The 144,179-nt window shown below is 33.8% G+C and overlaps 1 protein-coding gene across 1 annotated transcript; it reads right to left on the bottom strand.

Moving 5' to 3' along the window:
• Positions 1 to 12,811: 12,811 nt before the first annotated feature.
• LOC146993772 (uncharacterized) lies at positions 12,812 to 14,509 on the bottom strand. The gene has a single exon (XM_085826531.1). The coding sequence runs from the start codon at positions 13,713 to 13,715 to the stop codon at positions 13,005 to 13,007; it is 711 nt and encodes a 236-aa protein (XP_085682657.1). The 5' UTR covers positions 13,716 to 14,509; the 3' UTR covers positions 12,812 to 13,004.
• Positions 14,510 to 144,179: the final 129,670 nt, after the last annotated feature.

Below are 144,179 nucleotides of genomic sequence, written 5' to 3' on the forward strand. Positions count from 1 at the left end.
ATTAAACGCGCAAGCGTAAACGTATTATGCGCATGCGTAAACGTATATGCACATAAAACCTTTGTGCAATTGTGTTTACGCATGCGCCGAAAGTTTGTAGCTTTGAGTTCCGGATTATGGACGTCCGGATTAAAGACTTTTGACTGTATTAAGACTGATTGTACTTAGGTCTCGTTTGGCTGTAATTAGAATTGGGTGCCAGCTATGATTAAAACTGATGATAGCTACTCTGGAATGTTGATTAGGGAACTGAGGAGAATATTGAAAGACATTCGAAGACGTTGGAATGCTACTTACTTTCCCTTCGATACAATAGGGTTCTTGGATTAAAACAAAGTCTTTATGGTTATGAGTTAAGAATTCTGCTAAATGATCAGAAGCCGCTTTTGCTCTTTGTAAGTTGATTTGAAGAAAATGGCATAGAGTTTTTTTAGCAAGGTTGGGGTAGATTATTTTGTACATTATTGTCCACGTTATAATCTGCAGTTGAAGTGTTGTTCTTTAAATTGTGCCCTTGTATGTTAATTGCAACTGAAGAATTTTTAGTTATGGATGATGGCAACATGTGAGGTTGTGGCTTTTTCCAGGTACAATAATTTGTTGAACTGACTCCTGTAAGTCTGGCATGTTCTTTCATGAGCACCGTGATCAGTTGGCAACGAAGAACCAGTTTCTTGGTTACTTCGCACACAATTTACACAGAGTTTTACTTTGAGGTACACTCTCTATGCGTTGTTTTGCGCAGATGGAACAGCAGGGAGGATTTTGACAGCTTCGACTATTATGTCCAAGACCCTGGCAATGAAGGCAACGGGGAAATGAAATGTAGGGACGGAAGGAAGACGAGTTGAATCCAATGAAGACTCTTGAAGAAGTAAAACAGTCACTAGAATCAGAAGAAATTTCTACAATCCAATTATTTGTATTTTCAGATCGGTGAACTGGAGAACAAGAAATATCAAGATTATTATTTGATGTAATTTTCAGAGAAGCCGATTTGATATCTTCAGCAACCGCTGAAGAGGGTACATTAAACACTATGAGTTTGGTACTTTTGGATTTTGAAGTGCGAACAGTTACGGAGGCTTGTAGTTGTGAATTTTCAACGATTGAGCAGTGTAAGTGTTACCGTCCGTTATATATTAAACGCGCAAGCGTAAACGTATTATGCGCATGCGTAAACGTATATGCACATAAAACCTTTGTGCAATTGCGTTTACGCATGCGCCGAAAGTCTGCTTTCTTTTCGACACCGATTAAAAGCTCATTAGACTTAGTAGTACGAATATTATTGATATGAATACCCAGTTTTTGTGGATTAAGTGTCGAACTTAGTTGGTGTCTGATATCTTCAGGTGTTCTCTCTGAATCTTTAGGTTTCAGGAGCAGAATATGAACTCTGATTTGACTTTTTGGAGTCTGTTTCAAAGAAATGTTTTTGGCGGCAGCAACAGCGTAAGAATTTGGGGTTTGTTCTAGAAACTTTGTTTCGAATAATTTTTTAACTTCATGTTGTTGTTGCTGCAAATGTTCCTTCACTTCAAAAATAACTATAGTATTTGAACGCTGAAGAGACAGTTGTTCTCTCAGTTCCGAAATTGTACCTTCGTGCTTCGCTAGAGTAAGTTCTTGGTCTCCACTATTTGACAAAGAGCTGTTAAATGGCCAGAAATATCTTTATGTTCTTGAGTATTAAGTTTTCTAATTTTGCCGATGTTTAGAAGATCTTTAATTTTATCAGTAATTCGTAGAATATCATTCAATCTGGAGGGGGTCAGCATTTTCAGGATTGCTAGTTAATGAATGGGAGATGTTTAACCCGGGAGAAGTCGCGCGGGGCACAGAGTCACCCCATGCATCAAAAATCAACAATCCTAACCGGAAATATTTCATTTTAATGAATCATCCTTTTAGTATCCTCCTGTTTGACACTCCCCTTGGAATGTGTATTGTCATTTTTGCTTGTTTTTCTTTTGTGCGAGAGAAGCAATCGTTTCTTGGAATCCATGAGGGAATGGGGTGACTGAGTCACCCCATTCCCTCATAGATTCCAAGAAGTGTTGTTCTTTAAATTCTGTTAAGACTTGTGTTCTTTAAATTCCGTGCGACTGTTACTGTTTCGAAATTTTTCATTAGTAGAAGTTTAGCTTCGTGCTCTTGTGTGTTGCCGTTGTGGTTCTGTTGGATTATTCGATAGATAATGGTTTACAAACGTAAATTTACCGAACATGAAAAAGAGATGGAACGTTTGAGAACTGTATTAGATGAAGTTGAGTCTTCTGAAGGAGAAATTGATCAAGATAGTAAAAATGAATCTGATAAAGAAATATACAGTTCTCACAACAGCGAAAGAGAATTTGAGCAGAATGATGAAGACGACAAAAATCCTGATTTAGTAAAAAGTATTTTTATTAGCAAAAATAAGAGTTTGGCGGAATGGAAAACCAAATCAAAAAGTGAAAAAGGTCTTCTCAAATTATAATAACTCATTTAGCAGGATTAAAAGAAACTGCACGCAATATAAAGAAGCTTCTAGAAAGTTGAGAATTGTTTTTCAATGCTAAAATGATACAATCCATTGTAGAGTGTACAAGTATTTATATTGGAAAAATATTACGACAAATGATGTGGAAATTGGAGCACTTTTTGGGCTTTTACATCTGTACGGCTTGCATAAATCGTCACATAAAAATACGCAAGATTTGTGGGCTACTGAAAATTGAAACAGGCATTGCAATTTTACGGAACACAATGTCATATAAAAGATTTAAATTTCTTCTCAGGTGTCTACGGTTAGACAATGTGACTAATCGTGAAGTTCGGGAAAAAATGGGACAAACTGGCGGCTGCGAGAGAATTTTTTACCGATTTCAATGAAAATTGCCAAAAGATATAGCTTATTGGTAAATATGTTACTATCAAAGAAAAATTAGAGAAATTTCGAGGGCGGTGTTCCTTTTGTCAATATATACCCAGCAACCCATCGAAGTATGGAATCAAAATATTTGCCTTAGTAGATTCAAGAACTTTCTGCAGCTATAACATGGAGATATACACAAGACAACAGTCGGAAGGTCCCTTTAGATTTGAAAATTCTTCATTTGAAATTACAAAACGCCTGTGCACCCCTTTGTTTGGGCAGAAATGTAATAATGGATAATTGGTATATGAGTTATCCTCTAGCAAAAGAACTTTTGTCAAAGAAGTTAACTATTGTAGGAACCCTGAACAGAAACAAGGCTGAAATTCCCACCAGTTCGTCCAAACAAAAACTAGGAACGGTTATTTATCTATATTTGGGTTCTAAAAGAACGCAACAATAGTATCGTATGTGCCTAAAAAATCAAAATGTGTAGTTTTGTTATCTACAATGCATTGCGATGATGCCATTGATAAAAGTGATGATACGAAGAAACCAGAAATAATTTACTTTCATAATGCAACAAAAGGTGGTGTAGATAAAGTTGATGAAATGTTATCGTTATATTCGACATCTCGAAAAATCAACAGATGGCTGATGGTCGTCTTTTACTGTGTTGAACGTCACTGCAATAAATACCCAAGTTGCTTTATTCCCAACAAAGACCCCTCCCTTACAATATGGAAATAGTAGAAAATTCCTAAAAAATTTGGCTATATCTCTTATACAGTGCCTTACATAGAGATAACAAAAAATATGTCAATGTTTCCTAAAGTGGTTCCTGAAAGCATCGATAATGCGACTTCTAGTGTATCAGAAGAACGCCCATCAAAGAAACCAAAACTCGACAAAGGCCGACGTTCTACGTGTCCAAGATCCAAAGACAATAAAACTACAATTTCTTGCAAAATATGTGATAATTTTTCATCTAAAATTCATTCTTCCTATGTTTGCCAGAAGTGTATGTTAGCTTCTGACTCCTGATTAGGTATATACAGTCAAAAGTCGTTAATCCGGACTCGTCGGGACTTCGGCGATTCCGGATTATCGATTTTTCCGGATTATAGATCATCAGTTTAAATCTGGTAAGATGGCATGCAGAAATTACAAAATTAAAAATATGAAACCGTAATTTATGAAATAAAGAACAATTATGATCTAAAGGGTATCAAAATTTACAAAAAGAAAAAGCTTAATATTTATTTGTTTACTTTATTTAACATTTCCTTCAATGTAAGTTGCTTCGTTTCATGTGATAATACTTCCTCTTTAATTCTATTAAACAGACATAATTTCTTGTTTAGTTACAAAGTTCCGCTGTTCAAGTCATATAATTGCTGTGTTGAGAATACCGACTAATTTGTCAATCGAAATGTTTTCGTTTTCAATAACCTCTGGGTCACTTTCTTCACTATCGGAAGCGAATTATAATAACGAGGAAATTGATTTAAATCATATCAAAGACGGAGTACATCGAGATGAAATACTACACTTAGTACGGATTTATAAGCCAAATAAAATAAAAACATCTGCCCTGAAGATAAGGATAGTGCTGACAGATCAACTTCCAATCCAAATGAAATTGATAAACAGATTTCGGATTTTAAAACATACTTTCGTTTTGTAGATATAAATTACATATTAGTAAATATATATCGAAAATTCTATTTGACATAATCTTTCTTATCTATCATAATCTAATAATGACGTTTCTGCCCCCCCCCTCTGCCGCAGAACAGTGTGAAATTGATAAACAGATTTCGGATTTCAAAACATACTTTCGCTTTGTAGTAAATATATATCGGAAATTCTATTTGACATAATCGAAAGTTCAAGCTTACTTTTATAAAATTGCTCTAACAGTCTGCAAAAAATAATAAGCCGGATCCAATTCGAAGATTGAGGAACAACGCAATCTGCAACATTAACTGAATTAAATAACTTTAGCTTAGCGTATAACTCCGTTACACATTAAACGCTCATGCGCACAAACATATTTGCAGCCGTAAGGGTCTTACGCGCTCTCGTAAACGCCTGTGCGCATGCATGGACGCGACGCATGCGCAGATAGTTTGTAGCTTTGAGGTCCGGATTATGGGTGTCCGAATTAACGACTTTTGACTGTACTTATTTTGAATGGATTTTCTTTCTTAAATATTGAAATAAGTTTTTTAAGTAAAGAAGTATAGTTTCTAAATGAAATATTGCAATTATTGTTTATAATCAAATGATTTCTATAAAATATATAACACATTTTCCTAATGAAACTGATTAGGGTGACGCTGTCACCCCGCGCGATCTCCAACGTCAATGTTGGGAGCACGCCTTCTGCCAGGTTAATAATGATAGTGAGGAAGACCTATCTTTAGAAGCCGTCGATAAGAGTTTACAATTTCATAGCGCACATAAAACAAAAATGACAATAAATCAGAAGCTATTCATAATCAGAGCAGAAAATTTCTAGTACATGAAGTTAACAAAAATAAATAAATAAGTAAATAATAGTGAATAATTCCTTATTAGAATAAATGTTACTACTCACATAAAGTCTGACAAAAATAATTCTAAATTCAGGTGTTATACAGTTCCAATGTTTCTTAGGAAAAAGAATATATATATAAAGAAAGAAACACAAAATAAATAAAAATAAAGAATTATCTGTTGACAATACTATATTATGTCAAGTCTTAACCAAAGGTTAATTAATTAAATAACTGTGAGTTGTCAGACGTACATTATATTAAGTCGTTAAGAGGAATTCTAAACCTTACTCAGACAGGTATTTCTGCAAGTGAGTGTTAAGTAATCAGTATTATACTTAGAAAACAGATACACCAGTATGCAGAAAATTTTCAGAATTATGGAAAACACACAAAACACAATGTGATAGGTTAGGGGAGTATAAATCAGTATGAAAAGACACACTAGTTACATTAACACATGTACATACAATTCTAAATACCAGATAATAATAATAACAATAATTGTAGTGAAAATAAAATAATATTAAAAAAGAATTTTTTAAAAAAAGTATATTCTTTCCTAAAGTCCAAGACTGCAGGAGTTAATAAATATACCGTGAAAACTGGTTCAGAGTTCTGCTCGCAAGTGAATAAAAATAGTGATTCAAGAATTAATTAATTGAACGATAAGCACATGGTATAAAACTAATAATGTGATGATCTGTGAAGATGCAGTTTCTATTCATACTTTTTTACTCAAACTTACGAATAGCGCCAATCTGGTTGCGATAATACGTAAGTACCAGTTCAATTAATTTTATAGACGGCAGCACTATTACACAGGAAGAGTTTTATAAATAACTTTTGATCCTTGGCACTTCGCTTAACCACTTTCGCAAACAAAGGAATATCGGCCGCGTTTCACAAGACTAATAAAAACTAAGTATTTGCTGAAATAATGGTCATAGGAACTAAATCTTTGCAGCACTGTGTTCGCGGTATGTTGCTGAAACTTGTGCTATACAATTGAAATCGACTTTTGTTTTCTAAACAACACTTACAACAAAACAAGCGGAAGCACGTGAAACTGCAGCCTACACAGCTGCTGGTACAACTGATACTAACTCTGAAGGAACAGGAATTTGTTACTAACAAGATGTCTTTAATGCAGAAGCAATTCGGTGTACATGCAAGTTTCTAATTATCTTCTATATGTTAAGGTCTTATGTTCGTTGAAGCGAAAATGTTCCGTATATAGTTGACAGGAAATAAAATTTCTTATAAAAAAACACTGCTTGACTAAAAATGTTTGTTCTTTGGCAAAAAAAAAAAAAAAAAAAAAAAAAAAGAAGAAGAAGAAGCACTGAAATTTTTTTACACTAATTTTCCACTTTTTTCTAATTTATCTTTTCCAGGCTTCCCATATTTAGCGATTTAAGCGAACTCAACACAAATTAAAGTGTTACTTCCAATTAGACAAAACGCAGGAAAATTTGTAAGAAACACAGTAACTTTCGAGGACATTAGATCCGATCCGTAACATATCACTTTCTCATGATCAAATTGGCTGGACCCCTCTTAGTTTAACCCCAAGGGCTGTTTAGAGCTCCTAATGATTCCTGCAATTTAGTACAATATCTCAGTTCTATTTATCAACATGCCTTTGTTCTTAAACAGAAAAAAAGTGCAAAGAATATGTGCCTACAGTTTGTTTTATTTTTAGATGCTTACTTTGTTGCTTAAAAATAAAGAGAAGCTTTATAACAGAAAAAAAAAAAAAAAAAAAAAAAAAAAAAAGCAGGTTTAAGAATTCTATAAGAAAAGATGGTTGATCTTTACAATATGGTAAAGATTAGTTACAATTTACAATATGGTAACTGGTAGTTTGGCGACATTTTGGAGGCGATAAAGGTTACTACCTGGGACTTTGGTAATAATTTGAGCAGTACTGAGTTCCGATTACGCATTATTTTGTGTGAGGGAAATGAGAGATCATGGGATATGTCATGTGATATTAATGGACGAATTACGGTTCTTTAATCGGAAAAGGGGGGAAATCGGGAAAAAATCTGGAAATTTTGTATTTAGCTTTATTCTGTGTTGTGTGAAACAGTGTTCGTGAATTTTTGGATCCCATGGCCGTAACTAAAGTGAATTCGAAATGGGTATTTATGTATGTATTAATTTAATGTATGTGCTCATTTATATTTTAAGTAGTGTTTTTGAATTTAATTATATTTTAATTAAATGATAGTTATTTTGTGAATTTTATGTTTGTAGGAATTTGGTATACGTTTAAGTTGAAGTAAACATGCATGGAAATAATTTAAATATTTGATACTAAGTATTTGTAATGCTTGCGGTATGAATTCGTTGGTGACGTGTATAATGTAATAGATGATTTAGATGTAATAGATGAGGTAAAAGTTTTTGGATATTTTATTTATTTTATATGTGGAAATGTTCATATTTGGGAAGGGTAAATACTTTTTCGCGATCATGTAATTTCATATATGTTCTTTTTACCGGGTTTAAAGATTGAGAAAATTGTCATGTATTTTCGTGAAATTTTTCTAATTTATGAGAAAAAAGCAGTGTACATGGATATAGTGAAGAGTGTGCGCAATGCCATTTTTGTGCAATTCTGGGATGTTTTTTTAAGTAAAAATAAGTCGACGTGTACATGGTTTAGTGATATTTTAATTAAATGATAGTTATTTTGTGAATTTTATGTTTGTAGGAATTTGGTACACATTTAAGTTGAAGTAAACGTCCATGGAAATAATTTAAATATTTGATACTAAGTATTTGTAATGCTTGCGGTATGAATTCGTTGGTGAAGTGTATAATGTAATAGATGATTTAGATGTAATAGATGAGGTAAAAGTTTTTGGATATTTTATTTATTTTATATGTGGAAATGTTCATATTTGGAAAGGGTAAATATTTTTTCGCGATCAGGTAATTTCATATATGTTCCTTTTACCGGGTTTAAAGATTGAGAAAATTGTCATGTATTTTTGTGAAATTTTTCTAATTTATGAGAAAAAAGCAGTGTACATGGATATAGTGAAGAGTGTGCACAATGCCATTTTTGTGCAATTCTGGGATGCTTTTTTAAGTAAAAATAAGTCGACGTGTACATGGTTTAGTGATATTTTAATTAAATGATAGTTATTTTGTGAATTTTATGTTTGTAGGAATTTGGTACACGTTTAAGTTGAAGTAAACGTGCATGGAAATAATTTAAATATTTGATACTAAGTATTTGTAATGCTTGCGGTATGAATTCGTTGGTGACGTGTATAATGTAATAGATGATTTAGAGGTAAAAGTTTTTGGATATTTTATTTATTTTATATGTGGAAATGTTCATATTTGGAAAGGGTAAATACTTTTTCGCGATCAGGTAATTTCATATATGTTCTTTTTACCGGGTTTAAAGATTGAGAAAATTGTCATGTATTTTCGTGAAATGTTTCTAATTTATGAGAAAAAAGCAGTGTACATGGATATAGTGAAGAGTGTGCGCAATGCCATTTTTGTGCAATTCTGGGATGTTTTTTTAAGTAAAAATAAGTCGGCGTGTACATGGTTTATGTGTATGTGTTATTTTGAAAAACGCGTAAGGAGTATGGTATTGTGCACTTTTTCCCAATTTTGCAGTGAATATTTGTCATGATTAAGCAGTTTTGTTTGATAAAATTTCTAGCATAAGTGTAATTCGGCTAGTAGATTGTTGGAAGAAGTGTTCAGTAGATAAAAAGAAAAGAAACATGTCTTTACTTCGTGAAGACAAAATGGCGGCGGGGAAAAAAAAATAGAGGGTTGCTGTAGGAGAATTGGTTGCCAAGTTTTCGCCAAAAAATCGCCAAGTTACCATAATGTAAAGATCAACCGAAAAGATGTTTAAAAATGAATAACTATCATTTTAAAATTTTAGTCCATGAATCTATATTATTATGCAGTACAAAGTCTTTAATCCGGACGTCCATAATCCAGAATTGAAAGCTTCCGCATAATACCTTTACGCATGCGCCTTTAATGTATAACGGACGGCATAAGCTAGGCTAAAATTATCTAATTATTTATTTCAGTTAATGTTGCAGATTGCATTGTTCCTTAATCTTCTAATTGGATCCGGCTCATTATTTTTTGCAGACAGTTAGAGCAATTTTATAAAAAGTAAGCTTGAACTTTCGATTAAGTCAAAAAAGGTTTACGATTCTGGAGCTCCGAAAGGATATACAAAGCGAAAGCATGTTTTGATGTCCATCAAACAAAAAGTGGAATTGCTGCAAAAAATGGATAAAGGCATGAAGAAAGTGACAGAGAGGTTAGTGAAAAAAAAAACAAAAGAAAAATTTCGATTGACAAGTTAGTCGGTATTCTCGGCACAGCAATTACAGGACTTGAACAAAGTTCCTTTGTTACTGAACAAGAAATTATGCCTGTTTATAGAACTAAAGAGAAAGTATTAACACATGAAACAACTTAACAACTTAACCAACTTACATTGAAAGAAATGTTTAAAAAGTAAACAAATAAATATTAAGCTTTTGTAAATTTTGATACCCTTTAGATCATAATTGCTCTTTATTTCAAAAATTACTTTTTTATATTTTTAATTTTATCATGTCTGCATGCCATCTTACGAGATTTAAATTGATGATCTATAATCCGGAAAAAAACCCTAATCCAGAATAGCGAAGTCCCGACAAGTCCAGATTAAAGACTTTGTGCTGTATAATGTAAATAAACCAGAAGAAAATAAAAAATATTTTCACATTACCATCCGAGGACAATGGTGATACTTTTTAATATTATTATTGAAATTTTTCTGTTTTGCATTATAATCAAAGGTACTATTCGGTTTCGAGGGCCGTAAAAAATCGCCAAACTATTGTTGATGATAATGCTGCCAAAAATAATTGCAGCAACCCTAATACGTGTGGCAAAAAAGGAAGTATAATAGTAAATAACTATCTAACATTGATGTTTTAATTTAGATGAAAGGCTAATTTCATATAATACTTTTTAATTATTATAATTTATATGAAAAAGGCTAAACATGACTGAATGGAAGCATAAGAGTAAATAACTATATCAAATCATTATTATAATTTATATAAAAATTGCTAAACGTAACTGAATGGATGCCTGCATCGCTATTTCCTACCGACTTATCGCTAAAGCATAATTTCATCTTGTTGGTTGTTCGGACGTAATTTTCTATAATGAATAATGCCTTTTCTTTGAAAATATTCTCGGTAAAGTGCAGAATCGCTCACTTGTTTGCCGCTTTTTACAAGGGTAAAAACAATTGGATTTTTGTCAATTTGTTTTACTTTTGAAGTAAAAATAGGTCAATGTGTACATAAATAAAGTCAAGGGTGTGCGCAGTGCCATTTTTATGCAGTTCTAGGATTTTTTTTTAACGTGAAAATAGGTTGATGTGCACATGGCTACTGAGTATGTGAAATTCTTAAAAACGCATCAAGCAGTGGGTGATTCTGTACTTTACCCAAAATTCTGTTACCGACATTCATTATGGGCAATTCCCAAATTGTTAAATCCATACGATATCAAAAAAGGATTTAAAAATTAAACTAGTATTTCAATGGCGTCTTAAGAAATATAGAACTATATAAACTTACGCAATCTGAAAGCAGCAAGTGCATACATTTTCGCTGCAATTTTTTTACGGCCCTCAAAACGGAATAATACCTAATCAAAAAGTTAAGGAAGAGAAATAAAGCTAATCTTAAAATAACTACAGCAACATTTTTGCTTTTTCTCAATACTTCCAAAACTTCCATACTTTCCAAAGCACCTAGCTAGTGAGTATGACATTTATTAAATTGTTTATTCTTTTTTTAAATTCATAGTATTTATTACTTCATTTTATTTTTCAGAGCCAAAATATTTCCAAGTTCCCAAAATGGAAAATAATTTCACCTTATAATATGATAGCAGAAGATAAAAATGAATTAAGTTCTCAAAATAAATATCTATTATGCATAGATTTCTTACCTGCAGAGAAATATTTCCCAAATTTCTTCTTCTGCAACTTCTAAGTTATACAAGTTTTTAGGATTTAAAGAATGTCCTAGCAGCAACTTTTTAGATGCTGCAAAATGGGTGCTTTTCCATTATATCCCATAATCTTAACAAATATCCTAAAGAAATAGCATGTTTCTTTTGGAGAAGGGGAAAAAATTGTAAATAATCAATAAACATCACAACTCACTATTTACAAAAAAAAAAAAAAAAAAAACTCAAAGTGAATGGGAAAAGATTTATTCAACTTGATCAATATGTACTATTTTTTAATAGTTTTTGAATTTTTTCTATCCTATTATGATCATTATCGTACAGGGGTGTAATAGAAGAGTACTGCAAATGCTTAGAATTCAAGCAAAATACTGGGCAGCAGAATTTTAGAGGCTAAAAATGTTTAACATTTTGGAAGGCACCGACCAACAGAATTTAGGACCGACAGATAATGCACTGGATGACAAAATGCTTTACTCAACTTAGTATGTCCAAGATTTGATTGAAAATGTGAGAGATTTCATTTCGCTTTTCTAACAGTGTTATGGAACACTGCACCGACTTTGTAAATTTTATACATTGACACATTTGATACTGGAGCCAAACAGGCATGGTCTTCAGAATTTGCTCAAGACGAGGAAAAATACCTAATATACTTTTCATGACAGGCACCAAGAATGGCATTGCTATCTGTAATAACACAGTTGTAATTCATAACTGTATGAAATTCAGAAATAGTTAATTTTAACATAAAACACAAATAATTTACAGCATACATGTAGGATGATACATTTAGCCACCTTTTAGAATTTCAATTTTTGAAGTTCTTATCCAGACATTATGCAGCAGATATAAACACTGATTATCATGTAAAAGTATGTTGAAAAATATTTCATCTTATGAAAACAAATAAACAGTTTATAACTTATTTTCATCAAATGAGAATTTCTGTTTCTCCAACAGGGTCACCAGTATGCTTTATGCTTTTCAGATTTGCCTATCTAAATTCTCAGAAATTTGCTGCACCTAAATCTGTCAACTGCTGACAAAAATCAAAAGATGACCTCAAATGAGGTTATCGAGCTGCACAGACAAGCATTTTCTACAAAAGTATGTAAAAGTTGTTTCTAACATGTGTTCAAAACACTGGAGGCTTTTCTTCTGTGAGGATAAGATATACATTTTCTTCATCGCTCTGCTAAATGGCTTCTTACATATGAACACATAACATTTTTCTCTTATGTTTATATCCATATTTAAATCCTCTTCATGAACACAAATGAACATTTACGTACCACACCCACAAATTTTCTTTCCAGTGTGAATAAGCAAGCATATGAGGTTTCTCTGCTGTGTGAATACACATATGTATGTTTAAATAATTTTTTTGATTAAGTGGATTTCACACATAAAAGTTTTCTCTCCTACGTGAATAAACATATCTTTGTCCAAACTACCCTTTTCATAAAGGCTTTCTTACATATTTCACACATATAAGGTTTCTATCCTGTGTGAATATGCATATGCATGTGCAAATTACCTTTTTAATTAAATGATTTCTTACATACTTAACATATATAAGGTTTCTCTCCAGTGTGAATAAGTATATGCTTGTTTAAATTACCCTTTTGACTAAACATCTTCTTACATACTTCACATATATAAGGTTTTTCTCCAGTGTGAATACGCAGATGAATATTTAATTTACCCTTTTGACTAAACGTCTTTTTACATACTTCACACAGATAAGGTTTCTCTCCAGTATGAATACGCGTATGTATGTTTAAAGAAGATTTTTGATTAAATGATTTCTTGCATACTTCACACATATAAGTTTTCTCTCCTGTGTGAATACGCATATGCACGTTTAAATGAAATTCTCGGTAAAATGATTTCTTACATACTTCACAGATATAAGGTTTCTCTCCTGTGTGAATACGCAAATGTACGTTTAAATGAAATTTTCGATTAAATGACTTCCTGCATACTTCACACATATAAGGTTTCTCTGCTGTGTGAATAAGCATATGTCTGTTTAAAATACTTTTTTGATTAAATGACTTCTTACATACTTCACACATATAAGGTTTCTCACCTGTGTGAATAAGCAGATACTTATTTAAACTACTTTTGTCACTAAACGCCTTCTTACATGATTTGCACATATAAGATTTCTCACATGTGTGAATATGCATATGCCGATTTAAACTAGCTTTTTGATAAAATGATTTCTTGCATACTTCACAAACGTGAAGTTTCTCTCTTATGATTTCTTGCATATTTTACACATACTAGGTTTCTTTCTTAGGTGAATTAGTGTATGCATATTTAAATGAACTTCTAGCTTAAATAAATTTAAATGACTTTTTATTGATTTAAATGAAATGATACTTCACACCTTGATGCTTGTTACATAAATCTATAATCTATCTAAGGCACTATAAGCTTGTTACATAAATCAGGATGATGTTTATGCTCTGCAATGATGCAAAATAAGACAGTTAACTGAATTTCACCCCAAACTACTTCTGGATATTACACAATTATTTTCAGTGGCTTGCATAGTTACCTTGATTAAAATATTATGACATATTGTTAATGAGACTTCCCTAATATACTGTATAAGCTTGGCTCTGTTTCCAGAAACACTTCAGTAAAAACCAATTTGTTAGATTACACAGAAACAAGATTTCTGGCTCAAAAATATTTACATAATTTGGTGTTAATTTACGCAATTCATCATATATGCTTCATTATTATTATACATAAAGTTTTGATTCTCCTAGATTTCTTAGTGCTTAACAGTTGCTTATAAATGCTAAATAATGATCACAATTCACGTCATTGCGAAGTCCACATTGCTAAGTGTATGACTATAGCGAAACAAAACTTCATTTTAGTTTGCAACACATACAGCTGATTTATTTTTTCATATGTCAGATAGACACACAGAAAAATAACAACTCCTTCCTCGCTTCGTTCATGTGGAAGTTTGGTACACGGGGAATGTTAAACACCGTTCTGACTCTTATAAGATTCATATTTATTTACATTTTCTGGATACACAATTATACACACACAATTCCACAAATTCCACTCATGGCTTCATGTTGCCACTCTGCGTGTGCGAAGGGTTTCACACATTAACGCCAAGGCCAACTTATACACAAGGCCTGCCCATAGAGGTAGGAAAGGGAGGAGGGGCCAACCCGCGCTAAAAGTGAAGGACTGCTTTGAAGCTTGTGTCACCAGATGGGGTGTTCTTTGTTTACATTTAGAAGCTCGCTTGACAAGATTCTGATAGTATTTCGACGCACGAGAGTTCCATAGAAATCGAAAAAGGGACACTTTCGCATGAAAGAAACATTCATAGTGTGATGGATAATAGCAATTTGTATAGTTTAGTGACATTTGCGCAAAAATCACATCTTGGTTATTTTTCGATAACTAACAACAGCGATTTTGATTATGAATTTGTTTTATAAAATTATAAGCTGTTGCACTACAAAAATATAGATTTTAAGAAAAATGTTATGCTTAAAGAATGAAAAATACCTTAGGTACATTTAAAATTGTATACGTCTTTCGATACCCTTGATAGAGTATTCGCTAATTTTATTTTATTTTCCAAAAGTCAAAATGTTTTAAATAAAACAAATTTTTTTCACATCCATATATTATTGTAACATGTACCTTTTAAAATTTTTTAGAGGAGAGGCTTTAATGCTGCTCATTTTAAACCCAACGTTTTAATTTTATATATCTGAAAAATAATCACTTTGGGCTTACACGTTTTATAAATATAAAATTATGTATGTTAAAATATTTGTAATTAGGCACATAGGTCAGATTAAGTTTAGATTAAATAGAGTAACGCATGCAAGGGCTATCTGCCTAAAGAAAGAGATGCCATCGTGGGGGAATTTGAAGAAAAACTGACCTTTGAGTGGGTATTAAAAATAATAATTATAATTTTCATTCAAATTATATTCATATATATTTTTTATGTAAAACTTTCGGCTGTATGCTAAATTAGTGTAAATTACTTTACACGAAAAATATAGTGAATGCACAGAAATTAAAGATTTGCACATGCCGGAAATAATAAATAGGAAATATGTATGGGTATTTATGCATGTGCTTGCAAAAAGCATGTATCTGCCTTTGACAAAATAGTTAAATATTCATTAAATTATTTATAAATGTATTTTAAATGAAGAATTTATTCACTTATAAACAACTGCGAAAGTACTGTCAAGAAATTTAATTATTAAATGTATCTAATTTATAATGATTATAAATGTTATCTAAATATATAATGACCTTAATATTGAATTGTAAACAAAAATTGAAATCCTGTTGACAAATACGTTATAAAACTATTTAAGCAAGATTTGTCCGTATTGGAAAGCAATCTGTTAAAAGCTATTGTAAAGCAAATGCTATGAGATGCGCACTTAAGAACGTAATAAAGAGTTTTGGAATATGTATTGTTACGAATTTGGTATTTAAAAAGCTAATGTTAGTTCAATTATAAATTAAATGTTTTTATTTCTCGCGCAGTGCAGCGCGTGACGAATATTAAAAAAAAGCTAAGACGGAAAATTGAAAATACAAGAGCGCGTGCGTTAAATAAATAAATATCTCTTTTTTTCATTTCGAGAAAGTACTGGAAAATTCTAGCGCGTGATTTTAAAATGTTATAAAAGGAGGAAAACATCGCAGTTTGTAGTAGTTGCTTAGTTTGTTGTTGTTTAGAAAACTGCTATTTTTGATTATAGCGAATTCGCGGATTAGCGTTCTTTAGCTGTTTTGAATTACGTTCTATTGTACATTTGAGCAGTTAAAAGATAACCACTGTGAGATATTGTAATACTGCATGATAATTTGAGAAAACTTAAGCATTTTTGTTGTGATAATAATAAATTTTTGTTCATTTTTCATCGGACTTGTGCATTCATTTTATAACGAACCCGTACGCACGCAACAATTTTTGGTGTCAGAAGTGGGATTTGAATGCCAATAACAAGAGTGATGGAAGAACAATTGAGACAGCTCATTACTGCTTTTGCTGCGTTCCAAGAAAAGATGGAAGCTGGCCAATCATCTTTTAAAGAAGAAATTAAAGAGAAAATGGATGCTGGTCAAAAATCCGTACAGGAAAAGATTGAAGCGGGACAGGAACAAATGAAATTGGGCCAAGAATCCGTTAAGGAAGAGATGAATGCCATTCAAACTGGTCAATTAACTTTTAAAGACGAAATAAAAGTTGTTAAGGAATCTGTTAAAGAAGAAATAAAAGCTGTACAAGTCAAGATTGAAGAAAGTCAATGCGAAATGAAAAGAGAAATTGCCTGCAGAATGGAAACCAAATTCGATGCTATGGAAGGCAGAATAGATGTGGTTGAGAATAAAGTGGGACAAATTGAGGAAAATGCTTCTTCTGTTAAAGAAGAAATAGAAGGAAGAGTTCGTTCCGTTCAGAAACAAATCGAACAACAAATTGATGACCGGGTTTCTGCGGTTGCCAAAGAACTGGAAACTTTAAAGAAATTCGTAGCGACGGCTGGGAGCAAGAGTGATGATTTTAAATTCGTACCGATGCCTGCTCGTCCATCTCTGAAGCTATCCACATATGATGGGAAGACATCCTGGCAAGTGTATAAGACCCTGTTTTCTATCGTGGCGGATGCGAATGGATGGGATTCCCAAGTTAAGGCCTGTCATCTCGCCGCTTCTCTGAGAGCAGACGCAGCGGATATCCTGCAGACGCTTCCCGAAAATCAAAGGCTAGATTTCGAAGGTCTATCCGGCGCATTGGAGCTGCGCTTCGGCGAGAAATGTTTAAAACACTACAGCAGGCTCCAATTAAAATCCCGTCAACAGAAGCTCACCGAAACACTTCAGGAGCTCGCCACGAATGTTGAAAGGCTGTCATATCACGCCTTTTCGGAGTGCCCGAAAGAAACAAGGGAAATCCTGTCCCTGCAATATTTCATCGATGGCATCCGGGACCCTGAAATACAGAAAGCACTGCGAATGGCGGATGTTAAAGACCTGAAAAGCGCTTTAGTGTACTCTATGAAATTTGAGGCAGCTCAGCAAGCCACCCGTCGAGACCGCCATCTAGTCAGAGCTGCTCAAGTCCAGGAGCCAGGGGATCAAGTCATTGCCCGTCACGATTTAACTAGACAACTGAACGCCTTGAGACGGAATATTGGTGACAAGAAACCGACTGTAAAGTGCTGGAACTGCGGTGCTGAAGGTCACCTAAGACGGAATTGCAGAACACCCCAGGGTACGGAATATAAAGCAGATGATTTTACCAGACAAGTCAGTGGCTTGAGACGGAACAGAAGTGAAAAGAAACCAATTCCAAAGTGCTGCAACTGCGGTGTTGGAGGCCACGTGCGAAGGAACTGCAGAACTCCCCAGAGCACGGAAAATAAGACAGACGAGTTGAACAGACAATTAAATACCCTCGGACGAAAATGGAGTGACAAGAAACCAAAATGCTGGAACTGTGGATCTGAAGGCCGCGTACGAAGGAATTGCAGAACACCCCAGGGGACGAAAATTGAGGCCATTTCTCAGCAACGACGCAGGAAACAAATAAATGACCATATCGAGGAACGGAGGGTACCAGAGAATGAGAAACCTTGTTTTAAAGCGCTTAAAATTTATACAGTGAGTGGCAACAGTAACGAACTGTCCATTAATGGGAATATCGATAGAGTTCCTTGCAATATGATCATTGACACAGGAGCTAATGTTACCATCATTAGGAAAGATTTAGCTGAACAGTTTAAAGATAAACTTATTTGGACGCCATCCTGTGTTACTCTTCAGACTGCGTCTGGTGATAAGATCGACATAACTGGGAAGTTAAACATAAGCATCACGTTTGGAAGTGCCGCCTACCATCACACGGCATATGCGGCGGATATCACAGATCCATGCATACTCGGATTGGACTTTTTAAGGAAATACAATTTTTCCTTAGACTTCAAAAACAACAAACTGCAGTCAACATCTGAGGACACGACTATCCATCGTCAGAAGTGATCCTCACCTGGAAACGCCTACGCCTTGTCTGAAAGACCCAACTCAGAAAGCTGCCGAAATCATACTAGGGTCGATAAGAAACGCAAGACTACCAGCTCTTCTCCAGCCTAGTTTGACTTCTCCGTCTGCCTTGTGACCGCCTGTTGATCGCCGTACGGATGCGCCTTCATCGCCTGAGGAACATATCCAAGATGTCCAGGCCCGTTTTGAAGTGATGCCCCGTTTCGCACGAAAGCGAGTGAACTTGGCGACGGAGAAAGTGAAGACCAGATACAACACGAGAGCTACTGGACATAGATCCAACAAAGGAGACAAGGTGAGGTTGTGTAACCCTATTCAACGAAAGGGACTCTGTCCTAAACTACAGTCACCTTCGGATGGTACAGTGCGGAACAGACTGAATGACGTCTCCGTAAGTCTTCGAACTCTAAACCTAAAGTCGGTTATTACGAGAGGTTAGCTCATTACTATGGCCATAGTACATAATGAAAATAATTGTAAATAGTATAAGACCATGGTACATTTTGTTTTTAAATGCGTATTTGATTTGATTTGTATTTAGTATTTGATTTGCATTTAGTATTTGATTTGTATTTGATAGCATTTGATTTGTTTTATTTATTGCATTTATTGTTTATGTTGTTTGATATTGTAATGTAATGTTTATGCCTCAGTTGCATTTATGCCACAGTTGTAAGTTTAGCTTTCTGTCCAGGGATTGTACTGCCCGGGACGTGCAGTCCTTGGGAAGGGGGCAGTGTTACGAATTTGGTATTTAAAAAGGCTAATGTTAGTTCAATTATAAATTATTATTTCTCGCGCAGTGCAGCGCGTGACGAATATTAAAAGAAAGCTAAGCCGGAAAATTAAAAATACAAGAGCGCGTGCGTTAAATAAATAAATATCTCTTTTTTTCATTTCGAGAAAGTACTGGAAAATTCTAGCGCGAGATTTTAAAATGTTATAAAAGGAGGAAAACATCTCAGTTTGTAGTAGTTGCTTAGTTTGTTGTTGTTTAGAAAACTGCTGTTTTTGATTATAGCGAATTCGCGGATTAGCGTTCTTTAGCTGTTTTGAATTACGTTCTATTGTACATTTGAGTAGTTAAAAGATAAGTACTGTGAGATATTGTAATACTGCATGATAATTTGAGAAAATTTAAGCATTTTTGTTGTGATAATAATAAATTTTTGTTCATTTTTCATCGGACTTGTGCATTCATTTAATAACGAACCCGTACGCATGCAACAGTATTATTGAAATGAAGGTTAAAAAAAATCTGATAAGTATAATTAAAAGAATTATTCCCCTTACATTTTATAATAACTCAGTTACAAGTTTTAAATAATACTTAAAAAAAAACTTATTTTATTCCTTTTCAGAAATGTTCGGTGAAAGTCAAGTACTATTTAATACCTATTTAATTATTAAGAATTGGCGAAATACTTATTTAAAGTATTTCGCTAATTCCTAATAATTCTCTAATTTAAAATGAACCGAATACAGCATTAATTATAAATTGACTTACATTTTTCGATTTAAAAGATGCCTCAGAAACCAAAAAATCATGTTATATTTAAGAAAGTATTTTAGGAAGAAGCTCTATAAATAGAAAAGAAATAATAATACAATAAACTTTGATCTTAATTTTTGTACCTTAACCGAATAAAATCGAATTACCTTAATTTTTTTTCTAATGTAATTAACGAAAACTTGTAAAAATATTTCATTCAAATTAAACCATTCTGAGAAAACTGTCCTGTGAAAAATATAGCATTTAATTCCGTTCAGAATGAAATGTTTAAAAATATGTTGTTTTCACATACTTTAGGACTCTGAAGTGTTGTAGAAAAAGAAAATATATACATTATATGTATATTTACGACGTAATTACAAAATATTTACATCCGAACGCGTCAAATCCCATAGAACTCAATGGTAAATGACTGACTCAATGTTTTGGTCACCACGTAGGGATCGCCGGTGCTTCAGAGCAGGGTACGGGAGAAACTTGTTTAGTGCGACTCCATCTTACTTCCTACCTCCATGGGCCTGCCAGACTGAAAGAAATTCCGATTCCCAATTTTCAGTGGCTTTCGCGAAATTCATCACTAGGTGGCGCTCGCATTCTGCTACACTTTTGCTATATGTTCTCTATTTGTAATGTGGCTCGTTATTAATAAAAAATGCCTTTTATTAAAACGTGCCGCTGTAACTAACAGTAACATAGGATGGTATATTGTTGCATGCTATACTGCAAAGTTTTCTTCCTTTAAAAAAATTTTTACGATTGTATTTAAATTATTATTCGCAACATATAACTTTTGGACGGATAGCATTTCAATCAGTTTCGTGTAATACAGATTTAATACAAATACATAATACAAAATTTCTTGAACAAAAGCCATCATCACGTAAAATTTGAAATGTTTAATATTCTTTTAATATGTTTCGTTCCCTCAGCGTGTGTACGTCTGTCCAGCTTCATGTCATTTTTTCGTCTTCCTGAAGTAAAAATATCAGAATTTTATTTATCATACTGGAGATAATCTGTTTTCTGCATAAATGATATTTCAACCTATCATATATATGTATATGTATGAATTTAATGCAATTAAACATTTAGATTGCATCCACGTATATATTTTCTAAGAAATGCTAATCGCGTTAACTATTTTACGAAATTTATTACTTTTTACTTCTCGTATTTGTTATTTTTGATCCAGAAACATTTGAATGCCGTTTGTACTAGCTTCAATATTTTAAAGCGTATATCTCATTTTAATTAGTGTGATGTATCAATATGCTGTGCATGAATTCTTGTCTACCTAGATGAGAGTTTTGTGGCTACACTTGAAGTAATAGAGATTCAAGTTGAATCTATGTATATATATACATATATTATATATACATATACTTCTATTAATATATGTAATTAATAGAAGAAAAACTTTTTGTTTTAGGGCTTTATTTTTTAAAATATGCTGTCAATGATATTGAAATACTTGGTATTCAACACTAGCAGTCTCAAAATTTTATATTCCCTCCGTCCAAAACTAGTTGCTACACTTAGGTAAAGTTTTCTCCCAAATTAGTTGCTACATTTCAAGTAGGTGGAGTCATAAATAACTTTCGATGCAGTTTAGTAGATCGACATCAGTAAAATTATAGAATGTATTACAAGGAATATAACGCTGTATACAAGATTTTCATTCTTAGTTTTTACTTTCCACGAATGTAGCACTTATTTTAGGACAATTTTATCAGCGCAAAATTAAAGGGTTCAAACGCTCTTAAGCCACATCCCATTTTGTAAGGACTATACTGCCCGTATTTCAGAAAGATTGTGTTTATGTGATTAAGGCAAGACCTCGAAAGCTGTCTGCCTAAGGTGAGCCTTCGTGGAAGAATTTATAAGGTAAACTGGCTCGTATTGAATTTATATTTAATTAGCCTGGAGATTTTAAGCGATTATTGATGGCAGAGTCCTAACAAAATGGGGTGTGGCTTAAGGGTGGGAGAAAGCTGGATTTTTGAACCCAATTTGGTACTGATATAACGGGGAAATGCTTGGTAAGTAAAGTTGTTGTTGATTGATAACGTAGCTCCCTTAAATCTCTGGAAAATGTGCAAACATAATCATAAATCTTCAGTATCAATCTGTACTCAAATGTAATCAAGTAACATCTTCAGTATCAATAATCAGTACTCAAATGTCGCAACTAATTTAAGACAGAGGGAGTATATGATTCATTGTGATTAATGTCATGCATGTTATTATTATATGCTGTAGGTGATATTCAAATATATTCATCATTAACAGGCTAGATTCATTGTGATTAATGTTATGTATGTCATTATTATATGCTGCCGGTGATATTGAAATACTTGGTATTGTTTTGAATATCTGTACTGTTGCGTTTACTCTTCAGAGCTCTAAATCTGCATTATTTAAAATTTTATTTTTTGATATTTCCTAAAAAGTATTTTATATTAATTAAAAAATAGAAAAAATCTTCAGTACCTAAAACCAAATCTCTTTTAGAAATACTTTTCCTCTTATGTATTAACAAATTTTAGATAGACTAGAATAGAAGAGAAACACGCTAATGTGACAATCAAAATCGTAAAAACAACCTTGTATTTAGCGTAGGTATAATGAAACACTCAATCGATTTCGAGGGCAGCTAAAGGTCCCTCCTCATCAGGAGAAAGAAATGCCTAGAAAGAAGAAAATAAAGGAGTCACAGAAACACGTGGTCCTTATCAGCACTGCACGTGGTTATAACTAGATTTTTAATCAGAGTTGCACTGGCCGCCTACTTTTACTGAGCCAAGCTATCTGATCGAGCATGAAAAATTAGCGAAGTTAAAATAGGGAGCGAGAGGAAAATGCACCTTACGCTCAAAATCTGAACTTCAAATAATGGAAAACATCAGTAGTGCGAAGAGGGGGTGACAGCATGACGTCACAAGTCCAGAAAAACATGCAGACGAAGCCCAGGACCAGGAGAGGCTTTGTCTTTGTCTTTTGAATGGTTAAGAGGCAATTAGCAGCCTCTGTTGCTTTAACCACCGCTTTTGAAAAAAATGCCTTAGGCGTTGGTATATATACTTAAAAAATATATACTACTAGTATATATACTACTGGTATATATACTACTAGGCGAAGCTGAAGCAAATACAAAGGTATGTAGAGTGAAAAAGCATCTGGGAGCTGTTCGAGCTGTGACAAAAGATATAACTAGCTGAAAAGTATGCTTAATAAAGCATTTGAAAAAATAAACATTAAGTAATTTAAATTAAGTATGCTTTTGAAACAGGTTCAGAATGAAATGGATCGTAATTATACTGGTGGGAGTGGCTCAAATGAGGAATAAATCAACAGTAACATATTTCTGGTGAATTTCAAGAGTTCTCGTACGAGAAATGTTAAAGTCATATAAATTAACAGTATTCACAAACAGTTCACACTGTACAAAGTTCTGGAATTAACACACTTTTTAAGAAACACTTATAATTTTAAAAGACACAATATTTCAGCATAAGTCACAGTTTAGAAGGCGGGATGGTGAAAAACACATAATTAATTCAGTTTGTGTGTCCCTAACAAAGTCTTTTTATAGGAACACTAATAAAATATAAAATTCTTGAAAATAATGATATAAAGTAATAATCGCGTTTGGTACTACCAGAGGGTATAAAAATCCGTTCTGTGGTTGCCTCTCCTTTCATTAACATCTTTGTTCTTTGAAAGGAGAGGCAACCACAGAACGGATTTTTATACCCTCTGGTAGTACCAAACGCGAGGAGGTAACGCCATCTATCGGCAAAAATGATTGAATTAAGATAGTAGAATTTTAAAGGCATTAGGAAGGACTGGATTGGACTTCAAATCATTAACTAAACCTGCTAAATCTTTGTGAATGTGAAAAGCCTCAAGAAAATCTAATTCACCTATGGAAGAAGCCTTTTGGATAATTTTTGCAGATCCAAAATCAAAATTATGGTTAAAAGTCCAACTATGATACGCTATTGAAGACTTGTTAATTTCGCCTTTTCTAAGATTCATGTTCCTTGATACGAAACTTCAACGCTCTTTTCGTTTGGCCGATATATCTTAAACCACACTGACACGATATACTATAAATTCCTCAAGAATTCAAGACAGAAACGTAATCTTTTAGAATCGAAGGGTGAATTTTATTAATAGGGGAGAAACAGACTTGAAAATTGAATTTCTGGAGAATCCGTGCAATTTTATAGCTAACAGAAGGATAAAATGGAAGCAAGACAAGGTCATTAATATTATTTCTAACAGTGGAATGTCTTCTTTGATGGGAATCTGAAAATTTTTTAACGGCTTTATCAACAATCACGGGAGAAAATCCACGGTCAATCGCAACTGCTCTCAAATAATTAAGTTCATTGGTAAGCAAAGATTCAGAGGAACAAACTTTAAGCGCGCGGAATACATAATAGTAAAAAGAAGCCATTTTTTGCTTAACAGCGTTGCATGACTTGGCATGGGGTGGTAAATAAACTGCAAAGGGTTTACGGTACACAGTAGTGCTAAAATCAGTTTCATTGCGGATTATAAGAATATCAAGGAAGGGGAAGGAATTGTTGGATTCAATTTCAAGAGTGAATTGGATGGCTGGATCAATTGAATTCATAATAGATAGAATCTCGGATAAATCCTCTTTATAACCGTCAAAAAGTGCGAAAGTGTCGTGAACATACCGAATCCAAAGACGAAAAGATAGTTTATCAAATAATTTCATCTCAAAGTAGTGCATATAAATGTCAGCAAGTACCGGACTGAGAGGATTACCCATAGCCAATCCTTCAACTTGACGAAAATATGCATTTTGGAAAACAAAGTGAGTTTGACTTAGAGAAACTTTAGTAAGCGATACCAACTCATTACTTTCAGTATGTGTGAAGTGAAATTCCCGAAGCCTAGTTTCAAGACAATTTAGTGCTCCTTCGACCGGAATATTAGTAAACAGTGATTTGACATCAAATGAAACCATAATGGAACGAAGTGGAGAAATATTTTTAAGTTTATCAATGACTTCAACAGAATTTCTTACAGTGTGAATATTGTTAGCAAGTAGAGGAGAAAATCTGGAAACTAAATATTTGGCCAAAGGATATGAAGCAGTACCTATGTTGGAAACAATTGGTCGAAAAGGAATACCGGTTTTGTGGACTTTTGGAAGAGCATAAAGTCTCGCGCAATTAGTAATAGGTGGAATAAGTGATTTTTTCAACTGAGTTGGCAGAATGTGGGAAGATGTAATGGCACTTTTTACTTTCGTGAGGTCCGAAGTTGAAGGATCTTTAGGGATCGAGCAGTATGGGCCTTCATTTATCAGTTTAGAGACTCCAGTAATATAAGTGTGTTTGTCCATAACAACAATCTGTCCGCCCTTATCAGCTTTAGAGATAATGATATTAGTATCAGAATGAATTTCACGCAAGATCTCATTTTCCTTTTTGCTAAGATTCGAACCCAAAGATTTGCTGTTAAAATTAACGTTATGAGTAATTAGGTGGCGGATTGTATCCTTCTGCGTTTCCGAAATTTTGGAGAATTTAAAGGCTATCTCTATAGCGGTGAGGATTTGAGGAATTGAAGGTTTAGATGTCTTTGAAAAGTTGAAATTATATTTTAATACTTTTAACTGATCCTACGAAAGATTCCTATTGGAGATATTAACGATGAGGTTAACGTTTACAGTGGGAAGATCAGCTAGATAGTTGGGACTATCCGACTGGTGTGTGAGTTTAAGGAATTTAGAAATAAGCACATTTTTATGCCGTTGACAAACGGTATCGGTTCTAGACCAGGATGTATGTTCAAATGAGGAAAAATTTTCAGTGGAATTAGCAATTTTTAAATGGAGGTAATATAATTCAAATTCAATTTTAGATAAACGTTTGCGTGTGTCCCTTATAATGTGACGAAGAAGTGCCAATTTAAATTTATGCAAAATTTTTGAAGCGTGAACGGAAGCTTTAAGTCTACATTTCACATGTATAAATTTGGGAATGATATTTTGATGTTTGCATTTAAGTAGAAACTGTAGGTGATTCAAGAATTTCGTACGCTTAAGGCGTAACTTACAAAATCGGTTCCTGTCAGTGGACATATTGTGAAATTTTAGATAATCATTTATTAATTTCTTAACTCCTAGCCTGTCGAGTTATTTTCTACAAATGCCTTTAAAACTGTCACTAATTTTGGACCGAGCTTCCCTTAAAATGTCGGGAAAATAACCCTAAACCTCTGAAAAATGCCAGCTACTGCTATTGTTATTTCTTTCCCCTCCCTATACACTAGATCAAGGGTTCCGACTGTAAGTAAGATGGATTACTACCATAAATATTAGTACCTGTAGATGTGAGTTGTGAAGAAAGTTGCAAATGACTATAATAGCTTTCCGTGATGACCGTCCGAATGCCGCAGGGTACAGGTGAGAATACTATCTTAAAAGTTTTCTTTCCTAAAAGACTCTTATTTTGAAATAACTTGATTTTAAAATTTGCCCGCTCTTCTTTTATTATTATTATTCATGTTTAATCTAAGTTACCTAAATCTCTGGGTCATTGATTATGATCTGAATTTCAATGCAGATTGGTTAAACTGCTATTAATAAAATCCATATTAAAAAATATCTGGTGCAATATTCATTCCTTCTACGAGATTTCTGAAACATTTGAAAAGCAATGTTTGTTCCATTGCATTTGATATTATTTCTGATTTTCCATGTTTTTGTCATAAATTAGAAATGCATTTACATGCAGATAATAATTATTTTAAATAATTTCTTTTTACTTAAATATTACCTATAATATAAAATATTTAGCATAATATTTCAATAATTACTATGAAAAATATATGTTTTATTATTTCTGAAAATTTAATCAACTTAACTTGATGTGACTTTTAAACTTGCTTTTAAAGAAACTCTAGTTAAATATTAAGGAGATTTCAAACTTTAAACTTTTAAGGCATATTTAATGCTGAAATTTACTTAGTTTTTAAAACGGATGTTATTTTCTGAAAAGATTTCGTTTTTGAACGAACAATATATACTTAATTGTGAGGAAATAATAAGGCACCTTTTGCCACACCTATTAGTTCTGAATAGACCACATTTTACAGGTAAAAGAAATTTCTGGAAAATAAATTACCCGCAAAAAAACTACCCATGATTATAGTTAACATTTCACTAAATAGATCGCTACTGGTAGCATTTTCCGACTGAGATCAGCTCTATGTTGTGTTCTTAGGAACATTTTCAAAGAAACACGGCTTAGCTTTCTTTTAATATTCGTCACGCGCTGCACTGCGCGAGAAATAAAATCATTTAATTTATAATTGAACTAACATTAGCTTTTTAAATACCAAATTCGTAACACTGCCCCTTCCCAAGGACTGCACGTTCCGGGCAGTACAATCCCTGGACAGGAAGCCAAACTTGCAACTGAGGCATAAACAATACGTTACAATATCAAACAACATGAACAATAAATGCAATAACTAACTTAAACAAATCTAATCAAATACACACTTAAAAACAAAAAGGACCATGGTCTTATACTATTTACAATTATCTACATTACGTACTATGGCCATAGTAATGAGCTAACCTGTCGTAATGAACGACTTTAGGTTTAGAGTTCGAAGACTTACGAATCCGAACCACGACGTCATTCAGCCTTTTTAGGACTGTGTACGGGCCATCCCAAGGTGACTGTAATTTCGGACAAAGTCCTTTCCGTCGAGTCTTCCACAACCACACTTTGTGTCCTTCGTGGAATTGATGTTCAGTAGCTCTTGTGTCGTATCGGGTCTTCATCTTCTCCGTCGCCAAGTTGACTCGCTCTCGTGCAAAGTTGTGCATCACTTCAAACCGGGCCTGGAGATCTTGAATATATTCCTCAGGCGATGAAGGAGCATCCGGAGGGCGACCAAACAAGAGATCACAAGGCAGACGAAGGTCACGACCGAAGAGCATCTGTGATGGGGAATAGCCGGTAGTCTCGTGGACAGCACTGCGGTAAGCCAGTAAAAACAGTGGTAATTTCTTGTCCCAATCCTGTTGGTTTCTGGAAACCACTAATGAGAGGTTATTAAGGATGGTTCGATTGAACCTCTCTACCATGCCGTCCGACTGGGGATGTAATGGCGTCGTTTGGGTTTTGTCAATGAAGAGTAGTTTACATAGTTCTTTAATTACTACCGAGGTAAAATTCCTTTCCTGATCTGAATGTAACTGAAGAGGCACTCCGAACCTGGAAATCCAGTGCTGTATCATCACCTCAGCTAATGAGACAGCCTCTTGATCAGGAATAGAATACGCTTCAGGCCACTTGGTGAAGTAATCAATGACAACGAGTATGTATTTGTTGCCATCAGCAGTTCGTGGCAGAGGTCCCAGGATGTCAAAAGCGATACGTTCAAAAGGCGCCCCTACGTTGTAACGTTGCAGCTTGCCTCGGCTGCGTCTCCTCGGTGCTTTCCGACCTGCACAGGCATCGCAAGATCGTCACCACTTTTGCACGTCATCCTTTGCATTATTCCAGTAAAAGCGCTCACAAACTCTCTGTAAGGTCTTCATTATTCCAAAATGACATCCCGTAGGGCTGTTATGTAGTTCTTTAAGGACATCAGGAATGCGGGATCTTGGAAGTATCAGCTGCCATCGGAACGTCTTCCCATCATCCGATTCGAATTTCCGGTATAAGACGCCGTTTCAAATGTGAAGTGAATCCCAGAGTGCCCAATACTGTTTGGTTGTAGAACCACAGATAGAAATGTCCTGCCAGGTAGGTTTTCTGGTTGATGACTCCATTAAATCAATTATGGGTTTAATGTCGCGGTCTGCCAGCTGGTCTTTCCTGACTTCATCATCACTCCACGGTTCTCGATCAGCCGATGTTGATGTTGTAATTTGTCTTGCGACTGGAGTCAGCAGCTCGTATTTCGCTTCCACCCTGGAACAATATCAGCAGCTTTCTTGGAAAGGTCTTCTAGACAGGGCGTCGGCGTTTCCGTGTGATGATCCCTTACGATGGCGGATAGTGATGTCACATTCTTGGAGTCTCTGTATCCACCTGGCTATTTGACCCTCAGGATTCTTGAAATTTAAAAGCCAAGTCAATGATGCATGATCGGTGCGGAGCAGGAATTTTCTGCCGTATAGATAGTGATGGAACTGTTCTACAGCTTTAACTATGGCGAGCAACTCTTTCCTGGTGACACAATAATTCCTCTCCGGTTTAGACAGGCACTTGCTCCAGTACGCCACTACACGTTCTTGGCCGTCTATTTCTTGGGACAAAACAGCACCGACACTTTCATTGCTCGCGTCGGTGTTGAGAATAAATGGTCGGTCGAGCTGAGGATACGTCAGTATTGGAGCAGATGTTAAAGCCTCCTTTAAGTTGTTAAATGCATCCTCGCATTCTTTTGTCCACAAGAACTTTTGGTTGCTCTCTGTCAGCTTGTGAAGGGGTCTTGCGATGGAAGAAAAGTCCTTCACGAATCTCCTATGGTAGGTGCAAAGCCCTAGGAAGCTTCTCAGCTGATAGACATTTTCGGGACGTTTCCAGGATTTAACCGCTGATACCTTTTCAGGATCCGTGCGCACACCTTCTTCAGAGATGACATGTCCCAGGTAAGTCACTTCCTTTCGGAACAATTTGCATTTAGCGGGACTCAGCTTCAGATTGGCTTCTTTCAGTTTCTGAAGCACCTTCCTAAGATTTTCTAAATGTTCTTCAAAACTCTTTCCGACAATGATGATGTCGTCCAGGTATATCAGGCAGGCTTCGTAGGAAAGGCCTTTCAAAACAGTCTCCATAAGACGTTCGAATGTTGCTGGCTCATTACACAGTCCAAACGGCATCACCTTGAATTGCCAAAGCCCTTGTCCAGTAGTAAATGCCGTCTTTTCTCTGTCTTCAGGCTGTATTTCTACCTGCCAATACCCATTCTTTAAATCCAGTGTTAAGAACCACTTGCTTCCAGAAAGAGTGTCTAGAATGTCGTCAATTCTAAGAAGAGGGTAACTGTCTTTCTTCGTAACCTCATTCAACCGGCGATAGTCGACGCAAAATCTTGTTGAGCCGTCTTTCTTTCTGACTAGGACGATGGGAGATGCCCAAGGACTTACTGAAGGTTCGATGACATCGCCTTCTTCCATATCTTTTAACAGTGTTCGCACCTCTTCTTGTTTAGCAAACGGTAGACGTCTTGGATGTTGCTTGATCGGGGGATTATCGCCGGTATTTATTTTATGTTGTGTCAAACTAGTTCGACCCACGTCAGAAGACGAGCGGGAGAAAACAACTTAAAGATCTTTAATGACGCGATCGGCAGCATTTCTCTCTTTATCGTTTAATTGCGCATTCTGCAATAACTCCGATGTAATGCTCTCTGAGGACACGGATTCTTGGATATCTTTCTTTCAACGCTGGTTACTGGAGTACATGCTGGAACCACTTCACCTTTCTTAATAATTCTCCCCTTCTCAGTTACATTGGCGACTCTCACCGGGATAACCGTTCTGGATAGGTCGACGAGTGTTGAGGCTACTAGTACTCCTTTTGGGCTATTACAGTTATTGGGATATTCTATGATGCCGTAGCGGAAATTTCTGTTTTCGGCTATGAATCCAGGAAGTAAAATTTCTGTTCTTGCCGGTATTGTGATATTGTCTTGTGCTATGATTTTATGAACAGATTTAACTTCTTCATCATTAACTCCAAATAACGCTATGTCCTCAGATGTAGAATGCAATTCGTTATTTTTAAAGTCCAAGGAAAAATTGTATTTCCTTAGAAAGTCCAATCCGAGTATGCAAGAATCAGTGATCTCTGCTACATATGCCGTGTGATGGTAAGCGGCACTTCCAAACGTGATGTTAACATTTACTTTTCCATCGATGTCGATCTTCTCACCGGACACAGTCTGTAGGGTAACGCAGGGCGGCGTCCAGATACGTTTGCTTCCCAGTTGTTCAGCCAAATCTTTTCGGATGATGGTAACGTTGGCTCCTGTATCTATCGTCATATTGACGGGAACTCTATTAATATGTCTTATTATGAAAAGTCCATTACTGCCGCCTCTCACTGCAGAAATCTGAAGCGCTTTAAAGTGGGGCTTTTCATTATCTGGCAACCTCCGCCCCGCGAGATGGCCACTAATTAGTTTCCCTGCTGTTTGTTAGGAGCGGTCTTAACATCCGTATCCTGGGGTGTTCTGCAGTTTCGTCGTATGTGTCCTTCAGCACAGCAGTTCCAGCACTTAAGTGTCGGTTTCTTCTCACCAATATTACGTCTCAAGGCGTTCAGTTGTCTAGTTAAATCGTCTAAACGAGCGGTGACTTGATGCCCTGGCTGCTGGACTTGAGCAGCTCTGACTGGTTGGCGGTCTCAACGAGCAGCTTGCTGGGCTGCCTCGAATTTCATGGCGTACACTAAAGCGCTTTTCAAATCTTTAACATCCGCCATTCCCAATGCTTTCTGTATTTCAGGGTCCCGGATGCCATCGATGAAATATTGCAGCGACAGGATTTCCCTCGTTTCTCTCGGGCACTCCGTAAAGGCGAGGTGGGACAGCCATTCAACATCCGTGGCAAGTTCCTGGAGTGATTCGGTGGGCTTCTGTTGACGGGATTTTAATTGAAGCCTTCTGTAGTCTTTTAAACATTTATCGCCAAAGCGCAGCTCCAGTGCGCCGGATAGAGCTTCGAAGTCAAGTCAAGTATTCGGGAAGCGTCTGCAGTATATCCGCTGCGTCTGCTCGCAGAGAAGCGACGAGATTACAGGCCTTAGCTTGGGAATCCCATCCATTCGCATCCGCAACTATAGAAAATTGGGTCTTATACACTTGCCAGGATGTCTTCCCATCATATGTGGATAGCTTCAGAGGTGGACGAGCAGGCATTGGTAAGAATTTAAAATCATCACTCCTGCTCCCTGCCGTCGCTACGAATTTCTTTAAAATATCGACTTCTTTCGCAACGGTTGAAACCTTATCATCAATTTGTTGCTCGACGGGAGAAACTGGCTCTTCTATATGTTCTTTTACAGAAGAAACTCTTTCTTCTATTTCTTCTTTCACCGAAGAAACTCTTTCTTCAATTTGAACTCTTACGGAAGAAACTTTTTCTTCAATATGCCCAAATTTATTTTCAACCACATCTATTCTGCCTTCCATAGCAGCGAATTTGCTTTCTATTATGCAGACAATTTCTCTTTTGATTTCGTATTGACTTTCTTCAATCTTTACTTGTACGGATTTTATTTCTTCTTTAACAGATTCCTTAACAACTTTTATTTCGTCTTTAAACGTTAATTGATCAGCTTCCAACTTTTTATGAAATCCCGTCAGGAAAAGATGGAAATCTTTTCCTGACGGGATTTCATCTCATCTTTCATTTCTTCTTTAAATGCAGCAAAGGCTGATATCAGCTGTCTTAACTGCTCTTCTATCGCTCTGGTAAATGGCATTCAAATCCCACTTCTGATACCAAAAATTGTTGCGTGCGTACGGGTTCGTTACGAAATAAATGCACAAGTCCGATGAAAAATGAACAAAAATTTATTATTATCACAACAAAAATGCTTAAATTTTCTCAAATAATCGTGCAGTATTACAATATCTCACAGTAGTTATCTTCTGACTACTCAAATGTCCAATAGAACGTAATTCAAAACAGCTAAAGAACCCTAATCCGCGAATTCAGAACAATCAACAAGAGCAATTCTCTAAACAAGAACAAACTAAGCAACTACTACAAACTGAGATGTTTTCCTCCTTTTATAGCATTTTAAAATCACGCGCTAAAATTTTCCAGTACTTTCTCGAAATGAAAAAGAGTTATTTATTTATTTAGTGCACGCGCTCTTGTATTTTCAATTTTTCGGCTTAGCTTTCTTTTAATATTCGTCAAGCGCTGCACTGCGCGAGAAATAAAATCATTTAATTTATAATTGAACTAGCATTAGCTTTTTAAATACCAAGTTCGTAACAATATTAACAGCTGGTGGTGTAGTTGTATCTGCTTTTCTTTTAACACCTCGTTTAGCCTTTGTTGGTCCTTTTTGGTTCATGACTGCAGTCTGAGGCGTAATACTAGGTATTTGTGGAGGAGGATGACTTTCATTAGAATGTATAGAGTTCACTTTGGTATTGGTAAGAACTTTATCTACAGAATTGACATTCTTTTTCGGTGCTTCTGTTGCTGCGCTTGCAGCGTAGCTATTTGATCTAAGATTCTGACTGATTCCTATTAAACTAACTGCTGAGGTAGATAATGTTGTAGCAGAGTTCGTAATTCCAGGGACAGTTGTGGGAGACACAGTACTGCTGGATGTAGACATTGGCGATTTCTGTGAGGACTGGACGGCCGGAACTGAATTTGTAGAAGCATCTTTTGCAGATGTTGAGTCCACAGAATTAACACGACTGTCTTTTCCTTTCTTCCCCTTTCCTTTTAAGCAAAAGGAGTTGATAAAGGGTATAACGCCAACTAAGGGCGTTACAATAATTTCTAAGCTCCGGACCTCTCTCCGTGAAAAGACGGAGACACTACTGATGGTGTGGGTGAGAGAGAAGCAGCTTCAAGGAGGAACCTTAACACAAAACATCATATGTGAGAAGGCACGAGCAATTTACGGTTATTTGCTAAAGAAGATCCCACACACTTCTACAAACGAGGAATCGGAAGACTCGTCTAAAGCCAGTCGGGGCTGGTTTGACAACTTTAGGAAAAGGACCGGCATTCACTCCGTCGTCAGGCATGGTGAGGCAGCAAGTTCGCATGTGAAGGCAGCTGAGGTTTACATCAAAATGTTTTCCGAACTGATAGTAGCCAAAGGATACATCTCCCCATCAAGTCTTCAACAATGTCAACCTTTCTGGTAAAGGATGCGAATAGAACTTACATAACGGCAGAGGAGAAGACGATTCCAGGTCACAAACCCATGAAGGATAGATTAAATCTAGCAATTTGCGCCAATGCGAGTGGCGACTGTAAAATCAAGCCTCTGCTAGTATACCATTCGGAAAATCCCAGAGGCATTAAGTCATATAATATTTTAAAAGAAAAACTGCGAGTTATGTGGAGGGCAAGTCCGAAGGCGTGGGTCACCAGGAAATTCTTTGTGAAGTGGATAAACCTGGTGTTTGGCCCTTCTGTTAAAAAATATCTACAGAAAAACAACCTACCCATGCAAACCCTTCTCTTCCTCGACAATGCCCCTACTCACCCACCAAATCTCGAAGATGATTTACTCGAAGAGGTCAAGTTATAAAAGTTCCCTACCTACCACCCAACACCACTCCTATCATGCAGCCCATGGATCAGCAGGTGATTTCTAAATTTAAGAAGTTGTACACCAAACACATTTTTCGGTGCTGCTTTGAGATGACGGAGAGCACAAACCGTACCTTTCGAGAGTTCTGGAAAGACCACTTTAACATCGTGATATGCCTAAGAATTATTGATTAGGCTTGGCTGGGTGTTACAACGAGGACCTTAACCTCTGCATGGAAGAAGCTGTGGCCAAAGGCTGTACCTGAAAGGGCCTTCGAAGGATTGGAACCCAAAGTGTCAGTGGTAGAGGAGCTTGTTTCTCTGTGAAAATCCATGAGTCTGGAGGTGGGTGAGAGAGATGTGGACGAACTCGTCGAGGAACAGTCTCAGGAGCTGACAACCGAGGAGTTACACGATCTGCATTTGCAGCAGCATATGGTGGTTCAACGAAAAATTAGTTTTGAAGAAGAGCCAGAGATGGAGGTTATCCCTACAAGAGGTATAAAAGAGATCTTGGGAATAGGGAAGAAAGTTGCGGAGTTCGTGGATAAAAATCACCCCGAAAAAGTTGCAACTATTCGTGCATCGGAGTTGTTCAACGAAACTTGCCTAACTCATAACCTTGACAGGGAAGAAGAAACAAACTTCCTTGGGCAGTTTCTTTAAACGATCTGCGGGTGAAAATAAGCAGAGCATGACGAAAAACGCGAAGACCAGTGACAAAAATTAAGCGCTTCCGTAGGCACTTCACTTTCTATTAATTATGTTTTTATAGAATATGTATTTGTTATTTATAAATAAATGTTTCTTCTTGTTTTCTTTCTTATTTAAAAACAGTTAACAAAAACAACTGAGGTATTGTTTTGGAAGTTGGAACGGATTAATGGCATTTCGATTAATTTCAATGGGGAAAATTGCTTTGATATACGAGCGATTTGACATACGAGCAAGGTTACGAAACGAATTAAACTCGTATGTCGAGGTACCACTGTACTTAATTATATAATCGTTAGCAAGCAGATAGTAATAAATAATTTTAAAAGTCTGCTGCTATCAATATATAAATTATGTTGACTAGTATAATTAATTTAGAACTATGCGCCTACATATAATAAGATGGTGTATGTTACTACAGATACGTATTAATATAAACATATATAAGTCTGTGCATGTATATGAAATCATAATTCTATTTAAACCAGTTAACAGTTAGAATTACTGAACAACCATGAAAGATTCTCCAAGAATGAAATATAGTGTAACAATGAACACTTAGTTTAGAAATTCGATTCTATTTTATATTGTTGTAAAAGTCATTGTAAGAGTGAAAATTCTTCATTCTGCCTTAATGCGATTTTTCGCGTTTAATGCGTTGTTTGGAGATTTTATGATCCCGAATTATATTGATGTGATATATTAATACTACATTTGTAGATATACGTTTTTTTGAGAAACGAGTCAAAGCGATTGATTTTTTGTAAAAATTTGGATTTATTCTTATTTTATTGACGTGCACCAGCACTGAATTCAGAATGGCTTGTGCTATGCTTCGATGGATGAGAAAGTGTTTGTAAGTAATGAATACTATGAAAGTTTCAGCATATTTAAATGAATAGTATTAAAAGTATATATTTACTAATGTCATATATTAATGATTTATGGTAAATATTTCATTATAAATCTCATCATAGTTTCATTTCTCAAATTATTTCATTTCTATAGCGGTACATAAATTTTTTGGTTTACATATTGTAGATTGCATCAGTTTTGCCGCGCAATTTATTCCTCGGTATATTACCTGTAGTGTTATTAGAAATTCCATTATTTTTGTATTTCTTCTGCAATTAGTAGTATCTGATTAGGAAATTTATGTTTTATTTCAAGATATATATGAAGTTGGTTATATCAAGTGTTAAATAAACGTTGTTATTCGGGCAATAGGGTTAGCTTTATCGAGATAGATAAGTGCATTTCTTATTTCTTAAATACTCAAGATATAAAGACACACTCGGATAGTAGATTCACTCACTTTACGTTTTTTAAGGGGTTATATATATACATTAAATGCGTGTTCAAAAACACCATTGACGGGTAATCTTGGCGTAATTCGGATTCATACCAAGATTATCCATTTCTCAAGGCAATAATGTTTGTTATTTTTGCTAAACCGTTTACGAAAATACAATTTTCCGAATGCTGAACTCTTATGCATGAAAGGCAGATTTTAAGATATTTGTTTTGCAGTTTGATGCAAAATTCGTATTTTTAAAACACTGATGTATATGTTCTTACTTTAAACCCCTGCCACTATATAACATTATATGACATTCTTGTGTTATCACCATTTATAGATGTCGCTTGCTGTACAGCCTGCTGAATACATTTTACTTTCTAGCTATCTACAATTACATCGTGTTGTTTCGGTATGAACAGGGGCGAAGTATTCAGCACTTATATACATTTAAAGATAATTAATTAAATTTTTCTGATTTTGATATCTATAATATATAGACAGGATTACTGATAAAAAATTTAAGATAATAGTAAATGAAGAAGTAAATAGAAAAATTTCGTTCAGGTACTGTGAGATGCCAATATAAACTTCATACATTTTACTAGGGGGCTGTTGCCAAAGCAAAATCTTTACTATATATGTCTACGAGCTCTATGTATACAGTGTGTTGCTCAAAGTAAACTTCTTGGATTGTGAAGAGTACTACGTGTATGTCGTGATGCGTTCATGCGAAGCTTGTTTTCTCATATAAGCTCTGCCTCTTCGAACCGAAATTGTCCGTAATTTGCAGCATCTTGAGATGTTTATACAGGTTCTTGAGCTGTTCTGGTATTTCCTGTCGAATCTGACGATGACGCGGAGAGTCTTGTATCCTTCGTTTACTTGCAACTTCTTCTCTTCATCGCGCATATTCTGTTGACGTTCCACTTGCTTAATGGGCTTCCGTTTCGCTTCTGCTTCCCTTTCCGGAGCACGTAGTGTTTCTTGGTTTTCTGAATGTCTTTTGTGTCTTCTACTAGTTTCTGATACAGTTTGAGCAAGCGAAGTTTCTTGAGATGTTGCTTGTCTGCTGGAACTCCTATTCGTTTCTTCTTCAGTTTCTTGAATGCGTAAGCTTTCTTGTCACTATGCTTGCCTGCTGAATTTCTAGTTGTATCTTCATTCATTTTTGAAGTACGCAAATTTTCTTGTACTTGCCTGCTGAGTCTCCTAGTGTTTTTTACTTCATTTTTTCTGTAGCTCGCTGTAACATTTGTGCGGTCTTCTTGCATTCAGACATTTTAGTAAATTAAAAAAAAATATGTAACTGTAGTAAAGTAACATTGCATCTAAAATACGTTAAATACCTACAGAAGTTTAAACTTCTACTCAGGAAGGAACAATAAAATAAAAGAAATTAAATTTTTATAAATAAAATTAGAATAGCATAAAATGCATAGAAACATTTCATTATGAAGGAAATGTATTCATTCTTTCCAGGCAACCAGCTATTCGTAAATCAATTTTTCTTGCCAAGTCAGGAAACAAAGACCTTTGACACTGGGGTAATACATTTGAAGTTATGATTTAAATTTATTTTAATATAACAAATTTGCAAAATCTCAATAAAAGAATTAACGTAGCGATAGCATATCGTGTCACGTATCTAAAGGTGAAACATAAAAGTTGCCAAAAGCGGCTATTCATTTAAAATACTGAAATTAACGAAAGATTTTCGACATACAATGACGTTATATGGAATCACGTGCTTTCTTCAACTTCAGAATATAACCGTAAATAATAATAACAATAAGTTTCACGTTTGGCAATACTATTTATTTAATATTTTTTTTAACTTAAAAATTTCTCTTAAACAAACTGTACGATTTGAAAGTGAGAAGGGCCAACATTTTTCCAAATAAAGCATTTTGATCTCCAGCGCGGTAGACTTCGGCCACTTGGAAAAATGATGGCAAAAAATTAGCGTTTTAAGAAATTTTATATAATATCTCGAGTGACAGTCGTAGGAAGATAACAATAGTCGAAAAGTTTTACCATGAATTTTTCATATCCGAGGGTACCTCCTTCCAAACTCAAATTCCCCCACCCGTTCCGAAGGATATGATGTTACGAAGAAAAAAAACAAAGAGGCAAAAACCCACATATATTTATATTGTTGATTCCTGTTTACAATATTCAATTTCCTTTAAAAATATTAAGCTTCATTTAAATAAAAGGAAATTAAATTCAGACATTTTCCCTAGCTTTCAAGCTTTTATTGTATTTTTAAATATTCTTTTTGTCACGGTTGCGCAAGTTTTCCGCGGCGTCATTAGGAGCCGTAGGTCGAAATCGTTTAAGAATCATTGCTGTAAATAATGATCATATGATAAATTGAAATACATATTCGATTCCTTTGATTAGAATTTGAGTACAATTCTTTATACATCAGCTACTATGCCCCTTTATGTAAAGACAAAGATTATTTTCAATGATTATCCGATGAGAACGATTCTTTACAATGATTATTCGATGACAATGATTATTTGCAACGAATATCAAAAGCTGATGACTAGGATTACTTAAATAAAATATGCATGTCATTCGATGACAACGATTATTTTCAAAGATACCTCGATCACGTCACTATTGTATATCGCTATACTCCTGGGGTTGGGGGGGGGTTGTGAATTGTACTACAGCCCTGTAATTAAGCGTTTTAAATGACGTCAGAAAGTCACTGATCCAGATATTTTACTAGTAACTGCTGCGTATTGTGATCGAAACCGTTATTTAAATCTTCTGAATAAAATTTGGGATAATTCCTTCTACATCAGAGAATAAAGCAATTTGTAACACGAATTTCAACAAAATTACATGCATCGAATAACAGAATTACTTAAACGTAAAGATCAGTACAACAAATCGCTCTTTGCAGCTTTGCTTTTGTCCGACACTTGTTTTTCAGCTATCGTATCTACCCATTTGAAGATACCATGTGAAGAATCCTTTTTTTAGTGTGTAAATTAATTACATGCATGTTATGTATATATATGGAGATATTTTTTCGAATTAGGAAAGCACCAACTTCTTTTAACGGAAACAACCGAGACATTATCTTCAGTGCAATTTAATTTTTCATCTAAATCATTTCTTAATTACAAAAGTTCACAGTAATTTTCTTTGCAAAGGAGACTAGGTGTTGCTGGAAACAAATGAAATACCAAACATCATAAATTTATTGAAGTCAACAGCAGAAAAGTGTTAAACAATTAATAGATTACTTCAGTGAAATGTAATTGCATTTAAACGTATTAAATTGTTTTCAGCAGATGTAATAATCAGGAACATAGGAAGATCCGAAGAGATATTGTGCGTTTTAAATACTTCTTTGATTTCGCTAATTTTTTATACATTTCAGTTAACGTGTAAATCTGTGTTTTGAACGCATGGCGCGTTAAGTGAAGAAGTCTGTAGGAAGGCAATTTTTAATCCTGTGCGGAAATTGTCCAAATGAATAATCTGTCATCGACTCAGCATACGCAGCCATCAGGTTAAGATCCCAGATTTTGATTAATTGCGATCGACTGGAAATTTGATCAGCCTGGTCAACGGAAGCCACCGTTTAAAAATTTTTCTTATTCTTAAATATATGCTTATTCACTTTTGTAATATGATTAGATACATATAATCACAGTTCCTTCACTTTCAATAATATATTTCATAAATTGTTGAAGTGCAGACACACACTTCATATTGTAGAAAACCGTTTCTCTGGAATTTTTGATGCAAATTCTGGTTATTTTTTCTAAGAAGGGAAAGTAAGGAAGAGTGCCATTTATAAAGCTTAGGTTTTGCTAGATTTGCAGGTTTTTCGCGCTCGCATTTTACGTGCTTCTTAAGAATCTCTGGAAATAAAATGGGAACTTTCCATGACATGTTGCCAATCTAATTCGAGAAAAAAAATTATTCTTTATAGGGATACTTGCGGGAGGTAACCGTCGAGCAATCTTCTTGTATCTGCCTCGCCCCATCCTGTTTGTTATTTTATTAAAACGTGTTTGGAAATTTTTTTCCTCATTGCAAGGTTTGATTTGAGATGATAGATGTCAATCAGACCTTTTAATATGGCATCCTGAGCTGCTGGTGCCAGCAGCTTCATTTCCTATTATACCTGTATATACTCATAATGGAATTTAGGCTAATAAGACGAATATTCATTTCCATATTTATTGTTTTTTAAAGATTTTGAATAAGTAAAGATATTTTCTTCGTGGAACCTAGAGCGTTTAAAAATTTTTGACAATCTGTAAAAATGCTCGCAAACTGTAACTTACTACTTTTGACAAAAAACGTATAAGTAATCATTTATTAAATTAATGAATTCAAACATATGAACATATATATTTAATAAAATAAAAAAAATATTTCAGCGCAAATAATTATCGACGTATATTTGAAGAAGAAGAAGAAGAAGCAGAAATATACTACAGCGGACAATTACTAGAAGAATTGGATCCCCAATGTTTAAGATTGCAATACGTGTCGGAGACGTAAGTAATTTCGGAAAAAATAATAAAACAAAGCATAATGTTTCAGTTCCAGTTTAATTATACTTTTAATAATTTTTTGACAAAAACGCTGGTATGGAAAATAATACGTTTTCAGATTTATAATGCTTAATGTTTTTTTCATTCCTTCATTACAAAAATAGATTATAAATATTTAAGTTGGAAAATCGCATTGTGAAGAATTCAAATTTATTGTAATACCTTTTGATTATGAGGAAACGTTATTACATTAACTAATGAAATATCTAAACAGAAAGCTAATATACAAAATACACGTGTTTAAACGGCCAGTTTGTAAAATTTGTGAATGAGAAGTTGTTATGAAGTTAGTTGTTGAATGTCAAATAGTTGATATAATTAGAGTAACAAAGACAAAAAGGACTTTATGTTTATAAATAATAATATATACGTATGTAAAACAAATTAAGTAAACACTGAAATCCATCCTATACTCTATTCGGAACAAATCTAATATAAATTGTTCTCTTCATCTGTTTCTGTTAGACTATATATTTCTAGATTTACAGAGATTTATAATATTATTTAGCTCGAGTTTTGAGAATGTACTCATCAAAGATAATAACAATTTCGAGATTCTAACTTTTCATTGCAATTATTGTTTTTAATATATAATATTAAATAATTTTGAATTAATAGCAAATTAAAAATAAAAATTAATTAATTAAAATATATTTATGTAGATATATATATATCCCCATCACATGATTTTTACATAAAGATGATGACCTAGCTAAGTGGAAATATAAAATTTCCTGAATCAAATATTTCTCTTACTAAGCCACAATATTGTCGAACTATGCACATTTTTTCTATCTCTGTCACCGCTGACACGGCGTCGTGCTACTGTCTTCCTATTCCAACAATATGAGAAATATAAATATTCTAGAAATAGGTAGGTTTAGAATTTCAAATGAATTGGGGCTGCAAATGTGAATTGAAATAAATCTGAATATTTTATTTTATTCATCTGCCAAATTTGCTCTGTATTATAGATCAATATGTGCGATCAGAATTCCTAACATTAATTCACACACACACACATATACATATATATCTATATATATACGTTTATCGTATATATGTTATGGTGAAACGCCGAAATCTGGAGAATGTCGACTTTCACCGGTGAATATCAACATTCACATAGTCGCTTGTTGTATGTACGAAATATTTTCCAAATACTCTTATTTCTTACTTACACCGGTAAATGTCAACATTCACCATCTGCTAATGGTGAATGTTGAACACATAAGAATATTATATTTTCTCCGTAATTTGGTCACGAAAAACGCACTTAAATTAAGAACTTAAGACTATAAGAACTTAAAACAAAATAATAGAAGTTTAAAACTTACTAAATTACGTTATTCAAATCTTCTTTATTGCAACAACTTAAACTCTTATGACACTTTCAATTGCACAAGAGGCCCTTGCTTTTACAACAGCATTTATTTGTGGAACACTTCCTTTTGCAATGACAGCGTGTACATATACTCCTCTCTTTTCAACCTACACCAGAGCACATCCGTGAGTGTCAACGTACACCGGTGAGGGTCCGAATGTACAAGAATGTAATGCAATATTCGATCTTTCACCGACGTATTTGGTGAATGTTGACATTCTCCGGTGAAAGTCGACATTCTCCAATTTCGGTCTTTCACGGTAACATATATATATATATATATGTACATGTATATATATATAACGATTTTATATATATGTATATATATATGATATATGACAATAATTACATGTTTTTTAATTTTCCTTTTACAATTGAAATTTTATTCTTCATGATGATTTAACTCTAGTCCCTGTTAAAACATTATTAACATTTTTCTTTCAAATTACTTCAAAACATCTTTCGATATATAACTTACCAGTATGGATTCACTCTTTTAAAATACTTTAATTAAACTTAGGAGATAATATAATCAATTAATCAATATTGTTTAGGAAATAAATTATTATTAACTAACTTTGCAGCAATTGCGCAAGTAATAGTAACTTGTTTTCGCACTTAATGAATTTAAGATCACACAACATTTGATATGCTAAATAGCAGCTATTAGCGCTATTTATCTCTTGCCTAATGTACCCACTTTATATATTACCTCCATTCTTCTTTTTTAATATTTTAATTTTAAAGTTTTATAAAGTTCTTATACAAAAACTTTACTGTATTGAAGGTTAGCAGCCTCCTTAGTTTTATATCTTGCTAGTTTATCCCAAATTGAAATCATTAAATGTCATTGCACTAGATGAGAAACCTGAAAATTTAACGCCATGTCTGCTACAGATAAACCCAAAAAACAATTTTTATGAAAACCATTTAACTGTATTTACATGATTACATGCGGCACTTGACATATAAAATATATAGGACAGACTAAAAACAATCTTAACTTTCGAATCAATAACCATAGAGCTCAAATCAAAAAATTCAACGCACAAAAAATAGCATAAGTACATCATCACAACTCAATACAGCAGAATTAGAGCACTTTAAACACCATGACTTCAACTCTATTCAACTTCAGATACTAGATATAATACCCAATCACAAAACACGAATTTTTCAGGAATCTCTCTATATACTAAAACAACTTTCACTTTATCCATATGGACTTAACACTTATATACATAGTCATAGAGATACTTCTAAGAAGTCTATTTTCAGCCACTTTAAGCTCTACAGCAACAAAACGCAGAGATGAATAAGAGGAAGCAAAATAAAAAATAATGCGAGATTTTTATCCACTTTGGATACATTTGCATTGAAAAAACAATTGAAATGTTTTTTTGACTCAGACAACTTTACCAAGAATCTTCTCAACTGGTTACACTCCTGTATTAATAAATTCCTTATCAAACTAAAAAAAATCATTCAAGAAAGCTACGACGACATACAAATCATTAAAGACATGATTCTCGATTTTAGTCTTTTCGGACTCTCTAATAGTCTCACTCAACGCAAAATTTATTTTAAAGTCAATTTTCTACATCCGCAGTTTGACAATATTCATTTCTCAAGAATCATCAGAGATTGTAAAGATTACTTCCCCGCAGTTGACACAATACCTATGGTTGCATTTAAATATCAAAGGACCTTAAGCAACTTGCTGACTAACCACCATGAAATAGATGAAACAGCAGAATGATATTGTAAGACACCAATTTACAGCAATTACGTGGATTCTCATCACCAGCACATAATTACTGGCAACCTGAATATCATACAAAACCATCAACTTAAAACACTAATGAGTTATGGTACAAAATTTAGACCAGTCATAAACATTATCAGGTTCAATGTTCCGTCTTACTTTCTTTGGGAACATGCAAGGACCTGACTCGGAACAGAGAGCTTACTAAAGCTATGTTCAATAACTGTGGGAAGTAGACAGGATACACAAGAAGGGTATACAAAACCTTTTATTTTTCTCTCTTTACAATAATTTCCGTACTTCGGAATACAAAAACCCACTACTTGTGGTCTAAACGTAAGAATATAAAAATATTTAACTAAACTCTAACTTAACTTTGGAATAATAAACGTGGAAGTTTGGCCTTATATTAACAGGAAGCCGTATGTAGTACAGAGAACTGTTAACACTACAATACGTTTAAACATTATCACGAGGATTAAACCTCTGGCCTGGAAGGCAACCAGCAACTGAGTAAAACTTCTAAGGTAAGCGGCCTGCTTCGACTAACTCCTTCCTCTCTCTCGCTTGGCAAAAAGCCACAACTTAAGTACTTGGCGTTCGCCAGACAAATTTTGAATAAATAAATTAACGCTTTTAATTCTGGCCGGAAGTAGAAAATAAGAAGTGATAGTAAAGATTTAAAATAAAATAAACGTTAGTAAAACTTAAGATCCTTACAACATGACTACAAATTTCTGTTACAAGACTTTCGAAAACAACATCAACGAAGTTATAGTTAAAGCAAGCTATCAACTGAATTTACCCATAGATACCTTCTTAAAATGGAAAGCTAAAATTCTTCAACGCATATCCACCGAAATCAGTCACCTCAAGTTTAAAAGTACACTGAATTGGTCGCAACTTACATCAGATATTAAAAAATTAAAACAGCTTTTTACTATTACAAAAATAGGTAAAGCAACTAATAACTTTAGCATTATATGAAAACAATTCTACGCAGAAATGATTCATAAAGAACTTCTCAACGTAACTACTTATCAATTAGCCAACCTTACAGAAACATCTATAATAAACAGGTTTAAAACTTTTCATAAGAAACTCAATATTACTTTCAATGCAAACTACAACAGATTTACTAATCTTTATGCTATTTCCAAATTCCATAAAACACCATTAAAATTCAGATTTATTGCTAATGGAACTAATAAATTACAAGAAAAATGTAGACTATTATTTTTCAATTCAACTTAATAAAATCTATAAATTTATTTTCAATGATTGTAACACTAATCATAACTATTGCTGGATCATTCATAATAACACTCCTGTCATTAATAACATTCAAACCATTAACATCCAAAACATTAATTGCTATGACTTTGAAAACTTATATACCTCACTTCCTCTAGAAGAAATCTATACCAGTCTACTTGATCTACCTAAACTCTTCCCTGATATGCTCAATATCATGACTCTTGCGAAATGGAAAACCTACCTAAAATGCACACTTTTTCATAACTACATCAAGTTTCAAAATCAACTTTTTAAACAAGTCAGAGGATTGCCAATGGGCTTACATTCCAGCACCTCGATCTGTAATATCTTTTTATTTGTCAAAGAATTTAACTTCCAAAAAAATCTACAACCACAAGAGTTAAATTACTACAAACACACCTACAGATATATTGATGACCTTATTACAATTAATAATTTTGATAAAATTGAACACTCCGAGATTTATCCGAATTGTCTTACACTTAATAAAACTAATAATTCACAAAATAGCATAGACTTTCTAGATCTTCAAATCATTAACTACAAAAAAGATTTTACTTTTTGACAAAACAAGAAACTTCAATTTCAGTACTATAAAATTAATAAATTGGAACTCCAACATATCCAAAAAAGTAATTAACAATACTATAATTAATCAAATACAACGAATTAAAATTATATGCACAAATACAATAGATTTATAACGCGAAATTTTGCTCCTTATTAAAATTCTCAAAAATAATCTAATACCCATTCAATTTATCAACCATTGCCTTAAAAGAGCAGGCGTTAAATATTCACTCTAAATCATTTAACTGATAGGGATATGATAATTTGTTCCTAAACCTGAGAAGGCGGTATAAGTTCGATGACTATCAGTTGAAGGATTTGTATATAGTGTAATTACTCAATTGTATATATTGTAAAAAGCTAATTGTCTTCAGACTCATGCTGTTACTATACTGTTACTAAAAAAATGGGCCTATTTCATGACTTTAGTCTGTCTAATATCTCTTGGACAGGGAAAATTCCTTTTTTTCCTTTCTTAAATTCTTAATCATTGCGACACGACAATTAGCCAGAAATTAATTAATTTCCATTCACTAGTATTTTCAAAAAAATCTTAACAGACAGTCTCCCTCAAATAAGAACTCCACATAATACATCCCTCAAGAATTCCGAGTCCAACCCACTACCATAAATTACTTCACCGAAGTCTTACCGACTGATATTATTCAAAGCCCCCACTGCCGCTAAGAATTTTCGGACACCCAACACTTATGAGTCAGACACGAAGAGAACACTTTGCCAACTCCCCCACTAGAAAGAATGTAAGTTACTTAATACCTTTTCTGGCCTTTATATCTTCATGTACATTCACTGTTCTTATTATATATTATTTTTTACATTTTTTTATATTACTTTATATTGTCTTTGATTTGTTTTTACAAAGTTTGAATTATTTATCTTATTTTGTAATCTTCTATGTTTATTTCAACTTTACTTTGAATTCGATTTCATATTAACAATTTCCAATGTTTAATTTTTACAAATAATATAGAACTCAAATGCATAAACATGAAGGTGTCAGGGACGGTTACTCGTGTTATATCGGATTTCTCTACAGATTTTGCTTTTTACTCCAAATTGAATTGACTAAGTTGCTTCATAAGAATAAGTTCTTTGAGTATAAGCATTGGATCATAATCACTTCTATTCGCGGAGATATTTAGCCTGACTAGAATTGCCGGTTTGGCTTTAACTTATAACTCGAGTAAAGACGAAACACCTTCGCATTTACGTATTTTTATCAATTATTGTTCGTTGAACGGGAGTTGGTTTGTTCCCCTTGAAAAATCAATTAATTTCCGATCAATGACAATGATTACATGTTTTTAATTTTCCTTTTACAAAGGAAATTTTATTCTTCATGATGATTTAACTCTAGTCCCCGTTAAAACATTATTAACATTTTGCTTTCAAATTACTTCAAAAGATCTTTCGAAATATAACTTACCAGTATGGATTCACTCTTTTAAAATAATTCTACTTTAATTAAACTTAGGAGATAATATAATGAATTAATCAATATTGTTTAGGAAATAAATTATATATATATATAATCGTTTATTGCAATGCATGGTCGGAAACGCTTTCCTGGCGCCATAGTGACGAGAGACAGACAACACAAGAAAAATAGGGTACGAACAGTGTAAAGATATTTCTTTATTATTCTTAGCGCAGCGGAAACTAAGAAATAAGAATAAAAACATTGGATTGTCATCAAAGAAAGCATTCGAAAGTTCCTTCGGAAAGTATCCTAAACATGGGTTTGGTAGGGGTAGTCCAGTGCATTGTTCAGCAAGATCACGAGACCTCACTTGCATTATCACTTCCTCTCGGGGTACGTCAACACATTAGTGCACGAAACTCCTGTTAGAAGTCCAACAGGAACTTGTGGCACATATCGTGGCAGCTGCTGGGAAAGTCCTGGGGATGCACAGTATTTTCCAGAACATCTTATGGTCGATGTGCGAGAGATTGGATACCTGCATCAGGGTGCAGGTCGTAATTTCGAACACCTTTTTTTGAGGTCCATAAGTGTCTAATTTTGTTCCTATTTTTTTTATTTCTCTTATGCTAAGCATAATTGGTGTCCGTTCTTTCTTGTGTTTTGTGTTGTTTGTACCGGCCAGGAAAGTGGTTTCGGCCCTGTTTTGCCATTTCATTTTTCCTCGATGTCGTCTCTCTCATATATGTGCATAATTACTTATGACTCAAGTGTTGCTACTATATGATGAAATTTACAAACACGGTGTTTACAATGCTACATATTCCCATCCGAAAATATCTTTTTATTTCCTCTTGCCCTTCAAATAAGAAATGTGTGTCCTTCATTGTAAAATCTCCTGGAACTTTAATTCTTCTTTTTTCGAGGACAATGGAGAAAATATTTCAGCATAGGCAGCTGTAAATATTCAAACATTACATTGTGAAAGCCATTAAAGTGATTTCGGCCATTAGCCTAAACGCTCAGAAAGGCTTAATTCGCATAACGATTTAGGAAATACATTTTGAAAGACTTTGCAAATTTTCCTTCAATTAATTTAATGGAACAGGCAAAAGAAATTACAGGGAACAATAAATATAGGAGAAAACAGATATTTCTTTTCCTAATTTGTTTTACTTTGTTTGAGTTTTTTTTCTTCCTGTATAAATAATTAAAACTTAAAGAATGCATCTGAAGAATGAGAATAAAATTTTCAATTGAAAACAAATGGTGGCAAAAATCCTAGTGCTGCTCTGCTGGGCGTCGAAATAGACCAGCAATATGTTCCGAATTTGGAATAACTAGAGAAAATTTGAAACCTTTTCAGCCAGCGATGCAAAGAGATTGATCTGAGAGAAAGATGACTTAAATGAGGAAACTCGGAGATAATTTAATGATGTGTAAGGTTACCTCTACTGGGATAATAATAAGAAAAGGTTAAAATACAAAATAGGTAAGTAAATTATACAAAAATTGAAGAAATTTAAAATATCTGGCATGCGTAAGAAATAGTAATTGATTCAAAAAATAAATGAATCTAAAGCTCTCAAACTTATACTCGTTTAAATACAGGTTTTGCTGATTCAGAAAGAACGTTACGTGTATATCTTCTAAAATGCTTTTTCCATCCTTTGTTTGTAGTTGTTTCATTTTTTATTTCAGTTTCATTTTTTTCTCGTATTTTGCAATTTTCGCCATTGTTTCCCTCTGTTTTTATGCCACCTGTTTATTATTACTATTATTATTATTACAACTTATGTAAAAATTAAGTAAGGAAAAGTAAGGCACTGAAACTTTGCAAATTATTACGCTCTACGTGAGATTCATGGTGGTCGCTTATTGCATACAAATCACGCCAAATTCTTTAACTTCTCTGCTTGGCTTTAGGTCCTTATAACGAAAACAACAAATTCGCCCTTTGTAGAAAAACATTCTGTCAGGCAATAAATCTACGGGGAGATTTTTCGCTATGAAACTGAGCCAAAAGTGTTATATAGTATCTAAATATGGAAGTGTTCTAAACGTGATCATGTTAAACGTGATCATCGTTGCATTACTTTCACTTTTTTACTACTGAAATAAAGATATACTGATTATTTTATAGATTGGAAAACCCTCCTTGTGATCATGAAAAGGAGCAAAAACTGGAAAACGAGAAAGAACTAGAAAAGAAGCTAGAACCAGAAAAGATGCAAGAACTGGAAAAGAAACAAGAACTGAATAAAAAGGAAGAACAGGAAAAGAAGGAGAAACTGGAAAAGAAGCAAGACCTGAAAAACAAGAAAAAACTGGAATTGAAACAAAAACTAGAAAAGAAGCAAGAACCGGAAAAGATACAAGAATTAGAAAAGAAGCAAGAGCAGGAAAAGAAGCAAAAACTGGAAAAGAAGCAAGAACTGAAAATGAAACAAGAGCAGAAAAAGAAGCAAAAACTGGAAAAGAAGGAAGAACTGAAAAACAAACAAAAACTGGAAAAGCAACAGAAACTAGAAAAGAAGCAAGAACTGAAAAAGAAGCAAACACTGGAATGGATTCAAAAACTAGAAAAGAAAGAAGAACTGAAAAACAAAAAAAAAAAAAAAAAAAAAAACTGGAAGAGATACAAAAACTAGAAAAGAAAGAACTGAAAATGGAGAAACAACTGGAAGAGATACAAAAACAAGTAAACAAAGAAGAACTGAAAAGGCAGAAGAAACTGGAAAAAATGCAAAAACTATAAAACAAAGAAGAACTGAAAATGCAATTATTCAACGTCATGCTTCAGCTGCTGTTTTTTCTCCTCGTACAGCTATATTCATTCAAAACAATAAATGGAATTCTACAATAATTATTAATACTCGAGATATAATGACAATTTCATGAAATATAATGACAAGAAGAAACTGGAAAAAATGCAAAAAATGGAAAAGAAGCAAGAGCCGGAAAAGATGCCAGAACTGGAAAATATAGACGAGTCAGAAAAGACGCAATACCTGGAAAAGAATCCAAATCTGAAAAACAAACTGGAACCAGAAAAGAACTGTCAAACCCGAAAAGGAAACCGGAAGAACTGCGAAAAGAGCCAGAACTGGATAACGACTGTAGAACGATTGATTTAATGACCAAACGAAGCAAGACCTGAAAAAGAAAAATAGAACAAATAAATCATATACCACTGCAAATAATACCATTGCAAGCATTAAATATCAATGTCAAAAAAATAAACACCCTTCTTCAAGGAAGCCTTGCAATACACTGTCATAACCCGGAAGGTATAGAAAAATCAGCTATAACCTCATTGCAAAAATAGTTGCAAAAGATATAGTTAACATAAAATTTCCTGAAGCCAGAATACCAAAATGCACAATTCATCATATTCCAAAAAATTTCAACTCTGATGAACTGATTCAAATTATAGCCCAAGAAACATAATCAAATATTTCCGACCTAAGACCTTTATTTAAACTGAATGATCAAAATAATACTGATAAATGGATCATAAAATGTCACGGTCGAACTTTCCAAAATTTTATGAGTAAGAAACAAATATATATTGGATGGCGCACCAATAAAATAACCGAGTTTATCGGTGTACGCAGATGTCAAATCTGCCAGCATTTCTCCCATAAGACAAACCAACCAAAATGCTCATTCTTCATCGGAAATTATCATGTTTCTTGCGTTCTTCCCAAACTCCGTACTGCATAAACTGCTGGATTAACAATGAAAGGTATGAAACAAACTTTGACTGTAAACATCCAGCTTTAGCTATTTCCTGGTCCACATATCAAACAGAAGTTAGACGAGTAAAATCCAATACATGTTATCAACAATAATGCAAGATCCTGCAGACTATCTATAGACCATTTCCATCAATAAAAAGAATAATAATGTCATCCGCTTTTTCAAGATAAATCTTCAAAGAGCAAAAACCGCCACCGACCAACTAAGTCAGTATCAAGTAGATTATCTGGCAGATTTTATTATAACACAAGAACATTATTGCATCACTGGCAAAGTAGGAAGAATTCCAAATAACTGGGCAAATTATTCAACGTCATGCTTCAGCTGCTGTTTTTTCTCCTCGTACAGCCATATTCATTCAAAACAATAAATGGAATTCTACAATAATTATTAATACTCGAGATATAATGACAATTTCAATCAATACTAATGCATCTCAGCTTCTTATTACTAGTATCTATGTATCTCCGTCAGAAAATCCAAGTCAAACCTTATCCATACTAAATCTTACAACAATAATAATAGTCCGCATGTTATTAGTGGAGACATTAACTCGCAAAGTACGTAATGGGGATACTTACAAACCGATCACAGAGGAGGAATTCTTGAAGAATTTTTAAATGCAAACAATCTCATTCTACATAATCATTTTACTGACCGACCTACCTTTGATAATACCTACAATAAAAATTGGACTGATCTTCTTATTTCTACAACACATCTTGATAATAAAATTAACAACAGATCAGAACTAGATGAACATACCGAATCTGATAACAAATATATCTCTTTTGATATAACTGAATATACGTCCTTTACTGCACTTACAAAATTTAAAATCAATAATAACAAAGAAAAGAAATTTCAACAAAAGTTCAATCCAATTTCAAATGACTTTCTAAATTCTATTATTCTGTGTACAACGAAAACAGAACTTAATAATATTACCAAGGAACTTATCAGAAAGTTTCAAGATACCTACGAACGTACCTACTTCAGAAGATCATCAATAACCATTATAAAAATCAACTGGTGACGAAAGAACTCAGCAATGTAAAACACAAAACACGAGCATTACGAAGAAAACTCAAATCATCGCAAACTGATGAAGAACGACTCAATCTACTTCAAAAATGCAAAAAACAAAAAGCCTCATATAAAAAGCAAATAATATCTGCAAAGCATGGTGCAACTATTGTTCAAACAACCAGGATACGTATGGCTCATTGTACAAAATTGAAACCAACAAAATATTCCACCCAACGCAACTTACAGTCACTAATAGGGGAAATAATGATAACAATTTTACGAAGATCACTTTAGAAAACATCCTAGATGTTATTCTACCAAAATAAAACATATATGATGATTTAACTGAACAAAGATTAATTCGTTGTAATCTACTTCCAAGAAAATGATAACCCATTTACAGCCATGAAACTCAATCTATTTATTAAAAAACTCAATAAAAAATGTTCCTGGACCAGATAGAATCTGCTATCAAATTATACATAAAAGTAATCCTAAGGTAATTCTAATCTGCAATAAATGTCTCCAACTTGGTATTTTTCAAGACTGCTATAAAACAGGACAAATCATACTCTTCCTCAAAAAGAACAAAGCTCCTGAAAATCCTAATTCCTATCGGCCAATTAACCTTCTACCAGCTCTTGGAGAAATTCTTGAAAGTTGTATTATAGGAAGACTTGAATACCATTTTCACCATCATAAATTCATTAATGCAAATCAGTATGGATTTAGGCAACAAAAATCTACCATTCATGCAACCAGTGCAGTCCTAAACCAAATCAATGTTAATAAAATCAATAACCTACACTCCGCAATAATCAGCTTAGATCTTAAATCAGCCTTTGATTCATTATGGCGGCCCTCAATTAAAGATGCACTTAAAAATATTGAATGTCCTTATAATATCTATCAAATTATCAATAATGTCCTTGATAATTGGAATAGTCTCATTTTATATAATAATACTTTAATCAGAAGAAAGCAAGTTCGTGGATGTTCACAAAGCGCATGTATGAGCGCAGAATTATGGAATATTACATTTAATAAAATTATAAAAAGTGCCTGGCTTCCTTTTGCTAAAATTACTGCTTTCGCCTATGATGTCGCATTTGTTATCAGTGGAAGGTCCCATTTAATCCTTCGAAGAAATTGTCAAGAAATAATAGCCATATTCCAGCAAGAATGCAAGAAAATTAAACTTGAAATTTCATCTTCCAAATCTAGAATCATGACAAAACATAAACCTGGACAAAATCTTACTAAGCAACTTTCTGTTAAAATAAATGGCGAAAAAAATCAAGCATACTAAACCAATCAAATACCTAGGAAATTATAATACATCAAAACAAAATTTTATCGAATATCTCAAAGAACTTAAAATTCGTACACATTCTATAAGTCAAAATCTTCGCAAATTCTATAAGTCAAAAATGCATGGCACAAACTGGGGTTTAAATCGCCATATCACCAAATTACTATATCGTACAGTAATAACCAAAATGATTACCTACGGCTCTGCCATCTGGACATTCCCTATGACCACAACAAGAGAAAAAATTCTTACCCCAACACAAGGACAATTTATGTTTAATATTACCAGAGGCTTTGGAACTACCTCCAGTACTGCTCTTAATATCTTAGCTGGAACGTTTCCACTCCATGTGGAATCCATTCAAGAAGCAATTTATTCTACAATATATCAACTTCGGCATAATATTACTTATAACAAAACCATATACATCACAGTGGATTACGAAATGTGCCCTGCTCCTTACAATAGACATCTCCTGCTGTATCACACACAAAAATAAAAACAGCAATAAACACTAAAACTAAAAACAATTCAATTGAAGTATTTAATTATAGAATCAAATATTAATACTGACCGTCAATCTGCCATCTGTGCTATCTCTAACCCAGAAAATCAGTCTTTCATTGCTCATGACATCAATAACCTCTCTAAAAAAACAGATAATTTAAAAATTCATATATCATGGATAAGAGGCCATAGTAGAAATGCCATTAACGAAACATTCGACAAACTTGCAAAGAAGCTGTTCCTAATCAAGAAAGCAATTTTCTATATACGAAATTTCCCAAATCTTATCTTCGACTCTCCATAAAAGAACAAATTACCCAAATATGCCAAGAAAAATGGAATAACGCATCTACAGGTCGACGAAATTACTAGTTCTACCCCTATTGCAATACTGACACCAAGAGTACAAAATCCTTTTTAACATGTTATATTACTGGCCTTGGGCCATATCCTGTTTATTTTCATCAAAGAAACTTAATATACAATGACTTCTGTATATGCGGCTAGAAAGGAGACAGTGATCACTATCTTTTTTCATGTCCTCTCGAAAAAACTTTTCATATTCGCGCACCCAGAAATATTAATATATCATTCAAAAGAACGATCATCAAACTTCAACATCTTCATTCTAATATGAAACAAATTCACCAAAACTTAACACAATTGGATTAAATCTACGCAGAGTAACCCCATCTACAACAGACGAAATATAACAAAATATTTAATTTTCACCCTTGTAGAATTTTAAGATAATTATCAATCTTTGTCACAAATACTTATTTGTACTGATCGTAATAAAAAACGCCTTACAAAATCCATAATAAACGGAATGAAATATAAAAACTGAGTCGTGAGAGTAAACTAGAACTGAAAAGGTGAGTCATGATATTGATTTGCTGTGTCATGACAAAAATGAGCTATGAATATTGTATGAGTCATGTAAAATATATGAACTTAAACGAGGAACTTTTTATGATCTCTATAATCATGAACACTTTAATGACTCATGAACTCTGCCTAATGAATACTGAAAACTATTTGTAATCATGAACTTTAAATACAATTTTATTCTCTTCTACATGTTATACTTCTATTTTATTAATTTTATTATATGATATATCATATATTATCCTATACTTTAGCACTTTATTCAAAATTATAATTTTATTATATGATATATTATGTACTATTATATACTTTATGTATTATGCTATATTTTATTTCCCATATTTTAAGTATTATTTTGTATTTGTCATGATATATTCTATGTTTTAGCATTTTATTCCAAATTTGGAAAATTCAAAATTTTGTTATAATGGCACATTATGTGTTATTGTATACTTGATGTATTATTCTACATATATTTTTTCTTGTATTTTAAGAATTATTCCAAATTTGCCATATGATATCTCTACATGTAATAAAAGAAAGAGTCTGTCTGTGTGTTGTCTGTGTTTCTTTCTTTCACGCTGCGCGTAAGCTAATAGACACACAGCTACAAAATTTGCTACATAGGTGTATCTAAACAAGAGCCAGTGCACCTCGAACCGATTTTTTCGTAATTCGAATTCGAATTTTTTTTATTTTATGTTTTGTGACGAAATCGCGTCATTTTGAGACATAATGGGCTATAGGAAAGCAAGATTTTACTCTACACACTCCATTTTCAAATCGTCATGAAACGTAAGCACTTAGATATTTTACGAACTTAAAATAAATTTCTTGTTTTGATAAATTTCTTGTTTAAATGCGAATAAATTTATTTTTAAAAATGTACAGTTTATTTTTCTTTGATTTTTGGACACGTTAAACTTTCATTCATGCGACTGCTTTTACAAAAGGAATTTTGGAAAACTGACAATATCTTGTACTTTTAAAAAATTTTTAAATGACGCTTCCGAGTACACTTCGCACATCTCACATCTTTAAAAATGTGATTTTGGCAACAATTTTCCTGTCTTATTGTTGTTGATAGATTTTTGATGAAATCGCATCATTTTGAATAGTTTCATTCTTTTAGAAATATGGGGTTTGACAACAATTTTTCATCGTATTTCTTATGTCACTTTTTTAAGAGATTGGCATATTGCATTGTCATTTATATATATATATATATAATACCTTTTTATTGATTTTTTTTGATAAAGTTGTTCTGTAGAGTAAAATTCTGCGCGGAATTTTATGTTTTTTGAATTGTTTTTATATTATTTTTTGTTTATTTCACTGTTTAGAAGATACTGAAATGTTTTGCATTTCAGAGTTTTTTTCCTTCAACGGAAAGTTGGCTAATTTTTCATTAGGATAATATTTATTTGCATTAAGGGATATAGCTTATTTCATTGTAATTTTTTTCTCTTGAAAATATAAGACAAAATATCATTAATTATACTTTGATCTCCAGAATGTTTTTGTTTTTTGTATTCTTTGTGTTATTTATTGCTCATTTCACTGTTTTTAAGATACTGAAAAGTTTTGAGTGATTTTTTTTTTTTTGGAAACAAAGTTCTTAACCTCCTTTATACCATTTGAGTTCTTAAGATTTTGCAAAGGGAAGTTGGTTAATTTATTTATTAGGATAATTAATATTTGTATTAAGGGATATTGCTTATTTCATTGTAATTTTGTTATACGTAATAACTTTTTTTTATGAAGTTGGTCTGCAGAGTAAAATTCTACGCTGTTTTTAAATTTAACGTTTGGTGTTTCTTTCAGCCATTTTTCCGGTACATTTAAAAGCCAGACGAAGGCTGGCAGCGAAGCTGCTAGTATTCTATACAAGCTTGATGTAAAACTTGTTTTATTAGATTTCCCTCATTTCCTCAATATTATTACTACCTTCTAACGATCCTTTTTCTAGTTTTCTTAATTTCTTCTATTAACCGTTCTCCCTTTTTGTCCTCCTCACTTAAAAACTAACTTCTAAATCTCTCTTTAAAGAACTATCAGCAGGTTTATTCTTCTTGTGGCCTTCCGTCCGTGCTCTATTCGGTTAGTGATTGGGAGCTATACCTGTGCAATCTTTAATGAAGCTCCAACACTTTTAACTGTACATGTCTGTACCTAAATGAAACTGGCTCGTTTTGATGTTATACTAGCGAAACACCCAAAAAATCTTGATTTAAATGATGATGATTTAAATAATTTAGTTGCTATTTTAAGGATGAGGATTTACACTAACTGCTGATGACTTTTTATTTAAGTTATCATGATTATATGTTATAGTGATGAAGAATATGATTAATTGAGTATGATGGTAATACAGCTTTAGGTGATAGCACTTTGCATTTATGTGATTTTTTTTTATTTGATGACTTCAATGATGATGGTGTAGATGATATATAGTTTCGTTTGATTAGTATGGAATGATGATGTGATTTGTGTGATGTTGGTTTATTTTATTCTGAAGATGGTGATAATGATACGATGGTTTAATATGATGATGTGTTTTGTGTGGTGAGGAATATTTAGATGATTTTGATGATCATATAGATTTGACTGATGACGATTTTATAGCTGATATGATAGTGCTTTATAGAATAGTTTATAGGGCTTCGGCAGAAGACGATGGTTAAATGACGATGGAAGAAGAAGATAATTTGGGTTACATAGCTTTCTATTTAGGTGAACTGGAGGATTATAATTTATCTATCTCGACGATGAGGTTAGTGACGATGATATATCCGACGGTTTAAACTGAGGATATGTTTTGGATGATAGGGATAATTTAAATGATTAAGATGATGATTTTGATTTATTTGGTGATAATTTTATAATCTATATTCTGGTGATTTTGATAGTAATTTAGATGATCATTTACATGGTTTAGATGATGAAGATACTGATCAAATGAGAATGATTGATGTTCTTGATGATGAAGATTTAGATTATACTGATTTTTTTAGTTGATTTGAACGATGATGATTTATCTTAATTTGGCGATGTATTTAATGATGATGATGATGATGATATATATGATGGTTTGAAATGATGATGTCTTTTGGGTAGTTATGATTATTTAGCTGACTTAGATGCTGATTTAAATTTAGCGGATGAATTTAATTGGATTTTGGCGATTTATATTTAGATGATGATTTCAATGGGTTAGATTCTGATTTAGATGATGATTATTTAACCAATACTAGGGTCACCTGAAAAATCAATTTCCCGCACACCATAAAAAACAAAGCACTATGACTTTTAAAGACCTACTGCCAAAGATACAGCTATATTTCAGCTACTTCTCAGCATAACAAGCATAGGAACTGTACCAATTGTCATATCGTCGGTTAAGTATATCCAGTCCAGTCTCATAGAAGTCTGCCGCCAGGGAAGGAAGGCAGCCTTTCATAGTTGCCTGCAACATTTCTCTTGTGGTAAAGTGATGCCCGGACCGGAAAGTCTTCAAATGCAAGAACAAGTGGAAATACTTCAAAGCAAGATGGGAGCTATAGGATGGAGGATCAGACACCTATGGAATTCACCGTATGCGTCAGATGTTGTCGGGGTACAACACAACACCAGCACTGATCACCCCAAACCATTTGTTCTGAATTTTGACCGTAGCACCACTCGCCAAGAAGTTAATGAGCAGAACGCCTTTCTTGTCCCAGAATACCGTGAACATCATTTTCCGTGTGTATAGTGTCTGCTGGAAGTTCGTCCTGGCACGGGGATCCCCTGTGACCCCAATTGATTGACAGTTTCTAATTTCCTGTGGTGAAGTGAGCATTCCACATCTCATCACCTGTAACGATTTTGTTGCGGAACTTGTTACCGTCATCGTAGTATCGCTAGAGGAAGGTCAATGCTGCTGCCATGCGTTTCATTTGTTGTTGCGGTGTCAGGTTCTTGGGCACACAACTGGCTGACAATTTTCTGATAAACAGAAGAGTTTTGTGACGATTTCATGCACCACAATTCGTGATATCCGAGGGAAATGGCTATTAACTTGTGCAAATGTAAAGTGAGGATTCTGCAGAATGCATTGACACACATGGACTTCTGTGTTCAATCTGTTACGAACCTGTATGCAAGCGACACTTTTTGGTGTCAGATGTGGGATTGAATGCCAATAACAAAAGCGATAGAAAAACAATTAAGACAGCTCGTGGTTGCTTTTGCTGTATTTCAAGAAAAGATGAACGCTGCCAAGCATCCTTCAACGGAGAGATGAAAGCTTTTAAAGAGAAATGAAAGCGGGTCAATGAGCGGCTTTTCAACGATAGTGCAAATCTTACGTTTTAAAGCGCTCAAGATTTCTGCCAACAGTAATGAACTATCCATCAATGGACATATGGATGGAGCTCCTTGAAATATGGTCATTGACACAGGAGCTAATGTTACCGTCATTCGGAGAGATTTAGCTCAACAATTTAAAAATAAACCCATTTGGAAGCCATGCTGTGTTACCCTCCACACTGCGTCTGGTGATAAAATCCACATAGATCGGAAGTTAAAACGTGAACATCACGTTTGGAAATGCCTCCTATTATCACACGGCAAATATGGCAGATATTACAGATCCTTGCATAGTTTGGTTGCACTTTTCAAAGAAAAACAATTTTTCCCTGGATTTCAAAAACAACAAACTGCTTTCAGTATCAGAGGACATGATTACCCATCAATAGAAGATCCTCACCTGGAAACGCAGATGCCTTGTCTGAAAGACCATTCTCAGAAAGCTGACGAAATATGTATAACTACGAGTATTTAAACGGAATTAGGGAATACTACGGTTGAAGAGAAATGCGAGACTAGCGACTATTCCGCATCTCAGATGCTCTTCGGTCGTTACATTAGTCTACCTCCTGATCTCTTGTTTGGTAGCCCTCCGGATGTGCCTTCATCGGATGAGGAATGCACCAAAGATCTCCAGGCCCGTTTTGAAGTGATTCACAGTTTTGCACAAGAGCGAGTCAGCTTGGCGACGGAGGAAGATGAAGACCCGATACGACACGAGAGCTACTGGATATCTCTTTAACAAAGGTTTCTTAAAATTTTTTCAGTCGCGACCCCTTTTTATCACTGAGATTTTTCTCAACCTCCAGGACCCCGTAATATTTACAAAACTTTTGTTGGACCCCATAAGAATTACAGAAATCTGACACACGCGTGAGCGAAAATTTCAATTTTTTCCCTTGCATTGTAATGTACTATTGCAGGTTTAGGTCATTAACTTTAATTTCTAATTTTAATGTGAACATTTTAAATAAGTAACAAACGAAATTACAGCGTCGCGGGCAAAGCAAGGAAAATGAATGTTTATAATATAAAAATAATGAGTCGAAATGTTTTCGTTTTTTTTTTCCTTTCTCTGTATTGTCTTATCTTTATGTATTTTCAGATACTATAACAGCTTTAAATATTGTTATTAAAATCTTGCAATTTTAAATAAATAAACTTCAAGGTGCATGGTAACGGCAATGTTAGAAACGCAAGCTCGAGAGCCATGTGTGGCTCTCGCACGAAGAAAGTATTTATTTTATTTTTTAAAGTGTTAGAATACGTTTTCACTTCTGGTTTGTATGTCGCCATTTTGAGTGTTAAATAAGTTTTTTTCTGTGTTCCATCAATAGAGTTTGTGAAGAAATAAATGGGCCTAAATAGATTGTAATATCAATGAACATTTTTAATGACAGAGATTAACTTAAACATAGTTGCGTACAGCAGAGAAAAAAGGCGAAGACGTGAGAATGGTATACATATACATACATACGTAATAAACAGTTACGTCATCATTTACCGCGCGAATAAACGCGAACGGCGCATGCGTCAGGAGAAGCTCTCTTAAGCTAAACGTCGTATTAAAATTTATGATACAACAATCCCCCTTTCGACGTTTGGCGGCTGAAAAAAAATAAACATTAATCATTTACAGTTATTATAATGAATTTACAGCACTTTGAATGTTTCGAAGCAGTCAATGTTTTTGTCAGTACATCAGCAGGCATTTTCTCTGTTGGCACATATTTAAAGTCTATTTCATTTCTTTCATAAATTTCACGAATGAAATGATGTCTAATATCTATGTGTTTAGTACGGGAGTGATAAACAGCATTTTTCATAAGCTTCTGTGCACCTTGATTATTACAATATATAATGGTTGGATAATCAGCAGTAAAATTTAATTCTTTAAGAAAACGACGTAAATAAACTGCTTCTTTGGCACTTTCTGAAAGACTCATGTACTGTGCTTCAGTACTTGATAATGCAACAGTTTGTTGCTTTCGTGATTCCCATGTTATCGGATTTCCAGCTAGCTTGAATAGGTAACCTGTATACGATTTTCTAGTATTAACATCAGACGCCCAGTCGGCATCGGTATATCCAATAAGTGCTTTTCCTGTCTTTCGAAATTTTAAACAATAATTTTTAGTTCGTTTTAAGTATCGAAGAACGCGCTTTGCAGCCAACCAGTGTAGTTTTCCAGGATTGTTATTAAATTGGCTCAGGTGACTGACAACATATGTAATATCCGGCCTAGTAAACACAGAAAAATACATAAGCGAACCAATTAGACGGCGATAAGGTGCATTGTTCATTTCTTCCTTTTCGGTTTCAGAAGGACACTTTTCTTTACTTAACTTTACACTAGGATCTAAAGGAGTTGCTACTGGTTTGGCATCTTGCATATTAAACCTTCGTAGAATATTATCAACATATTTCTGCTGAGATAAACTAATAGAATTATTATTTACATCTTGATTAAATTCTATTCCAAGACAATAATGAAGTTTGCCTAAATCTTTAACATGAAATTCTTTAGAAAGATAACCTTTACGTTCAGCATATAAATGACAGCTATTTGTTGCTATTATTAAGTCATCAACATATAAAATTAGAATTAACTAACCTTGAGATGTTTTAATCCTGTATACACACTTATCTGATTGTAATGGTTGTAATCATAGTTTTTGATTGTAATGGTTGTAATCATAGTGTTGGCATAGTTTTTGAGTTTTTTGTCTAATTTTTCATACAACTGTCGTCCACTTTGTTTCAAACCATAAAGAGACTTTTGCAAAGCATAAACATAATCAGGATTATTTTGGTCTTCAAAACCTTTAGCTTGTTCCTTGAAAATGTCTTCTTTTAAATCTCCGTTAACATAAGCCATAACAAAATCAAGTTGTTATAACATAAGATCTTGTTCAGCACTGTATGCAATCACAGTTCTTATAGAACTTGCTCTGGCTACTGGAGCAAAGGTTTCATTAAAATCAATTCCAGGTTCCTGTGCAAATCCTCTAGCAACCAATCGAGCTTTTCTCTTTTGAACTGTTCCATATGCATTATATTTCGTTCTATAAGCCCAGCGACATCCTATTACCTTTTTGCTCTGTGGTCGCTTTACTAATTTCCATGCACAATTTTTAACAAGTGCTTCATACTCAATTTGCATAGCCTTATGCCATTCTTCAGCATAACTTCCATTTAATATTTCTTCTAATGTCGGATTTGTATCTTCTTCAGCAATTTGTGCTTCTTCCTTTTCTATGTTTATATTGTGGTACTCCTTTTTTGGTCTTCCTGGCTTCCCAGTCTTGACTTTCTTTGGACGACCTGGCCCCCTTTTAATCTGCATTTCAAGTATTGCTTCGGAATCAGAATCTTCATTATCAGATGATTCAGCAGATGCTTCTGCCATATTTGAGGGGTCTTCTGTTATTTCATCAGCCGATATTTGCTTTACATTCAGAGGTTCTTCCTTCTTTTTATCAGGAATATTTTCGAGAAATAAAACTTCTAAATCTTTATCATAATTAGTAGAGTTTTCAAATTCATCAATGAATCTAACATCTCGGCTTATAACGATTTTTCTGGAATTTTTATTCCACAGCCTGTATGCTTTCGATTCATTTGAGTATCCTACAAATAAATGTTCTTCTGAACGAGGATCGAATTTCCCTTTAGACCTTTTACTAAGTCCATAACATTTCTGTCCGAATACTTTGAAGTGAGATACAGTTGGCTTGATGCCAAAAAATAACTCATAAGGTGTTTTGTTTACTCCCAGGCTTCGATTCGGGCAACGATTACGAATATAAACAGCACAGTTCAAGGCTTCAGCCCAAAAGGATTGGGAAAGATCACTTTGTAGTAACAAACATCTGGCCATTTCAGTTAAAGTGCGGTTCATGCGTTCAGCTCTCGAATTCTATTGAGGAGTCATTGGTGGAGAGAATTCTCGTTTAATCCCACATTCTTGAATATATTTATTAAATTCTTCTCCGCGATATTCGAGACCGTTATCAGTCCGAAGGATTTTTATTTTCTTTCCTAGACGATTTTCGACCGCAGCTTTGTATTTAATGAATGCATTTTTCACTTCATCTTTAGTTTTAAGAAAACTGACTTCGACATAACGCGATTTGTCGTTTATGAAAGTAACAAAATAACGCGAACCAGCATGGGATGGGACTCTCATAGGTCCACACAAATCTGAGTGAATCAAGTTCAGTAATTCATCACTTTGAAATTTTGATTCTTTTTGAAAAGGTTGCGCAGTTTGTTTACCTCGGATACAGACTTTGCAGTCTTTTAGAGATTCAGTGTTATTAAAATTTAAATTTCTAACCATGTTATCAGACTTAAGTCTTTTCAAATCAGACTCATTTAAATGACCTAATTTAAGATGCCACTTTACAAAATCACTTACCTGTGCTATTGCAGCTGTTTCAGTGCTTGGATGTATATAATAAAGATCATCATGACGAATAGCCTGCACTAGTATAGGTCCATTTGGTTCTATTATTCTAGCATGTCGTTCTGTAAAAATCACTGAACGATTATTTGCTGTAGCTTTAGATGTTGACAGCAAATTACATTTTAATTCCGGAACACATAACACATTTTTGAGCGTAAGTTTAATTGTCTTATTTCCGTTAGGTACTGTTATAAGGACAGTTCCAATTCCTGTAATTTTTGATGTTTTGTCAACTGCTAACTTTATGGTTGAATTCGTTCGAGGGTGAAATTCTGAAAATAACCTTCTGTCATTGCACATGTGAGATGTACAGCCACTATCTAAGCCCCATGAGGAGGTCTTCTGATAAGCATTGTTTACTGCTAAACTAATCTGCTCTTCATAATTGGAAGCCATCATAGAACCTTGATTTCCCTTATTTGATTGCGCATATTTTCTATCAGCTATTTTCTTTCTGCATTCAGATGCCTTGTGCCCAATTTTCGAACAGTAATTACACTTCAAGTTTCGAAAATTTCTTTCAGCTGGAAAATTTTTGTTTGAATTTACCTTCCATTTTTCATTTTTCTTCTGTTCTTCATTTCTTCTTTTATAATCAGTATAGTATTCATCTTGTGAATCTTGAAACGATTTCCCTTTTCTTGCTTCCCATTCTTCTAACATTTTTAATTTCAAAGATTCGGGACTAGGTAACTGATCTCTTGATTCGATAGCGCATCTAAAATTTTCAAAATTTTCTGGAATACTATAGAGCAGAAGAATCGATAATAAATCATCAGCTATGTCAATTTCCATTTCTTTAAGCTTATCAACTATTTCGAAGAAATTATTCAAATGTTCAGACATCGTTTCGCTTTCCGCCATTTTTCTAAATAAAAGATGTTTTAATAATGTAGCCTTCTTCGCAGGTCCTTTCGATTCATATACTGATTTGAGTTTATTCCACACAGCATTTGATGTCACACAGTGCTTTATATGACACAGTTCACTAGGATTAATAGCAAGAATTATATCTGCGCGAGCTTTTTGATCAGCTTGGAGCCATTTCTTTTCATCTTCGGTTCCTTCAGCAGGTTTTAGCGCTTTACCGGTTGCATAATCCCAATGGTCGTTTTTAATCAATACTGCTTCTATTTGTAATTTCCAACTGTTAAAATTATCTTTTCCGAGCTTTTCTATAGTAGTCAAATGCGACATAATGTAATACAGTCTCTCACAGCCAAAAACCAAGATTGAGCGCTATAAAAATAGGCTTAACTGAAAGCTGATCAGTTCTTACCGTTGATTAGACGTAACAGTTCTTGCATTGAATTAGGCTTAAGAGTTCAATGCTCGAAAACTTGAAAATGTTCATTTTAAAATAAGTATTTTGCTAATTAGGCACAGTTGAAACGTTCCTGGGCCCATAACCATTGAAGAAATAAATGAGCCTAAATAGATTGTAATATCAATGAACATTTTTAATGACAGAGATTAACTTAAACATAGTTGCGGACAGCAGAAAAAAAAGGGCGAAAAAATAAGAATGGTATACATATACATACATACGTAATAAACAATTACGTCATCATCACCTCGCGGATAAACGCGAACGGCGCATGCGTCAGGAGAAGCTCTCTTAAGCTAAACGTCGTATTATAATTTATGATACAACAATAAATATGAAGATTCGTGAGTTATCGGAGTGCGTGGAAAATTAAATTCCATGCCCTTTTCGTTTATAGTGGGGGAACTACAATCAGATGAGGCGTAAAATTGGTGAACGCTTGTAGATTTATCCAGGTCGAATAAAAAAGGAATGAAATGTACATTCTTGAAATTAAAAAATCTAGAAATTTTCCAGAGAAAACTATATACATGCTTAACACATACGATTTAACATCTGAATGGATATCAGAAAGCTTGTAGTATTATTTAAAACTTTAACTGACAGACCCTTCCTGTGTGGGGTTTTGAAAATCTCTCTTAAAGGAAACATAATTCAGCTTATCAAAGCCTAAATAAATTATTTTTGAAACATTTTTAAATCTACAAACTGTTTTTGTTTCACTTGAAGAATGTGCATTTACGCACTATGAGAGAAATGCATACTTAGAAAAAAGTTTCAGAAATTTCCTCAAATTTCCGTCAATTTGACATCTAATAACCAAACAATAGAACAAAAAAGTACAATTTATTTCATAGCCACCGCTTTGCCAATAGGCAACGCGATTTTATTTAAGAAAATACACGAAAGTACGTTTTGAAGCTGAAATGTTTTAAAATTATAAAATACATATAGCATTCAAGTTTACTAAAAAACTGGTAAGTAAAGAATTGGTTATGGTTCCTTTCGTAATAAATGTAAACAGAATTTTTAAATATTATTTTAAATAATATAATGTAATCTAAACTTGTAAATATAATTTTAAAATCCATTGTGTCATCGGCTCGAAACCCGTTCCCATGTCTGACGCATTTCAGGAAGAAATTAAGAATTTTTTGTTTTTAATTTGAAAAACAAAATTTCAAAGCATTTGACGATCCAATCCGTATAAATTTTATTCATTTTTTTAAATGCTAATTAAGGATTATCACAGATGTTCTCAAAACGTTTTCAAAGATACACGCTAATACTGATAAAAAGCAAGTACGACACATTATTTAACTCCCAAAATATCCCACATTATTTTAGAAACAGAAACGAAGGTTTTGTGAGATTTGTCGCACCACTAAGACTCAATTTTTACATTCTAATACTAATCTTATATACGTTACAGACAATGAATATAAATTATGACAGAATTAAGTCTGACATAATTTACGTGTCTCAGCTAGGTACGGAAAATTGATTCAGACTGTGAAAACATTGATCTGCATTTCGATAGAAGATTTTTTTTTTTATTTATATTTCATAAACAACAGATCTGTAGTCAATGTGCGAATTGATTTAAAGCCAGAAGTTCCTCAAACTTCAATTATCTTTATACAAGTTCCAACAAAAGTAAAACAATATTACGAAAATAAAATATTCGAATAACGACTGTAATGGAATAAATAGTAAAATCTGTATCTTCAAATCTTTGAATAAGATTTGTATCACACTTTGTAAATTTTCAGAGCTGTTACTCATGTTCATTTTTAATGGAAATGTAAAACTGGAATAAAAACCATTAAAATGTCGAAATATCTCTAAATTTGTGGGATAAAAATGAATGTCAAAATAATGCTAATTAACTGAATGGAAAATGTATTCGCTGGCCGTTTAGGATCAGTCCAATTGTCTCTAGATTCAAACCAAAAAAATCTTAGGTTTCGTGTTTGTTTCGTACTATGGAAAGCTAATTCTTTACTGCAGACATGAACATGATAACTCTTAACAGAATTAGGAATTAGCATTTCCTAGAGCTTCAGTATAATAGATCATAATGGTGCTGATCATGCGATGCCTGTGCCGGTCGGATAGTACCGAAAAAACGAAGCTGAGAGAAACTGGAGCGTTACAAATTTGAACGCATCACCTTTGACATCCTGTGACCTCAGCCACGAACTGCGGATTGCAGCAAATCCTCGTTCTCAGTACCTACTTCACCAAGTGGCCTGAAGCGTATCTTATGCCTGATGAAGGGGCAGTCACTATTTCATAGGTAAAAAATACAGCATTAAATATCCAAATTGAATGTCTCTGCAGCTATATTCCGTTCAAGGAAGACATTTTGCATCGACTGTAATTAAAGAACTCTGCAAGGTACTCGGCATCGGGAAAATCCAAATGATACCTTAACATACCCAGTCAGACAGCATGGTAGAGAGATTTAATCAAATCTTCCTTAATAACCTCTCGCTGATGATTTCCAGTAAGCAGCGACGTTACCTCTGCTCTTCCCTGGCCTATCGCAGTGCTGTCTACGATATTACCTTTTCCTTCGCATTCCAACAGCTTCTATATGGAAATGGTGCAATAAGAGATGTATAGGTCGGGGTCACTCTTTTTTTTAACAAGAGGTCACTTCGTGGCTCTGAGTGTATCCCCAATATATTACAAGAGGTGTATAGGTACCCACTCAAAAACAGCGTTAACAACGAAGAATCAAAACAAGGACACCCAATGGGCGGACCAAAGCAAATGCGAATGAGACCCAAGAACAGAGTGCGAAGCGAAAGAGAAATACTAAAACCCATCTCCGATGACGTACTTTAAAATTACTATCGGGACTTATGGTTGGCTTTTAACAGAACGGGAGTTATGGCTGGCTTTCAAAAGAACGTCCCTTCGGCTCTCAGAAATAGATTAAAAAATATGCATTTCTAATGGCCAGATAAAACAAGCCCAAATAAACGGATAAAATTCCGCATTTCAACACGTTTGACCAACGTAACAGTAAAAATGGTAAGAAATACGTAGCCTTACTTTTTAATACGAAAATAAATTTTATTAATTTTAAGATTTTTTGCAAATACAACCAAAATTTAAAAAGAAATTTTATGTTTAAAATCTCTAGTAAAATGGTAAAATAATTCAAAAATCATAAATTAATATTATTATTTAATTACTTAAATATGTAAGTTATAGTTATTTAGAGTATTGTAAGAAATAGTTATTTTTTTGCCATCAGCATCATAAATATTTCGCGAAGGCTGGCCGAATGATTAAAGTAAATGAGAGATTCACTTACTTTTTCTATATCTGTGATATAGTATAATATAAAGCACACATTAAGCAAGCTCGAAATAACGCAGTCAAACGCGTACATTTCTCTGTTAGAGGGAAGTTCAAAAATTTCTTTCAGCATTAAACCTGAGCAGACCGGAGAATTTTCAAAGAAACTTACGTAATTATCTGTTTTGCTTATTTCGGAGCTAACAACGTTGTACTTGTATTCAAAATTATAACCCGAAATATATTTTCTTTTTCCAGTGCGGTCCTTGGTGGCTAAGTGCTTGAACTTCTCTGCTTAAAGCATCAAACAGAAAAGAGTATCTATGCTGTATCTGCTGAATGCCTGTATTTAAAAAAACGAAAAACATTCATTCATTTACAGCTGAAACTTTGGGTTCAAAAATGAAAGAAAGAAATCCTGAGTTTCAGACGAGTACGAAAGAGTTTCACACTTAGAAAGTTTGTGACAACTATTCATCACTAACCCCGACATTTTGAGATGATATATCCTTCTTTGCTCATGTCACATTTTCTGCCCAGGTCAGAAAGTTCTGCAAATTAATACTCAGTGCGGCCAAAATCACATAGTGGTTGTGCTACTGCTAAACTACGTTAGTGTTTAACTATAGTGTAGGTCTATCAGATAATTAACTTGAAATGAAATTTATATTTTTAAATATTTCAACTTTAAACAACGGGAAAACAGTTTCAAATTTCTCATAATATTTTCATGCGACTCAACCGGGACAGTGGTTAGCGATGCGGACTGCCGTATCGAAGGCCCAGGTGGAAATTACGGCGAAATGGTGGAATATTGTAAATGTATAATGTCTGGGTCAAGGACGTTTCTTCCGACTTGAGGGGCACTCTAAACATGTAGCAAGCTCTAAATATGCAGCATATGTCTTGACGATAGGTTGTGGGATGGAAAGAGGGGTGGGAGACCCTCAGACTCCTCCCATTGGGATGGCGATGCTATTCAAAATTGGGGGGGGGCAGAAATTAGCATAGTCGCGCACTCACCTGTATGATTCCCTAGGATATCGCCAATGACAAACGCAACTTGGCCTTTTGCCAACATGAATTTCGTTCGATTGATCTAATTCAAATAAGATAGGGCTGTACTCTTATATGCGCCCTAAGATCACCAAATGTGGCAATATGTGTTCTGCGCTGGTTTTTGGCGCGATTGCGTGTTGTATGGCAATTCTTTTGACGTTGAAAACTCTTTTGAAGTGGTTTAAAATGGCCTATGTTGCAATGAGAGACGTGGTTGCAAGAGGGTCTGGAAGATTAGTTTTAGCGGCTGTGCATGATGGAAATAAGGAAACGCTGATGCAGTGTATTAAAGAATGGATTCAGCCTTGTACAACTATTTTTTCGGATGGCTGGAAATCTTACAAGGATTTAGTAAAGAAGGTTTTTGAATATTTATTTGTGAACCGTAGTGTGAATTTTCTGGATGGTGTGTCTGGCTATCATATAAATGCGATAGTGATTACATGGCGGCATGTTAAAGGCGGTATAAAATTGGTATTTCTGCTGTTCGAAAAGCATTTATTCATGGTAAGTACATGTTATTTTATTCTTGTTCTTATTTTGTACAATATTATGTTCATTTTTTTAGTACAAATTTCTGTCGTTATTGTTTTTTTTTTTTTTTTTTGGAACTGTTTGAAATTTATTTTAGTTTATTTTGTTGATTAGTGCTTAGTGCCTATATTGTGCAATTCGTAGATGTTTTTTTAAAGTTGAAACAGAACGCTATGTACATAGTATTCTTTGAAATTTATTGTTGTTATGCTACTTAATTAAAGCGAGGTGTGCGTAGTTTGTAGATTCGTTCGTTGCCTAGATTGTGCAATTCGTAGATGTTTTTTCAAGTTCAAACATATCGCTGTGTACATGGTTTCTTGTAAAATATTTTTGGTTAGAAACTTTACGTTTTTGCTATCTAATTTTTTTGTTTTTGTTTCGGATTTTAGTTTAAATTGTGTGTTCAAAATGCGGTTTTTGCATGTGTGAAAACCGTGACTTTGGAGACATTTTAGGAGTAAAGTTCGAAATGTAGACATAAAATATTACATTTTTATAGTATAATTTAGATAGTAATATGGCAGCGTGGAGTTTCTCGCAAAAAATGTTTGGCGAGAAATTTGTCGCCGCATTTGGCAATCTGAGGGCGCATATAAGAGTAGTTCCCAAGATAGTTAGTAATAAAAGTAACAACTATTTCCATTACAACAAATTAGCGTTTTAGATTGGCGTTCATTTTCGGCTGTACACCACAAGAAGGGCTTTTAGTCAACATTTACCTGGATTTTCCCAAAACTTGCTTTAGTGATTACACTTAAGTAGATATTAAGGGCACTAAGTATTCAACAGGTTAAGATAATTGTGCTTGTTAGCCGTTAGGTTAAGTGTTCAGAAATGCGTCAGCTTTGTAACAAGGTTTAACCAACTCAAGCAAACACAGCAAATTAGCTTCTCATGCGTTTTGTGCTATCTCAGGTTAACAAAATGAATGTGATTTCCGAGATGATGATACAACATATTAGAGCCCATGATCTATTAGACTGAAACTCTTTTAAGAATTAGCATTTCATAGAACAAAAATGTACTAATCCTATAGGCCAGTGGTCTGAAACAAGCGGCCGCCGAAGCAATCTTACACCGCCAGGGAATGCGTTTTATTTTCGCTTAATTAGCATTAATATGACATTAAATTTTATAGCAAGAATTTAAAGAAATATTTATATTTTAAAAGTTTTGAGCCCACTTTTATATTAATTTGATTAACATTAAAAAAAATGAGTAACGAACACCTCTGAAAATTTCCCAGAGAAGGCATTAATGTTTATAAATGTATATGCAGCATGGAATCGGCAGCCTAAACATGCGTCGAGCCAAAGGACCTCGCGAGAGGTTGTCGGTAGGGGAAGAGTTTTAGTAGGATCTCGGATCCCTTCCGTTAGGCTGTTCTCGTTCATAACTGGGGGGGGGCATAATTAAGTAAAGTCATACTTTCGCGTGTATGCTGCCCAAGCTTCTTGCCAACTACAGACGCAATCTTTAATCATTACCATTACGAATATCGTGTGTTTGCTTTCATTTAGACAAACGAAGTTAGTAACATGAAAAATCATTTTTAATCCAACATCTAATCGTTTTAGATATGTGTTATATTTTCTCTTATAACCAACATGAATAGCTAAATCAACTCTTATTTGAATTTTTACAAAACATGCCTTGTGATTATACTAAAGAGTTCTTAAGGGTATACAAAATTAAGGTGGTTTACGAACTGATGCTACAATATAGTAAAGTGAGTCCACGATCTATTATACCGAAACTCTGTTAACACTTAGTATATCATAATGCGAAAACACTCTAATCCTATAAGCCAGTAATCTGAACCTAAAGCCCGTTGAAGCAATCTTACGCGGCCAACGAATACATTTTCCATTCAGTTAATTAGCGTTATTATGACAGTAATTATTATGACAAGGATTTATAGGAATTTTAAGATTTTAATGGCTTTGAATCCAATTTTATGTTACTTTGATTATTATTAAAAACGAACATGAGTAATGCATCTGAAAATCTGAAAACTGTGATATAAATTTTACTCAAAGATTTCAAGATACAGATTTGATTATTTATGTGACTTCTCACTACAATCATTGTTAGAATATTTTATTTTCATAATTAGGTGTTACTTTTATCCCAACACATATATTCATCTTTGAAGTTTCAGGAAACTTCCGGATCAGTGCACACATTGATTCCAGACATATTGATAAAAAAATGGTAATGAAAACAATACCGTAACAAAATGCAGATCAGTTTGCATTCAGAGCAGATCAGTTTGCATGCAGGTCAGAGCAAATACATTAATCAAAAATGCGATTATTAATCAAAAATCAAAATAAAACAGAAAATTAAAAAAAAAATTAATGTCCAAGTGGTAGAGCTTAGAAGTAGGAATTTAGCTCCGCTAGTGTAATGTTCGCCATTACCTCACTGAACGTTTTCCCTGATAAATTCATTTGAGGACTCAAATTGGATAGTGGTTAAGTTACTTGTAAGCTACTTAGGAGTTTAACTGCACAGTCGACCTAGATTTTAGAGCCAAAATTAGAAAATGGCTGTGCTACTGGTAAACTATGTAAGAATGTAACTGTAATGTAGACCTATCAGATGTTTAACTATGAAATCAATTTTTTGTTTATATTTTGTTAAAAATTTAACTACAAGAGAAAACAGACTCATCTTGGCTATCCTATTTCTACAACAGCGACAAACTGGACAGCGGTAAGCAACGCTGACTGTCGTATCGAAGTGGACGGGTACGCTAAGCGACGCTGACTGCCGTATCGAAGGGCACGGGTAGGAATTCCAGAGAAGGCAAAAGCACTTTGTAAATGTGTAGTGTCTTTGCACTACTCATTTACAAATTTACTCATTTTTTCTTTGCACTACTCATGGGGCACTCTATACATGTGGCCAGCCGAAAATCCTCTCGAGAAACACCGGCTAGATAAAGAGGGCTGGGATACCCTCGGACACGCCTCCCGACAGTGTTCCTCTTCAAAATTGGCAGCGAAACTGAGAAAAGTCGAACTTTTACTACTTGTATGCAGCTCAAAAATGCTAACTCCCGAGGTAGCTGGTCTATGCGCAAAGTATCTGTATTCAGTACCTGTAATGTAACTGCATGCTAACGACAGGCGTAAACGTGACTCCTAAACAGAATGAATTTCGCGGGCTTGATCTGATTTAAACAACCAAAATAAGTAACCAAAACAACTATTTTGATTGCAAAAAATCACTGTTTCAGATTCGTATTATATTTTCTGTTATAAACCACAAGAAGAGCTTAACTTTTATTTGTATTTTAATCAAACTTGTTTTTCTTATTCCAGTTACATAGGTGTTAGGGGCTGAAATTCGTCAACAGGTTAAGGTAATTTTGAATGTTAACCGTTAGGTTCAGTGTTCACTTACAGTTCATCTTTGTAACAAGGTTTACCCATCTCAAGCGGACATAGTTTGCAGATTAGGTTCTCATGCTACTTGCGCAGTGTCAGATTAACAAAATAAACGTGGTTTCCGTACTGATAATACAGCATATTAAAGTCCATAACTTATTAGATTAAAAATCTCTTAAAAATTAATATTTCATTGTTCCAAAAAACACAAATCCTATAATAAACTAGTGGTCTGAACCTAGAGGCTGTCCAAGCAATCTTTCACTGCCAGCGAATACATTTTCCAATCATTAAATTAGCATTACTACAATACTCATTATTATGACAAGCATTTGTAAGAATTTTAAGATTTTTAATAAGTCCAATTTTAGATTATTTGGATTATTATTAAAACTGAACATGAGTAACGTTTCTAAAAATCTGCAAACTGTGATATTAAACTAATTCAGAGATTTGAATTTATGGATTTGATTATTTATAAGACTTGGCATTAAATTCGTTGTAGAATATTTTATTTCCATAATTACGTTTTCTTTTTATTGCTGCTTGGGGGGTGCAACTGCGCAGATGAAAATACCCCCTCCCGTCCTGCTACAGTCCAACTGTGCGAATCAGAATTTCTTTCCCCCGTTGCCTACAGAGTTACAATTTAACTTTTCGAAGCCAACTGTAGCTAAAAGGAAAATAAAAATACACAAATAGAGTTAAATATCACAGTCACAAGAACAAGTAAAGAATATTTAACAAGCAGGCTAATTACTTGAGTAACAGTAATAAATGCGAGAGCTTACAAAGAAGATTGGTAAAACATACATATTAGCATTACAAACATCTTTCGTTAATTACAATATTAGAGCAAAAAGTATAATAATAATATCATAAATTAAATAATTATAAAGCAGACCAGTTATATTTTTTTATAAATTACATCAATAATAGTCATGATGTCTGAACTAGACTGGAAAATTTAATATAGTTCTTTGGTATGCAAAAGATTATTCCGTATCAAGGAGTGCTACAATTTTTTTAAATTAAAGTAATCATGTAAATGTTTGCAGAAATTAACAGTTAAATTAGAAAAAAAGTAGCATGAAATCTATTATAACAACATTACTGTGAGTTTGGAACACTGACGTATAAATTGCAAATAAATTTAAATTATTATGCTAAAATGTTTTTTCTAAAATTTATCTAAAAGAAAAGAATTTGATAAACAGTACTGCAAATTAATGTAACCAATCAGGCCTCTCAATAAATAAAAGCTTTTTTTTAACGAAAAACTAAAAATTGACACGCAAAAATTTGTGTAATATACTTGAAAATATCTGAACATATAATTAATTAGAAATGTATAATTAAATTAATAACAAACTAATTAACAGTAACATAAGCTTAATTTCATTCAATCTAAAAAAGCAATCGATCAGGAGCTCTGCGTAACTGAAGCTTTTTGCTATTTTACGTAGATTGCGTACAAAATAAATACTTTCACTTGTGAAACAAGTGAGTAATATACTGATAGTCATCAGGAATTAAAATTCAGCGGTTAAAAATATAACTACTTGTCAGAAAGTATGCAAAGTTGCCAAAGCTATAGAAATTGAATGATTATAGAAAACTCATAAAGTTAAGCGCTACAGCGTGAAAATAAAATTCTGGAATAAACATGTTAAAAAAATTAGATGGAGAAATAATCCTTAATTTATTGATATCCATATAAATTCTATGCTTTTGGAAAAGGTTACATAAGGACCGAGGTATCAATCATCGAATCCGAGTTAATTTCTTTCCTTATTTTTCTTATTAGAGGGATTTGTAAAACGATATGCTAAGATGAAAATTTTTGCAATATTTTTAAAGAATAAATTAAAAAAGTATTTTTACTTCATGAACTGAATTTTTTACGATACATTTTTACAAAATAAATAAGTACAAAAAAGAAAGAGCTGGGAGACCTCTGGGATTAGAAACTCGAATCGAACTACCAATGTTTAGTTGTTTTTGCGTTTGATCATAAGACCTTTTGGGCCCACCAGCGGCCGAGCGGTAAAGTCGCTGAACACTGGTAGTTCGGTCCGAGGTTCGAATCCCGCGAACGGGCTAGCTGCATGGGCGTTTTCGTGGGCGTAACGTTTATACGAGCCAGTTCCCTTAGAAAGTCCTCCACGAAGGCATCCCTCCAGTTAGGCAGATAGCCCTCGAGGCTTTGCCATAATCACACACACACATAAGGCCTTTTGAAATTAGGCTGAACAATATATTAAAGAAATTAGAAGATACAGCACACGTAAGAACAAAAGTGGGCTGAATTAGAGATTTACATTTTTAGTGAATGAGTTAAACTAATCTGTATGACATTATGAAATATTAGGAATGTAGCATAAAAGCATTAATGAAGAAGGCAATGGCAATCCAAATCATTGTAATTTAAATGTTTAACATCATCAGTATCTGCTATTAATTTCAATACTGCTGAAAAATTATAAATTAATTATATATAAATCACAGGAATTCGTTGCATTATAAATTACAACAGTTATAAATCTTATTAGCGTGCTTTAGCGACCATCTTTGTCAACAAATAATTTCAAATAATTAATTTTGCAAATAATTCAGCTTGGAACTAAGTTGGAAAATAAGCTGCATGCTGAAGATTAAGCTTTAACAAGGTGTTAGAAATATATTCTGTTAACTAGAGTTATGATGCAAGAATTTGCAAAAATTATCATTTAAAAATAAATTGGCATAAATATAATACAAAATATGTAAATTCTACATACATGAAAACTTTAATACAGTGCAACAATATGTGAAAAAGGAATGGATAAAAAGGGAACTGAAAATCCTTAGATATGAATATAAGAGAGTTCGAATTTTTTGTTTTGTTAAATATGAAAATTCTGCAGACGCTCATAATTATCAATTTATTAATTAAATGTGTATTATAAATTAAATGTATGCCAAAGTATATCAGGTAGAGTAACTGGAAAACAGAATAAATATTTAAACGTTTCTAGTATTAAAATATGGAATTTGTAAGAAGGTTAAATAACCTTAAAATAACTTAAATGACTAAGGTTTGGTTTGGTTTGGTTTATTTAATTCTGACAAAGCAAACTAGGGCTATCTGCCTAAGGGGAGGAATGCCTTCGTGGAGGACTTTCTAAGGGAAACTGACTCGTAGACACGTTACACATGATGATGCAGCCAGTCCGTTCGCGGGATTAGAACCTCGGAACGAACTACCAGTGTTCACTTTACCGCTCAGCCGCTGGTGGGCCTTCGATGACTAAAAATAGAAAAGCTTAATACGGCAAGATATTGCAATAATATTAGTGTGAATTTAGAACCACTTAATAAATCCAATTTTGAGATTTAATAAAGAGAATTGTTTAAATTAAATTAGAACTGTTTACCTAAAATGGTAAATTTGAAAATTAAAACTATTCTGCTATCTAAGAAGATTTGTTAATATTTTACTAGACAAGAAACTTTAAGGTGCGCTACAAATCCGATATTTGACAGATTGATTATGTATCAGTTTTGTGTATGTCATTAATCTATCAATTTTATTATTCCAAACTAATATATATATCAGCGACTAAAATCTACAACCTGGAAAGTTTTTAATTCTTACAGAGAATACAAACGATCTGGCTCATCATTCTTTTAAGCAGCATAAAACTTTAAAATGAGTGTAAAAGAAATTCATTTTTACTTTAGCACACGCCAGACTTTAAATTAATATTTGTTTTACATGCACAATTTTTACAATATTGATAAACAAAAATAGGGATTGAAATCTTAATAAAATGTCCCATTAATGGCGATAAATGACTTTTGTAGCACCCAATCATCTTAGGAGTTCAAGTTCTTAGAATGAGGGGACAGGAAAACGTCGCGCAGTTAGTGGATTAGATAAGAGGGGGAATGAGATCTTCGATCAAATTTCGCGCAGTTCGTACCCTACCGCTGCGTGTTTACTGATGGTCTTAAGAATCAGCTAATTTTCGGAATTAAATCAATGCACACATTGACTACAGACATGTTGATATAAAAAAATAACTTTAAGGAAAACAATATCTCGTAACAAAATGCAGATCATTGTTTTCAAACACAATTTTACGTACCCAGTTGATTCACGTAAATTATATCAAACTTAAACAAAATAATAATACAAAACTAAAACTTGGTGGTGCAATAAATCTCACAAATATTTCGTTTCCGTTTCTAAACAAATGTATGGTATTCTCGTTTACTACCGTCGATGAATATTAGGAATTATCTGTGATAGATTTTTAAGAAAATCTGTGATAACCCTTTACTAACGTTTATATAAATTCATGCAACTTGGAAATTTAAATACTAAGGAAAATTAAATTTTAAAATTTCTTCAGGGAACCCATGTGAAACGAAAAAATGTTTCGATTCGATGATGCCACGAAGAGATTATAATTATTGCGAACACAAACAAATTTGTCACTTACCAGTTTTTTCGAATACTCTTGTGGTATATATGTATTTTAAAATTTCAAAAATGTGGTCTCATAAGCTGTTCATTAATGAATGTTCTCAAATGAAACTGCGTTGCCTATTTTAGGCAGAGTGGTGGGTTTTGAAATAAATTGCAGTTTTTTTTTTTTTTTCCCCGACTGCTTGGTTCTGTGCTTAAATAGTTTCTTCAGTTTACTTTTCACGCATTTTTGTCCCCAATTTTTCTTGTATCATGTACAAAAGTTTTATCTATGTTGTAATTCGATGCAATCTTAACAATTTACTCCATATTTCAACATCGAGAAATGGTTTTACTACTGACGTGATATTACATGAAAATTTTACGGCAGTTTCCTTTTCAATTTTCAGTCTTCTGAATTAACTCATTTAAATTACTTTGAGGCAATCAACAGTCTGGTAAAATTAGCCATGGAGTACCTTGCAACAAAACAATATCTTTTATTAATTTTGAAACTTTTTTTTTTCTTTTCGTGAGTACATCTATTTAGTTGTCCGTTTTCTTACAATAATTGCAATTTTGAGGATCGGTTTAGTTATTTATTTCATTTATCCTGTTGGACACAAATGGTTTTGAATCTCTAATCTTTCCTTTTATCCATTGCAATGTAATGGAAGTGCCTGATCAAATAAAATATGATTCGCCTTGAATACATGTTCTAGGTAATCATAAATTCCGCCTGCAATCACTGCATTCATCAATTCTAATCTCGGTAGAATTAAAGAGTTTCTTCAGAGAAAAACTCTGGTGTTAGTCATCATAAAACTAGTGCAGATATCCTTGTCTTCTTGAAATCTAAGATACGCTGCTTCACTATAAGCTTTAGACTTGGCATTGAATGAAATTAGACTTGGCTTTAGACTTGGCATTTAATATGTGTAAATGCAGCGTATCTCGAATCATCTCCATATTCATCGAAAGCATTTCCTTGCAAATGAAAATGCTTTCAGGAGATCTACTTCAGCTGCTCCAGTTTTCCTTTTGTTCTTGAGGTAAATTTTCCTCCCATTATATTCCCTGTTCCCACATTTCTTTGAAAATTAGTTTCAGTTTAACAGTAAAAGGAGAATGAAACCTACTGGGTCTAATATTCTTCCCGTATTTCTTATTATTGTACTTTTACAGAATTTTAAACAAAGTTTAATAAATTTTAAATTCAAATTTAAAAACGTCCATTTGAGTATCTCATAGCATTCCCAGTACATATGAAGAACTATCTCTATGCTGTGATGTACTAGTCATTATAGAATAAATCCACAGGATTTCAGAATGATTTCTCCATTTTCGAAATTTCATTCCTGCTCGTTTGATTATGTAGTTTGCTTTTGCTTCTTTAGTTCTTGCGAAAGCTTCTTCTTCATTCGGAGTTCCTCATAAGAAATCGTCGAAGTACATCGATTCGTTTAACATCAAACAAGTATCCCAATGTGTAGTGGAATAAAGCTTCAAGTGAAACTGAATAAATACTATCTTTTTCTATATCATTTAAATACGCACGTGTTAAAGTTTACATTCTGGGAGGGAAAAGGTAAGTGAGAACTCAGAGTAAAAACGCGTAACCTTAAAATAATTGGTTAATTAAAATGAATAAATGCTCTACAATTATCATCTAATTTATCGAATTCCTTGTCGACAAAATCATATATGTGAACAGGTTTATAACCATCATGTTTTAAGGCATATCTATACTTGCATCATCAAACGTTTCTTTTGATTTAGAAAAAAATGACTATTGATTCAATGACTGACTTAAGTTCTTTCTTCTTTCCAAGAATCTGATAGTTTCCATTTGAAAACACCGATTTGGGTCCAGAGATACATTGCATTATTATTACTATTTCCTGTGTAATAAAAAATTGCAGAAAAATTAAGTGTCTTTCAGCAGCGGTTATATCTTGCCAATTTGATATATATCCAACTTCATTTATTTCACGCTTTAATATACCTTCCGAGATATATGAATTTGTGTGTGTGATTATGGCAAGGCCTCGAGGGCTATCTGCCTAAGGGGAGGGATGCCTTCGTGGAGGACTTTCTAAGGAAGACTGGCTCGTATACACGTTACACATGGGGAAAACCACGAAAACGCGCATTATATGAATTTGACTGAGAAGATTCATCAGCAAATACAGTTATAGCATATGTCCAGCTTACTTTATTTCATACTCTAAACAATCTACCCCAAGATATGAAAATGATAGAAGCTTTTTCATCACCCAGTGCAGTTGAAACAGTTATTAAACATTCATTAAATGATTATAAGGAAATTATCCTTCGTTTCTATTTCTTAATTTCTTCGTAGCTTCGCTACATTTTTTCATTTCATGCAGTTATTAAAAGAAACATATATTAAAAGAAATCGAACCAATTAAAATCCCTCAACTGGTTAGACCATATGAATACTTCGAAGAATGTTTTTAAAGGTACTTTTAAATGTTAACTCGTATGTACATCTTAAAATATGGCCAGACAATGAAGGATGTTTATGAGAAAAATAAAAGATTCCATGTAAAATGTACCTGCCGTATTTTAGAATTATGTCACTATCCTTCCCATGCCATTTTTGAAAGCTTTGTGCTTTTCAGAGCCAAACACTAAAACAGTTGGAGGGATTTAGTGAATATTTAGCTGTTTAATTTTCATGTAATTACCAAAATCATTATTATTGATAAGTACCCATTTAAGTTTTGTTTCTTTCCAGCCAAAGGAAAATGGGCCAAAAGTCCTGTACGCAGTTTTATTCCCTTATTAAGTTGCTTGCCATTGACTTTAGCAGAGCGATTGCAGATAATACGCTCTGGATGCCACATTCTTAGTGTTTCAAATCCAACCCTTCAATTACGCCATGAAAACATTTCATTGTAATGGACATCTAAGTGTAAACAAACCAACCATTGTACTATTTGGAAAACATGTTTAACAATTTGTGTCTGTACAAATTATATACATCAAACGTATTGAGTGAATTTTTCAGAGCTCTAAGTAATGCTCCTTTGCTAACATTTCGAAACAGAATTAATACAATTTTGAAGTATTTATAGATTTTTAGAACTGAAGACTTTTCTTCGTTACAACAATTTGCAGTTTGTCACCAACGCTCTATGTTTGCGTAGCTATCATTGCAGTAAAAACTTTATTCTTGAAGCTTATTCTATTTACTTGTTTATTATTACATCTTATCTATTTTGCATTTCATATACATGTAAATATGCGATTTGATAAAAATGTAAATATATTAGTAAGAAAATAACTTTACGCTTGAAAATCCGTTGAATTTTTTTACTGCGACGCTTTGATAAATTGTAGTTTTAGCATTAGATGATCACGTTTAGAATATTCATTATTTGCTGAATAAAAGAAATCATTAAAATTTTAACTGAACTTTTTGCCCTAGTTTATTCTTCTATACATATTTAATAGGGAAACATCGCTGCAAACACTATGTATGTGATATCCCTACTTGGTACTTTATTACGGAACTGGTAAGAGCAGGGAAACAATAATCTGCAGCTTAAATCATATTACAAAAGTGCCAAAGAACTATATTACCGTGGTCAATTTACTGACTTTAGAAAATGTCAGCATCATGGACCTTGACTCTAACGACCTCATCTTAGTTGCAAAGTTGTGTGATATATTTTTATAAGTGTTCTAAAAGGATGTTTCAATTTCAACAGTGCTACCTCCGAATCGTATAAACCAAAAGCAGTCTAAAACTTTGAAGGATAATTTCAAGCAATGGTCTTGATGTTAGTGTAATTACATCACCCTACCATCCTGATTATTATGAAAATACAGCTATAATCTATCAATTTATTTCGCCTACAGACCTCAACAAGAGAAATTATTTTCTGCTCGGAAATTTTGTGGCATGGACATTGGAAAGCCTTCTCCACAGTCCTGGATTCGTGCCCCTCTATTCCTAAAGAAGGCATCGATGCCCGTTAGGTGTTTAGTTTCTGTGATCCATGTAGGCACTTCTAGATGTTTTGACTTAGCTCATTATGGCTATGCCCACTTGAGCTGTCTGTCTAAGGGAAAGGATGCCTTTGTGGAGGACTTTCTCAGATAAACTGTCTCATATTAAATTACACATGGGGAAACTCAGGAAACGCCCATGTGTCCAGCCTGTTTGCCTGGAATCGAAACGAGGTCGAAACTACCAGTGCTAAGCGATTTTACCGCTCCGCCACTGTTGGGCACGAACTGCAATCAAATTCTTCTAGAAAGTGTGATAATAGAAAAAAGACTGAGAGAACCACGAGATCCGGCGCCTGAGAAGATCTGCAGGAAAAACGGAGCAGATCTGTCCCACTATTGGCGAGTGTAAATTCGCCCTTTCTGGGATTTATTCGACAATGTTGTCCGTGTTGAGACATACTTTGGCCCATACCGCTCAAATGCTTAAGTCACAAAGTGCTTGGTTGCTGAGGTAAACATCCTTTGAAATTTTCCAAAACATGAAAAAAAATTTAGCGAAATATACCTGTTTCATATGGAATCTGTTGACAACATATGTAATAAAAGTTCGAAATGTAGTTCCAGTTACTTTGAATGTTCTGAAAATCATTACTTGAATACCAATTTTATTACAAGACGAATTTAAGCAATTATTTTGATCATTGTTTCATCAATTTCATTTAAATTCACATCAGCTGATTTGGTTTATTAGATTACGGCTATCTGCCTAAAGGGTGGGATGCCTTCGTGGAGGACTTTCTAAGGGAAACTGGCTCGTATACACGTTACACATGGGAAAACCACGAAAACACCCATGCAGCCAGCCCGTTCGCGGGATTCGAACCTCGGATCGAACTACCAGTGTTCAACGATGTTACCGCTTGGCCGCTGGTGGGCTCATATCAGCTGGAAAATATTTTAAAAGAAAGGTTTAAGAAACAAAGTCGGATAGAAATATTTTGAGTATTCACACTTTGCTCAACACTTGCAACTAAGCAAAGGAAATGGATTGCGAAATTAAGAAAATAAACATACGGGTAGATTTTTAGTATCTTTTTATTGATGCAAGAGAGTTTTTCCAATCGCGTTTAGTTAAAGTTCTATCTTCGTCTCACTCTGAAAACAACTTAATGCAGAAAATGAGATAATAGTTTTATCCAGAAATAATTTTGGCAGTTCTTTCTTAAGCAAATTTATGGAGGAATTCTGTCGTAGTATATCTCAATTGTCAAGAGAAATCCTGAGATATTGCTAATATAAGATTTTTCCCTCGGTTACAAAACAAATTAAGAAATTTCAGATATATTTCAAATTATTTTTTAACGTCCATCATAAAGGTTCTTTTACACATTATGTTTAGACACATTTAAAACTTGAATTAATTAAATTTACGGATATAATTTTTTTCAAAGTTTTCCTACTTAAAATTTCTTCAAAATATCGTGCTTAATTGAAGTCCTTAACCTTTTATATATCAAATAACTTTCATTGATTTCCAACTGCAATGCGGTTTGAAAAATGAGTGAATAAGATCTCTGAGCATCGGACGAGCATGAATTTTCCATTTCCACCAGTTGTAATAATTATTAAAACTTTTGTTAACACATATATTTTGAGATGTTCTGTCCTTCTTCGCTCATGTCAAAATTTGCACTCACATCAAAAAATTATACAATTTCAATGCCCATGCGGCAAAGTTGCACTAGCCGAGCTAAATTCCTACTTTTAAGTGGGAATTTAGCTCGGCTAGTGTAACGTTCACCATTACCTCACTAAACGATTCGTCCTACTAAACCCATTTGAGCGCCAAAATCAGGGAGTTAATGTGCTGCTGGTAATCTGCGTAAGGTTTTTAACTTTATTAAGGCTTATCAGAAGTTAAACTTCTGATGAATTAAACTTTGTGTTTATATTTTTTAAAATTTTGCTACGAGAGGAAAGAGACTCATCTTAGACATCCTATTTCTCTGCCACCCAAGCGGAACAATAATCAGCGGCGCTGACTGAAGTATCAGAGGGCACGGGTACGAATCCCAGTGAAGGTTTATAAATAAGTAGTACATTTGAAGCATGGGGTACTGTATAAAAGCGGCCAGCCAAATATTCTCTCGAGAGGTTAAAGGCGGGGAAAGAAGGACGAGAGACCTTTGGGCTGTTCTTCTTCAGACTTAAAGACTAAGCAAAATCGAACTGTTACCCGCATGTTAACGCGCAAAGCAGCGGGTCTATGCACACGGTAACTGTATTCAGCACGTCGTATCAGTATGCTAACAAAAGTCGCAAACTTGACTCCTTGCCACAATGAATTTCGTGAGCTTAATCTGGTTCAGACAAATAAAATTAGTAACAAAAGCGGCTATTTTGATAACAACAAATAATTAATTCAGAAGTCAAACAACAAAAATCAGCGTTAATTTACAAAATTTTCACAGGACTAGTTTCGATGGTTTTACCGAACCATCATCCTCAGCTGCAAAACCGAAAAAAAAAAAAAAAAAAAAAAAAAAAAAAAAAAAAAAAAAATTGTTGTTTGACTTCTGAATTAGTATTTGTTCGGCGTGTTATTGTGTCTTAATTAACAAATAATTGTTTCAGATTTGTATCATATTTTCTGTTATAAACCAAACAAATGGCTTAATAAACTTTTATTTGTATTTTCATCAAACTTGTTTTCTAATTCCAGTTACATAACTGTTCATGGCAGACGTTCTTCGAGAGTCTAAGGTAATTTTGAATGTTAGCCGTTAGGTTGAGTGTTCAGATATACTTCAGCTTTGTAAGAAAGTTTAACTATCTCAAGCCAACATTGTTTGCAGATTAGATTCCCGTGCGATTTACACTGTGTCGGATTAAGAAAAAGAATGAGGTTTCAGAGTTGATAATACAATATTGTAGAGTCCACTATATATTAGAAAAATACTGTTAAAAATTAATATTTTATTTTGCGCAGAAAAAGAACTAATCTTATTAGTGTTTTAAACCTAGAGGCGTCCAAGCAATCTTACAGAGCCACCGAATACATTTTCCGTTCCGTTAATTAGCCTTCCTATGTTACTACTTATTATAGCAAAGATTTTTAACAGTGTTTTTGATTTTTATGGTTTTGAGTTCAATTTTAGATTATTTTGATTATCAATAAAATCGAACATGAGTAAAGCCTCTGAAAATTTGCAAACTGTGATAATAAACTAATTCAGAGATTTGAAGATACGGATTTGGTTATTTACGTAACTTGGCATAAAAAGTGTTGTGGAATATTTTAATTTCATAATTATGTTTTACTTTTTACTGCTTGTATTCTGATGTTTGAAGAATCAGAGAACTTCCGGAGTTAAATCAATGCACACATAGACTACAGACGTGTTGGTTTAAAAAAAATCAATTTAAGGAAAAATATCTATTACCAAAGTGCAGATTGTTTTTCCACACATATTTCCGTGCCCTGTTGAAAAACGTAAATGACATCAGTAAATTAATTAGTTATACGTAAATTATATATAAAACTATTAACATCCAGACCATGGTGGTGCCATTAATCTCAGAAATACTTCGTTTCAGTTTCTAAGTGGTAATCACTGTAATTGATCAATATTAAGCTTTATCTCTGATAGATGTTTAAGAAACATCTGTGATAACCCTTTACTAAAGTTTAAAGAAATGCGTGTAGCTTATACAAATTGGATTACTATATGCTTAGGAAAATAATTCTTTAAATTTCTTCATGAATTACACGTGACATAGAAACAGGTTTCGATTCGATGATAACACGGATTTTTAAAATTATATATTACAATGCAATGTGTTCAAAAATTATTCTTTAAAATTATATTTACAATTGCTTTTCTTAGTTATTATGAAACAAGTTTTAACCAATTTGTTACTTACTAGTTTTTTCGAACATTCTAGCGGTACATTTACTTTTAAAATTGCAACAATGGACGACGTCGTTGCTGGTTGGGTCCAAGTTTTAAATGAAACTGCTTTGCTTATTTTAGGTTGAGCGGTGGCTTTGAATAAGTTGTAGATTTATGTATTGGGCTTTGTGGTTGTGGGCTTAAATTGGTTCTTCAGTTTGCTGCTCACTGCAAAAGCTATACAAAATGTAATTCAAATGCTCTATTTACAGCCTGATGAAGATTTTAATATTTTTGGAAAAAAATTTCATATATGCTTTCAACAGCTGAATTATGTTTATTTCAGGAGCGCTTTCCAAAAGCTCCACCGGAAGGTTTTTTTCAGTAAATAGTGGGCAAATTTCGGAACGCAAACATGTTTTGGTGGCCCGCTAAGACAGTCATAAAATCCGTTTTGATTCGAGATTTCCTTCAATTGCGCGATCAAAAATTCATGTCGCATATCGCTATATATCTGATTATATCTCCACGTAACCATGACGAGGAAAGTGTTCTCTGGGTATTTGATGTGCATAGATGCTTTTTGCGTTTTTGTGTGATCGTCTTGCTGTGTTTAAGTGCTGGGATATTTTTAAATTACCATGACTATTATTTCGGCCAAAGATAGTGAAATTCTCCCGTTGGAGAATACTTCGATTAGTGTGTATGTAAATTGCGCTAGGGCTATTACGTAGGCCGATGTCTCGTGCTTTTCGCATGAACATGATATATACTCTGATTAGGAATTTCGTACTAAATACTACGTCACTGATATTTTGGCATTCCTGAATAAGATGATCGACGCTATATATGTGGATAAATTACTATCTCTATGTTTTTCAAAATGCGATACTTTGGATTGTGCCCTTGTTGACTGGCTCATCGAAATTTGAAAATAATCTCTCTCCGTACTGAAACATACGCTTGCGTTCGTAAAGATAATATCGGTTCTGTGTTCCGTGCTGGCCTAAATATTGCCAGCATTATTTAACTCTTTAAAAATTAAATGCATACTTTGAAAGAGTGCCAAATGAATTAGATAAAATATGTGTAGTGCATCAGATACTCGAAGAAATCTACAGGCTATCTAATCAAAATAAAGTATAAATTCTGAACTTAAAAGTGTGACAGCAGACTCAAATGGTTTATTCCATAAAATGAATGAATTTCGTATTTTTGTGAATGAGTACAATCCCGATGTAATTCTCCTGCAGGAACACAAGCTCAGACCAAGGGCAGCTATTACCATCAGTAATTATACCTGTATAGGCTAGTTAGGAAGTAGTAACAGCCAATGTTGATTGGGGGCTTCATTATTCTAATTAAGAGGTAAATCACACATTGTCATACGACACTGTTACAGTCTGCCACAGACAAATTTTGTTCTAGCTGTTCTTAGCACGCTGGCTTATATTTCTCTCAAGTGTATTCATTATCAAACAGAAAACATTCACTTACCTCCTTCTGTCTTTTCAAATATATCTTTTTCCCGTATCCTCAGTTTCCTGGAATTCCGGAAGTCTGTGTATCAGCTTTGTGTGGTAACCATTTACACTACCATTTCTTAGATTTTCTTTAGAGTATAAAAACCAAAGACAAGTAATGATTACGCTTGTTATTAACACAAAAATTTATTTAATACAAGTATAAATACTAGTATAATTACATTCATGCACTTTCATTCTTCATGAAGAAATTAAGTTATATAATAACTGCAGCGATAAGACTTGCGCAGCGCCATTTAACGGCCGGAGGGATCAAATCGAACATCGAAAACGATACAAATCATCGGTAGACGACAGAAGGTTCAGGTGCGAAGCACAGGGAGAAGAGGCGCCTAGGTTGAAAGCCGCATCCTGCGTGTAAAGTATGGAGAAATGACATGACTTTCCTACCATAACGTTAGGGAATGTTGGCTGAGAATTCTAGAAATAGGATTCTCGATATCGCGATGTGATGAGCATTGCGTACAACACCTTCAGGAGGTAATTCGACTAACAGACATCAAACTGTGCTGGTTGAAAACGCTAGAATGGGGAAAATTGAAAAAATAAGTCTGAAAATAGCTGCTTGAATTTCCTGCCTTCCTATTGGTCCGTCATAGAAAGAGGGCTAAATCTTTTCTAATCTTCAGACTCAGCGAAATTAATAAGTAACAAGGAAGCTGCTTGAAAACCTGTTTGCAATTTTTCTGCTGGATTCTTTGCTGCTCTGATTTTACCCATGCATGAGATGATCGAAGTTAGGAAAGCGTTAATGTTTTCATCTTGAATCCATTTAATAGCATCGTTTAAGTCTTTCGGTGGCGGGGTGATTTTTCCTTTCAATTTCTCGCTGTAAATGGCTTGAAGGGGATCTTTCTGCGCTGGGATCAGTCCCGGATCTAGAGTGCGGCAAGCCGGGGTCTGTGCCCCGGGCGGCAACTTTTGCGGGCGGCAAACTCAAGCGTGTTACTGGATCGTATTTGGAATGTTGTCTAATTTTTGATACAATATTAGTAATTTTAAAAACCATTTTTAAGATTATTTATAATTAATTACTAAGAAACATTTTAATGAAACAAACAGTTAAAAGAAAGCTAAGTACATCCGAATACGACTGTAAAGATAAGATCAGAGAGAGGACAATCGAGGAACTGCAGGGGTCACTGACAAGGTCAGACGACCCTGTCCTCGAGGCTCGCGCCTCTGCCAACTCAACACTGCCTAAATATAATAGATCTACGGGGGGATTTGACCAACCTCATTTGGTTTTTCACTGCCGTTCGCTTGCCTTCCCAAAAGGGATTATTGCTCCTTTTATGCAAGCTCACTTCAAAATGTCTTGCCCGATCGTATACCCGATCGTATATTGGCAAACGTTAATCTTTAATAGTTTTGTATTAATCTTTAAAAGTCTGGTTTAGTTAACGTATACCAGTTGATCCGGATTATCAATTCCAAATGCGAAAACACGATTTTCGTTTTGTTGCTTTACCTTTCAGAAACTCTCGTATGAATGTTTACGATATTCTGTTTGAGTTCTGGCGTAAGGCAACTGTCGCGTTTAATGTAACATAGGTTCGGCCCACAGTCTCCATGTTAGAAGGTTGCTCAAAATGTGTCCTGGTGCCGAAGGGTTCCCGCCTGATGGAGATCGAAACAACCGTACGGACGAAAGCGTCACTACGGATATTGATCCGAACAACTCGACTGCTAATGGAGTGGTCAGTACTTCTGGTGAAACTGAATATAATACTCATACATTATACATCATACAAAATAATACTCATACATTATACATCATACAAAATAATACTCATACATTATACATCATACAAAATAATACTCATACATTATACGACATACAAAATAATACTCATACATTATAAATCGTACAAAATAAGTGGATTTACAAATCGAAAGCGCTAAGATTTACAGCAGAGCCCGTGAACAGAGACGTTTTGTCGCCGATGGAGATAAACAGATAGAGACTACAGTTACGTTTCTCTTGGAATTAAACTGGGATGTCCACGAACACTAGAGGTACGTATAGTTTAACTTGCACTACAGGCACTGCTCTACCTTAAACGTAAAAATGATGTTTTTAAGACTAAACGTATAAGTGGTACTGCTGAAAATTGCAATATTAATACTAAACAAAACTAAACTAAACTCAGCGGAGCAGGAGCCCTCAGAGAGCTAAGGACGGCTTTGCCATGATATCTGCTTTCTAGACCGTGGGCCCGGGAGTGCATGACACTATGCCCCAGACAAGAGGTCAGCTTGTCGCAGGATTTCCCGTGTTTAGTCTCCAAGCAAATTTGATACTCATTTTATGGACCCACTCAAGGAAAAAAACGCTGAGTCAACCTTACCCAGACCGGAGACATATTAATTCTTCTGTGGCGTTACATTAAACTGATACATAGCTTAAAATTCATACTATACCTAAGCCCATTTAAAGTAGTAAATCATATCATGTTTTGAATAATGAAAATGTTTATAATAATAATGCAACCCCAGAGGTTCAGGCTGTACAACAGCAGGCGAATAATAGCCTGCCCCGCCTCTTCCTTCCATCTTAGTTAACCCTGCCAGTCTATCACATGGAGGAAATTTCGTAAAAGCTGACAGAGAGCACTGATGCTAAATTTCTGGGGAATTGAATGGAGAATTCATAAAGATTCTTCATCATAATGAAAATAATCATTGTATACTTAGTGTTTGTTCAAAAAGCAAGGTGTTCAACATTATGGTTTAAGTGCCAAATATGCTACATATATTAAGAGTGTGTTTCGTGGATTAATCTGTAATTAGTTTCTACGAAACAGCGATTTTAATAACTCAACTGACTTTTTATAATTTTCTTAAATCAATAGTAGACTTCCTACGGAAGTTTCGACATCCCGTGTTAAATATGTTTGTAACTAATTAAACTATTTTGCATCATTTAGCAATTCATTATCGTGAATAGTAGTTTTAAACTGAGCCCAAAAATCTTGTCATTTGGGTGTTTTGCCCTCAAATTTTTTGATTACTAAACTTGGAATTTTAACTGAACAGAATTTAAACCCGATATTGTCGAATTTGATTACATAGAATTATTGTGCACTTTAAACAAAAGGAGTTGATAAAGGGTATAACGCCAACTAATGGCGTTACAATAGTTTCTAAGCTCCGAACCTCTCTCCGTGAAAAGATGGAGAAACTACTGATGGTGGGAGTGAGAGAGAAGCAGCTTAACACAAAGCATCATATGTGAGAAGGCACGAGCGATTTACGGCTATTTGCTAAAGAAGATCCCACATACTTCTACAAACGAGGAATCGGAAGACTCGTTTAAAGCCAGTCGGGGCTGGTTTGACAACTTTAGGAAAAGGACCGGCATTCACTCCGTCGTCAGGGATGGTGAGGCAGCAAGTTCGGATGTGAAGGCAGCTGAGCTTTACATTAAAATATTTTCCGAACTGATAGTAGCCAAAGGATACATCCCCCCCCGGCAAGTCACTGTGACGAGATAGGGCTTTTCTTGAAAAGGATGCCGAATAGAACTTACATAACGGCAGAGGAGAAGACGATGCCAGGTCACAAACACATGAAGGATAGATTAAATCTAACAATTTGCGCCAATGCGAGTGGCGACTGTAAAATCAAGCCTCTGCTAGTATACCATCCGGAAAATCCCAGAGGCTTTAAGTCATATAATATTTTGAAAGAAAAACTCCAGTTATGTGGAGGGCAAGTCCGAAGGCGTGGGTCACCAGGAAATTCTTTGTGAAGTGGATAAACCTGGTGTTTGGCCCTTCTGTTAAAAAATATCTACAGAAAAACAACCTACCCATGCAAACCCTTCTCTTCCTCGACAATGCCCCTACTCACCCACCAAATCTCGAAGATGATTTACTCGAAGAGGTCAAGTTATAAAAGTTCCCTACCTACCACCCAACACCACTCCTATCATGCAGCCCATGGATCAGCAGGTGATTTCTAAATTTAAGAAGTTGTACACCAAACACATTTTTCGGTGCTGCTTTGAGGTGACGGAGAGCACAAACCGTACCTTTCGAGAGTTTTGGAAAGACCACTTTAACATCGTGATATGCCTAAGAATTATTGATTAGGCTTGGCTGGGTGTTACAACGAGGACCTTAACCTCTGCATGGAAGAAGCTGTGGCCTAAGGCTGTAGCTGAAAGGGCCTTCGAAGGATTGGAACCCAAAGTGTCAGTGGTAGAGGTGTGGTGTGGTGTGGTGGTGTATTTAATTATGGCAAAACACACTAGGGCTATCTGCCTAAGGGGAGGGATGCCTTCGTGGAGGACTTTCTAAGGGAAACTGGCTGGTATACATGTTACACATGGGGAAAACTACGAAAACGCGCATGCAGCCAGCCCATTCACGGGATTCGAACCTCGGAACAAACTACCAGTGTTCAGCGACTTTACCGCTCGGCCACTGGTGGGCCAGTGGTAGAGGAGCTTGTTTCTCTGGGAAAATCCATGAGTCTGGACGTGGATGAGAGAGATGTGAACGAACTCGTCGAGGAACAGTCTCAGGAGCTGACAACCGAGGACTTACACGATCTGTATTTGCAGCAGCATACGGTGGTTCAACAAAAAATTAGTTTTGAAGAGGAGCCAGAGATGGAGGTGGTTATCCCTACAAGAGATATAAAAGAGATCTTGGGAATAGGGGAGAAAGTTGCAAAGTTCGTGGATAAAAATCACCGCGAAAAAGTTGCAACTATTCGTGCATCGGAGCTGTTCAACGAAACTTGCCTAACTCATTACCTTGACAGGGAGGAAGAAACAAACCTCCTTGGACAGTTTTTTTTTAAACGATCTGCGGGTGAAAATGAGCAGAGCATGACAAAAAGAGCGAAGACCAGTGACAAAAATTAAGCGCTTCCGTAGGCACTTCACTTTTTTTTTAATTATGCTTTTATAGAATATGTATTTGTTATTTATAAATAAATGTTTCTTCTTGTTTTTGAATAAGAAAATACATTTTTCTTACTCAAAAACACTTAACAAAAACAACTGAGGTAGTATTTTGGAAGCTGGAACGGATTAACGGCATTTCAATTAATTTCAATGGGGAAAATTGTTTTGAGATACGAGCAATTTGACAAACGAGCAAGGTTACGAAACGAATTAAACTTGTATGTCGAGGTACCACTGTACTTAATTATATAATCGTTAGCAAGCAGATAGTAATAAATAATTTTAATAGTCTGATGCTATCAATATATAAATTATGTTAACTAGTATAATTAATTTAGAATTATGCGCCTACATATAATAAGATGATGTATGTTACTACACATACGTATTAATATAATACATATATAAGTCTGTGCATATGTATGAAATCATAATTTTATTTAAACCAGCTAACTGTTAGAATTACTGAACAACCATGAAAGATTCCCCAAGAATGAAATATGGTGTAACAATGTACACTTAGTTTAGAGATTCGATTCTATTTTATATTGTTGTAAAAGTCATTGTAAGAGTGAAAATTCTTCATTCTGTCTTAATGCGATTTTTTGCGTTAATGCGTTGTTTGGAGATTTTATGATCCCGAATTATATTGATGTGATATATTAATACTACATTTGTAGATATACGTTTTTTTGAGAAACGAGTCAAAGCGATTGATTTTTTGTAAAAATTTGGATTTATTCTTATTTTATTGACGTGCACCAGCACTGAATTCAGAATGGCTTGTGCTATGCTTCGATGGATGAGAAAGCGTTTGTAAGTAATGAATATTATGAAAGTTTCAGCATATTTAAATGAATAGTATTAAAAGTATATATTTACTAATGTCATATATTAATATTTTATGGTAAAATCTTCATTATAAATCTCATCATAGTTTTCATTTCTCATGCTATTGGATTTCTATAGCGGTACATAAATTTTTTGGTTTACATATTGGAGATTGCATCAGTTTTGCCGCGCAATTTATTCCTCGGTATTTTACCTGTAGTGTTATTAGAAATTTCATTATTTTTGTATTTTTTCTGCAATTGGTAGTATCTGATTAGGAAATTTATGTTTTATTTCAAGATGTATATGAAGTTGGTTATATCAAGTGTTAAATAAACGTTGTTATTCGGGCAATAGCGTCAGCTTTATCCAAATAGATAAATGCATTTCTTATTTCTTAAATATTCAAGATATAAAGACACACTCGGATAGTAGATTCACTCACTTTACGTTTTTTAAGGGTTTTATATATACATTAAGGGCTTATTAAAAACAACCATTGACGGGCACTCTTTGCGTAATTCGTATTCATACCAAGATTATCCATTTCTCAGGGCAATGATGTTTGTTATTTTAGCTAAACCGTCTACGAAAATACAGTTTTCCGAATGCTGAACTCTTATGCATGAAAGGCAGATTTTAAGATATTTGTTTTGCAGTTTGATGCAAAATTCGTATTTTTAAAACACTGATGTACATGTTCTTATTTTAAAACTCTGCCAATATATAACATTATATAATATTCTTGTGTTATCACCATTTATAGATGTCGCTTGCTGTACAGCCTGCTGAATACATTTTACTTTCTAACTATCTACAATTACATCGTGTTATTTCGGTATGAACAGGGGCGAAGTATTCATCACTTATATACATTTAAAGATAATTAATTAAATTTTTCTGATTTTGATATCTATAATATATAGATAGGATTACTGATAAAAAAGTTAAGAAAATAGTAAATAAAGAAGTAAATAGAAAATTTCGTTCAGGTACTGTGAGATGTCAATATAAACTTCATACATTTTACTAGGGGGCTGTTGCCAAAGCAAAATCTTTACTACATATATCTACGAGCTCTATGTATACAGTGTGTTGCTCAAAGTAAACTTCCTGCATTGTGAAGAGTACTACGTGTATGTTGTGATGCGTTCATGCGAAGCTTGTTTTCTCGTATATGTTCTGCCCTCTTCGAACCGAAATTGTCCGTAATCTGCAGCGTCTTGAGTTGCTTATGCAGGTTCTTGAGCTCTTCTGGTATTTCCTGTCGAATCTGACGATGACGCGGAGAGTGCTGTATGCTTCGTTTACTTGCAACTTTTTCTCTTCATCGCACATATTCTGTTGACGTTCCACTTGCTTAATGGGCATCCGTTTCGCTTCTGCTTCTCTTTCCAGAGCACGCAGTGTTTCTTGGTTTTCTGAATGTCTTTTGTGTCTGCTACAAGTTTCTGATACAGTTTGAGCAAGCGAAGTTTCTTGAGTTACTGCTTGACTGCTGGAACTCCTATTCGTCTCTTCTTCAGTTTCTTGAAAGCGTAAGCTTTATTGTCACTATTCTTGCCTGCTGAGTTTCTAGTTGTATCTTCATTCATTTTTGAAGTACGCAAGTTTTCTTGTACTTGCCTGCTGAGTCTCCTAGTGCTTTTTACTTCATTTTCTTGTAGCTCGCTGTAACATTTGTGCTGTCTTCTTGCGTTCAGACATTTTAGTAAATTGAAAAAAAAAATTATCTAACTGTAGTAAAGTAACATTGCATCTAAAATACGTTAAATACCTACAAATGTCTAAACTTCTACTCAGAAAGGAACTATACAATAAAAGAAATTAAATATTTATAAATAAAATTAGAATAAAATAAAATGCATAGAAACATTTCATTATGAAGAAAATGTATTCCTTCTTTCCAAGCAACCAGCGGTTCATAAATAAATTTTTCTTGCGAAGTCAGGAAACAAAGACCTTTGGCACTTTAAGTAATACATTTGAGGTTATGATTCAAATTTATTTTAATATAACAAATTTTCAAAATCTCAATAAAAGAATTAACATAGCGATAGCATATCGTGTCACGTATCTAAAGGTGAAACATAAAAGTTGCCAAAAGCAGCTATTCATTTAATATACTGACACTAACGAAAGATTTTCGACATACAGTGACATTATATGGAATCACGTGCTTTCTTCAACTTCAGAATATAACCTTAAATAATAATAACAAAAATTTTCACGTTTGCCAATACTATTTATTTCATATTTTTTTATGAATTCATTATTTTCTCTTAAACAAACTCTACGATTTGAGAGTGAGAAGGGCCAACATTTTTCCAAATAAAGCAATTTGATCTCCAGCGCTTTCCGAAATTTTATATAATATCTCGAGTGATAGTCGTAGGAAGATAACAATAGTCGGAAAGTTTTACCAAGAATTTTTGAAATCCGGGGGTACCTCCTTCCAAACTCAAACTCCCCGTTCCGGAGATATGATGTTACGAAGAAAAACACAAAGAGGCAAAAATCCACAGATATTTATTTATATTGTTGATTCCTGTTTACAATATTAAATTTCCTTTAAAAACATTAAGCTTCATTTAAATAAAAGGAAATTAAATTCAGGTATTTTTATTACCTTTCAAGCTTTTATTGTATTTTTAAATATTCTTTTTGTAACAGTTGCGAAAGTTTTCCTCGGCGTCATTAGGAGCCGTAGGTCGAAGACATTTAAGAATCATTGCTGTAAATAATGATCATATGATAAATTGCAATACATATTCGAATCTTTTGATTAGAATTTGAGCACAATTCTTTATACATCAGCTACTATGCCTCTTTATGTAACGACAAAGATTATTTTCAATGATTATCCGATGAGAATGATTCTTTACAATGATTATTCGATGACAATGATTATTTGCAACGAATATTAAAAGCTGATGACTATGATTACTTAAATAGAATATGCATGTCATTCGATGACAGCGATTATTTCCAAAGAATCTTCGATCACGTCGCTATTGTATATCGCTATACCCCTGGGGTTGGGACCGGTTGGGAATTGTACTACGGCCCTGTAATTAAGCGTTTTAAATAACGTCAAAAAGTCACTGATCCAGATATTTTACTAGTAACTGCCGCGTATTGTGATCGAAACAGTTATTTAAATCTTCTGAATAAAATTTGGGATAATTCCTTTTACATCAGAGAATAAAGCAATTTGTAACATGAATTTCAACAAACTACATGCATCGAATAACAAGAATTATATAAACGGAAGTATCAGTACAACAAATCGCTCTTTGCAGCTCCGCTTTTGTCCGACACTTGTTTTTCAGCTATCGTATCTACCCATTTGAAGATACCATGTGTAGAATACTTTTTTAGTGTGTAAATTAATTACATGTATGTTATGTATATATATGGAGATATTTTTTTTGAATTAGGAAAGCACCAACTTCTTTTAACGAAAACAACCGAGACATTATCTCCAGTCCAATTTAAATTTTCATCTAAATCATTTCTTAATTACAAAAGTTAATATTAATTTTCTTTGCAAAGGAGACTAGGTGTTGCTGGAAACCAATGAAATACCAAACATCATAAATTTATTGAAGTCAACTGCAGAAAATTGTTAAACAATTAATAGATTACTTCAGTGAAATGTAATTGCATTTAAACGTATTAAATTGTTTTCAGCAGATGTAATAATCAGGAACATAGGAAGATCCGAAGAGATATTGTGCTTTTAATTCTTCTTTTGTTTTCCCTAATTTTGTATACATTTGAGTTAACGTGTAAATCTGTGTTTTGAACGCATGGCCCGTTAAGTGAAGAAGTGTGTGGGAAGGCAAGTTTTAATCCTGTGCGGAAATTGTGCAAACGATTGATCAGTCATCGGCTCATCATACGCAGCCATCAGGTTGAGAGCCCCGACATTGATTAATTGCGCTCGACTGGAAATTTGATCAGCCTGGACAACGGAAGCCAAAGTTTAAAAATTTTATTTGTTCTTAAATACTTGCTTATTCACTCTTGTAATATGATTAGATACTTATAATCGCAGTTCCTTCATTTTCAATAATATATTTCATAAATTCTTGAGGTGCAGACACACACTTCATATTGTAGAAAAAAGTTTCTCTGGAATTTTTGATGCAAATCCTAGTTATTTTTTCTAAGAATGGAAAGTGATGGAGAAAGACAATTATAAAGCTTAGGTTTTGTTAGATTTGCAGGTTTTTCGCGCTCGCATTTTACGTGCCTTCTTAAGAATCTCTGGAAATAAAAGGGAAACTTTCCATGATTTGTTGCGAATCTAATTGGAGAAAAAAATTATTCTTTATAGGGATACTTGCGGGAAGTTACCGTGGAGCAATCTTCTTGTATCTGCTTCGTCCCATCCTGTTTGTTATTTTATTAAAACGTGTTTGGAAATTTTTTTCCTGATTTCAAGGTTTGATCTGAGATGATAGATGTCAATCAGACCTTTTAATATGGCATCCTGAGCTGCTGGTGCCAGCAGCTTCATTTCCTATTATACCTGTATATCCTCATAATGGAATTTAGGCTAATAAGACGAATATTCATTTCCATATTTATTGTTTTTTGAAGATTTTGAATAAGTAAAGATATTTTGTTCGTGGAACATAGAGCGTTTAAAAATCTTTTACAATGTGTAAAAATGCTCGCAAACTGTAACTTACTACTTTTGAGAAAAACGTATAAATAATCATTTATTAAATTAATGACTTCAAAAAACATATGAACATATATATTTAATAAAATAAAAATATTTCAGCGCAAATAATTGTCGACGTATATTTGAAGAAGAAGAAGGAGAATCAGAAATATACTACAGCGAAAAAATACTCGAATAATCGGATCCCCAATGTTTAAGATTGCAATACGTGTCGGAGAGGTAAGTCATTTCGGAAAAAATAATAAAACAAAACATAATGTTTCAGGTCCAGTTTAATTATACATTGAATAATTTTTTGACAAAAACGCTGGTCTGGAAAATAATACGTTTTCAGATTTATAATGCGTAATGTTTTTTCATTCCTTCATTACAAAAATAGATTATAAATATTTAAGTTGGAAAATCGCATTGTGAAGAATTCAAATTTATTGTAATACCTTTTAATTATGAGGAAATGTTATTGCATTAACTAATGAAATATCTAAACATAAAGCTAATATACAAAATACACGTCTTTAAAGGACCAGTTTGCAAAATTTGTAAATGAGAATTAAGTGTCAAATAGTTGATATAATTAGAGTAACAAAGACAAAAAGGACTTTATGTTTATAAATAATATACATATATGTATGTAAAACAAATTAAGTAAACACTTAAATCCATCCCACACTCTATTCGGAACAAAACTAATATAAATTGTTCTCTTCACCTGTTTCTGTTAGACTATATATTTCTAAATTTATAGACTTTTATAATATTATTTAGCTCGAGTTTTGAGAATGTACTCATCCAACATATTAAAAATTTCGAGATTCTAACTTTTCATTGCAATTATTTTTTTAGTATATAATATTAAATAATTTTGAATTAATAACAAATTAAAAAATTAACTTTAACTGAAACTTCATCTTTAACTGAAATCATGTGATGGGGATATATATATATATCCCCATCACATGATTTCAATTAAAGATGATGACTTAGCTAAGTGGGAATATAAAATTTCCTGACTCATATATTTCTCTTACTAAACCACAATATTGTAGAACTATGCACATTTTTTCTATCTCTGTCACCGCTGACAGGGCGTCGTGCTACTTTCTTCCTATTCCAACAATATGAGAAATATAAATATTCTAGAAATAGGTAAGTTTAGAATTTCAAATGAATTGGGGCCGCAAATGTGAATTGAAATAAGTCTGAATATTTTATCTTATTCATCTGCCAAATTTGCTCTGTATTATAGATCAATATGTGCGATCAGAATTCCTAACATTAATTCACACACAGAAATATACATAATATCTATCTATCTATATATATATACGTTTATCGTATATATGTTACTGTGAAACACCGGAATCTGGAGAATGTCGGCTTTCACCGGTGAATGTCAACATTCACATAGTCGCTTGTTGTATGTCCGAAATATTTTCCAAATACACTTATTTCTGACTTACACCGGTAAATGTCGACATTCACCATCTACTAATGGTGAATGTTGAACACATAAGAATATTATATTTTCTACTCCATAATTTGGTCTTGAAAAAACGCACTTGAGAGTTGAAATAAGAACTTAAGAATATAAGAACTTGAAACACACTGTACATTCAAAATGAGAAAGGAAAATAATAGAAGTTAAAAACTTACTAAATTACGTGATTCAAATCTTATTTATTGCAACAACTTAAACTATTAGGACACTTTCAATTGCACAAGAGGGCCTTGCTTTTACAACTGCATTTATTTGTGGAACACTTCCTTTTGCAATGAGAGCGTGTACATATACTCCTCTCTTTTCGACCTACACCTGAGGATATCTGTGATTGTCGACATACACCGGTGAGGCTCCGAATGTACAAGAATGTAATGCAATATTCGATCTTTCGCCGTCGTATTTCGTGAATGTTGACATTCTCCGGTGAAAGTCGACATTCTCTCCAATTTCGGTCTTTCACGGTAACATATATATATATATATATATATATATAATAGTTTATTGCAATTCATGATCGGAAACGCTTTCCTGGCGCCATAGTGACGAGAGACAACATAAGAAAAAAGGGTACGATCAGTGTAAAGGTATTTCTTTATTATTCTTAGCGCAGCGGAAACTAAGAAATAAGAACAAAAACAGGGGATCTTCATCAAAGAAAATATTCGAAAGTTCCTTCGGAAAGTATCCTAAACATGGGTTTAGCAGGGGTAGTCCAGTGCATTGTTCAGCAAGATCACGAGATCTCACTTGCATTACACTTCTTCTTGAGGTACGTCAAAACATTAGTGCACGAAACCCCTGTTAGAAGTCACATAGGAACTTGTGGCACATATCGTGGCAGCTGCTGGGGAAGTCCTGGGGATGCACGGTATTTTCCAGAACATATTATGTTCGATGTGCCAGAGATGTGATACCTGCATCAGGGTGCAGGTCGTAATTTCGAACACCTTCTTTGAGGTCCATAAGTGTCTAATTTTGTTCCGATTTTTTGATTTCTCGTGTGCTAAGCATAACTGGTGTCCGTTCTTTCTTGTGTTTTGTGTTGTTTGTATCGGCCAGGAAAGTGTTTTCGGCCATGTTTTGCCATTTCATTTTTCGTCGTCGTCGTCTCTCTCATATATGTGCATAATTACTTATGACTCAACTGTTGCTACTATATGATGAAATTTACAAACACGGTGTTTAAAATGCTACATATTCCCATCCGAAAATATCTTCTTTTTTATCCTCTTGCCCTTCAAATAAGAAATATGTGTCCTTCATTGTAAAATCTCCTGGAACTTTAATTCTTCTTTTGTCGAGGACAATGGAGAAAATATTTCAGTATAGGCAGCTGTCAATATTCAAACATCAAATTGTAAAGGCCATTAAAGTGTAGCCGAAACGCTCAGAAAGGCTTAATTCGCATAAGAATTTAGGAAATACATTTTGAAAGACTTTGCAAATTTTCCTTCAATAAATTTAATGGAACAGGCAAACGAAATTACAGGAAACAATATATATAGGAGAAAACAGATATTTCTTTTCCTAATTTGTTTTGATTTGTTTGATTTCTTTCTTTCTTCCTGTATAAATAATTAAAACTTTAAGAATGCAACTGAAAAATGAGAATAAAATTTTCAATTTTAAACAAATGGTGGCAAAAATCCTAGTGCTGCTCTGCTGGAAGACGAAAAAGACCAGCAATATGTTCCGAATTTGGAATAACGAGAAAAATTTGAAACCTGTGCAGCCAGCGATGCAAAGAGATTGATCTGAGAGAAAGATGATTTAAATAAGGAAACTCGGAGATAATTTAATGATGTGTAAGGATACCTCTACTGGGATAATAATAAGAAAGGGTTAAAATACAAAATACGTAATTAAATTATACAGAAATTGAAAATATCTGGCATGCGTAAGAAATAGCAATTGATTCAAAAAATAAATGAATCCAAAGTTCTCAAACTTATACTCGTTTAAATACAGGTTTTGCTGATTCAGAAAGAACGTTACGTGTATATCTTCTAAAATGATTTTTCCATCCTTTGTTTGTCTTTGTTTCATTTTTCATTTCAGTTTCATTTTTCCTCCTATTTTGCAATTTTAGCCATTGTTTCCCTCTGTTTTAAGCCACCTGTTTATTATTATTATTATTATTATTTCAACTTATGTAAAAATTAAGTAAGGAAAATTAAGGCACTGAAACTTTGCAAATTATTACGCTCTACGTGAGATTCACAGTGGTCGCTTATTGCATACAAATCACGCCAAATGCTTTAACTTCTCTGCTTGGCTTTAGGTCAGAACAGCAAAAGCAACAAATTCGCCCTTAGTAGAAAAACATTCTGTCAGGCAATAAATCTACGGGGAGATATTTCCCTATGAAACTGAGTCAAAAGTGTTATATAGTATCTAAATATGGAAGTGTTGTACATGTTAAACGTGATCGTCATTGCATTACTTTCACTTTTTTACTACTGAAATAAAGATATACTGATTATTTTGTAGATTGGAAAACCCTCCTTGTGATCATGAAAAGGAGCAAAAACTGGAAAACGAGAAAGAACTAGAAAAGAAGCGAGAACCGGAAAAGATGCAAGAACTGGATAAGAATCAAGAACTGAATAAAAAGGAAGAACAGGAAAAGAATGAGAAACTGGAAAAGAAGCAAGAACTGAAAAGAAGAAAAAACTGGAATTGACACAAAAACTAGAAAAGAAGCAAGAACTGAAAAAGAAGCAAAAGCTGGAAAAGATACAAAAACTAGAAAAGAAGCAAGAACCAGAAAAGATACAAGAATTGGAAAAGAAGCAAGAACTGAAAAAGAAGCAAGAGCAGGAAAAGAAGCAAAACCTGGAAAAGAAGCAAGAACTGAAAATGAAACAAGAGCAGAAAAAGAAGCAAAAACTGGAAAAGAAAGAAGAACTGAAAAACAAACAAAAACTCGAAAAGCAACAGAAACTAGAAAAGAAGCAAGAACTGAAAAAGAAGCAAACACTGGAATGGATTCAAAAACTAGAAAAGAAAGAAGAATTGAAAAAGAAGAAAAAACGGGGAGAGATACAGAAACTAGAAAAGAAAGAAGAACTGAAAATGGAGAAACAACTGAAAGAGATACAAAAACTAGTAAACAAAGAAGAACTGAAAAGGCAGAAGAAACTGGAAAAAATGCAAAAACTAGAAAACAAAGAAGAATTGAAAAAGAAGAAGAAACTGGAAAAAATGCAAATACAGGAAACGAAGCAAGAGCCGGAAAAGATGCCAGAACTGGAAAATATAGACGAGTCAGAAAAGACGCAATACCTGGAAAAAAAGCAAAAAACGGAAAAGAATCCTAATCTGAAAAACAATCTGGAACCGGAAAGGAACTGTCAAACCCGAAAAGGAAACCGGATGAACTGCGAAAAGAGCCAGAACTCGATAACGACTGTAGAACGATTGATTTAATGACCAAACGAAGCAAGACCCGGAAAAGAAAAATAGAACAAATAAATCGTATACCTGCTTCATTTTACCAAAATTTATTATCAATAACATTTTTATTATCAAGAACTTTATGGTATTCTTAGTATATGGACAGCATTTGATAATATTTTGCTCGGTAAGTGTAACTACTGATATATTATTAGCTAGTAATTAGTCATGCTAACTTTAAGATACCAGTATTATTTTAGCAGCAACTAAGTACACTCTTTCGTAGTTCAGATCTATGTTTTCAGTGCCTTTCATGGCTGCGAGGTCTTCCGGTTTTACCTGGAAAGTCCCAGTTTATTGACTTTTTTAACACATAGCTTTACACATGACAGTATTTTTCAACAATAAATATAGGTTGTGTTACTGGCTTTAAATTGTGCAAATAAATATTGCACGGCTTATATTTCATAATTGAATTCATGAAATTAATTTATACAAATTTCATTCATACACCCACTAGTGATATTCTAAATAATCATTCTTTTTAAAATTTGTTTGACCCTGAGCTGTCTTATCCAACTGCAGATATTTATAGAACTTTATATCAAGATTCAAAGATACGTTCAAAAAGGACTGTTTATCCGCTTTTAATTATATGTTAATCAGCCTGAATTGTATCACTAAGATTGTAATTCTAAACAAATTAAAAGCTATTGTAGTATGTACATTAGCTTTTAATTTGCTTTCATCTTGTTTAAATGTAGTTTGACATACCACAGTTTCCGTCTCAGGATTTTTTGTGTAAAAATTCAAGATTACAAATTGAAATGAGCGAAAGAAATAACTTTTAAAATGTGTGTATACATTACATCAGAATCATAATATAATTTGTAAACTAATAGAAGGGAAAAAACAGAATATAATGGTTCAGCAAGCATATAAATATCCATATCACTAAAGTTTCAACTCTGTTTGTTATCGTATAATCAGGCGTATAAGACGCGCTTTTAAAACAAAATGTAAGATGGAAATTTATGGGTGCGCGCTGTACGCCAGCTATAAAAATGCTATGTTTGGAAATATGGAAAAAGTGAGCATACGAAAATTAGATTTCTGCGTGTAATTAAGTTCTTTTTATTTAAAAGAAATAACACAGTTTATGTACTTAAAAATTTTCGTTATAAAAATTCTGTTTCATTTCACCTTCACATCTGATCCGTACTTCCATAGATCCAAGTTCCTGATATTCGGCTTAAGTTATACCTTCAAGCACATCATCGAATTCTGTTTCATTTTCGAAGTCACTTTTTCTCTGATCCACAGATAAATAATCATCTTGTGTTGCATCTAGACCGTCAGATATACCACATAAATTAAACGGGTTTAATTTTATTTCGTGATTTTATTATCTACTGACACACTATTTATGGACTGGCATGACGTATTTGGTCTCCATTTGTAATTGTTTTTTTTCACTTTCACTTTTGTTCGAGTATTCCACTAACGTTTAAAATATTCTATCGATGATTTATTGACATATATGTCTAATATCTGAACTAATGGCAATAATCCGCCTGGATAAACTGTCATATCTGTATAACACTCTTTCAACAACACATTTGTGTTATCCGTTAGATGGAGGCTGAACATGTCCCAAAGTATTAGACTTTCTTGATTATCTGAGGCAAAAGGAAGTTTTTGCCAAATATTTCTTATTCACAGTTTCACAACATTTTTCTCCGCCGATCATTTCTCGTGAATACGGGTAAAAACACTTTCGGGAAATTGCACTTCAGCAAAGTCTTTCTTTTAAAGATATCGATGGGCTTTTAATTTCGTACCTTCGGCTAAGCAGGAGATCAGTACGGTGAGGTGAGATTTCTCGTTGGCCTATTGATTTTATGTTAACCGTTATTTTTCTTTCATATCATTGTTTATTTATCTCCTACGGTATCAAAGCTACTGGAATGACATCCATATTTGCAGCATGTGATAGTAATTAAATTTTTCCATATTTTTAAAAACTCATCAAAGTTTTATCTCTGTATTTCCGAAGCCTTTGAAAAAATTGTGTCTTTTTTTCTCGGAGAACTGAATTATTCCGTGAAGCAAATCGAATACACAAACTCAGTTTGCTTTAGAGTTTTCACTTCCATTTGCACTCATTTTTTCTATTTTGAAGGCAAAGAAATATACGCTGTTTCTTGTTACTATTAATTCATTCTAGCAATGATGGGGAGTTTCTACAATGAACTTTCCAACACTTTCGCCGACGGTAAGCTATTTCATTACTTCTTTATGCAATGCACATTTATTCTTTGGCGCAATAATCATTGTAAAATTCCGTGTTTCTTCCACTCGTGTACGAAGCACTCACGAAAACCAAACTGCATGATTTCCATTTTCTTTCGCAAACTGAATGACTTGGCATTTGAAACTTGCATTGTGTTTGTTTCGTTCGGCGAAAGCCATAACTACTGCTGAAGAAAGCACTGTATGAACTACACTTCACTAAAATCAAATGTGATATCGTTAAGTCTTTGATGTTCACATCAGAACCACGGCTTCAAATCACTACAGAAAGAGGAAACATATGACTCCTAATTACGCAAATTCACTCTGGTCGAAAGTGCACTCTTATCTAAATTATGTTCCTTATTTCTCGAAATCCTAGAATAACATTCTCTTCCACATCCAGAATGAATACAAATCACCTCCTACTTTGCAGAAATATTTTGCCCGATAATCATTTCTCCTGCGCACCACCTTATCGCTTGCCAACCTGCAATGTTTCCGCAATTGACATATTTGCTCGTGTTTCCTAAGGTATGAAATAATCAAGAAGAGCTGTTGCGGGATATGATGTTTTTTGGTATTTCCAAAGCACCATGTGTATTTTATTGCTTTTTTTATTTACTAAAGATCTGGCGCATTGTAATTAAACGATATAAGAACTTGATTTATATGCGATCACGTTTTCTTATACAAAATTTTCCAAAAATGTGCTTATGCGTTGTAATTTCATTTATTCAAAACTCAGCCTAATTATATTTATAAAATTTTCAATAGCAAACGAATGTTTTAAGAAAACAGTTTAAACGTTTTGGGTCAAGATACTTTTAAAAAAAAGTCTAACCCAAGAATTATTTATATGAGAAATTTTTATGCAAAACAAATGGCGCACATTTTTACGTTTGAAATTTACTGGCATATTCCATGCCAAATTTAGTAAGAGATTTCAAGTTTTTACCAGCTAAAGGAAGTCAAGGATTTCTAGAATAATTTACAAAGTCAAGGAAGAGTTCTGTCTATTGTTAATTGGTATTTTCATTTCCAAAATAGAACGTTAAGCATTAAATTTTGAGAAGTCTTTTTATTTTTTTTTGGCACGCTGCATAATGAGTTCATTTCAAAAAAGCTGAAAATAAAAGTATCAGTTTCCTACATTTTAAATCATAATAAATAATTTACTAATTTGAAATTTAACCAGAAGCAAGATTTTACTCCCACAAAATCCATCTTATCCATTTACGCCATTTTGAGCACTTTCCTACTGAATAGGCATTTCGTCAAATAGTACACTCTCTGTCTACAAAATATTCACTCGCTCTTTATTTGTGCAACCGTGGATATACTTCAATTAATAAACTGTTTTAAATGATGCAAAGTTTTGTATTTTCGAATATTAAACAGTTAATATTGCACGAAGTACGAAATCTGACTAATTATTCTTTCTTCCAATACCTAGACTTCTGTTTCGGAAACTTTTGTTTTGGTTATAAGAACTAAATCACAAAACAATTGACTGATGTCCATCGAAATCAGACGGAGATACTTATGTTCAAAATTATTTCATAACGAGTGCAAACATTTTCCTCATAAAATTATGAGTGTCGGAGAAACATATGAAAAGCCAGACTTCGTAATTTTTACAAAACAAATGACTTTAAATTTTAAAGTACTAAAGCGCAAACATTTACGTTTTTCAAAACACTTTTGTACTTGGAAGTCAATGCCTACCACAAACGACCAAGATCCAGTCTGAGCTTTTGCAGACAGTGCACAGTCATCCGTTTCGAGTACCTTTCATTTTGGTTATTTGCGTATGCCATATAACCTTCTCAAATATTCTCATGCATGTGACTCAGAATTGAATTATCATTTTAACTGATATTTTTATGTGATATGTAACAATATTTTTTTTTATTTTTCAGGATGAAGATTCAGGCCCCCTTTGCGCATACCGACTGTAATTTGAATAACCAGTTTACAATAACAAGCTTAATAGTAACCGACCGTCATAGGGAGGCGCCCGAGGCTTAAAGGAACGCGAATCTCTATCAAAGTTGCAACTTGTGCAAATGCAATTTTGACTTTAAAATTCTTTTATTTTCCCTTTCTCGTGTTAAAAATGTTTTTCTATTCAATATTTAACTTTAATAACGTGAAACTTTAATTTAAGTTTTTCTTTTCGCTATTTTTACTTTAAAAAGATTTTAAGTTCTTTCATTTTACAAAAGTAATACTGATTTTAAAAACTATAAATATTTTCTTTTGGTTTTTGATTTTAAAAAATTACTTTTAAATGCTCACTTTATTTATTTTACACAAATATTATATACTCTTATAAGCTAAACATATTTCTTTTTCGTATTTCCATAAATGCCTTTTTTTAAAAATATTTTACTCCTTTTTATTAAGGGGTGTTGGACACCCTATAGCAACAATGTTAAATTGGCCATTTTTGGATTACCTTTTCTGAAAATCTACTATTTTTACAGGCTTGAAGGTTTTTACGTAATTAAAGTACATCTATCACCTCGCGCCATTTCAACCACGAGGCAGATTCGTCTATGCACTCGCCATAATAGGAAAATAATCTCTATCTTTGAAATTTTATCCTCTAATTTATTACACATAACGGTACACAATACACAATAAAACACATATCACTAGTATAGTATACATTCAACTATATACATATTATAAGGCGCGCAAAACATGTTTTAAGTCATCTGTTTCCACACTCCATGGCTGCCGGTCCAATCGCTAAAGTACCAAGTCTCGTATTCACCCCACCACCCTGCCTCGATCGGTTTTTCCGAGGAATCTCGATTTTTTTAATACGGTGTCTTTAATCATAATATAGTTATTTCAATCCATTTCATCGAGAGTCGCGATCAAATTTTTAACTTTTGTTTTTAAACTCTGCAAAATAATTTTCCCTTCTTCAGAAATTTTATAGAGATTAAGAATCACTTCAGCATGATGTAACAAGTACAGCCATTTCTCAGCTTTCGATGGTGGGTCAATCATAACTCCTTTCATTATTTTCAAATGTTTCAATAATCCTTTCCCTTGCTCTTAGACTCTGAAACCCCAACCTCCTCTGATTCCGATACGCTTCCTTCTTTATCTATTTTCCTACGCTCTATTTCTTTAATTTTTATCTCGCTCTCTCTCTAATTGTGTTTCCCTAAATCCCATCTCTTTTAACCGGTTTTTAGCCGCATCTGCCTCCAACTTACACTTTTCTAGCTGTAGCCCCATTTCCTTTAACTTAATTTAAGTCTGCATGGATATTATGACTTCGTCTGATTCTTCTGACACCCTATTTCTCCTTTTAAGACCCTTATTAATCTGTGATATTTCCGTTTTACAGCTTTCCACATGCAATACAGTAATAACACTTGATTTTATAGGCAAACATACATATTTCATTACTACTGAATACTACCATTATTCACTTAGCATACAATATCATTAGGGAACACAATAATGAATAATAGATTCTCATATTAAACTTTTAACATATATTTAACCATATATTGTTAAACACATAAATGCAAAAAGAAATATGCTAATCTTTTAAATTAGCCTGAAAATAAAATGTTTTGAATACTGCTGCATTGCGCCGTAACGCATTTACGCATTCCTGTACTGACACACATATTAAACGTATTGTTTCAAATGGTTAAACGAATTAATTTTTAATCAACTTATTAACTTCAGTGACTAAAACATTTTGGTAAAAAAGGACAACAAACAAGTCCGTTCGACCTTGCTTAATAACCTGAGTAAACAATCAAATGCTTCAGAATCACTTCTGATATCATATATTCGAACTATTTTAACTTTCATTTAACAATCAATATCTCCTATATCTTGATAAAAATAAGAACCTTAATTTCTCATTTGCATATAAAATATACTTTCTCGGTGTCTACTGGCTTTAACGCCTGACATTCGAATCATGTTATTAACAGACATAAAAACAATTTTAATTTTCTAAGTTAATATGGTTAATATATAAATTAAGAAGGACTTACCTTTGATCTCGATAGTGAAAATGTCGAACGAAGAGCACAACTTGACGTTCTAAACTTTAATCATGAGCACACTGCACTGGCACGTAACTTGACATGATTACAACACGGTAATTCACGTTACCCTGATTTAACTTTTCACGATTTCACTAGGATGATGAACACTGATGATCACATTTTACCACTCACTGGTTGTTAACTTTTTAGCACATCACGCTTTCACAAATCTGATGAATTTACTCGCACACATGGCCTTAAACGCGCCATTTTCTTTCGTCATAAAAATCTTCTCATACCGTAGATCCATTCGTGAACTATCACCGAATTTCATTTTATAACTTTCAGTAACTTTTTACGATCACATTTATTTATTATTTTCACTATTTAGTGATTTCCTTTTTCACAATCATATCCTATCGACTGCGCCGATTTGCACCTCGCGCCGGTTCAACTCCGAGGCGGGTTCGGTCATTTCTCATGCACTCGCCATAATAGGAAAATAATCTCCATCAGCTTTGAAATTTTATCCACTAATTTATTACACAATACACAATAAAACAAATACCACTACTATACATTTAGCTTAAGTTATCTCTTTGCACACGGCATGACTGCCGGTTTAACCGCAAAAGTCACAAGTCTCGTATTCTTCCCACCAGCTTGCCTCCACTCTGTTTTCCGGCGTAACTACGTCCCTTCCTTTAACCGTCTTTCGCCCCTCGCGGATAAAATGTTCTGGAAACGTCTTTCGCTAAGGGAAGGAACATCACAATACCTAGCTGAATATCCTGAAACGAGCTTTTTTATCATTTTAAATTTTAGAGTATTTTATAGAATATTTTGTTACGCATAGTAAAATATAGCACTGATTATAATCAAACGCTCAATTCGGCAAATATTTGGAAACGTAGTAAATAAGGTATAAAAATTTCGGATACTTGTGAGCAGTAGTTCTTGAGAACAGGTACTACATCGAGTATAAAAAAATCACGTTCGGAGAAAAACGCGATTTTATGTAAAAATTCTCAATTATCAAAGCATTCAATGACAAATTAAAGCTAGATTTTGTACAGTCCTAATTTTCATAGAGTTTAAAGAATGGTGTTTTAAGAAAGCTAAAATTGTAGAGAATTTGAAAATGCAAATATCAGAAATCCTCATTTTATGAAATGTTTTGGCTTTCAACACCCCTTCAACTATTCTATTCTTTAAAGTCCTTTCTCTTTTTTTTCTATTCTGGTAAAACTTTATATATAAATTTAATTCTTTGTCTTCTAATTTTTAATTTTATATCTCTGGTCGCATTTTTCATTAACGATTAACATTTTGCATTTTGCTTATTATTATTATATTAAAATTATGCAAAATGAACAAACAGTAAGTAATGAGATGCTCAATTAAAATCAAATACAGATTTAATGAGAAAAGGGAAATTTTTAATATCATTACAGATAAGATTTCAAGAGGTTCAAGAGGCCGTTGCCTAAAAAAAAAGAAAACAATTCGTCGTTTTGAAATGAAACTAAAAAATATTTTCGTTGTCACAAAAACAAAACTTTTTGAAACATTACGTTATTCAAACTCTTATGTCACTTCCGAGTGTCACGTTATCTAAGATGGCATAGGTTTCGGCTACGTATCCAAGCCTCTGGCATCTCCTGAGGGCGGTTGGCTGCTACACATGTACCAACGATAGTGAACTTCCGGTGATATCCTTCCGTCTGTACTTGAATGAAACTGGCTCTTTTTGACGGCACACTAGCGAAACACTAAAAAATCATGATTTAAATAATTTAACTGGTATTTTAAGGACGAGGATTTAGATTAACTGCTGATGATTTTTTATTTAGGTGATCGTGAGTATATGGTTTAGTGATGAAGAGTATGAATAATTGAGTAGGATGATAATAAAACTTGAGGTGATTGGGCTTTGTATCTAGGTGAAGATCTTTTATTTTGACGACGACTTCAATGATGATGATGAAGACGATACATAGGATGGTTTAGAATGACTGATGTCATTTGGGTGATGATGGTTTATCTTATTCTGATGATGATCATGGTGACGCGATATACATGATGGTTAAAATGACGATGTGTATTAAGTGATAATAAATATTTAGATGAATTTGATGGTGACATAGTTTTGACTGATGACGATTTTATACATGATGTTAAAGTGATTTATATAATAATTTAGAGGAGTTAGGCAATGGAGACGATTATTAAATGAGGATGAAGAAGATGATGATTTGGTTGATATTGCTTTCTATTTAGATGATCTGGAGGATTATGATTTATCTATCTCGACGATGATAATGGTGATGATGACACATACGACGGTTTAAACTGAAGGTATGATTTCGATGATGATGATTATTTAAATGATGGTTTTGAATTATCTGGTGATAATTTTATAATTTCTTTCTTGGTTATTCAGATAACAATTTTGATGGTGATTTAGACGGTTGAAGTGATGAAGACGATGATCAAATGAGAATCATATTGTTGATGGTTGTGATTTAGATGATACTGCTTTTTATTTAGTTGATTTGAGCTATGATGATTTATCTTAATTTGGCGATATTTTCAATGACGATGATGATGATAATATATATATGATGGTTTAACATGAAGATGTGTTTTAGGTAGTTATGCTTAGTTAGATGTCTTAGATGATGATTTAAATTTAGCAGATGAAGTTGATTGGATTTAGAAGGAAATTTATATAGATGATGATTTCAATGAGTTAGATATTGATTTAGATGAAGGTATATTCATTTGATAATGATTATTTAAACAATAAGAGGGTCGTCCGAAAAATTACTTTGCCGTAAACCATAAAAAACAAAGTCTTATTACCTGGAAAGACCTATTGCAAAAGATACAGCTATATTTCTGCTACTTCTCAGCATAAGAAACATTGGAACTATACCAATTGTCATAGCGTCGGTTACCTATTTCCATTAGAGTGTCATAGAAGTCTGTCGCCTGGGAAGAAAGGCAGCCCGTCACAGTTGTCTGCAACATTTCACATGTCGGAAAGTGTGCCCAGACAAGAACGTCTTCAGGTGCAATATCACGTGGAAGTACTTGACAGCAAGATCGGAGCCATAATGGTCAGACATCTCCCAGCGAAACGTCTACAACATATATTTTGTGGAATTCCCCGTATGCGTCCGATGTTGTCGTAGGACACCACAACACCAGCACTGATCATCCTAAACCATTTGTTCTGAGTGGCTCTTCAGATGTTCTCTAGTAAAGCGCAATAAAGATCAGCTTTCACCAGAGCAACACTCGCCAATACGTCAATGAGCAGAATGCCTTTACTATCCCAGAATACCGTGCACATTAATTTTCGTGCATAGACTGAGGATCGTCCGGCGCGTGGATCCCTGTGACGCCAATCAATCGTGAGTTGCTGGTTTCTGTGGTGAAGTGAGCTACCCACATCTCATCACCTGTAACGATTCTGTTAAATTGCGTTCAATAAACTGATTTATGTATCTCCTGGCTCTAGTTCTTTGTGTTTAAGTTTTGAGTATTCGAAATGGAACTCAAATGCAATCAATCATATGTATAGATTACATATCAATTCATATATTTGGATTAAATACATATTTACTTACAGGCCCGACACTTTCTTAACACGTTGAGCGCGGCGCCGGTCTCTGGGGACCGACAGTGAACTTTCCGTGTGGCCGGCGTCGGTCCCTGGGGACCGGCACTTGAATTTTCGTTTGCCTGGCGTCGTTCAACGGGACCGACAGTATAAGTTAATAAATATAGTGTCAATGAAATGTGATCAAATTTAGCTTTAATGAAATGTATTGAAATATTCTAAACAAAAATACGGCTTAGCTTTAAGGCATAGCTCGCTGCCGGCTGAATGGAAAGGACAGCAAATTCGGCGCCGAACTCAACGTGTTAATTGGAAAGCCACCGGTCGGCCTTAAAAACGCAGAGCAGTTTGGTTTAAATAACCCTTGATAACACTATTCTGTAACGTTCTTTGTACGTTAAAGTACATATAGCACAAGAGTGTGCAAGGAAATTGATAATTAACAAATTTATTTAATATTTTTCATATAATAAGGATAATTTCAAACTGTAAACATAATTCTAAAAATCCATGACATCATCGAATTGAGACCTGTTTCGATGTCAGATATCTATGAGAAATATCTCGTAATGAAATCTGAAATTTTTTGAAATTTAACAACTAATTTTTCGAGGTATTTGACAGTCCAATCTGTATAAGTTTCATTTATTTCTTTAAATGTTTGTAAAGTGTTATCACAGATTTTCATAAAAAAGTATGTGAGAGATAAATGATAAAATTGATGGATAGAAATGAAGGGAATATTATGCATTTGTTCAGAAACATAAACGTAGTATTTGTGAGATTTCTCGCACAGCCAAGTTATAATTATTTTGTTAAATTCTTTTTTTCATATTTAATTCTTTTAAATTAATTTCTCAAAGTTTGTCATAATTTATGTGACTCAACTAGGTACGGAAAATTGATTCGGAATGTAAAAGAAATATATGTATTTTGTAATATTATTTTTTGTAAAGTTTAATTTTTTTTTAATTAACAAGGTCTGTAATCAATGTTTGCACTTATTTAATGCACGGAGTTCCAAGCGATTTCACTCATCATCATACAAGCTGCAATAAACACAAAAACACAACTCTGAAAATGAAATATCCTAACAAGGATTGTAAAGCCAAAGGCATATAATTAGTCTCCTCTGTATGCTTAGATCATTCAATATGATTTCTCTCACAGCTTATAGATTTTCAGATGAGTTACTCACGTTCGTTTTTAATGGTAATCAAAATAATGTAAAACTGCAATTAAAAAGATTAAAATTTCTACAAATTGACTAAATGAAAAACATATTCGCTGGTCGCTTAAGATTGCTTCAACGGTACCTAGTTTCAAATTGCAAGACAGGTATTCCACACGGATAATCGAGAATATAGTATAACATTCTACAGCAAAAATATGCAAATTCCGTGCTTTTTTCATATAATGCATTCATGCTGTCAGATTTATTATGTCTAATCTTATAATATTATTGTAAAATTACCGCCGGTAGAAATCATTCCTTGAAAATGAAGACCCCTTGCCACCTTCTTGATGCCTAATTTCAAATGGATAATTCAAACGTGGCCAAAGGAGAAATATTAAAATTTTCAAAAATTCGTGTTTACGGTTTTTTTAATACCTAGATTTACCACTGTTAACTAATATTATGATATAATAATATATTAATAATTAGTCAAATGAAATTTATGGGGCTTCGTGTCAACCACTTGGTATTTTTAACGCTGTGTTTGAGCAAAAACAGAATATTTTTTATTTAAGCTATAATAAACATCATACAGTAACATTTAGTTATTGCACATTGTTTTCTATCAGCACTTACGAGCTGATGTTTCGTCTTATTAAACTATCCATATTGGTGTTTTTCATGCTCCTAAATTGTTTTTGTTTATAAATAATGGAAATTACATTTGGGATGATCAGTTCCATAAAACTGTCAGTAATCTGCAATCCTAACGACATGACCAATGGTGCCCCAAACATACAAGAAACAAACAGGTATTTACAAGTAGGAATGATTTCCGAGACGTTTGCTTGAACAAAACTCAAAACAAAATAAAACAAAAGGGTCGAATCAAAATGTTAATGTTTCATAAAAATGTGCAGCATAATGTTAGATGTAAAGCCTGTTTTCTTTTCCCTGGCAGACGTACTAGGAAGTTTAATAAATGAAAGTTTTCTCTTTTGGTGGGGTAGTGGCTGTGACCTATACATGGAACATTCATTGCTGGAAAGTACGTGTATAATTACAGATAGATAGAGATAAGTAATTAATAGAGTATTTGACAGATATAAACTCATCATTCAGATCTTCGAAAGTGTTCAAATAGTAAAAACACGATACCGTATGCTTTTACCACTTCATTTATGATGTATACTATGCCCATATGAGGTACTTCTCCCTGTTAGAGTTAACTAAATCTTAGCTATTTAAATATAGCATTTTTAAATTCTTTCCATTTGAATTTAACATGAATAATTTTACTCTGATATCTCTCTTTCTTTTCTGTTTGTTTCTTACTTCTAACCATCTATATCCAGTTCTATATCTTCTACTTGTGCCTCTGATATTTAATGTAACGGCATTTTGCTTTAGAGTAAATAGTTTTAAAATAATTAAAAATTACATTCCTATTTTCAAGATACTTTTATTAATTTCTCAAGGTAAATATTTTGATATTCGTCAAATGGAACTCGAACCTAAAATTTATTTTTATTAAATCTTTAATCTATTTCCAGCACTATGCATAAAAATGCCCTTTCTTGTTAAAATAACGAAACTGATTTCAGATTTACTAAAAATGAATCAAATTGCAAATTGCTTAGATGACATTTTTCAGCTCTCAGAATACATTCCATTTAACTATGCAGTAACTCGAATGATTGTTTGCAGTTAACAATATGTAAAAAGCTGTTTGGGCCAGGTCGAAAAACAGGTGGTTTACATCTGGAGGAAACGAATGTTTGACAATGTCTATATACTGTATATAAACTAATTATTGGAAACTGCCACGTAATGCCCCTATGAAATAATTCACTGTATATTAGAAAAGTACGAGAAACAGACGCATATTTTTTCGAATGAAAAAAATCGAAAAGTTAAATGCTTACTAAAGTTAAAAATCTCAGGCAAACAACACATAAGGACTTATAAGGCCTTATAAGGCCTTATGTGTTGTTCCTTATAAGTTATGTGAATTTCCTTATAAGGCCTATTAAATTATACACACTTTTTGCTGCTGATCATTTAAATTTATTTCTTCGAATTGCTCTTTCAAACTTGAATACCCGATTCCTAAAAGAAAGTTGCTGATCTTGAAATTTTGCACAATTTTGGTCGTGCGTTTATGATTTTTTTCTAATTTTATTTCTTTATTAGCGGAAGTACCCGATGTCAATTAAGTTAGATTGAAAGCAATGTATCTAACAACAGAGAGAACGATACCGTTGTAATCCTTCTCTAACGATGTAAAAAATACGATTCATAGTTATACATTTTTCAGTCTGGTGCGATATGTGACCCCACATAAAAAATTTCGATAGAAAAATATAATTCTCTCTTATTGTATCAGAAGCAATGCCACTCAGCTTTTAGTGATTTTCGTCTTTCTAATCAAATGGTCATAACAGCTCAAGTTCCATCCAATATTTCACCTATATTCAAATTTAGTCGATTCAATGTCGCAAAACATTTATCCTAATTGATCAGAAATCAATAACGCAAACAAACACACAAACAGACATTCTTCTTTATATGTATAGGTTATGTAAAACTTACAAAATTTTTATTAACAAAATGTACGATTTGCAAGCGAGCAGTAGCAACACTTTTCGAAATAAAGCATTTCTATCCCCAGCGCCCGAGACTGTTACCACTAGGGAAAATGAGTGCGAAAATTAGAACTTTCAGAATTTTTAATTAGTATTTTGGCTCATGAAAGTGGTAAAGATGAGAATAGTCGAAATGGCTCCCCTCGAATTTTTGGAATCGGGAATAATGTATTTAATGTTTGGCAATGCTATTTTTATTTCATCTTTATCTATTTTCGTATTTTAACAAACTCTAGGATTTGAAAGAGAGCAATGGTAACAACTTTCGAAATAAAGCAGATTTTTCGTCTCCAGCTTGCGCGACTGTTGCCACTCGGAAAATGAGGAAGAAAATTATCGTTTTTCCGAGTTTTTAATTTATAGCTCTGATTTTAGCTACTTTTGTTTTTGGATAAAAGTGACGTTGACCTATTCCGGGACCCAGAAAAGAATTGTCGAAAGTTTGGTGGTGATAGCTATAGTAGTGACCGCGTTATGAGAGGAAAAACACACAAACGTTCTTCTTTATATATATATATATATATATATAGGTAACAAGTATAAAACGTTCCCAAATGTAAGTATATGAACCGCAAGACTGCATTAAAATTTCGATTTACTTATTTGTCAAAAAACAATTTTTTTTTAAATTTGACATCTTCAAAACATGAATATTTTCGTGATTTAAAAACATTTCGATAACTGGAAGTATATGACTACAACCAACGATAATAACCAAAATAAAGGTCGTGTAGGGACTTTTAAGCCGGATAAAGGATGTTGGTATACATATACGTGAGCATATACATATACGATTGGTACAGCTAACCTGCAATATAAAAGAGAGAAGCAAGCCTACTCTTTAGAAAATTTCGATATTCTTCGGCTAATCGTTTTTGAGTTATGCGAGATACATACACACATATATTATATCTACATACATACAGAGAACACGAAAAAATCCCTTTTGAATGCATTATAAAATATACTATGAAAAGGAAGAAGTCTTTATTCTGTCTTAAGAAGTTGTCGTAAAAAAAAGTGGTTCGCTGAGAACTTCGTTCTAAAAGTTCAAGCAATAACTAAAACATTTTCCAATAAATTGTGTCTGAAAACTGTATGTTCCGTCGTTCAGAAGTAGTGGACTGTAAATTCACTTGATGTTCTCTCAGTGTAGAACCCAAGAAACCTCAGAGTCATAACGTTGACCGAAACTTCTTTATTGGCTTTCAAACATTAAGTTGGCTGAGGAACGGCGAAGAACATGTTGAAACCTTTGACTTCAGTAGCGGGTCACCAAGCAAACTCAGGAGAACCTCTGCTTAGTTGAAACTCACAGCAACCTAAAAGTTCAAAACGCGAGCTTTAAGATCCTAACAAATTTGTGTCTGCGCCACTCCTCGGTACAAAGAGAGAAATACAATTTGCATAACTTAGAACAAAAACATTTAACCATATTTTAAAATTATTTATAAAAATATCTAAATGTAAAGTTAAATATAAAAAATTCGTTTTAAAGATCATTGACGATTCCATATCCCTTTGTTCTTCCGTGGATGTGGTCATCTTAGAGAGACATTGCTATATTTACTTATTTTCTCAGAAGCATTGGTCATCTTAGGATGGTAGTCGACAAGAGGATTTATTGTACCTATATTTTCCTTTTGTAAAAATCTGCGTTTTCATTTTCTAGATCTAATTTTAAATTTGAGCTTTCTGAATAAATAGTGTGAAAATGAATGCATTTCCGTTAATAATTTATTCACGTGGCCGGTAGTGGTCGAGAGGTAGAGTCGTTGAACATTGGTAGCCTGACCCAGCACACGAACACGCTGCCTGAGAATTTTGTCGTTTTCCTAATGTGTAATTTGGGTACGAAACTTTTCCTGAGAAGATCCTCCCCAAAGGCTTCCCTTCCCTTAGCAAAGAGCCCTAACGTGCTTTTCCAATAATCCAATAAATATAAATACGGTACTGAAATATTACTTAGTTCATCCTGACTTGCTTTATCACAACTAACGAATCGCAACATCCAAAGGATACTTATATAAAAGGATTACTTACACTTTGAAGAAGTTGAAGTAAAAAGAACAAAAGAAGACTTAATTATATTCAAAGAATATAATATTAGAAATTTCAGACATGCATAAAACTTTTTAATATATTTAATCTGATGCAAATGCTCCTTTTTTAATTTTTTAAAATATAATGTTCATGAAGAACTTCCAATAGAACTTTATGAAAGGAATTAATTAAATAATGACGTTGAATAGTTAAGTACATAAATTTAAAATTCTCTTAAAATAAAAAACTACGTAGTACTCCCATACGTATCATTAATTTTCTACTTCTTTTCAACTTTCGAATGCAAAAGTTTGATTCTTGGAATATTAGAAAAAAAAATTAATAAAATCTATAATATGAAATATAGAGATAAAAATATTCCTCATTCTTACTCGCACTTAGAATTCATTACTCTAATACGCACCAGCGCGTTTTAAAAGTAAAAAAGAATATATATCTGCTAGAATTATCGTCATGCGATGATTTGAAGTTGCTTTATTTTATAGGAATATATTTTCGACGACGGTATTTTTAAACTGCGAAGTTTTGGAACCGCTTTCTTATCTTCGACGATGTTTTAGACCTACGATATGTTTTCTTGCTTTCTTTTCTTCCACATGTTTTCTACAGCGAAGTTTCCGCCTTACGTTGATTTCTCCGCGACGTTTTCGTCCGCGATGTCCTCGTCGGACCGCCTTCTAGACTTCACTCGCAAGCAAGAGAAATAATCGTTCCATTTAGACTCTAGTCTTTCGACAAAATAATACCTGGCCCAGTATGGATTTATGCAAATATCCAGAGACGTATAAGATTATGGAGTTCATTTAAAAATGACTTTTGAGTCCACTTTCACATTAGTTTGATTACCATTAAAAGCGAACATGAGAAAGGTGTCTAAAAATGTGCGTCTTAATATTACGAATCTTTGAATAAGATTACAATCAGAATTTTTTTTCTAATGGTTGGCACTTGCCTATGTCGGCATCGTCCTGTCTTTAGGCCAGATCGGTAGTCTCTTTATCATGGAGGTATCGCACTCAGTCTTCCCTAACCACTATAACTCTGAGCGGCACAATCAGAAATATGAATCTTGTTTAAAGATTTGCAGCTACAGATTTGATTATATTCATGACTTATCATTACAGTCGTTAGAATATTTTATTTTCACAATCACATATTGTTTTTTGAACTTGTATAACGATGATTCAAGTTTTAGTGTTTTTCCAGCATGAATGCGGTGCTCACATTGATTACAGACATGTTGTTTAAAAAAATAAAATTTAGGGGGAAAAAAAAACCTTGTAAGAAAATGCAGATCAATTTTTGAACAGTGTGAGTCAGTTTTCCGTAACTATTTCAGTCGTGTCAGTTAGGTCAGACTTGTAGAGATTAATATTAAAATATTAAAACTGAGACTCGGTCTTACAGAAAGCCTCACAAGTACTTTCTCTCTTTCCATAACAATGTATGTTATTGTCGTTATCATTGATCAATATCATTGATCAACCAGTATTTAACTCTGATAACATTTTAAGAAAATCTGTGATAACCCTTTACCGACTTTTAAACAAACGAATGAAGCTTATACAGGGTGAGCTGTCAAGTACTTCAGAAATTGTGTTCTTAAACGTTTAAAAATATTTAATATCTTTTAATGAAATGCGTCTGACACTGAAGCAGGTCTCCATTCGATGATACCACCGATGCTTGAAATTATATTTACAGTTTCAGATTGTTATAATAAAAATTGTAACCAATGTGTTACGCACCAGTTTTGTCATACACTACTACGCTTTGACCGCTGGCAGCCCATCTAGCCAGAGGTCTGAACTTTCCTACATAAAGTAGAACATTCCTGTATATAGTTGTACATATTGTATATAGCTTTTATGAATACTTTTCTTATTATTTCATCGAAACTTCTATATGATTTCTGATCTTCCAAACTGCATTTTTGTCACTGTAACTCTATATTTGCAAATGTATGCCTTTGAGAGTTTGTAAGAAACTCGTTCTGTCATGTAGTATACTTTCACAGTATCTTATCTTATAAACTCATTATTGCATTGCCTTGCACAGCTCCGTCTCCGGCGCGTCTTCTTGTCTGGCCTAATTCCTAGGCTCGCGGCATTGCTCGCCCCCCTCCTACCACGTCAGATTTCCTAATCTCATGAGCTGAGTACAGCGCGCTACTCCAGCCATACTCGTTCGGATCGGATCGGATCGCTTCCGAACGTTGTCTCTGTTACTTCCATTTATTTAATCAAACTACTTTGTCTTTTATTGGCAGAGTGGTGGTTTTATAGTAACATGTACTTCTCATACTTCTGCTGTTTTGTTCTGTGTTTAAAATGTTTCCTCAGTTTCCTTTGCACCGTAAACGCTTTCAGGAGAGTAATTCAGAGATCTGATTTAGAATGTGCGTGTTCATGACTGATTGGTGATTGATTCAGATGTTTGATTATTTTCTGATTATGCAAATAAGATCCAGTCAGGAAAGTGCCAATAATTAGGTAATAAATCTATGCAGAATTTTCGTCAGAACTCTTTGGTATGCAAGCAAACAAAATGCTTGCACAAATGAATAAAATACTTCTCATATTACCATTTCGACGTTTCATATACAGATATTTTGACTAAAATCTGATAATAATTTATATTTTCTCTCTCATTGTAAGCGGCTAATGTTTCTTTATACTTTTATAAACGTTCTTCCAAATAACTGTTTCCACAAAATTATTAGAATAGGTTCTCAAGCATTCCGCCTTAATCGTATTCACGTTCACTCGGTTGGAGAACTCAGTAAAGAACTTCTTACCGCAAAGCCCACAGTTGGATAATCTTCGGTTTCTGGCAAGTACTACCTACAAGTACTATCTTATCTGGTAAAGCGCAGCAGACCAACAATAAAGTGCTATATTCACATTCAATGTTCCCATGTTTAGCTATTGCCTATTTTGCCCTTTCTGCTCACTTTTCGAATATTTGATTTGGAGTGAAACGATCTTTAAGATAGTAGGTGCTTTGAAATTTATAATCCTCGATCCTTTGGTATTTAATTAGGAAAATTCTCATCGGAAGACTCAGTGTGAAAGTAATTCAGCTTACAGGGAAGTACTGCTATATGCTGTAGAATTACATTTGCATAAAGGTATGAAACCGGCCCTTTAAAAGAGCTTCAACAGTTTCATATGAACGTGTATTTCTGTTGATATTCAGGTAGTTGCAAAAGCACAAATCTTCATAATTTATTTTGAGATGGTGGAAAAACAGTGCCGATGTGTTATCAAGCTAGATGTACCTATGATCGGCCGAGCAATAATGTTGCCGAACAGTGGTACTTTGACGTGAAGTCGATTCTAGACAGACGGGCTGATTGCATGGACGTTTTCATGATATGTCCTCCGTTTAAGGAATCTATTAACTGCTTCCCTTAAAATTCCTTCCAAGAAGGCATTCCCTCTTATGCAGACAGCTCATGCGTGCTTTGCCATAATCAAATAACACGCTTATTATGATACATAAATTGTCTTGACAGTGGGTATATACACTCTTTCGCAAAAAATCAAAGCACCATGAAGGAAGTGGTTGTTTTTGATGAAAATGACTATGCTTATAGCTCATACACAGATAAGAAAATGATTAAAAAATCAAGGTCATAGTACTTGTTCAAAGCTCACAATCACCCATTGAGTGTTGGAATTAGTAGTTGACTGAACCGTTCTGGCGGCAATGCATGCTTAAATTCGTCGAGGCAAGGAGTGATAGAGGTTCCTTGTATCATCCTGCGACACATTATGCCAGGCATTTATCAGTTGTTGCTCCAGATCTGCGATATTTTGTGGTGCCTGAATCTGACTGTCTACTATATCCCAGACATAATATTAATCAGTACAAATAATTGTCCTCTTTCAAGCGATCCTTTAAATCTATTGCGTCTAGCTATAAATGCCTAAAACTGAGAGCTATATTTTTAGATCATTGTGTAGACACCTTTGTTACGGATTTTGTATCAGGTTAGCATTTTTTAGTAGAATTATAATAAAATTGTTTTATATCCCGGTGCAAAGCAGCACGAGACATATTTTAAGAGAAAGCTACGCCGGAAAGTTAAAAACACAGGAACACGCGCGTTTAACATTTAACAAATACATATCTGGTAATTTATATTTAAATTAAAGAAATGTGACTGATTACTATGTTAGCTGTAACTGTAATTGTACTCCCTTGCTTCTCGGAAATCTCGAGAAAACAGAAATTACAAAAACTTTTTCGTAACCGATTATAAATCGTTGAAAAGCCCTCCTCCCGGTGAGAGACATCTCAGCTCAGTTGCTGTTATTCTTGTTGATTGGATTAGCTTTCTCTGCCCTTTGGATTGCGTTCTATTTAACATTTTAGTATTTTAAAATATAACTACTGATTATATTGCGCGATATTGTGATATTGTACGAATATCTTTCGGGGAAAATCCAGCGTTTTGTCATATTTCTTAAGAAAAGAATAAATTTTATTAACGTTTTATCGGATATGTGCATTCAATCTATTACGAACCCTTACGCACGCAACACTATTTTTGTGGATAACAAGTTTTAGATAGGGTCTATAAAATAAAATGAAGCGCTGATCAAGCGCGTAGCTAGCAGTGTAAGAAATTTTATGCAGAAATATATTTTAATCGCCAAAGAGGGCGTAAATCTTTCATGATGTTATACTTCTCGTTCTTGGATCTGCCAGTGCCAGTTGAATGTGTGTTAGAGTGAATAAACTTGGCATTTTTGAAACCTGAAGACTGCCTTTTTTGTATATTTTTTGACATGAAAGCGCGATTGGCTGTTACCTAACATATTTGCATACTTCCATCTACCTCTCCAGTGAATTGCATTCTCTTCAATTCTGATTGGCTTCCGGAAACTAGCATTTTCCTCTCCTTGCTTAAATTTTGGAAGTGAGTATATACTATATTAATACTCTAGATATTCTTATTAATTTTAGCCTAAATGGGAGTTAGCAGAGAAGGGCTATTAGTCTCAAAACGGTATTTTGCGTTGAGTTACTTTTGAGGTTGTTACCACCACATATTATCGCCCTGTATTACAATTCAAGAAATTATATAATGGAGAATCTATATGATTGTACGTATGTTCCTCCCATTATGAAAAAAATGGTACCTAGAACGGTACCATCAAATTTTGAATAACGTAAACCTTTACCGGAATATAGACACCTGGAAGTGAATTTTTGATTAAAATGCTCATTGAGTTTTAAGCGAGCAGGGACAACACTGTACGGAATAATGCATATTTGTCAAAAGCGGAAACTCTAAAGATATGCCTTTTAAAAATATTTTTAGTTAAAAGGGGCAATGCTCTCCTTCGCTGCTGTTTTGAGAACACGGGAGAAGCACCTTGGCTATGTGAACCGGAACGTGAATGCTTGTCCAAATGCAAAAAAACATCACAATAGACATAAAAACCAGATGTCAAACATACATCTTTAACTGAATATTTATCCACAGATTTTGGTTATAAAAACTCCCTACAAAAGTTTTAAATGCGAGTCATTATAAAGTTTGCCTGAGATAAATTTTTCTAAATATTTTTTAAAAGCACTGCTACGTCCATCCAGGCGAAGCGGTGGATCTTATTATGTTGTTCCTTCTTACTTACCTATATTTTTCACCATATAATTCTCCATAAAGTGGTTGGGTAATGCAGCAGAACTGTAATTTCTTACGCCGCCATTTAAACATTTCCCGAAGGCATGTCCCGATTGCTGTGAATAGCCATAGGGGTTCGGTAGTTTCTCGTCGTTTGCACGAGTAGAAATTCTGCCGCTTTAATTTCGAAGAATTTTTTATTCATAACCATTTTATTCATAACCGGCGATGAGAGCGCTATTTTGCTGGATCTCTTTTATGATTCCACAGAAATTATACGTAAATTGAACCTGTAATAATTATTACCATCTCTTAAAGTAAACATTTATCTCTGATAACCGGCTTACCATTTTTTTTTTGTATATCTATATCATATAAGAATTAAATGTTAATTGCAAGTCTTTTGTATTGCTGGGGTTTCGTAGCTGAGGTGTTTTTCAAAATGGTAAAATTATCAAATTATCTCAGCGATACCATTCAGAAATTTGCAATAAATATGATGGCAATTTATTGCAGTTTGTAATATTTCAAAATCATGATCGAGAGATAATTTACTTGGAATTTTGCGTTCTGCAAGGTTTTCCAACTAAAAATCAGTAATATGGGCATTTTAGAATTTTATGAGAAAAGCAAAATTTGATTTTAAATTAAACACTGTTAGGAGATTTTCAGAAAAGTTTTAAATCTCCATATAGACCATGGACCAGAAAAACACCATTGCCGTTTAGCCCAGTGTTAAGTAAAACACAAAAGGTGAATTGTTTCTGGCGAAAGTAACCTTTGAGGATTCAATTTCATTATACTTCATTGACAAAACTCTTAGCAAGTATACATGACAATATTCCATCTTACGATATTTATGATCAGTTAGAATACATAATATTGCACAAATTCATATAGACTTCCGATCAACGAAGCAAGCCATCCATAGTTCTATCTGCAATAATTTGTATCTGGATCATTTTTAATAAACTATTACGGAAAGCCTGACCGTTGATAATAAAAATGGCAGACGGAGAGGATTGCTCTTTAACGAATGCGCAATATTCCAGGATTAGAATTTACCTCTCATTTTCGCTAAAGCATATTTCCAGTTATCGATCGAGTAGTCAGGAAAGTGAAAAGCCCTTTCCCGATATGTTTTAGATGTATTTACTGAATTAAGGTTTAAAGTCTTTTTAAGTTGTCTCAGATAATCCCAGTATGAATGGAGCCTTGTGGTATGTAACGTTAACCAACTTTATGTGAAATTTACGGGAAGAGATTAAATGAAGCAAGACAAAGTTGATAAGAAATTATTTTTCTTTTTGAGAGAAAGAGAGAAAATGCCCAGATTTAAATGCAAAATGAATATGAAATAATAATGTCACATTCTATTGAATCTACTCAGAAAATCCAATTGAAAAACCAAGAAAATCACATAACCAGCAGAGCAATCTTAAAAGGTTTACCTAATGGGTAAACGTTTCGAAATTGTTCTGTGTATCTCAACATAAAAAGCGCCGTCAAAATAATTTCATTACAAGAATTACCTATATTCATTTCTTCAGATTTCACACTTATCGAAACATTATTTAAAATTTCATTATTACATGTTTATAAAAATTCCGCAAAATATTTTAAACATATAAATATTAATTGAAACAAGTTAGCATTTTCACATTAGCAGATATATGATTGCAGCAAAAAAAAAAAAAAAAAAATTAAGATTTTACATTACGCCCAAGGGGACTTTTCTAACGTTTTCTGTGTGACCTTTATTTATTAAGTATCGTGTTCTTTGCCCTTAAATTATAAAACACAATTCAACAGCAATAAAAATAATTGAAAAATGAGCATATCTTTAGAGTTTCTGATACACAATCTCGCGCGCTGGAGATATTTTTTTTTTCTTTTTCCATACATAGCTCGCTTTGAAATCGTTGAGTTTGTTAATCGAAAATTCGTTAAAGTTCTACAATATATGAAACAGATAATAATAAAACAAATTCCAAATTTGGGCTTCCATATTCGGGTGGAAACGTACGCAATTCAAAATTTGATGGCCCTAGGAACCGTTGTTTTACCACAATGCGAGAAAAATACATACATTTTATGCAGATTCTTCATTATCTCACTTCTTTAAATATAATACAGGCTGTATTATTTGGTGGGAACAGTTTGTAAAGTGGACCCAAATTTATCGTGAATCAAAGCAAAATAACAAAGCGAGGTTAATAGCCCTTTTGGGCTAGCCCAAAGTCAAGTCAGGAAAGCCCAAAGCAAGTCAGCAAAATCAGTCTTTGGTAACAGTTCAAGTATTTAAACAAAGGTGCTGATTTAATGCATTTAGGCAATAATGCCTTCGTTAAAACATGAGTAGGTGCGGATGAAGTCTTGTTCGCTTTGTCGAAACGATTTTTAAAATCACAAAGTCTTTGGTGCAAAATTTTTTAAATTTGAGTTATTGGTTAAGGTCACTCACGTACGCAAAGATCATGGCTTTATTTGCATATAAATGTGTTAATTTATGCATTTTTAAGGATTCAGTATTTGATTTCTTTTATGTTATTTATTGGGATTTCTATATTGCACTGATTTGCCTTAATTGTAAGTCTGCCTTCCTGTTGAGGAATTCTACTGCTTAAGACGTGTAGTCCTTGTGAAGATGTCAATGTTACGAATTTCGAATACAGATAGAAAATTTTAGTGAAATCATATGTGAAACTGTTGTATTATTCTGTATAGTACACTCATGTCCATAAATTAAAGATAATGCAAAATCAGGCAAAGGAAGAGTTAGAAGCAAAACAAATTTGACTTATTTGTAAAGTTTATTTATTAAAAAAAAGGTAAAGAGCAAAAAAAGATTCTATATGCTTGATATTATTAAAAAAATTAGCGATTTTTTCTCTCTGGGGCAAATTACAAAAAAAAAAAAAAAAAAAAAAAAAAACTATTTACAAAAACCAATATTAGATTGTTCGTATGATTGTTAATACATTGTATGTCTCCCAGATGATGCAATACAGTCCGTACAACGCCTTTCCATGCTGAGTATAAAATTATTGATCTGATCTTGGGGGATATTACACCACTCAAAAAGCAATGCTCTCCGAAATTCCGGTAGACATGTAGGAGGAGGTTGACGAGCTGCAACTTGTCGGCCAAGCATGTCCCACACGTGCTCTACTGGATTCAAGTCCAGTGAGAATGCTGGCCAGTCCATACGGGTGATATCCTCCGATTGATGGCATTCGCTTACGATGTTTGCACGGTGAGGACGGGCGTTGTCATCCATAAACACAAACTGTGCGCCCATGGCGCCTCCGAAACAAACGTACATGTTGTTCCAGAATGACGTCCCGAAAGATTTGCATTGTCATGGTTCCAATTTGAACATGCAGCTCAGTTCTGGAACCCAGAATAATGCCACCCCAAACGAGCACTCCTGCACCACCGTAACGGTGTCGTTCAATTATGTTTTCTTGGTAGTAACGGGTACCTGCAGCTCTGCATATGAAAGTCCGGCGAGAATCAAATTGCAAGCTAAACCTGGACTCGTCGGAAAACATCACACAAGCCCACTGTTGCGGTGTCCACAATGCATGCTCTCTACTCCAGGCTAACCGCAGGCGACAGTTAGTTGCAGTAAGTGGAACGCATCTGACAGGTCTACGAGCATATAGACCAATCTGCCCTAAGCGTTTGTACACGGTGTGCCTTGAAATTGTCGTTCCAATGGCTTAAGAGAGCTGACGAGACAGGTCTGAGGCTGTGCTCCGCCTGTTTCTTTTGGCAGTAACTGCCAAATACCGGTCCTCATTCGGTGTTGTAACTCTGGGCTTGACCTGTGCTGTAACGTCTACCTCACATTACAGACATCTTGGAATCGTTGCCAAAGCCTGGACATGACATTCTGGGCAATTCCAAGTTCGTCTGATACTTCCAGTTGTGTACGCCCACTTTCCAGACGGCCGATAATTATACCACGTAAAAAATCATCCAAATACGTCCTTTGTGTCATAACTGAATTATGGTTATTGCACTGAAATGCTTATAAAGCGCCTGCGAAAAATTTTACTTCTTTGTCAGTATTCCTTACGTAACACTCTCTTACACTGTCGTCATTGTGACGTACCATCGGTGTCATGTGGTTACTTCCTGAAATTTGCATATGATTCTTGAAGATGTGTGTAGTGATTTTACAGGTGATATATTTATTTTAGAGTTTGATTTCCCCGTGACTCCGAATTATCCTTAATTTATGGACATGAGTATATAACATGAAACGTCTGAGAGAAACGATGCTGTGCCCGAAAAATAAGAACACAGGGACAAGTCTTATTAACATTAAGTAAATGACTGTTACACTAATATAACTAAATTTCGCCAATGTGGCAATGCATTTAATGACTAGTTTTCTGTCGGCAAAATTTCGTGAGAAATTACCAAAGGTCACCATACGTAGCGAACATTTGACTCTGTTTTGGTCCGTTCCCTGTATAAATCCAACTGATATTGTAATTAAATAGCTGCAAATGATTCCTATATTAGCTCTAACTGTAACCAGGCTTGGTATGCCTTCCAGTAAATTCGAAAAGCATAGGAACCTGCATATTTTTCTGCGGCTGGGGGGAAAATGTAGATGATCGGAGAGAGCATCAGTTTCTCAGTTGTCAGTTCAGAGCGAGTTCTGAGTATTGTGATATCCGTGAGATCTTTACCATTTAGATGCGCTTTACACTGCATTGAGTCGAATGTTCATAGTAGTTTGAAGTTGAATTGCTGATTGTACTGTGGGATTTTGTGAACATTTCTATGAGTTCTGAAACATTGGAGAGCTCTGAAACATTTCTTTTGATAAAAATTAATTTTATTAACCTCTTATCGGACCTGTGTGCGTTTAATCTAATACGAGCCTTACTCACGTAACAATATGATTACTTGAGTAGTATTAAAAAATAAAGAAAACACACAATTACAAAATACATTTGAATGAAAATTAAGAAAATTATAGAATATAGTGCAACTTGAAAATATATACAAATATGTAAACATTAGCTATTAATATACAGCATTATGGGGAATTGTCCTAGAGTAGGGTCGTTTGTAATTGGTAGGATCATTGTCCGCTACTCTGGTTACATGGGCATAAACAGAGTTTGCAAATCTTTCAAAGAAATTATGCAAACTTGGGAGGATGCGATCATGATTTGGGAAAATGTCGAGAGCATTATGAATAATATGGTTGCGCGAAAACAGGATGCATTTGTACGATTCCTAATTAGTTTATTTTGAAAACCTAAAGTTTCTTTCCATAAGATTTGGGTGCCTATGCCCAAGCTCGTATAGCATAAAAGAGAACTGGGCGAATCATGGAAAGATAGAGAGTCCTTTTAATTTTGAGGTTAAGCTTTGAACTTCTTTCCAAACTTCTTCCCTATTATGCCTTTTTTAAGACATAATTAATATGTCTTTGAAAGTTAGCTGGTTATCTAAGATTACACCCAGATATTTTTTAGAATTTATAGATGAGAACATTTGGTTGCGAATTCGCATGTTTAGGTTAATTGGTAATAATTTTCTTGTACCTTCTAAATATAATTATACTGCATTTACTTATACTGCAATAATTTGAATTTCTATAGGTGGAACCAGAGAGAGATTATATTTAGGCTAATTTGTTAATTTTCTATTGCAGGATTTGGATTAACTGATTTGGTCGTAACAACTATGTCGTCGGCATGCATTGCAATCTTGCTGATAGCTTCCGAGAAATCATCGATGTGGGTGTTAAAAAGTGAAGGCCTTCGAGGAACTCCAGCACATATAATTTTTCTACTAAATAGTGCGTCTCCCACACGAAGTTGGGATTTTCGGCAATGCAAATATGATTAAGGGAACTTAATCATGTTAGGAAGAAGCCTGAAGGTGGAAAGTTTACATAAGACTCTCTTATGCTATATTCGGTCAGAGGCTTTCTCAACGTTAAGAACGCAAGCTGTTATATATTGTTTTTAGTGAAAGCCTGCGCAATAGTCTCCACAAAGTTAAGAATTTGTAACGTTGTACAGTGACCATTCCTGAAGCAGAATTGATCGTTATTAATAATATTGTGATATACTAGAAATTCATTCAGTCTTTGAAAAAAGACTCTTTCGAGTATTTTCCCGATGTTCTGGAGCAAATTGACAGGCGATAACTGGCCGGCAACTTAGAACCTTTTTCCAGGTTTTGAAAAGGTAACATTCACAGCATGCTCCCATTGAGCTGGAACGTAAGCCAAACGCAGGTAAGAATTTATGATGTAGTAATAAGTACTGTTAAAGTTCTTGGTGCCTCTTTGGTAATTTCACTAAACCTTTAGATTTTTTAACATTTAATTTTTTGATAATACAAGCAATTTCTCGAGGAGTTGTGTGTGGGATTATTGCAGTAGATCCTGTTTGTAGATATAACATAAGCTCGTTATGAATTATATAATAAATAAGACAATTTTTATTGTAAACTTTACAATAAAAGTATTCCAACCATGAAATTATATCTAGTAAAGATATTGATTTCCCATTTGATTACCGAACCCGTACCTTAACTACGAGGAATTTGGTATGGAGTTAGAAATTCAAATTTTAAAATTCAACGTCTTATTTCCCAGAATGAGATCAAGACATCATGTGACCAGTTCTTGCAATCACAATATTCAGAACATATAAAGTCTCTAAGGAGTAATGACAGAGATCTTTGGCTTAACTCTTCCGGACTATGCAAACATAAAGCATTGGTTGCGTTCTTTGCTATCGATGCAGTGGTAGCTCCCACAAACACGGATAAAGTTGAATTTTTTGACATAAGTTTTGATTCGAAGAATTTTATAATCGAATACCATCCAAGAAATTGCCACCACTTTGTTCGTAACCTCTTGTGCTGTAAAAAATTAAAAATTACATCTGTTAATATTCTGTTATTCGACATCATTCATTCATTCATGTTTTTCAATGAACCTACTTTGTCTTTTCGAAGCAAAGCGGTGGTTATTGAATACAGATTAGTTCATTAATTGCCCTGTAAGAAGGTTGTCTTTATAACGCATCTGTGTGGAATAATCTGCCTTATAGCTAGATGGTCTTTAGACCTATTTTAGCTTACAAATGTATGCGCTTTGTAGTATTTCTGATTATTGATTTGGAACGTAAGTGACGACAATTTAATTAATTTAAAATTGACGGAAATTGTAACAAAAACCTATACTCTAGATATTTTCCCAAAGAAGTATGCTTAAAGCAGCACGGTTTCTCAATTGACAAACAAAAAGCAATTTGATAGTTTAGAAGCTTTAACCAAAAATGAAGTTAGGCCAGATACCGAGTTATGTTTTATTCTGAAATTTATATAACGCTAAACTGAATGATTTTATCATTCAAACCAGTGAAATAACAGTAGAGATTATTACCTTTTTTTTTTTTTTTTTTTTTTTTTTTTTTTTTTTTTTTGAAAATATAAATTGGGATTTCTAACAGGATTTGCTGGCGAATTCTGGCATTTAATTAGCAAATACCAGTTATTATTGAAATGATTGAAATGATGATTAATAATACTAAGAATCATCAACAGGATTCAAACGCTCTAGAACAGCATTGCAAATAACGCTAGAATCGTCCATAAATAATTATACAAACTTTACTTCTCAAGATCACTTTCAACACCAGTATTTTTGAAACCTTTATCCAATGTAGGTAATGTACCATATGGCAACTATTAGTTGGATAGGTGATACCTGCCGAAGAAAGATGGTTTGAAAGGAACATGAATACACGTAAATACTGAATAATTTTATAAACTTCTGAAAAGATTACTTCATTTCTTGTTCGTTTTCACCCCAAATAGGTTGCCATATTTTCTATATATACAGATGCGTTACATTACTATATGCCTATCCGATATACGATACATTTCGTTATGAAATTTTCTTCATATGCTGAACGAATGTCTCCTGTACCACGTTTCTGTAGTTCAGTTACAAATCACTTAACTGCTTCTTATATGCTTAAGCAAAATTAAATATTATGCTGCCTGTAACCACTTTTGGATTAATAGATAATGAATTTGTGTGCTAATGGATTTGTGGCATAAAAAATATTTCATGTTTTCTACCATCAGTCTGTTTTTACCCTGGTACCATGTTAAAAATTTGCAATGTATTCTTAATACCTCATAGGATATTTCCTTAGTTAACCGAATTGCAAAATGTATACATACAGAATATAAGAACTCAGCTTATACACAACATAAGAACTCAAAACAGAATAAAATAAATAATTACTTAAATAATTGGTTTCTATTTAAACACAAATGTTTATTACTCGTGTTCATATCATAAAACGAAATATAAAATAGTAAAAAAAAAATAAATAAGTGAAGTGAAAATAAAATATTCATTTTTATTATCTTTCATTTTTCAATGAAAATGTTACAATATTAAAACATTTTTTCTTCAGAAATATTTCTAAGAAATTTATGAAATGAAGTATACGAACAATTGCAATGCTAAGTGTTGAACAGTTCGAATATATAGGCAAATAACTCTATAATAATATTTTACACCCTAATTCGTTTTCTTAATGTTCAACAATACTTCCAGCTTTACATTTTTCTCAATTTTACCACACTAGGATTAAATATGTATTATTATAATAATTCTAATTATCTTCGTGGATGATTTGTCGTTTGACTGTCTTACGCACAGTATAGCGTAATTAAAATACGGGTAAATTAATTTCTGTTCTACGACTGCTACTACGACAGCTTCACTATGACCGAATTATTGCAAAGGACAACTTTCCCGGCTCCTTGAACTAAAGCCCTGAAGCACAACCCATAGTAGACTATGATGGGACTAAACTTTTGACGTCACAATGCATTCTCGCATTTACATTACGCGTACTTTCTATTTTCTTCTAGAAATAACAATATTGAATGGTTTATGATTGTAAATTAACGTTAAATTCTTTACATTTCTAACAGTTGAGTTTAGGCGTTACTCAAAATAAGTATAATAAATTGTTTATACTGAAAATTACCATGATACAGTAAGTGAATTCTGCCAATTATTAAAACGGTAAACAACGACGCAGTCTCTAATACTTGCATTTCATACAGCTTCAGTATTTTCAAAGAGTTTTAAGCTTCAGCATTTATACAAATATAAAAGATTGCTTTATATTTAAATTCACGTTGTGGAACAATTTTAAGTTTAAGAATTACCTTATTGCTACATAACGACCCAATTCCTTACATAACAGTAAGTAGACAATCTTCATTATTTTCTAAAAATTATTAACTTAATACATTAATTTTAACATACTAAATACTTAATACATAATTAATTTTTAACTTAATATATTAATAAAAAAGAAAACTATTTTTAATACATATGAGCATCATACATAGCTTTCATATCACTGTGTCTTAAACTCCTAAATCACGTCATATTTCCTGTAGGCATAATAGAATTCTACACATTAATAAATAAAAAATGTAATTTGCCACAATGAGAGGAAATAAGATCAGAAAATAAATACTACAAATTAAGGAACATTAAGCAATGCTTCATCCACACATATTATCAATCAACAGAGTCAATTCAAGTCAATTACAATATCAAAGACTACATATTAAAGTAATGAGGTAAAAGTTACTTATAAGGTCCAAGTTTACAGTTTTGCTACTGTTGAGTGAGTTGGCGGAATATGGATATTTATCGTAAGTCGGAAAGCATTAGCAACGGCTGGCCGGCGCCCACAGTTTTGAAGGACAACAACCTGGAGGTACGGGACTCATAGTCTCCCATCCCTCTTCTTAACCAACAACTTCTTGAGAAGACTTTTGGATCGTCCTATATTTTGAGTTCCCCCTTGCCACAAAGACACAATATAATATTTACAATCATCCATGCCTTCTCCGGTATTCTAACTCGGAAACTTCGGCAAGGCATTCAGCGTCTCTTGCATCCCCCCCGCCCAATTTTTAAGGAGACGAAACTCTTGGCGTAAGGGACCGAGGATCTCCTAACTCTCTTTCCCTACTAATAATCTTTTGGGAGGACATTCGGCTCGCCGCATATTTAGAGTGTCCATGACGCACAGACGCTATACATTTACAAATATCCATGTATTCTCCGGGATTCAAACCCGAGACTTTCGGTATGGCAGTCAGCGTCGTTAACTACTGTCACTGTTGGGAGGCGTAAAAATAGTACGCAAAGATAAGGCTGTTTTCACTTCTAGTTAAATTTTAGACATGCATAACTACACAGTTTAGTTCAAAGTTAAACATCTGATACGTCTACACTACAATTAATCTGTTAGTTAGCTTACCAATAGCACATCCACTAACTCATTTCACCCTTCAGATGGAATTCCCAGGTACTGCCTTTAATTGAGGCAGTGACCAACCCTTCACTAGCCGAATTAAATGCATAATTTTAAGTTCTGCCGCAGAGTTTAAATTTGTATTAATTTCTGATCTGAGCAAAAATTCTGACATGAAAAAAGAAGAAACGAACAGCTCAAAATGTAGCAGTTAGTGAAACTTATGAATAGTTATAACAAACTTTCTAAATATGAAATTCTTTTATGCTGCACCGAAGCTCAGAGTTTATGAAATCATTTTTGATACCCAGTGTTTCAGCTGGAAATGAATGAATGATTTTCGTTATTTAAAAAGCTGAAAAACTTAAATTTCTTATTTGGAAGAAATTGGTGTCTGAATAACAAGAGTTACGCCTTTGATTTTCAAAAAAAGAATGCTTAGTTTTTATTCCTCAACAAGTCAAAGTATCTCTCTTCCGTAAGACTTCATTTGCATGCAATTTAAGTAATTTTTCTGGTTAGACACAAGTTCTTTCATAAAGTAATGGCTCGCACGATATGTGCTTAAAGATGTTTAAATGGGTCTAATATTTATGGCGTTCATTTAACAATTAAGGTTAATTTATGTTGTTCAAAGCTAAGGTAAAGGTTGATCAGATTTAAGGTTCACTATTTGGAATAGAAAAATTGTGAAATATATTGTCTTTATAGTTTAAATTAATATAAGTTTAAAATATATTTAAGCATGAATAACAAGTCAGCATGTATGATGGAAATTAAAAACTTGTAAGATATGTATCGGAAATTTGCTAATTTATTTGGTAACCGTGGAAAGAAATCTTATAATCGCGAAATCTCAAGAAATCTCCTGAAATCTGTGAAATACACCGAAGCAAGTTCTTGATACAATTGCTTCGAAGAGATATAATTCAGCATTTTTAAAGATTAAATAAATGTTTTGAAGAATTTTAATATCTGCAAACTGTTATTTTGTTTCACTTGAAGAATGTGCAAATACACATATTCTGGAGAATGCATCCCCAGACAAAGATTTTAAAATTTCCTTAAAATTCCTCCAATTTTACATCAAATTTTGAATCATCGTTACAAAGGCTCTAAGTCCATTTTCTGAAAGCTTTTGCATTTGAACAGGAAAATGAAAAAATAATGTGAATGCAAACCTTAGATATAAATAACAGAACTCCAACTTATGCCAACGCACTCGTCTGCATAAAGCAGGTAAAGCAGTTTGATTTAAGAAAATTTTCCTCAGTTGTTTCGCCGTTCTTTGTAGTTTTAAACTATATACAGGGCAAGCTTATACAAATATATATATATGTGTGTGTGTGTGTGTGTGTGTGTGTGTGTGTAGGTAACAAATTGATTAAAATTTTCTATAATAAGTATAATCTCAAACTCTTAATGTAATTTTAAAAATTGATGGCATCATTAAATTGAAACCTGTTTCCTTGTCAGATGTGTTTCGTGAAGGAATTTGAAATCTGTGGAAATTTAAAGAGCGAAATGTTCGAAGCATTTGACAATCCAACTTGTATAAGCTGCATTCCTTTGTTTAAAAGTTAATAAAGGGTTATTACAGATTTTCTGAAAATATAAGCCCACCAGCGGGCGAGCGGTAAAGACGCTGAACACTGGTAGTTCGGTGCAAGGTTCGAATCCAGCGAACGAGCTGTCTGCATGGGCGTTTTCGTGATTTTTCCCATGTGTAACGAGAATACGAGCCAGTTTCCCTTAGAAAGTCCTCCACGAAGGCATCCCTCCCTTTAGGCAGATAGCCCTCGTGTGCTTTGGCATAATTAAATAATACAATACAATACAATCTGAAAATATAATCGCAGATAAATGCTGATATAATCGATAGTAATGAACGAGTATAGCATGAATTTATTTAGAAGGAGAAACAAAGTATTTGTGAGATTTCCTGTCCTGTCTTGCTTTGAAACATTTTGAAAACACGACAGCTAGAAATAAAGAAGGTAGGCACATTGTTTGCATGCCTTGGATTGAGGGGCATACAAAACTTGGAGATAGTTTTGAACTGGCTAAAAATAGATTGAAGAATTTAAGAACACTGTAAGATCTTTGAGAACTATAGAAAGATTAAATGATTATGAACATGTATTTGATGAAAGGGAAATAGAGGGGCATTACTGAAAAAGGTCGAATTGAATGAGACTAAAAAAAACTGGGCTATTTTACTACTTACCCCACTGACCCGTATTTTAAAGAAAATTCCACCACTAAGTTTCGACCAATTTTTGATGGTTCTGCTCGACAGAAAAGTTTTAATTCACTCAATGATTGTGTAGAAAAGGACCCCAATCTCACTGAAATGATACTTTCAATTTTGAATTGTTTCAGATTCCCTTACATTTCTCTCATAGAGGTGAAATTAAAAAAATTTCTTTCAGCAATGAAACCTTAGCAAATCCGAGAATTTTGAATGAAATGTGCACAATTTTGTGATTCACTTATTTGAGATCTCACGAGTTGCCCCTAAAATATCGCATCTTGATATTATGCCTTAGGGAAGCTAAAAGTTGGACACCTCTGCATTAAAGCTTCAAAGAAAAACCTGCCGCTATGATGTAACTGCTGAAAGCCTACATTCAAGCGAGCATCTGATTATGACAAATTTCTTTTCTTTGATTTTGTGTGCCAAGATAAATGTCAATCTTCGTGAATTATTGGATCGCATGGAAAATTAATGTTAGTTCTTTTTTACTTATAGTGGGAGACCCATTAACAGCGGAGGTGTAAATTTCTGAACACCGCTAGTTTGATCCAGGTCGAATCACAAAAAGGAAAAGGACGGATTTCGTCAAGGTAAAATTAAATGTAGAAAATTTGCTAGCACAAACTAACATAGATCTTTTTACTTATAGCTGGGAACCCATCAAGAGCGGAGGAGAGCTCACGTGCCTTTGGTCACAACCCTTCCTACATTTGAGCTTCCTGCACTGCCCAGCTCATGCATTTTTCTACCTTCTGCGCTCTTAGTAGCATCTAAATCAAGACAGCCGGAACATAGCACGTATTTATTGCGTGTTAATCGCGGCTTAAAGAGGAACTTGAAACAGTGGAAGGGTAAATTGCTGAACACCGATAGTTTGATTCAGATCGAATCAGATCGCAGCTTACCAATAGCACATCCACTAGGAAAAGGACTGATCTTCGTGAAGGTAGAAAATTTTCCATCACAACTAACACGTTAGGATTAGATCACGTTTTTATATTTTAAAGATTAGCAGCAAGTGTAAACTGCAATTTAAATACTTTAATTCATACAAACCTTCCTCTGGGGCTTTAGAAAAGCGCTCCTGAATGAAACATCAGTGAATGCGTCCCTGGCTTTCAGAATTTCTTTAAAATTCTATCATTTTCATATCAAGTGCTCTGCTATCGACTTTAATTCAAATTTTCAAATTAAATGTAAATATGTTTCCAACAGCATCACGATAATGTTATACAATACAAATGATAAAATTGCAATTTATTTGAAATCCACCGCTCTGCCTAAAATAAGCAGAACAGCTTGATCTAATAATTTGGAAATGTAACGAGCATGATCCGTCTTTGCTCGCAATTTTAAAATACATGAAGCGCAAGAGCGTACGAGAAAACTAGTGAGTAACAAATTGGTCGTAATTCGTACTATAAATATTGTAATCTGAAACTCTAAACACAATTTTTATAATCCATGACACCATTCAATCGAAACCTGTTGTCGACATATTTCAAAAGAAATCTTAAATTTCCTGGGATCTGAAGAAATAAATTTCCGAAATATTTGATAATACTAATTTAAATAAACTACATTAATTTTTTTAAAGTAAGTAAACAGTTATCGTACAGTTTCTTGAATGTTTATCACAGATAAATGTTGATATTGATCAATAGCAATGAACGAGAATATAATACCTGTGCTATGGCGCAATGTCATCCATAAAATTTCCATCATTGTTTGTTCCATAGTTCCATCCATCTTCCACGTGCTCCAGTAATACACGATGTATATTTAGCCTGGAAAATGATCAAAGAAACTCAAAGATCTCATACTGGGATACTCGCTTAGCTAGCCTGGGTCAAACTGCGGCAAGATGAGATATTTTGTGCTATCAGTATAATTTCTACTAAAAGGGACAACTCATGATCTCCTAAATAAACAAATCACATAATTGCGAAGGTTTCATTCAAAATCCCCGATTTCACTGCTGAAACAAATACTTGAATTTCACCTTGCTCATTGTGTACTCTATGTAAGAAAAGAAAACGCATATACAGAAAATTTAAATGATTTAGTTATTTATTTCCTAACACGAGCAGTTAGTGCCTAACACTAACGAAAGCTGATGACCAAAAATATTTCAACTAATCTAAACGTTATTAATTTATGATTTTTAAACTAATAACACTAAAATCCAGTTATTTTAACATGTTATTTTCATTCTGTGCACAAAATTGTAAATGTAAATTTTGGTTGTGGAGAAACTAATCTGGTTTGATTGAAGTTGTCGTTACTCTCACAAAGTTCTCAAGATATTCATCCGATATTCTGGTTCTAATTTTACTCTAAGTGTGAAAATACTTGTTAAGAAATATACTAGACTGCCAAATAATGATCACATGCTTCGCTATACAGTGATGCGTTACTGATTGTCATCATGATTTGGCAATGCATATATTTGGGAAAAACTATTTTAATAATGAAGCATTCTAAGAGTAAAAGTAGAGCCAGAACACTAAAGAACCTTCTCGAGAACTCACTGAGAATTGCAACAACTTCAATCGAACTATATTATTAAGGAATTAGTGTCGCAATACTTAGGAATACCTGGGTCAGGTTATTAATTCTATATTAGTTTCGCAATATTTAGTTAGTTAGGAATAGTTAGGCTATTAGGAATAGATTCGCAATTTTTTGGTCGAATATGATATTAATTTTATGATTTTTTGTAAGTACTACCAAAATTTACAATGAAATTTTATATATGAAATGTCAAATGAAATGCCAAAATACTTCTCGGTTGCTGTCACTATATTAAAATAATTATAAATTAATAAAACATTTAAATTACTTTTATGTATATATTAGTTAATTTTTGACCTCATCTATTGCTAGTGTTAGTTAGTGACGGCTTGACGCACGAATCAAGAAAACCACTTAAATTTTATACGTATGAGATTTCTTATATATAGTTCACTCCGAGTAAATTTGAAGTAACGCAGTCAAACCAGTACGTTTCTCTCCAAGAGGTTAAATTCAAAAATTTGTTTCAGCATTGAAACCTGAGCAAATCAGAGAATTTTCAATGAAACTTATGCAGTTATATGATTTGCTTATTTGGGAGATGAAGAGTTGCCACAGATAACAGAAATTATTAGTGTAGCAGAAAAAATCTCATCTTCAGTTAAAAAGGTTGGACTCCTCTGTACTAAAGCATCAAAGAAAATAGATGCTCTATGCTACAGATGCTGAATGCATGTATTCGAGCAAGTATCTAAATACGAGAAATTTCTGATTCTTTAATTATTTGCCAGATTAAATATGCAGCCTTTTTTGTATTATTGGGGCAAAAAATTAAATGCTAAACCTTTTTTGCTTATAGTGGGCATTGACCAGCAGCCAAGTGGTAAAATTGCTGAACAGTGGTAGTTTGATCCACGCTGAACCACAAGACGACATAGGATGGATCTTTGTGAAGTTAAAAAATATAGATAATTTGCTGACAAATTGAATTAATACTTAACATATTGTATTTAAAAGATGTTTTAACATTTGAAAATTTAACAGAAAGCCTTTACTGTTATTTAAATACTTATATTGATTTAAAACATTCTGTGATGCTTTAGAAAAGCGCTCGTGAATAAAATATAATTCAAGTTTTTAAAGCATAAATAAATTTTGTTCAAAGTTTTAAAACTTTTTTCAATTGAGGAGTATTGCATTTCGCTTAATATTCAGAATGTATCTCTAGATAAGGATTTTAGAATTTCTTTGAAACTCTGCCGTGTTTACGCCAGTGCTGAATCGACGTCAGGCACGCTGTTAATCGAATATCTGAATTAAGTCTCTGATAGCATTTTCGGGTTACAGCAAACCGGTTAATATTTAACATTTGCTTTCGGCCCACGAGCGGTAAAGTCGCTGAACACTGGTTGTTCGGTCCGAGGTTCGAATCCCGCGAACGGGTTGCCTGCATAGGCGTTTTCGTGGTTTTCCCCATGTGTAACGTGTATACGAGGCAGTTTCCCATAGAAAGAAATTCCTCCACGAAGGCATCCCTCCTCTTAGGCAGATAGCCTTAGTGTGCTTTGCCATAATTAAATAAACCAAACCGAACCAATTAAAATCTGCTTGATTTTGTAGAATTTAACTACATAATCATCTGTAGTATTTAACTACAAAATCAAGCAGATGTTAAATATTACGGGTTTTCTATAACCCGAAAATCTATCAGAGATTTAATTCAAATATTCGATTTACAGCGTGCTTGACGTCGATTCAGTACTGGCGTAAGCATGACAGAGTTTCGTATTTAACTACAAAATCAAGCACATGAAATAAATGCAGACGGATTTACTTCAAAGACACCGCTATGCCAAAATGAGGCATCGCAGTTTTATTAAAATAACTGTTCCTGTAAGACTAATATTAACGCTTCTATTTTAAAATTTATATAGCGCAAAATTTTACGGAAAAACTGGTAAGTAATGGATAATTCAAATTTTGTTCATAAGTGTCCTCCAAAATTGTAAACACTGTTTTAAAAATCCATGTCATCATAGAATCGAAACGTGTCCATGTCAGATGCGTTTTCTTAAGAAATATGAAATTCGTGGAACCTGAAGAACTAAATTTTCGAAGTATTTCACAGTCCAAATTGTATAAGATGCATTTCTTTGTTTAAGAGTTACTAAAGAGTTATCAGATATTATCTAAAAACGTTCTCAGATATAAATGCTGGTTTTGACTCATGGGAATGAAGGAGAAATTCATGCATTTGTTTAGAAACAGAAATGAAGTATTTGTGGAATTTTCTGAGTGACAAATTTTCAGTTTTAAAACTTTCTTATATTACTATAATGTCTACATGTGAGACATAATTTTCGTGAATGAACTGGGCGCGGAAAATTTATTCTAAATGAGAGAAAAATTTTTTTTCTTAAATTTTTTTTAAATCTACATGTCTGCCATCCATTTTTGAACAAAATTTCAATTATCATTACAGAAGCTGCAATAAAACTAAAATTTAATTATGAAAATAAAATATACTACAGCGATTTTGGATGCCAAGTCTTATCAATAATCTGTATCCTCAGATTTTGAATAAGATTCGTACCAGTGTTTTTAAATTTTCAGAGGTGTTACTCATGTTCGTCTTTAATGCGAATCAAACTAATATAAAACTGGATTCAAAACAATTAAAACCTTAAAATATCTCTAAACGTGTGGCATAAAAATTAGTACCAAAATACTTCAAATTAACTAAACGCAAAATGTATTCACCGGCCAGGTAAGATTGCTTCGAACACCTCTTGATTCAGACCGCTGAATTACAGGATTAGTGTTTTTTGTCTTATGAAACGCTAATTCGTAACAGAATTTCAGTTTAATAGATAATGGATTTTAATATGTTGTATCATCTAATCAGAAATCCCATATCTTTTCTGAGCCTAAGATAACGGAAACTGCACGGGAAACTGGTTTGCAAACTGCGTTCTCTTCAGTTGGGTAAAACTTATTACAAATTTAAATTACCTGTAAACTTTCCATCGAACGACTAACATACGGAATTATCTAAACCATTTGACGACATAGTGCCTTTAGCAACTATTTAACTCCAATCAAAAAGCAAGTTTGATGAAAATTTTAAAATCTAAAACGGTCACTTGTTATAACTAAAATAGTTGATGTTTTAAACTAATCTGCTTGTCTGAATCAGATCAAACACATGAAATTCATCGAGGCAATGCGTCAAAATTGTTCTTGTCGTTCTCAAGACGCTTGGTCAACGTACAAGTAATAATGCGACTTTTCTCATTTACGCCCTCAATTTGAAGAATAGGGCCCCGGTGTGACGTATTCGAGAATCTCCCCCACCCTTCTTTCCCTACTGCAGTCACTGGAGAGGATTTTTGGTTTAACGGATATATAGAGTGCTGTATGCAGGTCTGAGCGTATATATTTACAAACATCTATGTCTTTTTCGGGATTCGAACCCCCCCTTCTTATAGTCTTCTACGATGTACGGCGGTCAGTGTCTCTAAGCACTATTCCTGTTAGGCGGTGCTTCCAGTTTTGAAGGAAAGCAGCCTGAGGTACTGAACCGATTGTCTTTCACACTTCTTTTCCTACCAAAATCCTCTTGAGAGTTACGTTCTCTCAAGAGGTTTTTGGTAACCCTGGTTATTCGCTAAGGCAGTCAGCGTCCCTAGCCACCATCCCAGTTGGGAGACATAAAAATAGTCTGACAAAAATGAGGATGTTTTGTCTTGCAATTAAATATGAAACATTCTTAAACACACAGTTCAATTCAACGTTAAACATATGATAAGTCTACACTACATTTAGTCAATTAGCTAACCAGTAGAATGGCAACTAGCTAATTTCGCCCCTCAGATGGATTTAGCAGGAACTACCTTTCAGTGAGGCAGTGGCCAACACTCCATTAGCCAAGATTAATTCCTGCTTTTGAACTCTGCGTTAATCTTTTAGTTAATATTTGTATAATGATGAGTTAATATTTGTATAAATTTCTGATCTCTTTAAAACTTCTGACGTAAGGAAAGACGGAGAGAACACCTAAAAATATAGGAGACAGTGAAACTTATACATATTGTCAGAAACTTTCTTAATGTGAAATTCTTTTATGCCTCACAGAAACTCAATATTTTACCTTCAATTTTAAATCCAAGGTTGCAGATTAAAAAAAAAAGAATGGGTTTTATTTTTTACCACGATATTTTCGATGACGATGATTTAAGCTGTGAAGTTTTTGAACAGCTTTATTTTCGATCACGATATTTTGTAACACAATATTTTAGAACTGCGATATTTTCTTCCACGATGTTTCATGCCACGACGTCTTCGCCTTGCGTTGTTTTTGCCGCGATGTTTTCGGCTGTAACCTATCAAAATCATAATTTAATAATGTCTAGATTAATTTAAGTTATCCTATTAAAATCAGCCATCGTTAGTGTTAGGCAGCAATGGCTCCCCAATTGAATTAAGTCAATATTTTCTACATATTCGTTTTCTATTATACACTGAGTAAATTTGAAATAAAGCAGTTACTCGTACATTTCTCACCTAGAGGTGACACTTAAAAATTTCATCTAGCTTTCAAACCTGATCAAATCCGAGAATTTTAAACGAAATCTACGCGGTTATATGATTTTCTTATCTGGGAGATCAAGAGTTGCCCTCTGATATTAGAAGTTATTTCGGTAGCCCCCACAACATCTTGTACTCTTAAAGTGTGGTCCAGGGAAGCTGTAAAGCTGGACTCCTCATTAAAGCCTAAAACCAAAAAGAGTCTCTCTGCTATTTTACCAGATAAATGCATGTGTTCAAGCGAATATCTGAGTATGAGAAGTTTTGGTCTTTTACTTCCGTGCACGAAGTAATCGCGAAAATATTTGGGTATCATATGTCAAAGAAAATATCTGTTCTGACCGCTATCGAATGCAATTTAACGATGTTTTTGCGTGACATGTGTACATAAGAACAGCATAAAGGACACTTTTTCCCAAAACGGGTGTCAAAAAAAAGATTTAAATCGATTCAAAAG

The sequence above is a fragment of the Stegodyphus dumicola genome, chromosome 11 (assembly GCF_044657685.1).
Source record: "Stegodyphus dumicola isolate Sdum_Otavi_A_Nest chromosome 11, ASM4465768v1".
NCBI lineage: Eukaryota > Metazoa > Arthropoda > Arachnida > Araneae > Eresidae > Stegodyphus > Stegodyphus dumicola.

Coding starts and splice junctions, on each gene's coding strand:
- LOC146993772 (XM_085826531.1), bottom strand. CDS start 13,715: ATGCAAGAAATCATAAGAGAGAAACTTCACGTTTGTGAAGTATGCAAG.